This window comes from Bos indicus x Bos taurus, chromosome X (assembly GCF_003369695.1).
Source record: "Bos indicus x Bos taurus breed Angus x Brahman F1 hybrid chromosome X, Bos_hybrid_MaternalHap_v2.0, whole genome shotgun sequence".
Lineage (NCBI taxonomy): Eukaryota > Metazoa > Chordata > Mammalia > Artiodactyla > Bovidae > Bos > Bos indicus x Bos taurus.
Window position 1 is genome coordinate 97,780,402 of NC_040105.1, and position 144,179 is coordinate 97,924,580.

Consider the following 144,179-nt stretch of genomic DNA (forward strand, 5'->3'; position numbering starts at 1 on the left):
AAAACTGTGTTAGTCTTTGCTCTGCTTCATTTTGTACTCCAAGGCCAAACGTGTCTGTTACTCCAGGTATCTCTTGACTTCTTACTTTTCATTTCAATCCCCTATGATGAAAATGACATTTTGTTTTGGTGCTTAGTGCTAGAAGGTCTTGTAAGTCTTCATAGAACCATTCAATTTCAGCTTTTTTGCATTAATGGCTGTGGCATAGACTTGGATTACTGTGGTGTTGAATGATTTGTCTTGGAAATTAACTTACTTGATCATTCTGTCATTGTTGAAATTGCACCCAAGTACTGCATTTTGGGCTCTTTGTTGACTAGGAGGGCTACTCTATTTCTTCTAAGGAATTCTTGCCCATATTAATAGATATAATGGTCATCTGAATTAAATTTGCCCATTGCTGTCCATTTTAGTTCACTGATTCCTAAAATATCAATGTTCACTCTTGCCATCTCCTGCTCAGTCATGTCCAATTTACCTTGGTCCATGGATCTCCTGTTCAATCATGTCCAATTTACCTTGATCCATGGACCTAACATTCCAGGTTCCTATGCAATATTGTTCTTTACAGCATCAGACTTTACTTCCACCACCAGGCACATCCACAGCTGATTTTCATTTCTGACTTAGCATAGCCTCCTCATTCTTTCTGGAGTTTCTTTCTCTGTTCTTCTCCAGTAGCATATTGGACACCTACTGACCTGGGGTGCTCATCTTCTGGTGTCATATCTTTTTTCCCTTTTCATACTGTTCATGAGGTTCTCAAGGCAAGAACACTGAAGTGGTTTGCCATTCCCTTCTCCAGTGGACCACATTTTGTCAGAACTCTCCACCATGACTCATCTGTCTTGGGTGGCCCTGCATGGCATGGCTCATATCTTCAATTGAGTTACACAAGTCTGTGATTCATAGGATCATTTTGGTTAGCTTTCTATGATGTGTTATTCAGTCTTAAAAAAGCATAAATGTCCAATTTTGGTCTTTTCTTTCAATGTATCTATAAGAAGTATATTTACTGTCTACTTCTTTTTTGTTTGTTTGTTTCATCTGTTTATTTTTTTTTATTTTATTTTTAAACTTTACAATATTGTATTAGTTTTGCCAAATATCGAAATGAATCCGCCACAGGTATACCCGTGTTCCCCATCCTGAACCCTCCTCCCTCCTCCTTCCCCTACCCTTCCTCTGGGTCGTCCCAGCGCACCAGCCCCAAGCATCCAGTACCGTGCATCGAACCTGGACTGGCGACTCGTTTCATACATGATATTATACATGTTTCAATGCTATTCTCCCAAATCTCCCCACCCTCTCCCTCTCCCACAGAGTCCATAAGACTGATCTATACGTCGGTGTCTCTTTTGCAGTCTCGTACACAGGGTTATTGTTACCATCTTTCTAAATTCCATATATACGCGTTAGTATACTGTATTGGTGTTTTTCTTTCTGGCTTACTTCACTCTGTATACTAGGTTCCAGTTTCATCCATCTCATTAGAACTGATTCATATATACTCTTTTTAATGGCTGAGTAATACTCCATTGTGTATATGTACCACAGCTTTCTTATCCATTCATCTGCTGATGGGCATCTAGGTTGCTTCCATGTCCTGGCTATTATAAACAGTGCTGCAATGAACATTGGGGTACACGTGTCTCTTTCCCTTCTGGTTTCCTCAGTGTGTATGCCCAGCAGTGGGATTGCTGGATCATAAGGCAGTTCTATTTCCAGTTTTTTAAGGAATCTCCACACTGTTCTCCATAGTGGCTGTACTAGTTTGCATTCCCACCAACAGTGTAAGAGGGTTCCCTTTTCTCCACATCCTGTCAAGCATTTATTGCTTGTAGACTTTTGGATTGCAGCCATTCTGACTGGCGTGAAATGGTACCTTGTGCTCTATATTCCATAAGCTTCTGCTGTTGTTCCATGAATTTATAGAAAAATTATTTTATGGACAAAAAAAAGTTCTCTAAAGAAAAGTATTTTCCTTTCAGGACTCAGCAACTGGACAGGAGTGAAGAAATAAAATGGTTGAATAGTTCCAGAACAAAACAAATGGCAGCACTTTACTGTAGTGTGCATTCAGGAAATGCTTGAGGAATTGGCCAAAATGACCAATTTCAACCTATGCTGACTGTTACAATGGACCTTAAAGAATCCTGAAGCTCATTTAAAACACAGTCTAAAAAACACATATACTTTATCAGAGTTACTTCCTCTTTGGAAAATGAATCTACCTAACAAATTTTTCTAATCTGGAAGCAAACGACAGTTGATTGAAATTTGTAGGAAACTTTGCACTAATGGAATTTGCCCTATTGCCATTAGATTGTGCAATCAATGTGAGAAATGGAGAGATATATTAATTTGCCCTACAGAGGCTGTTTTAACCAATCTATTAAACGTGTTAAATGTGGATAAGCTCTTCCCTTTGTAGGAGTCCACTTACTCTTTCATGATATTTGAGTTCCTTATAGGAGTGAATATATAGAAATTCTAAGACATCTCTTAAGTTCTGAGATCTTTATGTTGGTTGTTTCTTAATCAAGGTTTGGGAGTACCCTTTCCTTAAACTTGGACTTTTCATAACTCTGTTTTCCAAAGAATCAGCATCGATGACATCTACCCTTGTGGCCTTGATCAAGGGAAACAGCTTTCCTTTAGTGAGGGCCCCAGGAAGTTAGATTGTTAATCTTGATGAAGTTTTCCTTTGCTTTCACCCTGGCTAATCCTTCCTAGGCAGATCCAGAGATTGCTTCCCTGGATGAGACTTGATTTATCTACCTGTCAAAACAGAACTATGATTGTGAACAGAGAAATCCAACCATTTACTAAAGAAGAGGTTTCATTGTTAATATTAATTTCATGATCCTTGAATATAAACAAATACAAATAAAGTATGAAGTGATTGCTGGATGTTGGGAGAGGGGAGAGGAGGTAAAGAGGCATGCAAAATTGTACATCCAAATTCGGTGACAATATGTATTGAAAAGAATATTTGAACAAGAAAGACACAAAATGCCAGTGTGTATGTTTATTCAGTTTAGTTCCTATTTCATTTACAAAAGCTGTGAAAGCAGAGATGTTATTAAATATCACATAACAGGATGCTTTGATCCCAACTGTTTCTCTTTGTGTTTGGGTGTGTGTTTATACAGCATCTCCTCTTCTCACCACTGGCAATAATACAGGTTCCTTATGTTTTCTTTTCAATAGTAAGCTTACATTTTCAATTTGTTTGAGTTGAACAGTCACTGTGAATTCTGATTAATTCTTGGAGACAAGAGGATAGGGCATCTTGCCAAATGGAATTAGAAAGTTTTAAACAAAATATTTTCCTTTTATTGTAGCAATTTTTATTAAGTGGCACAAAAAAAGACCTCACCAGATGGCTATGCTTACTCCACTTTGAATAACGTATTTAGTCTTTTAGGCCAGTGGGTTACTATTTACTTAGTACAGTCATACAGTACTGAGAGAGTTTCTGCCTAAAAGTTAGTGCTTAGGTTAGTTTCCAGGAGTGTCTTATTTAGCTAGAATGACCTTTATATAGTCCTTTGCTGGAGTCCATGGGGTCACAAAGAGTCGGACATGACTTAGCAACTGAACAACAACAGCAAACCTTTCTTTTGTATAAGTTCTGGATGGTTACTGTACATAGAAAGTCAAGGTTATCTAATTGCATTTTTGCTCAGATTGTTTTTATCAATCTATTCTCTCAACTGAATTGAACACTTAGACTGATGGAAATAATATTGTTTGCACAAAAATTGGGGCTTCTCAAGTAACACTAGTGGTGAGGAATCTGCCTGCAAATGCAGGAGACACAGGAGACTTGGGGTTCAATCCTTCCATGGGAAAGATGCCCTGGAAGAGGAAATGCAACCCAATCCACTATTCTGACTGAGAACTTCTCCATAGACAGAAGAGCCTGGTGGGTTACAGTACATAAAGCCACAAAGAATTGGGCATGACTGAGCACTTCTAGGCACAAAAGTTGGTTTGTCTTATTACTATAGCTTCCATGATACTTTCTAACTATGTTATCAAATATTCATCATATTCATCCATTAAAGTAAGGTCTCTTTAATTAAAATTTGTTAGTCAGAATTTTAAACCTTAGAACACCCAAGAGCTTTCAGCTTTAGTATATGTAATTGGCACCTTCAGACAAAATAGTGTTTCATAATTAAATATTAAAACTTTTTTATACAAGTTTATTATATACCCATTGATTATTCTCATATTAATCTTACATACTTAACAAAGGTTTTCTTGTATTTCAGTAGGCATGGTGAATAATTGAAAGATGATGAAATATAAATTTGGTCCTTATTTTTGTTTGCTGGATATTACAATGGAAAATGAGTAGAAAGGCTTGCAGCATATTCAGAACTGTTCTACTATTCTAAATAGAGAGATAACTTTCTAGTTTATTAATATTTTAGAAACCTTTCCAACTCGGCTAAGAGCAAATAATTTGGGGTCAAATTTTATTAAAGAATGTTCCTAATATTTGATCAGAGAGGTTTGAATTTTTATCATTTTTATACATGTTGTTAATTATTTAAAAACACATTTTATAAATCTTTAAAACACAGACTTTGAAAAAGTATGTTTGTTTTTGATACAAATAATTAAACTCAACATAAAAAAGTCATAATATCAGATGTAACTGAATCAAAGAGAATATGTTCTGACAAAATTCGATGATGAGCATCAGAGATTTTTCACTTGTATCAACGTAGGCAAAGTGGTAGAATGCTAAGATCTGAATGTTTGTGTCTCCTAAAAATTCATACATTAAAATCCTAACCCCTAAGGTTATCATATTAGGAGGTGGGGACTTTGTGAGGTGATTAAGTCATTAGGGCAAAGCCCTGTGAATGAGATAGTGTGTGTATATTAGTTGCTCAGTTGTGTCCGACTCTTTGCAACCCCATGGACTGTATCCCCCCATGGATCTCTGTCCATGGGATTCTCCAGGCAAGGTACTGGAGTGGGTAGCTATTCCCCTTCTCCAGGGAATCTTCCCGACCCAGGGATTGAACCTGGGTCTCCTGTGTTTCAGGAGACTCTTTATCTTCTGAGTCACCAGAGCTATGAATGAGATTACTCACCTTATAAAGAGGCTCCAAAGAGATCCAAAGAGATTCACAATGTCAGGATACTGTGAGAAGTAGGCAGCCCTCAATCCAGAAGAGGAATTTTGCTAAAACTCAGCCAAGCTGATCTTGTACTTGCCCCTTCCAGTACTATAACAAATACATTTCTGTTGTTTATAAGCCACTTAGTCTATCATTTATTTGTTATAGCAGCCAGAATCAACTGACAGAGCAAGCAAAACCCCTTCCCTCTTTTCAATCTCCATTCATTTTTATTGTGTGTATGTAGAAAGATAAATGCACGGAATTCAAAGACCATTTTTCCTTTCTTTAAATTTATTAAGAACTAGTTTATATATAGTAAAATTTATAATAAAGCATAAACATGCAAAGCGTAATAAAGCAAGCATAAATGTATACCTTTCTATCTAACTTAGAGAAATACAGGGAAGAACTCTATGTGTAGGTGCTCAGTTGCTCAATCATGTCCAACTCTTTGTGACTTCACAGGCTCTAGCCCTACAGGTTCCTCTACACCTTTACCAATTAGATTCTCCTCCTCCATTCCAGAAAAATCACTATTCTGATTTATGTGCATATTATTTCTATTCATGTCTTTACACTACATATGCCTACTATTAAATAATAATAGTATTGTTTTGAATATTTTAAAACTTCATATAAATGGCATAATTTGTAGCTTGTGATTTGCTCAACACTATATATTAGATATTTATCCATGCTGACACATGTAGATTTACATCATTCATTTTCATTGCAGGGTGGTATTCCATTAAATTAGTTGCTATAGTGTTAGTCTCTCAGTCATGTCTGACTCTATGCAAACCCATGGACTGTAGCCTGCTAGGTTCCTCTGTCCATGGGATTCTCCAGGCAAGAATACTGAAGCAGATTGCCATTCCCTTCTCCAGAGGATCTTCCTGATCCAGGGATTGAACCCGGGTCATCTGCATTGCAGGCAGATTCTTTACCATCTGAGATACATGGATTCCATTTGATTAGTATACAGCAAATTAATTATTCTTTCTTTTGGTACACATTAGTGCTCTCTCAGTGTTTTGCTATTAGAAATGTTCTATAAACATTCTTGTATATGTCTTCATATACACATGTGCACAAATTTCTCTAAGTTATATGTAGAAATAGAATTGCTAGATCATAGAACAGACTCATCTTCAAATTTATAACATAATGCAAATTTATTTCCCAGATAGACTGGATTTGTGTTTGTGTTCTCAATGCTCTACATGTTCAGCAACAAGTAGTATACAGATTTTTACATTTATCTCATTTTGGTAAATGGAAAATTGTGTGTTCTCAGGCTGGCAATTGTATTTTTTCATATGTTATTGAACACTTACAGTTCCTCTTTAATAAATTATATAGTCATGTATTTACCCTTTTTTCCTGTTAGTGTTGGATTCTTCTGCTTTATAGCAGTTATATTTATATTCAGATTTTGAATATTGGGTTTTCCTCAATTTATTCCAATAGTATATTCATCTCTGGGCCAACTCAAGGTGACATAGTTACAGTAGCTTTGTGGTGTCTTGATACCTGTTAGGGAAAATTCCTCCATATTTTTCTTCTTCTTCAGATGTGTTTCAGCTGCTCTTGGCCTATTGTATCCACAGAAATTTTAGAATCTGTTTCATATATGATAATACACATGTTTCAGTGCTATCCAGGTTCAATGTATGAGACAGGGTGCTCAGGGCTGGTGCACTGGGATGACCCAGAAGGATGGGATGGGGAGGGAGGTGGAAAGGGGGTTCAGGATGGGGAACACATGTAAATCCATGGCTGATTCATGTCAATGTGTGGCAAAAACCACTACAATATTGTAAAATAATTAGCCTCCAATTAAAATAAATAAATTTAAAAATAAATAAAAACTGTGAATCACTAAAAAAAAAAAAGAAATTTTAGAATCAAATTTTCAAATTTCTTCAAAAAAACAGTAAAGATTTTGATTGGAATTGAATTGAATTCAACTTCTAAATGAATTGACTTCTTTATGACATTGATTCTTCTAAACTGCACATGGAATTTCTCAATTATGCAGATTTTCTTTTGTGTTGTTCAATTAAATTTTTACATGATTTTTTTAAATGACTTGCACATCTTTGGAATTTATTTCCAAGTACCTAATATATTTGGTTGCAATTTTAAATGGTATCCTTTTGCAATATTACATGTTATAACCACTTGTTGCTAGTACTTAGGCATGCAACTGATTTTGGAATATCAATCCTATATATTTATAGACTTATAAAGAATTTTATTTATTCTAATAATTTATTCATAAATTTGCCTGTATTTTCTATGTATGCAGTCTTCTTGAGTGTAAGTAATGAACACTTTTGTTTTTTTCTTGTAATTGATCAACTTGCAGACTTGGCTGAGATCTTCACTATAATGTTGATAGGAAGTAGTGATAGCATCAATACTTATCTTGCTTTTTTTTTTTTTGGTATATGAAAAACTTCCAAGATTACAATATTAAGCATAATGTTTTATGCAGTTTTGGATAGATACTGTTTATGAGAATAAGACAGTGCTTTTCTCTTCAATTTGCTGAATATGGCAAATTTTGTCAAATGATTTTCTGCATGTGATTATGTAAAGATACAGTTTTTCTCCATTGGTCCACTAATATATGGACTTTCAAATGTTATGCAGACTTTCAAATGTTAAATCAATCTTTCACTGATGGAATAAACCCAATTTTGTCATGATTGCAACATATATTATGTGTTCAGCTGCTTTTATTTGGAAGATTTTTGCATCTATATTCCTAATTGATAATCAGACCAGATCAGATCAGATCAGTCGCTCAGTCATGTCCGACTCTTTGTGACCCCATGAATCACAGCACGCCAGGCCTCCCTGTCCATCATCAACTCCCGGAGTTCACTCAGACTCATGTCCATTGAGTCAGTGATGCCATCCAGCCATCTCATCCTCTGTCGTCCCCTTCTCCTCTTGCCCCCAATCCCTCCCAGCATCAGAGTCTTTTCCAATGAGTCAACTCTTCGCATGAGGTGGCCAAAGTACTGGAGTTTCAGCTTTAGCATCATTCCTTCCAAAGAAATCCCAGGGCTGATCTCCTTCAGAATGGACTGGTTGGATCTCCTTGCAGTCCAAGGGGCTCTCAAGAATCTTCTCCAACACCACAGTTCAAAAGCATCAATTCTTCGGCGCTCAGCCTTCTTCACAGTCCAACTCTCACATCCATACATGACCACAGGAAAAACCATAGCCTTGACTAGACGAACCTTTGTTGGCAAAGGAATGTCTCTGCTTTTCAATATGCTATCTAGGTTGATCATAACTTTCCTCTCAAGGAGTAAGAGTCTTTTAATTTCAAGGCTGCAATCACCATCTGCAGTGATTTTGGAGCCCAGAAAAATAGTCTGACACTGTTTCCATTGTTTCCCCATCTATTTCCCATGAAGTGATGTGACCGGATGCCATGATCTTCGTTTTCTGAATGTTAGCTAGTAATTTTCCTTCCTCATAATTTCTTGATCTGACTTTGGTGTCAACCATATATTTTTCTCAAAAAACTGAGTTGGGAAGAATTGTCTGATTTTCTAATACCTGGAAAGTTTGTTTAACAATGCAAATGATCTGTTCTTTCAATGTTTATTACAAGGATGTATAGAAGTCTGGACTTCCCTGGTGGATCAGCTGATAATGAATACACCTGCAATGTGGGAGACCTGGGTAGGATTCCTGGGTTGGGAAGATACCTTGGAGAAGATAACGGCTGCCCACTGCAGTATTCTGGCCTGGAGAATTGCATGAAATACTCAGTCCATGGGGTCGCAAAGAATCAAACACTGCTGAGCAACTTTCACTTCACATGAAAGTCTAGGCCCACTTACTTGTACAGTGAGGGGCTGGATGTGAGTTTTAACATTGATTTGTTTATTTTAATGGTTATAAGTCTAGTCAGGGCTTCTATTTTGCACTGACTCAATTTGAAGTTATATTTTTTAGTAAAATTATCAATTTTAATCTTATCACTTTTGAATTTTTGACAAAATTTTTCATAGTTGCTGTTTATTTTTTAACCTCTATTTCACCTGTACTTACATCTCTGTTTCATTCTTAATACTATCGATTCATTCTAATCTTTTCTTAAGAAGTCTTGCCAAAGACAAGTCTATTGGTTATTTTCAAAGAACCAATTTTTTCTTTGTTGATACTCTATTGGAATGAATCTTTGTACTAGATAAATTTCTCTTGTATTTATTCCCTAATTCCCACCATCCTTGAATATATTCTGTTGATATTTTTCTATTTCTCAAATTTAGTGCTTATCTATTCTAACATAAACATTTAACATGATAAAATTTCCTCAAAATTCTGTTCTACTTGCATCTCACAAATTTTATGTTATAATTTTTGTTTAGCACTAAATGTTATTTTGTTTATATTTTTTGTTATGGTATTTGACCTGTGAATTTTAGTGGTTATTTTTTTTTAATTTTCAAAATTCTGATACTATTTTGAGTTATTTTGTTTTTGAACTTAAATGCATCATTGTTGAGAGTATGGTCTGCATAATTATTCTTACAAATTTGTTGAACATTTGTGGATTAGTCTATGATAAATGTTTATAAATGATCCACTGATGCTTGAGAAACATGTATATTTTCTACTTCTTGGGTGAAGAGTGTTTCATATATTCATAAGATCAAGTTTGTTAGTTACAATGTTCAAATTTTCTATGTTTTTATTAATGTTTTTGTGTATATGATCTACCATTTATTGAAAGAATCATTTGAAAAATCTCCTGTTTTATGGGGAAATTGTTTGTCATGTTAGTTTTGTTTGATATAAATTGAGTCATATTTTTAGATGCATATGAGTTTAGAACTTTTATATTTATTGGTGGATGCACTTTAGCATTATGTGTGTGTTCTTTATCCCTAAAAATGATTCTTCCTTAGAATACTTTCAAATAATAATAATAAAGGTACACCAGCCTTTTTTTTTAGTTAGTATTTTATAGTGTACATCTTCCATTTCTTCTGCATTCTTTCTGAAGTGTTCAAGGCTGTATATTTTAAATTGCAATTATTATATTATTATATAGTCTCTGTGTTTTAACTGATAAATTTACTACATTTGCACTATTATGATTATGATATATTTAGGTTTATTTTTATCTGTTTATTTCAAGCTTTTTATACATCTTTTTTCTGTGCTTCTTTTGTTTTCCTCTTTTTAACCTTTTCTGGGGGGATTACTTGAAGGTTTTTAAATTATTTTTGCTTATTTCCCCTTATGATACTTTCTACTTATTTTTATGATTATTCTTATAATTATAATATATATTCTTGGCAATGAAATCTAATTTTAATCAATGTTTCTTTCCTTTTCTCAAACAACACAAGGATTTTAAAATACATTAACTTTGATAACATCTTCATTCTAAATATTATTGGTGGCCAATAATTTAGTCTCACCTTATTTTCTTACTCTAATGTTAGTTATTATCATTATCATTTTATCACCTTTATCATTATCATAATTTTGTAATCCCTGTCAGTTTAGGTCAGAAGCTAGAAAACTTTCTGTAAAGGATCAGGTATGAACTATGTTCAGCTCTGTGAGCCATATAACTTCTGTTACTCAGCTCTATTGTTGTGATGCAAAAGCAGCCATAGACAATACATGAATGAGTATTAGTCAAGGTTGCTCAGAAAAACAGAACCAATAGGATCTACATACATATGGAAAGAGAGAGAGAGAGATTTATTATAAGGAATTGGCTCAAGTGATTATAGAAGCTGACAAGTCCCAAAATCTATAGCTGACAAGCTAAATGCCGAAGAGAGCCAGCAGTCATTCTAGTCCAAGTTGAAAGGCTTGAGAACCAGGAAAGCTGATGGGGTAGTTCTAGTCCAGTTACAGACACGCCCGAGGCTGAAGGCATATAAAAATTAATGGCTCAACTTGAAGGCAGTCAGGAAGGAGGTGTGTCTTCTTACTCTTGTTAGGGTAAGATCTTTTATTCTATTCAGCTGTTCAACTGATAGCATGAAGACTACCAACATTAGAAAGAGCAATCTGGTTTACTCAATATACTGATTTAAATATTAATCTCATTCAGGAGGGAAAAAAAAAACCCTCATAGACATACATAAATAATACTTGACAAAATGTGTCAGAATTCCACAATCCAGTCAGTTTGACACATACAATTAACCATTACAATGAACATGGCTATGATCCAATAAAACTTTATTTAGGAAAAACAAATGATGGGTTAGATTTGGTTTGTGGGCCACAGTTTACTTGCTCCTGGTTTAGATGAAAGACATTGATCCATATATTTGTCTGCTATTCTTTCTAGCATCTTAATCCTTCTTACTGTGTTTATTGTTATTTTTCCTAAAGTCTGTCATTTAGAGTTTCTTTTAGCACCTTGTCTTTTTTGGACTGTATCCTGTTTTTTTGTAATCTTTTGACCTCTATATTTATAAATTTTTAAGCATTTCAAATATATCTGTGTCTGTTCTTTTCAATAGCTCATGTTCTTCAGGCTTTAAATTTGATGATTGGTGTTTATGCTGACTCTTATTCATGGTGACATCTTTCTTTCTGCATGTTATAATTTTTCATTGCTCATATTCAGCTTGATTTCATCTATGAGAACTTTGCATCTTCCAAAGGATATACCTAATAGTATCACCTTGGGGGTTAGGGTTTCAACATATGAATTTAGGGATGATACATTCAGACCATAGCAAACAGGCTGTATCAGTAGACTGAAGTCAATCCTGTAACCTTTTTAACTAAAAAGATTTTTATAACATTAGGAAGACCTGGTTTGATAGACATTTATGCCAAAACAAGAAACAAAAATCTATTTAACTGATTACAAGCCACCAGGACTAGTTAGATATCTTACTTAGCTCTTCACTCATTCCAAGTCCATGATTTCAATATATGTCCTCACTAGCTTTGAATTTAGGTGAGGCCAGTTGAGTTTGTTTTAAAAACTTTAAGGATCAGCACATAGTTTCTCTTCTTCTGTCTTGTTGACCAAGGAATAGCTTTTGTACTGGAGTTTCTGTCACCCTTACTTGAACCTGATATTCAAGTCACAACCTGAATGACTGACGAGAAGAGGACTCCATGTCAATACACATTGTATACTATGTGTGAGAAGTAAATCTTTGTTGTGTTTTCATGGAGATTTTGGAGTCCTTTGTTAGTGCGTAATAACAAAGCTTCCATTGTCTGGTATAGGTCCCCACTCCAACTTCAAGATAAACCAAAATTAATTTGAAACTTACTTAAAATAATTTTTTATAAGATTAGTAAAATAAAATAATCTCACCAAGCTTTGGATCATTAAATCACATCTAAAGTATTGACTTAATTCTGGATATTAAAATTTAAGATGAACTTAAACAAAGTAGAATGAGTTCAGGGAAAGGGAACCATATTGGTGATAATTTGGAAAACATATAGATGATATATATTTTTTCTTCCAGTTTTATTGAGATATAATTAACATACAGAACTTTACAAGTTTAAAATATATAGGACAATGATTTGACATACACATCATGAAATGATTATCACAATAAGTTTAGTGAACATCCATTGTCTCACATAAACACAAAATGAAAGAAAAATAAAAATAGTATTTTTCCTTGTGATGAGAACTGTTAGGATTTAAAAGTTGTCATTCAACTAGGACAATACTGTTGAGTTTAAAGAACTTTTTAATGGCTTCCCATTCTCAATAAAACCTAAACTCTTCAAATTAGCACTGAAAATGCTTAGACAGGCACTGCCTCTTTATCCAAGAGCTCTGCAAAGCAAGAATTATATCATGATTATGAGATTTATCCAAAGGCATGTAGCTAGTTATAAGAACTAGACCAGAATACAACTATCCTTCATACAGATTCCTAAGTGTTTTTTTTTTTAAGACACATCATCAGTGGAGAGATGAAAAAATTAACTGTTAAAATTTCAGTTTAGTTCATATTCATTTTTAGGTTTGATATAGCTACTAAAAAACTACCAGTAAGACTTTTATAATGTGACAGAATTATCCTAAAATTTATTGTGAATAGCAGGAAAGTAAGAGTACCAAAAAAGTTATTGGGAAAGAAAGAGTAATAAAGAATGCCATCAGTCATTAACATTTATTCAAAACATAAATAATTCAAACAGTATGATACCAGAATGCAAGAATAACCAGATCAGTGTAACAAAATAGACTACACAAAACAAATTCTAGAACTCATAAAGAGTATGTGGTAAAAGTGGAATAATGCATTATTGAAAATACATAAATTTTAAAAAATCCTGCCTGGATAATTGATTATGTTTTGGAAAACAAAAGTAAAGCAATTATCTTGTTACACTACCAAGAAGATGAAAGAGATAGTTATAATATAGTTAAACCAAAGAAACAGAAATATTAAAATATATATCTATCAGTAATATTGTTGTTGCTTAGTTGCTAAGTCATGTCCAGCTCTTTTTTAGACTCCATGAACTATAGCCTACCAGGTTCTTCTGTCCATGGGATTTCCCAGGCAAAAATCCTGGCATGGGTTGCCATTTCCTTCTCCAGGGGATCTTCCCAACCCAGAGATTGAACCTGTGTCTCCTGCATTGACAGGAGGATCATTTACACTGAGCCACCAGGGATATTAGCTACCATTTATCTGTATTCTTGCCTGGAGAATCCCATGGACAGAGGAATCTGACAGGCTACAGTCCATAGTGTTGCAAAGAGATGGACACGACTGTACAGCTAAGCATGTGTGATTCAGAATTCATTGTGTCAGGTAGTATGAAAATGTATACACACAATTATACAATAATATTGTATACAATATATATTATATATATTATATATATATCATATATATATATATCATATATATATATACAATTTAATTATTGGTACAACATCATGAAATGACTAATCAATGGCAAACCAGATTTTTCATTCAGATATGTCTGATTCCAAGCCCCACTATATTCTACTATTACAAGCATTTGATTTCAGGAGATCATTGTAAAGTCATTCAAATGAATGACAAGATAAATCTTACTAATAAATGTGTTTTATAAGAAGAAAGATTTGGGAGCATGTGAAGTCCTGTAAAATGTTATGTTTATCACTTGAATTTTTCTGTAGATGCTTCAAGTCACAAACTGAGTCTTATCTGTCATGTTGGGGGTGGGGTGGTGGTGATGGTGGTGATTCATTGTAAGTAAGAAAAAAAGCATAAAAGAATTCAACGATTTGAAAAATGTTGGAGGATTCATATGCAGAAAAAAGTGTAATGTTTACATGGGAGGGAAGCATTGATTCTAGTTCTAATGAACATAGGGTGATTGAAGAATACTGAGAAATCCGAAGAACATGCAGCATTATGGTATGAAATAGTGGTACTGAAAAGATGTGACAAAGAATCCTGAAAGAGAGCAGTACCCACAGGGAGATGGTAGTGTTGAGTAGAGCTGACTCTTCTCTGGACACGTGGAAAAGCATTAGTGTATATCACTGGGAGGTAGAGAAGGCTGAACAGAGAGAACATGAAAAATGCTATTAATTGTTGACAAGGTTTATTCATGAGCATATAAAAAATACTCCTGGGAACTTTTACAAAATTTGAATATTAGACCATTTAACAAGGATCTGGAAATCCTGCATTAGCAAATCTAGAAGAAGAAAAAAAGCCAACAAAAACTTGTTTAGGAAAATTTATATAGACTATCCATTCCTTGACAGTGGGGATTTTAGCTGAATACCCTGTACCACTTTCACCTTAAAATTTAAGGTTCCTAGTGTTTGGCTTAGCTAAGAGGACAAGCGAAAGCCTCACAGACTGCTTCCATCAGTATCCACACACAAATCGCTGCTTATCCTACAAAGTGTGCTTTTTTTGCCGTGACAAAGTTTAACATCTGATCAGAAAATCTCACAGACGTTGTTAATCTCTTGATAATCCCACAGCAGCTGTATTGCAGTCCCTCAGGGGAAAAAAAAAAAAAAAGTAGATTTCTAAGCAAATCAAGTTTTATTTGAGCTGAATTATGGGATGTTTAGAGAAGTGTTTTATCCCTGTTAATTGTATTTTTCACATGGAAAATAGTCATGGGTCAGTGAATCAGTAACCCCTGTATGCCTTAAAGACACATCTTTTTGTTTAATGGATTGGCCAATACAAAATTCTGGGCTTTTCAAATGGTTGATAATCCCAGGAAATTTCAGATTGATTATGTTCCCTTTGTAGACAAATCTGTTAAGGAGTTTGATATTATATAAAAAAAAATTATTAAAAAAAACCCAATGCCCTCGTCCTGCTGGATTTAAGTTGAAGCTTTAAAATAATTAAACTGTACTTGAATTGGAAATCTCTTCCAGTAATTGCAGAGATGGTTTGCTTCTTCATGTTTTGCAAGGCTTTTAACATTGTCTTTAAATATACCAATGCCAGCTTAAGGAATACACACACACAGAGACTGTTGATCATTCCAACATGGATATGAAGATTCTATTTGTTCTGCTTTGGCTATCCTTTTGCTCCCTAAGAATTTCTGTTCTCCCCAAATGCTATTTAAAAATTAAACAAAGAACGGTTTCCTAGAGACAAGTACTTGTGTACGGAATAAGAATCTTGATGTTTAAGGCTTTGGGGAGGAGTTTGTAAAAATAGCACCAAACACAGTTTTCAAATCCCTTTATGCCAATCCTCACACAGCCCTTAATCCTGGCATCATTTTAATGCCTGTTACTAGCTCTTAAAGCAGTTGTGAAAAAGAGTATGTAGGGGTAGGAGTAGCTGGACAAATTTAGGACTAGATTCTCTCAGCCTTACTCATGGAAAAATTATCAGTTTAAAATGAGAAAAGTATTTGTGGGATTTTGGGCCTGTTTGGGTTTGTTTGTTGCTTTGCGTGTGTGCCTGCTCAGTTGCTCAGCCCTGTCCAACTCTTTGAAACCCCATGGACTGTAGCCCACCAGGATTCTCTGTCCATGGACTTCCTAGACAAGAATACTAGAGTGGATTGCCATTTCCTCCTACAGGAGATATTCCTGACTCAGGGATTCAACCTGCGTGTCCAGCATTGGCAGGAGGATTCTTTACTAGTGAGCCACTTGGGAAGTTGTGTTATTTCCTAATCCACAAAAGGGCTAAAATCATACTGGCCGTATACCTGTTGATATTGTGAGGAAGAACTGAGATGAAGGGTGTTGAAATACTTCAAAATTTATAAAACCTAAAGAAAAGTGTTGCTATCTTATGAAAGAAACAAAAGAGGACAAATAGTCAAAGATCTTGACATTTTCCTCACTACTTTTCAGTTCAGTAAAGAGAGCAAATAAGAGTCTGCTTACACATTTTATAAATGAAATTATGAAATTGATTTAGTATCAATAAGTACACACTCACACAAAGTATTTATTTTGTTGTTTAGTCACTAAGGGCTTCCCTGATAGTTCAGTTGGTGAAGAATCTGCCTGTAATGCAGGAGACCCTGGTTTGATTCCTGGGTTAGGAAGATCCACTGGAAAAGGGATAGGCTACCCACTCCAGTATTCTTGGGCTTCCCTTGTGGCTCAGCTGGTGAAGAATCTGCCTGCAATGTGTGAGACCTGGGTTCAATCCTTGGGTTGGGAAGATCCCCTGGAGAAGGGAAAAGCTATCCACTCCAGGATTCTGGCCTGGAGAATTCCATGGACTATTTAGTCCATGGGGTTGCAAAGAGTTGGACGCGACTGAGCAACTGTCATTTAGTCGCTAAGTCATGTCTTATTCTTTTGCAACCCCATGAACTGTAGCCCACCAGGCTCCTCTGTCCATGGGATTCTCCAGGTGAGAATGCTAGAATGAGTTGCCATTTCCTTCTCCAGGGGATCTTCCCAACCCAGGGATCCAACCTGTGTCTCCTGCATTGGCAGGCAGATTCTATACCACTGAGCCACCAGGGAAACCCATTATTTTTACCAAATATGTTGCTCCTTATATGTTAAGTAGTAGCCTTTGGATGCAGCTGGCTTTATAGTATAGAGAATAAAGGACATCACTAATGGAGGTGCTTTTGTTATACTTGACATTATAGTCAAACCTTTCTGTATTTTTCTAGTTTTAGCATCTGATTACTGATTCTTTTTAAAATACCCTGTAGTGAATGAGCTGTTTCCAGAAGTCTTTAGATTTTTCCTTATATATTTAAAGCTTCATATTTTGAAAAACTTCCACACACATAGATAATCCATCCAATCATCCCCAGACATAGGAAAACCTTTTTCATTATGTTTCATATTTTCTCTTTGATATTTTATTCTTTTGATATTTCCAATGTAGTTTCATTAGCATTGTTTAAACAATATAGTTGTTTTTCTTGAAGTATATACACATGGCTCAGCTTGAAATTCCAGATAGCAGTATAAATGATGCCCAAAGTATAGACTCTGAAGATATATAGATTTAGATTTCTTATCCTAACTCTACTATATATTAACTGTGTGACCTTGAGCAAGTTATAGAACTTCTCTGACCTTCACTTTGGGTAGTAATAATATCTATATTGGAATTCCCTGGTGGCTCAGATGGTAAAGAGTCTGCCTGCAAAGCAAGAGACACAGGTTCGATCTCTGGGTCTGGAAGATTCCCTGGAGAAAGGCATGGCAACACAGTCCAGTATTCTTGCCTGGTGAATCCCATGCACAGAGGAGCCAGGTGGGCTACAGTCCATGGGGTCACAAAGAGTCAGACACAACTGAGTGACGAACTCTTTCACTTTCACTTTTAGTACCTACATTACAGGACTGATGAAAAGCTTAAAAGATAAATATGATAGATTTCCACTACAGGGTCTAGCACCTGGATGGTAACTGACAAATGTGTGTGTGTGTGTGTGTGTTAGCTGCTCAGTTGTGTCTGATTATTTGCAATCCCATGGACTGTAGCCCACCAGGCTCCTCTGTCCATGGAATTCACCAGGCAAGAATACTGGAATGTGTTGCCATGCCTTTCTCCAGGGGATTTCCAGAACCAGAGATCGAACCTGGGTCTCCCGAACTGGAGGCAGATTCTTTATGGTTCAAGCTATCCAGAAAGGATAATAACTATAGTTTGGAATAAACAAAGAGCATGTTCAATTTCTTGGCAGATATTCTCAGTAAATAACTAAAACACTTGGATTTAAAATCTCTAGTGTCTTGCTTATATGCCTCCATGCATACCTCTTTGTAGTTTTTATGACTACTAGTTTTTCACCTTTACAATTCAATTCAGCAGAAAATTATTGAACATTCACTGAATGTCAGTCACTGTGTTAAGTGCTGGGGAGCTGAAGATAAATAAGCCAGAAGCCTTGTACTGGAGGAACTCTTTAGGATCCAGAAGTGAAGATGCTCATTTTATCTATCTTAGTACTGAGGATAAGTGAAAAATATTGATGATTACCAGCTGAAGTATGTGTTTACATTTTGATAAATGGCATTTAAGATTGTTCTTTATTTGTTAAACTGTAGAAAAATGAAAAAAAATCCATTATTTTTGCTTATTCATTAATCTACTTCTGCGTGTTCAGAAAACAAACATCAGAGAAACATGGCACCCACCATAATTATTTTATAAATTCTCTTAGTATTTCTTCTGTGTTTTTATTGCTTTTTTATGTGCCTTGACATTTTCATGTGAGTAAAATATAATCAGTTCCACAGACAAGTTATTCTCAGGTCCACAAAGGGAAAAGTCATTCAATAAACATAAATAATAAGGTAAAAGCAATTGCTAGATGCCAATACACAGCTGATATAGGTGTGAGTGTGCTTTTTTTTTTTTTTTACTTTGATTATAACCATATGCAATAGTGTATCTGAGGAATATTATTTTGTTGTTGTTATTGCCCCCAATATATAGAGTTAGAACAGCCAGAATAACCACAGGTCATCTACTTGCCATGGATGAATAGAAAATCCTCTAAGGAACAAAAATATTTGTCTAAATGCACAATAGCTGATCAGATCATAAAGGTATTTTGTTAAATCTGTGTTCTTGATGAAAGGAATTAAAATCCTTAGAGTACAGGGCTAGTTATACAAGTCCTTTGGTATTATTCCAACCCCAGAGTCCTGGGCTCTGATAACAGGGGTGTTGCAGGTTTCTTCTGACACAGATCTTCAGGACTTCAACTCCAGATTATGTCTAGTCCCCAAAGGATCCTAGTGCAGTGCAGAGACTAAGAATTCATACTTTGAGGCTACACAGTCAGTGTGAATCTTGTTTCTTGCCGCTTAATATGTGCATGACCTTGGATAAATTACTTGACCCCTTGAGGTTTCAGTTTCCCACTTCTTTAATGATAAGAATACTTACTTCATAAGATTATTGTGACTTTTTAAAAGTTAATAGATGTAACATGCTTAGACTTATTCCTGACATATAGGAAGTGTCCATTGGTTTTATCAGTAGCCTGACTTGTTTAATTGAATATCCTGTCTGGATCCTTGATGACTTTTTTAAAATCAGTTTTAATTAGTCAATGATTAGGAAGATATTGGGTGCTCATCCTGTGATCAACACTATGATGGATGCTGAGAAACATTATAAAGACTCATGTACTGAAATGTGCATGACACATATACATATATTCTTGATTTTAATGCAGGTTAATTTTTAAAAGTGAAGAGTAATGAGATGCTCCACATTTTAGAATCTGCTTTTAAAAGAGTTGCAATGTTTTTTTTTTTCTTCCTTCTTTCTTTCTTTCTCTCTCTCTCTCCCCTTCTCTGTCTCTATTAGACAGAGTTTTGTAAAATTTCCAGTCTATTGATAAGTTCAGGGTCTTTGCCACTTTCAAAGAATATCATGCAAAAGCCTTGAAACAGCTTTCTTTGATATACTTCCATTCACTTTGCTGACAAAGGTAGGTCCATATAGTCAAAGCTATGGTTTTTCCAGTAGTCATGTATGGATGTGAGTGTTGGACCATAAAGACACCTGAGCACCAAAGAATTGATGCTTTTGAATTGTGGTGTTGAAGAAGACTCTTGAGAGTCCCTTGGACAGCAAGGAGATCAAACCAGTCAATCCCAAAGGAAATCAAGCCTGAATATTCATTGGAAGGACTGATGCTGAAAATTCAATACTCTGGCCACCTGATATGAAGTTCCAACTCATTGCAAAAGACCATGATTCTGGGCAACATTGAGGGCAGGAGCATAAGGAAGTGACAGAGGATGAGATGGTTAGATGGCATCACTGACTCAAGCATGAGTTTGAGCAAGCTCTGGGAGATGGTGAAGGACGGGGAAGCCTTGTGTGCTGCCATTCACAGGGTCACAAATAGCCAGACGCAACTTAGCCACTGAACAACAACATACTTCCATTCACATGGATGACTTTTTGTAGCTCTTCTACCCAGGTCAGTAGGTGCTCAATATGCTACTGGAGATCAGTGGAGAAATAACTCCAGAAAGAATGAAGGGATGGAGCCAAAGCAAAAAGAATACCCAGCTGTGGATGTGACTGGTGATAGAAGCAAGATTTGATGCTGTAAAGAGCAATATTGCATAGGAACCTGGAATGTCAGGTCCATGAGTCAAGGCAAATTGGAAGTGGTCAAACAAGAGATGGCAAGAGTGAAGGTCGACATTCTAGGAATCAGTGAACCAAAATGGACTGGAATGGGTGAATTTAACTCAGATGACCATTATATCTACTATTGTGGGAAGGAATCCCTCGGAAGAAATGGAGTAGCCATCATGGTCAACAAAAGAGGCCAAAATGCAGTACTTGGATGCAATCTCAAAAACGACAGAATGATCTCTGTTCATTTTCAAGGCAAACCATTCAATATCACAGTAATCCAAGTCTATGCCCCAACCAGTAATGCTGAAGAACCTGAAGTTGAACGGTTCTATGAAGACCTACAAGACCTTTTAGAACTAACACCCAAAAAAAGATGTCCTTTTCATTATAGGGGACTGGAATGCAAAAGTAGGAAGTCCAGAAACACGTGGAGTAACAGACAAATTTGGCCTTGGAATACAGAATGAACAGGGCAAAGACTAATAGAGTTTTGCCAAGAAAATGCACTGGTCATAGCAAACACCCTCTTCCAGCAATACAAGAGAAGACTCTACACATGGACATCACCAGATGGTCAACACCGAAATCAGATTGATTATGTTCTTTGCAGCCAAAGATGGAGAAGCTCTATACAGTCAGCAAAAACAAGACCGGGAGCTGACTGTGGCTCAGACCATGAACTCCTTATTACCAAATTCAGACTTAAATTGAAGAAAGTAGGGAAAACCACGAGACCATTCAGGTATGACCTAAATCAAACCCCTTATGATTATACAGTGGAAGTGAGAAATAGATTTAAGGGCCTAGATCTGATATATAGAGTGCCTGATGAACTATGGAATGAGGTTCGTGACATTGTACAGGAGACAGGGATCAATACCATCCCCATGGAAAAGAAATGCAGAAAAGCCAAATGGCTGTCTGGGGAGGCCTAACAAATAGTTGTGAAAAGAAGAGAAGCGAAAAGCAAAGGAGAAAAGGAAAAATATAAGCATCTGAATGCAGAGTTCCAAAGAATAGCAAGAACAGATAAGAAAGCCTTCCTTAGCTATCAATGCAAAGAAATAGAGGAAAACAACACAATGGGAAAGACTAGAGATCTCTTCAAGAAAATTAGAGATACCAAGGGAACATTTCATGCAAAGATGGGCTCAATAAAGGACAGGAATGGTATGGACCTAACAGAAGCAGAAGATATTAAGAAGAGTGCCGGGAGCCGGCATATTGCATATTGAGTGCAGCACTTTCCACAGCATCATCTTTCAGGATCTGGAATAGCTCAACTGGAATTCTATCACTGCCAGTAGCCAGCGTGAGGAACTCCGTCCATGACAAAGGTCATGAGGAAGGAGGCTCGGCATACACAAAGGCGGGATCGAGCTTCAGGAGTCCCCCTGGAAATTCTCGAGCATATACCCCCAAAACCAGAGTCTGCCTACTTTCTGCTTTGTGCTTTCACCTACACCTCTGACTTTACGGGGGGCTGTCCCCCACTACCTCTCTCTGAAAAAAGAGTTAGCTTACAGCTCCAGTTAATAATTCCTGCGTGTGACAGTGTTTAACCTACAAACTCCTTTGGAAGTCCTCTAGCCTGCCTGAATAGGTTTTTCCGGCCACTTGTGACTGTTCAGAGCCTCCCAACTGTGAGAGGCAGGAGATGTTCTAAACTGTCTAAACACAGATTCTTTTGAGTAGTTAAAAGATTGATTAGAAATTGTATTGGTGAAGGGATATTCACTTGTTGGGCCAATGTTTGCTGCTAAGTTTCCATATCCCTTACCTGCTGTGTCCCTGGCAGTGTATTGATTAATATAATTGGTGTAAGTAGTAGCTTTAATGTTTGTAACCTGTTAATTCTTTTTCTTGTTATAGCCCACCACACCTTTGCTCTGTAGGAATGCAACTTTATCTAATGCTTTTGGAGGGTGGCTCCTGACCAATCACCTTTAGAGAAAAATAAGTTTTCTGAAGAAAGGGTCTTAAAATGTTAACAGGCCTCCGGGCCAGAAGATGATGCAAATCACCTAAGCTTTTGCATATGATAAGTTTGCAGGAAGAAAGCCTGGCTTGCTGCCTGACTCTACCCCTTCCCCCATTATCCTCTATGCATAACTTAAGGTATAAAAACTACTTTGGAAAATAAAGTGCGGGCCTTGTTCACCGAAACTTGGTCTCCCCATGTCGTTCTTTCTCTTACCTTCTGGCTGAATTATTCAGCCTCTTTTCTCCACTGAATTTCCTCACTGAGCTATCCTTATTTCAGCCTCTTTTCTTCACTGAATTTTACTGAGCTATCCTCATTCTATTACTCTTTATATCCTTAATTAACATTTAATTAAGCAGTTGTTTCCTGATCTTCGCCTACGCCGTCTCTCCTTCGAATACCCTGGATCAGCCAGGGCTGGTCCCCGGCAGAAGAGAGGGCAGAATACACAGAAGAACTGTACAAAAAAGATCTTCACGACCCAGATAATCACGATGGTGTGATCACTGACATAGAACCAGACATCCTGGAATGTGAAGTTAAGTGGGCCTTAGAAAGCATCACTACAAACAAAGCTAGGGGAAGTGATAGAATTCCAGTTGAGCTATTTCAAATCCTGAAAGATGATGCTGTGAAAGTGCTGCCCTCAATATGCCAGCAAATTTGGAAAACTCATCAGTGGCCACAGGACTGGAAAAGGTCAGTTTTCATTCCAATCCCAAAGAAAGGCAATGCCAAAGAATGCTCAAACTACTGCTCAGTTGCACTCATCTCACATGCTAGTAAAGCAATGCTCAAATTCTCCAAGCAAGGCTGGCTTCAGCAATATGTGTACTGTGAACTTCCTGATGTTCAAGCTGATTTTAGAAAAGGCAGAGGAACCAGAGATCAAATTGCCAACATCTGCTGGATCATGGATAAAGCAAAAGAGTTCCAGGAAAACATCTATTTCTGCTTTATTGACTATGCCAAAGCCTTTGACTGTGTGGATCACAAGAAACTGTGGAAAATTCTTCAAGAGATGGGAATACCAGACCACATGATCTGCCTTTGAGAAATCTGTATGCAGGTGAGGAAGCAATGGTTAGAACTGGACATGGAAAAACAGACTGGCTCCAAATAGGAAAAGGAGTACGTCAAGGCTGTATATTTTCACCCTGTTTATTTAACTTATATGCAGAGTACATGATGAGAAATGCTGGACTGGAAGAAACACAAGCTGGAATCAAGATTGCCGGGAGAAATATCAGTAACCTCAGATACGCAGATGACACCACCCTTAGGCAGAAAGTGAAGAGGAACTAAAAAGCCTCTTGATGAAAGTGAAAGTGGAAAGTGAAAAAGTTGGCTTAAAGCTCAACATTCAGAAAACGAAGATCATGGCATCTGGTCCCATCACTTCATGGGAAATAGATGGGGAAACAGTGCAAACAGTGTCAGACTTTGTTTTTTGAGGGCTCCAAAATCACTGCAGATGGTGATTGCAGCCATGAAATTAAAAGACGCTTACTCCTTGGAAGGAAAGTTATGACCAACCTAGATAGCATATTGAAAAGCAGAGACATTACTTTGCCAACAAAGGTTCGTCTAGTCAAGGCTATGGTTTTTCCTGTGGTCATGTATGGATGTGAGAGTTGGACTGTGAAGAAGGCTGAGCGCCGAAGAACTGATGCTTTTGAACTGTGGTGTTGGAGAAGACTCTTGAGAGTCCCTTGGACTGCAAGGAGATCCAACCAGTCCATTCTGAAGGAGATCAGCCTTGGGATTTCTTTGGAGGGAATGATGCTGAAGCTGAAACTCCAGTACTTTGGCCACCTCATGCAAAGAGTTGATTCACTGGAAAAGACTCTGATGCTGGGAGGGATTGGGGGCAGGAGGAGAAGGGGACGCCAGAGGATGAGATGGCTGGATGGCATCGCTGACTCGATGGACTTGAGTCTGAGTGAACTCTGGGAGTTGGTGATGGACAGGGAGGCCTGGCTGCTGTGATTCATGGGATCGCAAAGAGTCGGACACTACTGAGCGACTGAACTGAACTGAACTACCCTATGTATCATGGCCCTTGGTTAAAACTGCTGTACAAGCAGTTTAATATTCGACATTTCTCTAGCACACATCTTGTACTCTTTAGTATCTTCTTTTCCTTGGTTTTGGGAAATGCAGTTGTTTTTACTTCATTTCTGTATTTGGGAGATCTTCTTCCTATGTTCTCCAGAGTTGTTACCTTAATGACCCTCATCTCATAATGCTGACAAGAATTTGATGTCTTCACATATTTTGAGAATAATCAGCTTCTGAGCTATTCCACATTTTATACCTGTTGTATCTTGATGAAATTGATTTGCCTCTCAGAGTAGATGTTCAGATTCTTTGATCTTTCAAGGCATCTGCAAGAATCTGTCCTGTTTTATCTCTGCTTGAATCTATGAATGTCATGACCTGTCCTTAAATTCTGGCATAGAATAAGTACTATTCCAATTAGCATTGAAATTAAAATTATTTTCAAAGATGAAGTGGGCCAATGGGATTCACTGAGTGTACTCCTCTATGTATTCTCCTACTGCATGTGAAATAAGCACTTGGCTCAGTTGTGACAGGGAAGGATATGACATTGTAAGGTTGTGGAAGGAAAGGATTGCTTCTTTCTCTTGTTTTCCTGAACAAAATCTGTTCATAGTCTACTAAAAAAAAATAAAATTCTGACTTTTACCTCCAGTTAGACAGAAATATCTGACCTGAATATATTAAACTCCCACCAAAATGCACTTAATAATAACAAACTATTTGCTCACTTTCTTTGTTATTGTCAGTACCATTTCCAGTAAACACTTACTTCTGGAATATTTGAATTCTTATATGTTGGAAAGGGAGAAGTGTGACACAGTTCCTTTCCCATGGGAACCTTGCTGAGAGCTCATTTGAGCTGTGACCTGTTTAGGCTGCAAGGAATTATTAGTATTTTTGTAGGATCTTTAAAATGGAGATCCAGAGTAAAGGACGATGCATCAAAATCAGACCTTTTCACTCCTCTATATAGCAAATGAAAAATACCAGAAAGTATATTTTCTTTCATAGAAAAGTGTTTCAGAACTTTCTCCCTTTATCAGATCCTCTTAATAGGGGCAGTTTATCTGTGAAATTACTTTTTTTCAGTAAAAATTGTTCTATGCAAATTGTGCATCTTGGATCCTAGAGTTCTGACTGGCAGCAGTTAGATTTAAACTCTGTGATTGTATCAAGGCAAGTATAAAATCTTTTTGTAGGTGTGCAATTTCTTAAGTGAATAACATAGTGGCTATAGAAATAGTCTGGTACATTCGTATTAATAAATGGAATTTTTAAAATGAGTCCAGTAACAGTCTTTTAAACAGTGGCCTGATATTATTTTTTTTATGAACGAGAGGAATTGGCAAGGTGAATAGCTGTTTGGGGGATAAAGTCTTTTAATTGTTGGATTCCTTTGACTTCCATTAGTGTGTAAAGACAAAGAACCACCTAAGCATGTTATTCTAAGAAACAAAAAATGTGGTTCAGTTGTAATAACGACAGCAAAAAATTGCACTTTCAAGGCTTTAGTTTCTTATTCTCTGTTCTTTTTCTTCTGTGGAAGCCATAGTGTTCCCTGCATTCCCAACACCTCCTTACCTAGCTAATTTTTCATTCTCCAGAGATCCCAATTTAAATATCACTTCCATCAGGAAGCTTTCCAAGGTACACCAAATTAAGGTTGTATGTTCTATGGTTTTCATAGTACCTTTGACTTTCCTAGTTCAGCACATATCACATTGTGTTGTACTTACTTGTCCTCACATCTTCCTCCTTAACTAATGGTCAGCTTCCTCCACAATACAAATAACTACTATTTATTGAATTTATATTATGGGCCAGGCTCTATTCTAAGTATTGAATGCTTTACATATTTTATATTTTTTTACTTCTTAAAACAAAACAATGATAACTCTTATCAATCCACTTTACAGATGAGCAAACTGAGATACATAACGATTGAATATCTTGCTCAAGGTTACATAGCCAATGAGTGGATGTTTGCTTTGACTGATAGGGAGTTGTATTTACATAGGGATTTGTGTGCTAAAAAACAAAAAAGCAATTAATATACAGCTTCTACCTGAAATCTTCCCAACAATTTGCAGTTTCATTAGACACAAGTCTATTTTTAGGTAGACCTAGTTAATGGGCATGCACACACATAGACACACATATATACACATCAAAATAAATACACTACACATGTGAATATAACTCTTGGAAAATGTCAAAAGTTAAATATTGGGTTTGACATTTTCCATAGGCTTGAAAAAATAAACCTCAGTTGCTTCATGAATCTTGGTTAAATTGGTTGTTCATGAATTGTTGTCATTTTCAGTATATAGCAACATTATGTGGTATCTTAGATGGAGCCTGATCATGCCCCAGAGAGACACGATTATTTACTGGAATATGTCACTGGACGATATCCAGAGGGGGGATCAGAGGATTGTTTTCTTCACTCAAAATTTGCCTGGTGTGCTTTAAACAAAGTCATCAGTAATGTTGATATGTCAACATAATTTAATTTATGATCTTATAAGCTATTGCCCTGAAATCATTAAGCGGTATAAAAAAAAAACACTAAAAATAATCAGACATTGTATCTTACAAAGGCCCTGAGACTTTTGTGACCTTTTGAATGCAAGTTATAGGCAAAAAGAATTTTCTCTCAAGATATCCTAGAAACAGTATTCAGTTACTCCTAAACCTCAGACTGAGATTGACATGCATATTAAGAAAAGAATAGAAGTAATTTCTTGTCTTAGAAATCATATGAACGATTGTGGTTATGTATTCTTGCTTCTCTGTTAGTTTTTCTTACTCAGCAAGGTTGCTATGGTTTAAAACTGGCTGTCCTTAGAAAATCAATACTGATGAGTCATGATATCATAGTCACTCATTGGGATATAAAGAATGTTTCTTTTTACTCTGGCCACTATTTAGATGTGTGCATATGAATTAATTAACCTAAGTATACAATCTTGTACAGTTGTTACTAAATTAACCTGTGCAAACTAAAGATTAGCATATCCAAGGAAATCACAAATATACATGGGAGTCAATTTGCAGTGATTTACAGGCTGCTTCAAAAATTTCCACAAAGCATTTCATTTTTTAGTATCCCTATTCATTATTTTGTTATATTTACAAACCTATCTAAACCCTTCAAAAAAAGTTATCAACTAAGACAACACGTTTTACAATTCCTTTTCCTCTGCCCTCCTCTCATAATTTTAATGGGCTTGGAGAATGTTATGAGCAGGTGCTTCTCTTTTTTATAAATAAGGACTATGCTAGATATCCACTATGGATTTCAAGTATTATATTTTTTTTAGATTTAAAAATTGTCACTGAAACAAATCCATAGAGCATACAAAACATATTTTGTTTTTTTCTTTCAAGTAATGTCACTTCAAATTATTTTGAACTTTATCTAGATATAATTGACATATAACAGTGTATATGTTTAAGGTACATCATCTTGATTTGCTATATTTATATATTACAAAATGATTACCACCATAGTTTTAGCTAATACCTCTATCCTATCACATAGCTACTATTTCTTTTTTGTGGTGAGAACATTTAAGATCTACTCTTGTAGCAATTTTCAAGGATATAATAGAGTATTATTAGCTTTAATCATCAAGCTGTACACTAGACCCTCTAGAAGTTATTTGTCTTGTAACTGAAAGTTTGCACCCTTTGACCAATATCTCCACATTTCCCCACATCCTAGCCTCTGGTACCACTTGAGTATTATGTAAAAATCATTACAATCACTTAGTGAGGAAAAGCAACGAATCTGAGATACATGCATACAAGAAGCTTGGGATCACTGGTTACTTGCAGATTTTATAAGATAATAAATGAAAAGATTTGTTTTGTTTCTTCTGTGAGGTTATGATTCTAAACCCTATAAACCTTAGAGTTATAGGTTAATGTCCTTTTTCCTTCTTCTAAGAAGCATTGAAATAATTAAAAAATAAAGTATTTTTGTATTCTGTGCTTTGCAGAGTTAAGCTTTGTAGTTAAAACCTACATCCTTTAATTTTTATGTTACTCAAGTTATATTTATATATTGGACATATATAATTAATTTGCTATAATTTATTGTTAAATAAGGTTAACAGCAAAAATGGTGTTTCTTTTTCACCTTATTACAAGTTGAAACTAAAAGTCGAGCTTCATTTTAATCCCTTAGTACTTTAACCCAATTCCATGCAGATTGGAATCTCACATTTGTGCTATGAGTGATGTTAGATGCCAATCAAGTTAAGTGCTACTATGTCACTATACAGGATGTCAGAACAGCCTGTGTGAGAGTACCAAAGGAACAGAAAAAACTACTCTTTTTTTTAATATAAATGTATTTAATTGGAGGCTAATTACTTTACAATATTATATTGGTTTTGCCATACATCAACATGAATCCTCCACGGGGGTACACGTGTTCCCCATCCTGAACCCCCCTCCCACCTCCCTCCCCATACCATCCCTCTGGGTCATCCCAGTGCACCAGCCCTGAGCATCCTGTATCATGCATCGAGCCTGGTCTGGCGATTCGTTAAGGTTTTCATATATGCTGCTATATTTCTTTATAATAATTCAATAGTGTTTGATTGGTATGGTGGTTTTTACTCTGCTACAGATGGACTTAACAGATATAAGAAGAAACTGTGTCTTCCGGTGTATATATCAGGAAAAAAAAAAAAAAAAAACTTAACAGCAAGCATATTTGAAAAGAGATAATTGGGGGACTGCTGGGAAGAGTAATAGCAGTTCAGAGTAAGTAGATTATTTTATTCTCTGAGAGAAAATTCTTTGGAAGGCTAGGGAGGGTGACAAGGTATGAAAGCCAAAGGTACTTTTTAATTATATAAGGTAGATCTGAATGATCCTGTAGGTAATAAAACTAATATTTCAAATTAATGGTACAAAAGCTTCAGAATATGTTATAGCTATGTCAGTTCAATTCAGTCACTCAGTCATGATACCAATTAGTAAATTTCTGAATAAAGAGACCTTAGAGGATTAATCAATAAATTCATTAGATACTGCCTCTATATAAACCATTTATAAGATACATAAATCTATTTGACTGATTTAGGCAAGCATATATTAGTTAATTATGGGTTTCCCAGGTAGTGTAGTGGTAAAGAATCCACCTGCCAAGGCAGGAGGCACGAGAGACTCAGGTTTGATCCCTGGGTCAAGAAGATGCCCTGGAGAAGAAAATGGCAACCCATTTCAGTATTCTTGCCAGGAGAATCTCATGGACAGAGGAACCTGGCCATGCAGTCCAAAGGAGTCAGACATGACTGAGTGACTGAGCACAGGCACACATATTAATTAATTATAAGTAAATGAAAGCTGTAATCAAATAATTTTACTTAGCATTGCAATGATCATTAAAGGACAGAAATCAAAGAGGCCCTCATGAACCAAACTTAAAAGTCTCTTAAACAGGTTTCTCCCTCAACTACCTGTATAACTGTGAGATCTGGACAGTGTGCAATTTCCTTAACATGTCCTTTAAGCCATAATAAACATTATATATAGTGCCAGTTAGGTCCGAGATCACAAGCATTGTAACACATAAGCTATGTTTATTAGACACAGTTCAACTCAAATGTGTCAGTTAATTGTTTAGAGCAAATAGTAATTGAACTAACAAAAAAATTGTTATGGTGAGCTGAAGAGGAAGTAATTAAAAGCAGGGAGGATCAGGGGCAACACTTAAGTCACTCAGTGAAATACAACCTTGAGCAATAAGATATAACTGAAACTGACTAAAATTCTACTACAGTTAACAAATCAACTTTTCTATAATTCTGAGATTGCTGTTTCTGAGCAAATCCCAAGTATGCATCCCAGAAGCAGAGACAATATTGCCCTGTTCTTTGTAACAGTTGATAGAGTTGCTAATTAAGCATACTCAGTGTAAATCATGCCAATTGGCCAAACACAAGGCCTCAGATTCGAGTTCAGTTGTGAAAAGTATTGTTGAGTACCTTGTCTTTCTGAGTACCATATATTGGTGGCAAATCTTGCAATAGTTTCTTCTTGAAAGAAAAACAACAATGCAACTATCTTTCTAAAAGTCCCTTGAGACTTATGTATCAGTTGAAACAAAACAACACAATTCTTGCTTTATAGAGGAAAGAGATATAAAATTTGTGGGGAACCTACGGGAATGGGGGACAGTCATCATCTCCACAGTCATTCAACTGATGACTTGTTTGGTTCTTGGCTGTTTCTGATGGACTCCCCTGTAATTTCAGCCCAGATCAAGCTCTGGGCCAACCTAATGGCATTTCTAATTCTTATAACAGCAATAAAACCAGTTTAATTCTTCCTTCGAGGTCTTAGAGAGTCTGGGATCACCAGATTCACTCCAGGCTTACTATAACATGAACCTTCTCTTTTAGGGGAGACTCAAAGTAGTTTCCTTTTTCCAGATTTCAGCATCAGTTCAAATGTCAGGGTAATAGATATGATTTCTCTCATTTAAAATCTAATTTGATTTATAAAAAAAAAAACAGATAATTTAACATCCACACAGAATATAGACACACTCAATGTAATAAAGAACTTAAAAAAAAAAAAAAAACTACTTGGTTTCAGGTTGAGTCATAAGAACACAAGGAATGAATCACAAATTGAGTAAAATAATATCAGACTATGTCCATAATGTGCTGATGATAAACTCATGTCTAAATAACAATGAATTAAGGTGGATTAACTCAATTTCATATTTACATGGTTTATATCACACACACTAGAAATGGTGTCAAAGACTGTCATTCCTATATAAGAATTTTAATAAATTATGCTAAATGTAAGATTATACACCATTGAAAAGTGTACTTATATTATTATCTCATTGTAATTTTGGTATATTTCTCTCCAGTCTCCCATTCCACTCTAAAGACATTCTTTTTTCCCATTTGCAAAGAAAAAATTATATTTTGATATCTTTATAATGGGAAGGAATGTATTGTTTTAGGGTTGCATGTCTTTTATTGAAGTATAGTTGGTTTACAATGTTGTGTTAATTTATGCTATAAAGCAAAATGCTTTATGCATATTTTATACATAAAGTTATACATATACTATATGTACATTATTTTTTAAATTAATTTATTTTTATTGAAGGATAATTGTTTTACAGAATTTTGTTGTTTTCTGTCAAATCTCAACATGAATCAGCCATAGGTATACGTATATCCCCTCCCTTTAGAACCTCCCTTCCATCTCCCTCCCCATCCCACCTACATTCTTTTTCACATCCTTTTCCATTAGGGTTTATCACAGAATACTGAATATAGTTCCCCGTGCCAAACAGTAGGACTTTGTTGTTTATCCATTCTATATACAATAGTTTGCATCTGCTAACCGCAAACTCCCACTCCATCCCTCCCTCACTCTCCTCCCCCTGGCAACCACGTGTCTGTTCTCTATATACATTTTTTTTTTTAACCTCACTGTAATTATACAGTATAAATGCACTCATTTGTATTATTTTTCCATTTAATACTATACTGCACCCATGTTTCTAAGTCTTCAAAAATGTGACTTACAATGGCTGCACAATATTTCATTTGGTGGATGGCATCATAGATTATGAAACAATTCTTCTATCACTTGCTTCCAGTCTTTCACTGTTATACAACTACTCTCTGATAATCATTATCTTGCATAAAATAGATTGTGCTTGGGATGATTTCTGAAGCATCTTAGATGTGAACTGAGTCATAGTAATATCATTTTTAAGCAGCCTAATGTTTATTCTCAAATTGCTTTCCCAAAGGGTTTTACCAAATTCACTTTCACTAGCAATATACCCGGATATACTGTTCCCATACACCTTTGCAAGCATTGAGTGTTTTCATTATCTTAAATAACTGCTAATTTGCTAACAAGAATCATATTTCATTATTTTAATGTGTATATTTTATGTTACTTGTGAGCTCACACATTTTCCACAGATCTATTGACAGACTCCTTATAAGTTGCCATCATGTCCAAACTTTTCTGAAAGCCCCCAGAAGATATCACATATATGCTCATGTTTACCAGTTGCTATATTTTGTGACTCAGAAGTGGACTTAACAAATATCTATATTTTCTGCACTTATTAAAACTGATTTGTCCTGAGGCAGGCAGACTTTCAGAAGCAGAATAGTTTATTTCTTCTAACAAAAAACATTGATACTAAACGTGTGCTTGAAAACCACTTGGGAAATTTAAGCTGAAAATTTCAATAGGGAAAGACTGTTTAGGTATGAAAGAGGCCTTTTGGAATAGTTTAATCTTTATGATTGCCTCTTCAAAAAGAATCTGGAGAAAGCAAGCACATGAGTGACTAGAAAGGGAAGCAGGACAAATAAAAGGAGTGGATAATTTAATTACAATTTTAACTGCTACCAATATTAAATCATTGTTTTAGATAAAGCTTGAACTTTTTCTTTTACCCAAATTATTCCACAGCTCTCAAGGTTTTTTTCATCTGTATTATTGTCCCATATTATTCAAATTTATCACCTGGTATTTATTCACTTTCAACAATCACTGTCATTTGCAGTTTCATTTAGACTCTTCTTGTCTGAATCACCTAGGTGTCAGTGATAAGTACTAGAGAAATAGAAAACAGCAGGGTGAGTGACTGTTAAGACACCTAGTTGAGTGACTGTTTGACATGTATTCCAGACACATGACAGGTAATAATTAAGACTGCTTAATTAGTTTCTGAATATTGGAATGAAGAACAGTAGCAAAACTGAATAGTACTAATGAAATACTGAATTACTATAATCAAAACAATCTTTTCTTTTCGCTAGATAAAAGGCTTTCACATACAATAAGGGTACTGCTTTTCTTTTTGTACAAGAGAAATAAGAGTTGAATTGCCACAGTGATTATAGCAAAGTTCTGGCTTAATTCTTATAATTAAATAATGTAAGAAAGGTATTCAAGAGATTAAAGCTGGAATTTATCACACAAAGGAAAGATTGCATTATAAGGCAAATATGGCATTTTAGGTATATTGCTGTGGATATTTAATAATTAGATGTAATGGGTTAACATCTATGAGCTAAAACAAGAAAAATACTGAACATAAACACATTTGGAACACACACTGTTGTGTTTCATTTCTCTTTTTTTGAAATTATGAACAGGTTTCATTAGGACAAAGACTTCCTCTCCCCCAGTTTATTCATTATCTGTTTTTTTTTTTTTTTTTTCTTTTCTTACTTTCTCCTTTTCTCTCTTTTTCTTCCTTTCTGTTGCCTAATTGTGACTGTGTGTGTGTGTGCTGTTTTTCCCTCTTCAGGAGCAAACAGCTGGGGCTTCCCCCCACTATTAAGACACAGCAACTGCCAAACCTAAATTGTGAAGATTGCAAAATAGATGGAATTCTGAGGGGTGCTTTGTCCCAGAGCATGTGGAATTTGAAAGCAAAAGCAGATGGAGTCCAGGAGAAAGACAGCTTGATGATGATGATTTTAATGATTAAATGAAAATCGAAGTAAGGACCATTGAAGGGTGGAATGAACTGGAAAGCTGTCACAAGGTCACAGAAGGAGAGGAAGGGAGGTTTCAGAAAGTTTCTGTGAACCAGCCTAACTTTCCTTAAGCAATAAGCCATCGGCAAGAACCCTCATGCTCTAAGAACCCTGAAGCTCCAGGACAATAGATGTGTGTGCCCCCTTGATTAGTGATGGCAGGAAACACAGATGGCTGGTTAACCCATTAGGTACTCAGGAAGAGAAGCCACCAGGGAATTTGTGGCAGCTTCATGTAGCCAGACACAAACAGGTGGCAGACAGCTTAAGCTGGGTTCTTTGTGTTTTGTTTCTGACCTTATTTAAAATAACAGTAGTAAAATGCTTATTAGGCCCTAGCTTGACTTTTTTGTTTTCTTTTTAGCTAAGCGTTGGTGAACAAGAGGACAATATCAGGAAGCTCAGTCTCAATTTTGCTTTGATAATTTTATCTTCCTTATTTCTTGTGATTGTCACAGCCATGCTCATTCTCTGAAAACTGCAATGGAAAATGTTTGAGGGTGACCCAGATAGCTCTCCCTTTAGAGAGAATACTGACTGCTCAACCTCAAAGCTTATCTAAGTCACCCCCATGCTAAGCAGCATGGTAGCTTGGTTCTGTGAATGTGTGAAACTCAAGGGCAGCCATGTCAAATGCAGATGTAATGGCAGGTCAGTTCTGTAGGTGATCACATCGTTGTCACATGTTTGTTTATTGTTTGAAGTACACAAAAATGCTTTATGTAATATTACCCACTAAAGGCAGACAGCAGAGAGGCTAATGCATAAGTTAAGTATATAATCTGTGAATTGCTCCAGTCATTCTTTGATTTGTTGTTAATCCAATTTTTGTGGCTTTCTCAATTTTGCATTTCAGGGAAAACATTTTTAAATGCTGTAAAATAAAACAGAAGTTTTTGTTGTACAGCTGCAAGAAACCAGATTTTCAATCTGAGCATGCCTTTCATATCAGGTGCTTGTGACAAAATATTTAACTGGTTCAGAAGAATGTGGTATAAGCTTTGGCCTCCTTATAATAGAAGAAAATGCAAAACAAGTTAGAAAAAGATGCAGTAAGTAATAGCTACGATGCTGTAAGTAATAGCTGACCAGGGTCAGTTTCAGACCAGAAATTCTGTAGGACTATATACAAAATGATTGTTTTTCCTATAACAGAAAGATATTCATGAGGCAACACAAAATAAAAGTAGGAAAAGCTGAGTTTGTAATTACCAGGCTTCCACTCTGCTCCTACATGTGGCTAAAGTAGGTTTCATTCATAGGAGTTCCTGTCAAGAAATACATTGGGGAAATGTTGGGTTAAACAAACTTAAAGAATTATCTTTGCTAATAGTCTTCCCAGTCATTTATAAGCTTAAGCACATTGTGAAATTTCCAAAGTGTATATGTACAATGTTTGCTACCCATATTCGAGAATATAGAATTTTATTGTGCTTTTTGTTACAGGGCATTTCATGATGTAAGCTGAGACAGAAATAGCTTATTGGTACTGTGAAGCATTGTCATCCCCTATGCCATATCAAAATAGAAACTAGAAGATTAGCAATTGAAATTTAGGGAAGATGCAAATCTAGTGAGGATGAGGGGGAGCATAACAGCTTTAACTTAATAAATTTCTAACTCAACATTTTCTAATGTGTGTGGTGCAGATTTCCTGTTCCAAATGACATCAATAAATATTGGGGGGAAAATGTGATTTTGTGGTCAAATGAGTTTAGGCAAAATTCAATTCAATGAAATTAAGCAGATTTCTTTTAAAAGACACCTCTTTGAATTGTTTTAAAAGCAGACAATTAGTATGGTGGTTATCCAGTTCACAAATTTCCCCTTCCCTGGGAACTGCTCCTATTACTCAGAAATATGTCCTATGCAGTCACATAAGTTCTGATACCCTGGACATGGCTTATTGGTCAACTGGGCTTCACTGGTGTCTGTGACATTTAAGTGGCCATGAGAGGTGGTTTCCAAATCTGACTCCACCCTCACATGAAAGTTAGGCAAAAACACTGATTCCTGTGCCTCACGATCTCTAAATTGGAATGTATTGTACTTAATTTATATAGCAAATGTTTAATAATTATAGCTAAGAATTATTGAAGACTGGCCATGCAGTATATATCAAGCACTGTAGTTCTTAACAAGATTTCCTCTCCTGTCGAATACTGATGTCAGGATGTATGTTTGGTAAGCTCTGTGAATTCTTGCTGCTGAGAACTGCAGTAGTTACTCTTACTGAGAATCCATCAGTCAAAAGTTTTTTATTTTTGTGAATTACCACAATATCCTTCTAACAAATTCCCTTTAAGGCTTATGCTAGCGCAAGCTGAATTCTGTTACTTGCAACCCAAAGAACCTTAACTAATACAGTTTGGGGATTTCCTAGAAGGGGATTATAACATGCAGAGTTTCACAACTATACTTAACCACTGGATGCTTTTTCTCAAGGAGCTTCTTGTTACATCAGTGTTCTGCTGCACATAGTTTGGGGACTCACTAGTTTCTGGTAATTGATTTAACAGTGCTGTGAATTTCCTGCAGACTATACACTGAATGTTGAATTTTAAGCTTAGTTCTAGAGGTTATATTAATTGCTTTATTGTAAGTTCTTCTGCCTTTTCTAAAGACAGCTTGTACATCTGGAAGTTCTTGGCTCATGTACTATTGAAGCTTAGCTTGAAGGATTTTGAGCATTACCTTGCTACCATGTTAAATGAGTGCAATTGTGTGGTAGTTTGTACATTAATTGGCATCACCTTTCTTTGGGATTGGAATGAAAACTGACCTTTTCCAGTCCTGTGGCCACTGCTGAGTTTTCCAAATTTGCTGTCCTATTGAGTGTAGCACTTTCACAGAATCATCTTTTAGGATTTGAAATAGCTTGGCTGGAATTCCATCACCTCCACTAGCTTTGTTTGTAGTGATGCTTCCTAAAGCCCACTTGACTTTCCATTCCAGGATATCTGGCTCTAGGTGAGTGACCATACCATCGTGATTATCTGGGTCATGAAGATCTTTTTTGTACAGTCCTTCTATGTATCCTTGTCATCTCTTCTTAATATCTTCTGCTTCTGTTAGGTCCATATCATTTCTGTCCTTTATTGTGCCTATCTTTGCATGAAAATATTCCCTTGGTATCTCTAATTTTCTTGAAGAGATCTCTACTCTTCCCCATTCTATTGTTTTCCTCTATTTCCTTGCATTGTTCACTTAGGAAGTCTTTCTCATCTCTCCTTGCTATTCTTTGGAATTCTGCATTTATGGATATATTTTTCCTTTTCTCCTTTGCCTTTTCTTTCTCTTCTTTTCTCAGCTATTTGTAAGGCCACCTCAGACAGCCATTTTGCATTTCTTTTTCTTGGGGATGGTTTTGATCACCACCTTCCGTACAATGTTATGGACCTCCATCCATAGTTCTTCAGGTACTTGGTCTATCAGGTCAAATTGCAAACATCTGTTGGATCATAGAAAAAGCAAGAGAATCACAGGAAAACATCTATTTCTGCTTCATCGACTAGGCTAAAGCCTTTGAGACTGTGTGGATCACAACAAACTGTGGAAAATTCTTAAAAGTTTTGGAATACCAGATCACCTTACCAGCTTCCTGCAAAACCTGTATGCAGCTCAAGAAGCAACTACATGGAACAAATTGCAAATTGGGAAAGGAGTAGGTCAAGGTTATATATTGTCACCCTGCTTATTTAACTAATATGCAGGGTAACATCATGCAAAATGCCACGCTGGATGATGCACAAGCTGGAATCAAGACTGATGAGAGAAATATCAATAACCTCGGATATTCAGATGACATCACTCTTATGGAAGAAAGTGAAGAGGAACTAAAGAGTCTCTTAATGAAAATGAAAGAGGAGAGTGAAAAGCTGGCTTTTTAAAACTCAACATTTAAAAAATTAAGATCATGGCATCTGGTCCTAACATTTCATGGAAAATAGATGAGGAAACAATGGAAACAGTGACAGACTTTATTTTCTTGGGCTCCAAGATCACTGCAGATGGTGACTGCAACCATGAAATTAAAAGACACTTGCTCCTTGGAAGAAAAGCTATGACTAACCTAGACAACATGTTAAAAAGCAGAAACCTTACTTTTCCAACAAAGGCCCATACAGTCAAAGCCATGGTTTTTCCAGTAGTCATGTGTGGATGTGAGAGCTGGACCACAAAGAAGGCTGCACACCGGAGAATTGATGCTTTCAAACTGTGGTTTTGAAGACACTCTTGAGAGTCCCTTGGATTGCAAGGAGATGACATTAGTCAATCCTAAAGGAAATCAGTGCTGAATATTCATTGGAAGAACTGATGCTAAAGCTGAAGCTTCAATACTTTGGCCACCTGATATGAAGAGCTGACTCACAGGAAGAGATCCTGATGCTGGACAAGACTGAAGGGAGAAGGAGAAGGGGACAACAGAGGACAAGATGGTTGCATAGCATCACCGAATCATTGGTAATGAATTAGAGCAAACTCTGGGAGATGGTGAAGGACAGGGAGGCCTGGTGTACTGCAGTCAATGGGGGTCACAAAGAGTTGGACAAAACTGAGCAACTGAACAATATGTTCTTAGATTTAGGGCACAATTTAATACAAGTAAATAAAGCCTTGATACTCAGTTTCACGATTTCTCTTAGAAAAGAAATCAGGACTCTCCCTCAGTGATACAGTACTATTTGTACATGATAAGGCTTTCTCAATCACCTACAGATTTTACATTAAAGACATCTAAATCTACAATGAACCCAGAGGCAAGATCCAGATAATTTAATCCATGGCTGGTCATTCTATAGCCATCAGTAAATTTTAAAAAAAGTATTATTAATTGAATTGATCAGATCAGATCAGTCGCTCAGTCGTGTCCTACTCTTTGCGACCCCATGAATCACAGCACGCCAGGCCTCCCTGTCCATCACCAACTCCCAGAGTTCACTCAGACTCATGTCCATTGAGTCAGTGATGCCATCCAGCCATCTCATCCTCTGTCGTCCCCTTCTCCTCTTGCCCCCAATCCCTCCCAGCATCAGAGTCTTTTCCAATGAGTCAACTCTTCACATGAGGTGGATAAGTACTGGAGTTTGAGCTTTAGCATCATTCCTTCCAAAGAAATCCCAGGGCTGATCTCCTTCAAAATGGACTGGTTGGATCTCCTTGCAGTCCAAGGGGCTCTCAAGAGTCTTCTCCAACACCAAAGTTCAAAAGCATCAATTCTTCGGCGCTCAGCCTTCTTCACAGTCCAACTCTCACATCCATACATGACCACAGGAAAAACCATAGCCTTGACAAGATGAACCTTTGTTGGCAAAGTAATGTCTCTGCTTTTGAATATGCTATCTAGGTTGGTCATAACTTTCCTTCCAAGGAGTAAGCGTCTTTTAATTTCACGGCTGCAGTCACCATCTGCAGTGATTTTGGAGCCCAGAAAAATAAAGTCTGACACTGTTTGCACTGTTTCCCCATTTATTTCCCATGAAGTGATGGGACCGGATGCCATGATCTTCGTTTTCTGAATGCTGAGCTTTAAGCCAACTTTTCCACTCTCCACTTTCAGTTTCATCAAGAGGCTTTTTAGTTCCTCTTCACTTTCTGCCATAAGGGTGGTGTCATCTGCATATCTGAGGCTATTGATATTTCTCCTGGCAATCTTGATTCCAGCTTGTGTTTCTTCCAGTCCAGCGTTGAAAAAAAAATAATAATCTGACTTTCTAAATGTCTAAAAGATTATGAAAAAAATTACAGGATAAAATTCAGTAAAATAGCAGCAAATTCAGTTGAAATCTAAATTCTGCCATTTTTATTAGCTCTGTAGCTTTGGAAAAGGTCTTGTATACTTCTAGAAGCCAATACCCTGTTCTACAAAATGGAGACAATTTCTCCCTTTCTTTGAGGGGGTGGGTTATGACTAAATGAAATAATACCCATTATAATATAGTTACCACTTACTAACATAGTTTAACATACCAAGAACTATGCTAAGCCCTTTAATTAATTTCCATATTTAATTTTCTAAACCATCCTGTGAGGTGATTACTATTCATTTTTCCATTTTGTTGTTAAGGAAACCTAAGAAATACTAAGAACATTGCCTAAGGATGCTTAGTAAACATGAGTCAAGATACAAACCAAGAAAGTTGGACTTCAGTGCTTACTGTAAGTATTTAGTATTTATCCATTTCCTCCAGAAAGCTTTATCTGTCCCTTTGACTAACTGTCAGTAGAGAAACATCCTAACAGTACATTCATATTGTGAAGAAAAACAGTATAAATTTGGGTGGGTGATACTGGTGAATTCTGGTTTCTATTCTTGGTCAAGTTAGGCATCTTTAGAAGGATGATCTCAGTGGAAGGGAGAAAGGATTGAATGGCCAAGAGAATCACAGTAAAACAAGGATAACTGACTGGAGCACCTGTATCATAGAAATAAACCTGAAGGAGTGCTAGGTTTTGGGTGTGAGGTAAGGGTTTTACCTAGAGTGGGAATGTGGATTGCTTAAAAAAGAATAGGTTAAGACACATGGGGATAAAATGTTCAAAGTTTGAAGAGTAAGGATGAGCAAACTGGTTTGTTTGGATAAAGAACAAAATTTAAATTAAAAGGTATGAAACCAATGAGGATAGCTAGATTGAGAAATGTGCTGTGTGCTTAGTTGCTCAGTCATGTGAGACTGCAACCCCATGGACTGCAACCCACCAGGCTCCACTGTCCATGGAATTCTCCAGGCAAGAATACTGGAGTGGGTTGCCATGCCCTCTTTCAGGGGATCTTCCTGACCCAGGGATCAAACCCAGGTCTCCCACATTGCAGGCAGATTATTTACCATCTGAGCCACCAAGGAAGCAGATTGAGAAATAACCCAAGGATAAAGTGCCTCCCTCTGTTTTGTATAGGAGTTGTTACTTTGTGTGAGGCACTATCCTAATCATTTTACTTGCATGAAATCTTCCAATGCTCATACCAACTCTATGAAGTTAGCACAATTACTAGATTTATTTTGCTGTTGAGGAAAGTGAGAAACATAGAAGTTCAATAACTTACACAAGGTTACTAGGAAGTGGAAGAGCCAGAATTGACACATAGGAAACTGAGCTTCTGATCCTATGATATTTACCAGTATGTTGTACCACTTTGTAGCCTGGCTTGGCTTAATTATGTTACTCTCTTTCTCATAAAACCAAAATAGCTTCTTATGGCTTCTATTAGCAAATTTACCTTCCTCTCCCTGACCTTTAGGGAACAACTTGAAACTCTTGATCATCAACATCATTTTTCATTACTCTCTCCAAATGGACCCTCCTCTATTATAGAGAAATTAATGTTTCTCTACCCAGAATGCCCTCTCTCAGCTGATTCATTGTCTGAATTCCTCTAAAATTCAGCTCAAAAAACTTTAGCTATTTCCTCCAAGAAGCCCTCTCTGACTTTTTCCATTGAATATCAATTCTAAATTATTCTTTTTTTCTTCATAAAAAGTATTAGCTCAGTGGATATTGAGTGAATGTTGATTACGTTATCCTTAGTAAATTTACTTATAAGTGATATTGAGTCTATGTGTTTCTGATCATGTGTCCTTCTGCTAAATGGATTATCAGCTCCTTGCCATCAAACAGTATATTTGTCCACAATATCTATTTATTTGATGTTGACCACATAGAACAGGTGAAATTGTAAGAAAATGGTAGCAAAAACAGTGGGAAAGTATTTCCTTTCTCACCATCTGTCCAGATACAGATTTTTTAAAAACTCAATTTTTATCTGAGAAAAGTTTAAGTTCAGACTGTTAATATTTTCCCCAACCAGAAAGAAATACCAGTGTTGTAAAGGTTGAGGCTCATTTTCTTACTTGTGAAGATCAGATCATTGGTTCAAAAAACATCAGAGTTTAGCTTTGAAGTAAGTGTAGGTTATCCATGCCTTTTTAAAACAAAGGTTTTAATTTACAGAGCCCTGCAGAGATTGATTATTTCATAATTACTGAAAAATGGCAAGTATCCCACATACTACCCTTTCCTTCTGAATATAAATATGTACTTGCTTATGTACAGTTATTTGTTTGGCGACCAGACAATGGAGAAGATTCCCACTTATGTTTAGTGGAATGGAGTCAGTTGCTGCTACTGCTGCTAAGTCACTTCAGTCGTTTCCGACTCTGTGTGACCCCATAGATAGCAGCCCACCAGGCTCCCCTGTCCCTGGGATTCTCAAGGCAAGAGTACTGGAGTGGGGTGCCATTGCCTTCTCCAGTGGAGTCAGTTGGTACTCACTAATTCAGCCAAGGTTCTGTCTGCTAATGGAAAAACATGTCTGTCTGTGTAGCTAAACAAACGCTGGATTATTCACTTTCTTTTGGCAAATGACAGAGTGGAAATGCCCATGATACTTGTTTATCATGAATGACTGTTGGGAGAGATCCCTTGATAAAAGGAACACTGTACAAGCCAAGACAATAAGGATAAATTTAAATACTGTGGAATTCTTTGTGTGTTAATATATATCCAAGCCTTCATGTAGTTTTTGTTTTCTCTGAATACCCTGTGATTCTGTGGAATCTTTCTTCTGTAGGGCTCCAAGCTTAGATTAAAGGAACTAACATAAGTGACCCAGTGTTTACTCAAGTCCAGACAGTTCATGGCTCTTTTTGAATTCTTAAAGTAACATAATAAAGACTAACCATGGTTTTTGCCCTCAAAAATCTTGTTCTTAAATAGATATATGATCATATAACTTTCTGGGTGAAGTAGTTGTGAATAAAAAGAATGTGTAAACTATATATAGCAGGAGAGATGATTGAAATTTATTTGAACTAAAAAGAGGAAGTGTTAAATCAAACTAAGACACATATAAGTCTTTGTTTCCAATTAGCTCAGCTGATTAAAGCAAGGTATTAATGAGGACAAAGTACAATGGAATTAGAAATTAAGTAGGAGTACAAAGATCTGAGTTACAGTTTCAATACTACAATTAATTATCTGTTTGACATGAGCAATGGGATCACTATTGCAACCCTTAAAAATAGGAGTATATATTTGTTAAACTGCAGTTCAAACTTCACTAGTCATACTTTTTAAAAAAATACATTATTGAAATATGATTGATACTTTTTAAAACTGTATTTAATGTATACAACTTGATGAGTTTAGAGTTAAGAACACACCTGTGAAACTATCACACAGTCAATGGCATAAACATATCACCTCCAAAAGTTTTGTCCTGCCTTCTATGTTTTTTGTGATAACAGCCCTTAACATAAGATCTACTGTTTTAGTAAAATTTAAGCATACAATACAGTTTAATTAACTATAGATCATATGCAGTAGAGTAGTTATGTAGGCTGTGCATTACTGAAACTTTATACTTTTTAACCAACACCTCCCCACTTCCTCCTACACTAAGCCCCTAATAACCAGAATTCTACTCTCTGCTTCTGTTAATTTGATTATTTTAGAGTCCTTATATAAGTGAGACCGTGTAGTATTTGTCTTTCTGTCCCTGACTTATTTCACTTAACATTATGCCCTCAAGGTTTATCTATGTTGTGAAAAATAATAAGATTTCTTTCTTCTTTATGGTTGAATTTTATCTCATTGCATAGAAGCTTTGTTTACCCATTCATCCACTGATGGACATTTTGGTTGCTTTTGTCTTGGCTATTGTGAATAATGGTTCAGTGAACATGGATGTACAGATATCTTTTCGAGATCCTGATTTCCATTCCTTCATATATACCCAGAAGTGGAATTGCTAGATCATAGTAATTCTAGTTTTAATTTTGTAAGAACCATCCATACTGTTTTTCACAGCGGCTGTACCAATTTATATTCCTACCAACAGTATACTAAGAAGGCATCCGATGGAATGGGAGATTTTTGCAAACCACTTATCTGATAAAAGATTAATGTTAAAAATGCATAAGGGCAAAATACTGGAATGGGTTGCCATTTCCTTCTCCGGCGAATCTTTCCAACCTAGGGGTTGAACCCAGGTCTCCTGCACTGCAGGCAGATTCTTTACCAACTGACCACCAGGGAATCCCATTAATTATCAGGGTAATGAAAATTAAAACCACAATAAACTATCACTTCACACCTGTTACAATGGCTATTATCCAAAAAGCAAAACACCAAGTGTTGATAAGAATGTGGATAAAAAGAACTGCTTGTAATATTTTTAGCAGTAACAAAAAGACATTAAAAATATGGTTTTAGAAAAGAGATATCACAGGGCCATAGAATTTAAATATCTCATTACTCTCATTTCTTTTTCAGAACACATAAATTTTAGAGAAATTATTCTTTAAATAAGTCAATTTCATCATCTCTTATTTAGCTACTTCATAAAAGATAATCTGCTACAATTTGTGTGATTGAGACATAGTACTCAACTGCTCTAAACTTAAAGCCCTTCCTTTGTAAAAACAGGAATGAGGACTAAATACATTTATGTATATAAAACATCTAACACAGGGCTTGGTACATAGTAAGTGCTCAAAATAAACTCTGGAGGCACTAGAATATTAAGACTAAAGCCACTAGAAAGCAATCTAATTTATCATCACATCAAAAAAAATAAAATATCTAGGAATAAATCTAACTAAGGAGGTATAAGATCTGTACTCAGAAAACTATAAGACACTGATGAAAGAAATGGAAGATGACATAAACAGATAGAAAGCTGGAGCACATTTATAGATTGGAAGAATTAATACTGTTAAAATAATCACACTACTGAAGGCAGTCTACTGATTGACCTTTTTTACAGAACTAAAGGAAATACTTTTAAAATGTGGATGGAAACACAAGAGACTCTGAGTAGCCAAAAATATCTTGATAAAGAAGAATAAAGCTGGAGGTATCACAGTCCTTGACTTCAGACTACACTACAAAGCTATAGTAATCTAAACAATATGATACTGGGACAAAAACAGACACATAGATCAATGGAACAGAATAGAGAGCCCCCAAACAACCCTACACTAACATGGGCAATTAATCTACAACAAAGGAGGCAAAAATATACAATGGGAAAAGGTGACCTCTCCAGTAAACGGTGTTGGGAAAACTGGACAAGTACAGTTTAAACTAGACTACTCTCTCATACTATGCACATAAATGAACTCAAAATAGATTGAAAGCTTAAACATAAGACCTGAAATCATAAAACTTCTAGAAGAAGTTTTATATAGGCAATAAGTTCTTTGATACTGGTCTTGGTAATATTTTTTTGGCTATGTCCCCTCAGACAAAGGAAACAAAAGCAAAAATAAATGGGACTAGGACAAACAAAGTCCTTTTGTATGGTGAAGGAACCTATCAACAAAATGAAAAGGCCACCTACTGAATGGGAGGAGATATTTGCAAATGATATATCAGTAAGGGATTAATATCCAAAATATACAAAGAACTTATACTATTCATCGTATAAAACCCAAACATTTCAAATTAAAAATGGGCAGAGGGCTTAAATAGACATTTTCTGAAGAAAATATATAGATACTCAGTATCACTAATCATCAGGAAAATGCAGATCACAACCACAATGAGATACCACAGCACACAATGCAGAAAGACTATTATCAAAAAGACAACAAATAGCAAGTGTTGGAAAGGATGTGGAAAAAAGGAAGGCCCCATGCATTGTTGGTGGTGTAGTCACTACAGAAAACAGTATGCAGATTCCTCAGAACATTAAAAATAGAACTACCACATTCTTCAGAAATTCCATCTTGGGTATTTATCTGAAGAAAACAAAAACACTAATTAGAAAAGATATATGTACCCTTATGTCCACTGCAGTATTATGTACAATAGCCAAGATATGGAAGCATCCATAGATGAATGGATGGATAAGGAAGAGGTGGTGTGTGTGTGTACATGTGTGTGTGTGATGGAATATTGAAAGTGAAAGTGAAAGTGCCAGTTGTTCAATTGTGTTCGACTCTTTGCAACCGCATGGGCTATAGCTCTCCAGGATCCTCTGTCCATGGAATTCTCTAGGCAAGAATATTGGAGTGGGTAGCCATTCCCTTCTCTAGGGCATCTTCCTGATCCAGGGATCAAACCCAGATCTCCTGCATTGCAGGCAAAGTCTTTACCATCTGAACCACCAGGGAATCCCAATGGAATATTACTCAGACACAAAAATAATGAAATCTTGCATTTGTAATAACGTGAACGGACCTAGAGGATGTTATGATAAAGTGAAATAAGTCAGACAGAGAAAGACAAATATTGTATGATTTCACTTCCATGTGGAATCTAAAAAACAAAACAAAAGAACAAACATAACAAAATAGAAACAGCTATAGATACAGATAACAAACAAGTGGTTGCCAGAGGGGAGGGTTTGGAGAGAAGAAAGAAATAAGTGAGGGAGGTATAAACTTCCATTTGTAAAATAAATGATCACAGGTATGAAATATGCAGTGTGGGAAGTAGAGTCAATAACTATGTAATATATTTGTATGATAATACATTATAACTGGGCATCATGGTGATCATTTTGAATTGTACAGAAATATTGAATCACTCTATTGTGTAACAAGAACAAACATGGTGTTGTAATAAATTACACTTCAAAAAAAGAAACCTCATAGAAAAAGATCAGATTTGTGGTTACTGGAGGTAAGGGGTAGAGGGAGGGGGAATTGGATGAAGGCAATGAAAATATATAAACTTCCAGTTATAAGATAAATAAATATAGGTATATAACATACCAAAAGAAGAAGAAGGAAGAGGAGGAGGACAGGGGAAGGGGAGGGCTTAGAAAAGCAGCAAAAGAAGGCCACTAGAGTCATACTGCTGCTGCTGCTGCTGCTGCTGCTAAGTCGCTTCAGTCGTGTCCGACTCTGTGCGACCCCATAGACGGCAGCCCACCAGGCTCCCCCGTCCCTGGGATTCTCCAGGCAAGAACACTGGAGTGGGTTGCCATTTCCTTCTCCAATGCATGAAAGTGAAAAGTGAAAGTGAAGTCGCTCAGTCGTGTCCGACTCAGCGACCTCATGGACTGCAGCCTGCCAGGCTCCTCTGCCCGTGGGATTTTCCAGGCAAGAGTACTGGAGTGGGGTGCCATTGCCTTCTCCAGAGTCATACTACTTGGGTTCAAATTCTAGATTTCCTATTTATTCACTGTGTGACCTTGGACAACTTATTTAACCTTCCTAAACCTAAATTTTTTCTTCTGTAAAATAGAAATAATGGTATCTACTTTATAGGATTTTTATGAATACTAAATACAATGAGATATGTAGAACAAGTGCTGGCACATAAAGCTCAATAAATGTAATTCATTTACTCAACACATGTTTATGGAACATTTCCCATATGCCTGTCACTGTGTTGTTGTGCAAAACAATGGAGAGTCAAGGCAGAAAATAATTCTTGCTTCCATGGATGTCCTATTCTGATTGGGAAAATAAACAATATATAAACAAACAAATAATATCAAATATAAGTTCCATGTGGAAACTAAAGCAGAATAAGGGACTAGGGAGAGGATGCAGGAAACATTCTGTTTTTACTTAAGGTTGTTTCAAAAGGCTTCTTCCCTGAGGATATAGCAGTTAATCAGAGACCTAGAAGATGTCAAAGTAGACAGCCATGTACACATGAAGAGGAAGAACATTTCGTATAGAGATAGCAGTCGGTGTAATGCTCCTAATAAGGCAAAAATAATCTTAGTGTTTTCTAGGAAGAACAAAGACATTGATGCATATGGGAAATAGTGAATGAGAAGGGAAAGAGAAGGAGGAAATGGGATCAGATCAGAGAGGTAGGCAGGGGTCAGATCACGTTGCATGTGCATGCTAAATTGCTTCTGTCCTGTCTGACTCTTTGCGACCCTATGGACTCTACCCTGTCAGGCTCCTCTGCCCATGGGATTTCACAGGCAAGAATACTGGGAGTGGGTTGCCATGCCTTACTCCAGTGGATCTTCCCAATCCAGGTACTGAATCCTCATCTCTTATGCCTTCTGCATTGGCAGGTGGGTTCTATACCACTATCGACACCTGAGAAGCCCAGATCACGTTGGATTGTGTCAAATGCTAGCTATCATCATTGTTATCATTGTTAATCTCAAGGGGTCTTGATCACTGAAGTAATGTTTTTATTCCATTTAGTAAATCCTCATAATTATGAAGCAGAAACTTCTTATGAAAATGATAATAATTGTAATAATGGCTGACTTCATGATTTGACCTTTTATAAAGTGATTTTCACATACATGATTTCATTTACTGTTTACAACAATCCTGTATGTTGTTATTAGTAACTGTAAGATAATTACTAATATCTTTCATTTGAGGAGACAAAGGTAAAGTACTTGTGCAGTCACATGGGAAAGTAGGTGGGAGATATGGGCCTCCAGTTCATTGCTTTATTTATATCAAGTCTCTTTGTTTTGTTGATCAAGTTAAAAAAAAAAAAAAAAGTAATGGACAGAGGAAGATCTGAATTAGGAACTAGCAAGGGCTTCCCCTCTGATTCAGTGAGTAAAGAATCTGCCTGCAGTGCAGGAGATGCAAGTTTGATCCTAGGGTCCAGAAAATCCCCTGGAGGAGGAAATGGTGACCCACTCCAGTATTCTTGCCTGAAAAACCCCATAGACAGAGGATCCTGGTGGGCTACAGTCCAAAAGGTCGAAATGAGTCAGACACAACTGAGTGCCTAAGCACACAGTGCACAGAGGCCTGTTCCACAGGTACAATTAGAACTGAGAATCCTGATTTCATTCCCTCAGTATATAACCAGTATCTGGATTCAGGGCACCTACTTGTTACTGAAGGAAAATCTATTTGTTTCTAGTACTTTCTAATTTCATGAATAGCACAATAAAATTCTTAAAGAAGTGACTGTTGCTTACTCTCACCCTCTGGTGTTTTCCATTAGTTCAAGGATAAAGTAGACTTATAAGGGACAACATCTGAATTTGATTGAGCAAAAAGACAATCTCATTTAGGAAGAATGATACATTTCAAACACAGAGACGCTGGAACTTGGAGCCAATCCATTCTACATGTAACATTTATTAAGATTATTAAATGCTGACCAAGTTAACTGTGAAACAAAAGACATGGAATCAGACTGTTACTTTGTCTTTTGCTTTACATACTTTTGAGGTTGTTTCATAGGGCAAAAAAGTCAAATGATATGCAGTGATTTGTAAAACAGAGCAGAGTTAAAAATAAAAGCCATATGTGCTACTTGAGAATCAATTTTTCTTTTAGTCATTTATTTTCTTTTGTGTATCTTTTTCTCCCTGATATTCCAGGATCCAGTTTTGTAATGGTTGCTTTTGTCTACTCTGTGCCCTCAGGTAAGACAATTCAGCTGGCAATCCTAATCATATTAATGCTCTACTGATATTATCCAAAGAGATTTAGCTGTTGTGAGCCATACTACACTAAACCTATTAGCTTGTTAACATACCTGTTGATAAGTCTGGCCAATAACATTATTATGTATGATAGGAAATACAAAAAAACTGCATACATGGTTTTTGTCCTCAAAGTATATGCAATCCAAATAGGGAGCCAAGCATGTATAAATAAAAGTTGACTGAAGTATAAGAAATTATTATTAAATGTATATTCAGTCAGATACATAATCTTGAACTTCAAGTGTTTTTTTTTGCTTTTAGTTTTCTAGAAATCCTTATTGCAAAAAATCCCTGTCTTAAAATGCTTTACAAATGACCTATAATAATGCAAGTTGATGTTGAAAGTTCTCTAGCTTTCTAACCTGGATTAAATATCTTGTCTTTTCAATACTAACAGAGCTTGAATGGTGATTGACTTAAATAATTTTTCTTACATGTGAAAATGTATAGCACTAGTAAGTCATTATTGTCTATTCAACAATACAGAAAGGGTATCAGGATACCATTTTAGGGGTTTCCCTGGTAGCTCAGCTAGTAAAGAATCTGCCTGCAATGCAAGAGACCCCAGTTCAATTTCTGGTTTGGGAAGATTCCCTGGAGAAAGGAAAAGATTCAGTATTCTTGTGCTTCCCTGGTGGCTCAGAAGGTAAAGAATCTACTGCAATGCAGGAGACCTGGGTTCAGTCTCTGGGTTGTGAAGATCCCCTGGAGGAGGGCATGACAACCCGCTCCAGTAGTCTTGCTTGGAGACTCCCCATGGACGGAGGAACCTGATGGGCTACAGTCCATGGGGTCAAAAAGAGTTGGACAGGACTGAGCAAGTAAGCACAGCACAGCACACAGTTAGATATTACTGAAATACTACTATGTTGCTAAGCCGCTTCAGTCGTGTCCAACTCTGTGCGACCCCATAGATGGCAGCCCACCAGGCTCCCCCATCCCTGGGATTCTCCAGGCAAGAACACTGGAGTGGGTTGCCATTTCCTTCTCCAATGCATGAAAGTGAAAAGTGAAAGTGAAGTCGCTCAGTCATGTCTGACTCTGTGCAACCCCATGGACTGCAGCCTACCAGGCTCCTCCACCCATGGGATTTTCCAGGCAAGAGTACTGGAGTGGGATTACTATAGCCATGTCCATTTGCAGATAAATAAGCTTCTTGTTTCTCAAAACATCATCTGAGGATCACTCTTATCAAAATTACATGCAGTACTTGTTAAATTACAAAATTTTTAGCTTCAGTTCACATCTACTAAATTTAAATATCTGTAGGTAAGGTTCAGGAATTTCTTTTTTTTAATTTTTTTTATTTTTTTTAGGAATTTCTATTTGTAACAAACTCTCTAGGTATACACCAGGTACACATCATATATTTGGAGCCAAGTTTAATAGCATAACCATAGGTTTTATAGAGTAATGCATTTCATTCTTGGAGAAGGCAATGTTTTATATATATATATATATATATATATATATATATATATATAACACATTAAATTTGTCATTTTAACCATTTTCTGGTGTATGAATCAGTGGCATGAAATATGTTCACCAGGTTTTGCAACCATCACCATGATCTATTTATAAAATTTTTCAGCACCTCAAACAGAAACTCCTTACATATTAATGAATAACTACACATTCCTTTCCACCAAGCTCTCATAACCTCTAATCTGCTTCCAGTCTCTATGCAATTGCCTATCCTAGATATTTCACATAAGAGAACTCATACAATATTTGTCCTTTCATGGTTGGCTTATTTCTTAAAGCAAAACTGCAAGGAGATCAGTCCATCTTAAAGGAAATCAGTCCTGAATATTCATTGGAAGGACTGAAGCTGAAGTTTCAATACTTTGGCCACCTGATGCAAAGAACTGACTCATTAGAAAATATCCTGATGATAGGAAAGATTGAAGGCAGGAAGAGAAGAGGACGACAGAAGATGAAATGGCTGGATGGCATCACTATGGACATGAGTTTGAGCAAGCTCCAGGTGTTGCTGATGGACAGGGAAGCCTGGAGTGCTGCAGTCCATGGGGTTGCAAAGAGTCAGACATGAATGAGGGACTGAACTGAACTGAATGCTTTCAAGGTTCATCCATATCATAGCATATATCTGAACTTTATTTTTCTTTTCATGGTTAGATAACATTCAATTATAAGTATAAGCCATGTTTTAATTACCCATTTGTTTCTTGATGAACACTTAGGTTGTTTCCATGCTTTTGTAATTGTGAATAAAGCTACTATGAACATTGGCATACAAGTATCTGTAGAATTTTCCATTCTCAGTTTTCTGGGGTGTATATATAGAAGTGGAATTGCTGAGTCAAAGGTTAGTTCTACATTAAACTTTATGAGGAAATGCCAAATTGTTCTGCATAGTGGCTGTTCCATTTTATATTTTCATCAGCAATGTATGAGAGTTTCAATTTTTCCACATCCTCATCCACACAAGTTATTTCAGGTGTTTTGAATGATAGCCCTCCAACTATGTTGAAGTGGTATTTATTTAAGTTTTGATTCCCACGTTTCCCTTAGAAGAAATGAAGTAGCCATCATAGTCAACAAAAGTCAGAAATGCAGTACTTGTGCACAATCTCAAAAATGACAGAATGGTCTCTGTTCATTTCCAAGGCAAACCATTCAATACCACAGTAATTGAAGTCCATGCCCTGACCAGTAATGCTGAAGAAGCTGAAGTTGACTGGTTCTATGAAGACCTACAAGATCTTCTAGAACTGACACCCAAAAAAGATGTCCTTTTCATTATAGGGGACTGGAATGCAAAAGTAGGAAGTCAAGAAACACCTGGAGTAACACGCAAATTTGGCCTTGGAGTACAGAATGAAGCAGGGCAAAGGCTAACAGAGTTTTGCCAAGACAACACATTGGTCATAGCAAACATCCTCTTCCAACAACACAGCAGAAGACTCTGCACATGGACATCACCTGATGGTCAATGCCAAAATCAGATTGATTATATTCTTTGCAGCCAAAGGTGGAGAACTCTATACAGCCCCCAAAAACTAGACCAGGAGCTGACTGTGGCCCAAAACATGAACTCCTTATTGCAAAATTCAGACTTAAATTGAAGAAAGTAGGGGAAACCACTAGACCATTCAGGTATGACCTAAATCAAACCCCTTACTATTATATAGTCGAAGTGAGAAACAGACTCAAAGCACTAGATCTGATTGACAGAGTGCCTGAAGAACTATGGAAGGAGGTTAGTGACATTGTACAGGAGGCAGGGATCAAGACCATACCCAAGAAAAAAGAAATGCAAAAAGGCAAAATGGTTGTCTGAAGAGACCTAACAAATAGATATGAATAGAAGGGAAACTAAAGGCAAAGGAGAAAAGGAAAGATATACCCATTTGAATGCAGAGTTCCAAAGAATTACAAGGACAAATAAGAAAGCCTTCCTCAGTGATCAGTGCAAAGAAATAGAGGAAAACAATAGAATGGAAAAGACTAGAGATCTCTTCAAGAAAATTAGAGATACCAAGGGAATATTTCATGCAAAGATAGGCACAATAAAGGACAGAAATGGTATAGACCTAACAGAAGCAGAAGATATTAAGAAGAGGTGGCAAGAATACACAGAAAAATTATACAAAAAAGATCTTTATGACCCAGATAATCATGATGGTGTGATCACTCACCTAGAGCCAGATATCCTGGAATGCAAAGTCAAGTGTGCCTTAGGAAGCATCACTACGAACAAAGCTAGTGAAGGTGATGGAATCCCAGTTGAGCTATTTCAAATACTAAAAAGATGATACTGTTAAAGTGCTGCACTCAATATGCCAGCAAATTTGGAATACTCAGCAGTGGCCACAGGACTGGAAAATATCAGTTTTCATTCCAATCCCAAAGAAACACAATGCCAAATAATGCTCAAACTACCGCACAATTACACTCATCTCACATGCAACAAAATAATGCTCAAAAGTCTCCAAGCCAGGCGTCAACAGTATGTGAACCATGAACTTCCAGATGTTCAAGCTGAATTTAGAAATGGCAGTGGAACTAGAGATTAAATTGCCAACATCCGTTGAATCATTGAAAAAGCAAGAGATTTCCAGAAAACGCATCTATTTCTGCTTTATTGACTATGCCAAATCCTTGACTGTGTGGATCACAACAAACTGTGGAAAATTCTTAAAGCGATGGGCATACCAATCCACCTGATCTGCCTCTTGAGAAAAGTGTGTTTAGGTCAGGAAACAACAGTTAGAACTGGACATGGAACAACAGACTGGTTCCAAATCAGGAAAGGAGTACGTCAAGACTGTATATTGTCACCCTACTTATTTAATGTATATGCAAAGTACATCAAGCAAAATGCAGGACTGGATGAAGCACAAGCTGGAATCAAGATTGCCGTGAAAAATATCAATAACCTCAGATGTGCAGATGACACCACAATTATGGCAGAAAGAGAAGAAGAACTAAGGAGTCTCTTGATGAAAGTGAAAGAGTAGAGTGAAAATGTTGGCTTAAAGCTCAACATTCAGAAAACTAGGATCATGGCATCTGGTCCCATCACTTCATAGCAAATAGATGGGGAAACAATGGAAACAGTGACAGACTTTATTTCTTTGGGCTCCAAAATCACTGCAGATGGTGACTACAGCCATGAAATTAAAAGATACTTACTCCTTGGAAGAAAAGCTAGGATCAACCTAGACAGCATATTCAAAAGCAGAGGCATTAGTTTGCCAACAAACGTCCATCTAGTCAAAGCTATGGTTTTTCCAGTAGTCATGTATGGATGTGAGAGTTGGACTATAAAGAAAGCTGAGTGCCATAAAATTGATGCTTTTGAACTGTGGTATTGGAAAAGACTCTTGAGAGTCTCTTGGACTACAAGGAGATCCAATCGGTCCATCCTAAAGGAAAATAGTCCTGCATATTCATTGGAAGCACTGATGCTGAAGCTGAAACTCCAATACTTTGGCCACCTGATGTGAAGAACTGACTCATTTGAAAAGACCCTGATGATGGGAAAGTTTGAAGGTGGGAGAAGGGGACGACAGAGGATGAGATGGTTGGAATGCATCACCGACTCCAGGAGTTGGTGATGGGCAGGCAGGCCTGGCGTGCTGCAGTCCATGGGGTCACAAAGAGTCCGACATGACTGAGCAACTGAACTGAACTGAAGTGACTGATGATATAGCCATCTTTTCCATGTTTCTATAGGCCATTTTTATATCTTCTTTGGAGAAATGTCCGTTCAAGTCCTTTGCACATTTTAAATTCAGTTGTTTATCTTTTTGTGACCAAGTATAGGTGATGGCTGGGCTTCGTTGGATAAGTTATCCTATCACCTAGTTGTTGAAAGCTTCCCTGCAGCAAATACTCTATAATGGGCATTAACACAAAATACAAAGTTCTACCTAATTTATGCCCGCTCCCATAGGTTCATTAAAATGTCTCTTTCCAGAATCCTTTGTCTCTGATCTTCAACCTTGCTTCCTCTTTATTTCTAACCAAACAGATATATCACTGACCAGTGACTATGTGTCTATGAATTATAAACTCTGTTCACTTCTCCACCCACTGATTGTATCCATGGTATATTTGGGGATATTTGATCACTGGAGAGATTTCCATCACTGCTTTTCTATGAAGCCATCTCTGTAGCACACCAATAATCAATTGTTTGCTTGCACCAACATAGTGAGCTGTCTCATCTATGAGCTAGGCTCAAGAAGTACTGAGATTTTGTAGCAGCAATAATACTTGAACAATATAGAATCAGTAATTAATATAAGAACTGCAGAGTTGAATTTTTTGTCTATTTTCTTGAAAGCCTTGATAAAAAAGAGAATTGCAGGCTCAGGTGAGTCAATCAACAACTCAGAACACACATGAAATTCAGAAGGCCATTGTATTTATTGTCTATGCTGCTATAACATATTAGCACAATTCAATAACAGGAATCCATTCTCTTATATTTCTGGGTTTCAAAGACTTTGGTAGGATTGTGTCCTTTTGGAGATTCTGAGAGAGAATCCATTTCATACTTTTCCCTTAGCTTATGGTGTCTACAAGCAATTCCTGTGGCTTATAGATGCATCACTCCAATCTCTGCCTACATCTTCACATGACCTTCCCCTCAAGTGTATTTAGGATTTTTTTCTGTCTCTTATAAATATATTTATAATTAGCTTTAAGGACAACCCTAGAGATTTCACTGAGATCTTTAACTTAATTACATCTTCAAAGACTATTTCCATACTAGGACACATTCATGGATATCAAAGTTTAGGACTTGGACATATCTTTTGCAGTTACTATTTCTATTTTACTCACTACAGCCACTATTCAGTAGTTAAAAGAGGCCATCATCTCTTACAGTCATAGGCTTACTGCTAAAAATTAAATCTAGGACTTAATTGTAAGGATAGAAAAGATACAAAGGAGACTGAATATGTGACTTGGCAGGTCTCCTATCAAGCATCAACAACCTCAGATATGCGGATGATACTACAATGGCAGAAAGGAAAGAGGCATTAAAGAACCTCTTGATGAGGGTAAAGGAGGGGAGCGAAAAAGCCAGCTTAAAACTAAATATTAAAAAAAACTAAGATTGACACCCAACCCCATTATTTCATGGCAAACAGAAGGGGAAAATGTAGAAGCAATGACAGATTCCCTCTTCTTGGGCTCTAAAATCACTGCGGATGGTGACTGCAGCCATGAAATCAGAAGACGATTGCTTCTTGGCAGGAAAGCTCTGACAAACCTAGACAGTATGTTGAAAAACAGAGACATCATTCTGCCAACAAACGTCTGTATATTCAAGGCTATGATCTTCCCATTGGTGACATACAGCTGTGAGAGCTGGACTGTAAAGAAGGCAGAGTGCCAAAGTATTGATGCCTTCGAACTGTGGTACTGGAGAAGACTTTTGAGAGACCCTTGGACAGTGAGGAGATCAAACCAGTCAATCTTAAAGGAAATTAACCCTGAATATTCATTGGAAGGACTGATGCTGAAGTTGAAGTTCCAGTATTTTGGTCACCTGATGTGAAGAGCTGACTCATTGGAAAAGTCCTTGATGTTGGGAAAGATTGAGGGCAGAAGAAGAGGGCATCAGAGGATCAGATGGCTGGATGACACCACCGATGCAATGGATATGATCTCGGGCAAACTTAGGGAGAGGGTGAGGAACAGGGAGGCCTGGTGTGCTGCAGTCTATGGGGTTGCAGAGAGCCGGACATGATTGGGCAACTGAATAACAACAGGTCTCCTATGCTCAAATCGGCCCTGATAAGGATAGAATAAAACCCTGATACCTGTAATGTGAATTTTTCAGTGGGTGCATTTGAGAAAAGGACTAAACTAAATCAAAAGGACATCAATCATATTGGATTAAAGACCATCCTGATGGTCTCTTTTAAACTCGTTACAACCCTATCTTCAAGTAAGGTCACATTCTGAGGTACTAGGGGCTAGGATTTCAACATCTAAATTTTGAGGGGCCATAAGAAGGAAATGGCAACCCACTCCAGTATTCTTGCCTGGGAAATCCAATGGACAGCAGAGCCTGGCAGAGGGTCCATGGGGGTCACAAAGAGTCCAACACGACTTAGTGACTAAACAACAGCAATTTAACCCATAACACAGAGATAATTTTTACCACTCATAGTCCTAAGTACAGACAAAAGTCCTTGCTACTATCCTGGCTAATTGTAGGATTCCTTTATCATAACTTCCTACAGGTGTCTCATGTGGGCTCCAAGGGAGAATCTATTCCATGCTTCTCTCCTAGCCCCTGGTGGCTGCCAGCAAAGATTCTCTGCCTTATCCCAACCAGAAACAGCTTCCTCTGTGTGGATCCTAAAACACATTCACAAGCATATAAAAGTGCCCCTTTCTTTTAAACTCAAGAGTGTATTTTAGACCTTTTTATTATATTTATCGTCCATTTCTACTATGTTTGTACATATGGGGAAGGATTCTCCCATTAGCTCAGAGCACCCTGTACTTGAAGCTGACATTTCATTGATTCATTTTATAAATACATATTTAGAGTCTGATATATATACCACACGGAGAAGGCAATGGCACCCCACTACAGTACTCTTGCCTGGAAAATCCCATGGACGGAGGAGCCTGGTGGGCTGCAGTCCATGAGGTCGCTGAGAGTTGGACACGACTCAGTGACTTCACTTTCACTTTTCACTTTCATGCATTGGAGAAGAAAATGGCAACCCACTCCAGTGTTCTTGCCTGGAGAATTCCAGGGATGGCAGAGCCTGGTGGGCTGCCGTCTATGGGGTCGCACAGAGTTGGACACGACTGAAGCGACTTAGCAGCAGCAGCAGCATATATACCACATAACATGCTAGATATCAGTGAGATAAAAGGGAATGTTTCAAAGCCCCTCTCTCAATTTGCTCAGATCCTAGTATAAAAATTAAAACATTAGCCATATAACACTGGCTTAATTTTAACCAGTTAGCATCTTGCTTGGTTTCATTATTCTATTTTTTTTGTGAGACAGAGTCTTGTGTTCTATCACAACTTCCAAGCACTCCTCTCTGAACTATAAATATGCTAACACACAATTTATATATATATAATTCTTTTTTTTCCAGTTTGAAATCTTTTATTTTTTTTCTTTATTATTATTACTATTATTATTTTACTTTACAATATTGTATTGGTTTTGCCATACATCAACATGCATCCGCCATGGGTTACACATGTTCCCCATCCTGAACCCCCCTCCCACCTCCCTCCCCCTACCATCCCTCTGGGTCATCCCAGTCAAGCCCCAAGCTTCTTGTATCCTGCATCGAACCTGGACTGGCAATTCGTTTCTTATATGATATTATACATGTTTTAATGTCATTCTCCCAAATCATCCCCCCTCCCTCTCCCACAGAGTCCAAAAGACTGTTCTATACATCTGTGTCTCTTTTGCTGTCTCACATACAGGGTTGTCATTACCATCTTTCTAAATTCCATATATATGCATTAGTGTACTGTATTTGTGTTTTTCTTTCTGGCTTACTTCACTCTGTATAATAGGCTCCAGTTTCATCCACCTCATTAGAACTGATTCAAATGTATTATTTTTAATGGCTGAGTTATACTCCATTGTGTATATGTACCATGCAATTCTTAATCACAAAACTTGAGTATGTTCTTTAGGCCATGGAGTCTGAAATTACAGCCCTGACCACATCAATTAATATAACCAACTTCTGTTATCTAGTTACTTACCTTGATTGCCTCCTTTGCCTTGAGAGAATAATTTTGCTTCTTTTCCTCTGATTTAAACCACTATTTTAATACCACATTGTAATTTGGATTCATGACTGTCTGATTGCCTTTAACTCTGGAAATGTTTTAGGTCCAGCCATCTGCACAATGGGTCTAATAAACATTTTGGTGAAACATCATAATATGGAAAAATCAGAACGAAGGAATTTGATTTGGATGTAAATTAGGATCTTGAATCAACAGACTTACTGTAGATTTTCTGGTTTAGTATTTAAGTGTCTATTTTGGTTGAAACAATTCTGACTAAATCAGATGTTCTTTTCCTTTTTAATTTTCATTATAGGGTTAAATGTCTTTTATATTAAAGCAGAATGTTTCAAAGTATTAAAGGGCACAGACTTTTATTCCAGTGAGGCACTTCTTAAAAGTGACTATATCAAGTCTTAATTTCTCTCTGCCCTAGAATACAAGCAAAACTTGTTTCTGTATGTATCATATAAAATGATACTAATTCATATTAAAGCATTATTATTCATATCTTAAAGTGAACCATAATAGTTTTTTTTTTCCAATTCTTAAATTCTTACAAGGAAAAGTGAAGAAAATCAGTTTAGAAAAATAACAGACTGTCTTATTTCTATCTTCTAGGAAAAAAAAGAAAAAAAAAGAAACTATCATACAAGATGCAGGTATTAATATTCATCCTTAGGTCATATCCTTGCTTTATTTAGTCTGTAAAGTCTTTCTAGAAAAAAATATATGCCCTTTTCAAGTTAAAAAAATATATATATATGAGCTACCTAACTGCCTACTACTTAAAATTGCCAAAATATTCTTCTAGGAGTTTAGAGGGGCATTTCTCCAACATAATTATACCAATTTTGATATTTGAATATTTCATCCAGCTACTAAGATACTGCCTTGATCCTAAACCATGCCTGTCTAGAACATCAGCACAGATGAATGAATGAAAAGTGGGTTTATTTTAATGATTTTGATAAATGCCTTCAGTTGATCATGAAGGCTAAATCGGTTTCAACAAATTTCAGGGGAATAATCCACATACCACATAGCTAAGAAGAGCCATGCAACTTTAACCAATATTAACAGGGATCCTCCAGAGAATTCTGTGGGGGAAAAGAAATTTAGTCCAGTATATGTTGTTTGCATTTCTAGCTTATAAAATCTTAGGCAAATCAAAGTAGGAAGTTAGCTCCTACATACATCAAGGGAAAGACTGAGGAAACTGTGATCAAGGCAGAACCATCTGTGGCAATTTAATCATGATTTCAAGACTTTTACCAAAAATACACTTAATAAGAAATTAAGAGGTAAAAGGAATACAATTTAAAAGTAATTTGAATACTGAAGAAATTACCTGTGTATATAGATACAAAAAATGGTCTCAGTGTTAGGAGCATCTAGATCTTAACTCTTAGAATCATTGTAATTTTTGTATTTAATGCCCATCCTTTACTTTCTGTCATTTCCTGATTTTGGCATGAGGCCAACAAAATCTATACCCCTGGGATTACTCTATGCCTTTGTTTGTTGGGAAAGACTCTGGGTAACTCATTTTATTCTGGTATAATGCTTAATATTGCTCCATTTACTTTCAGAAGTGTTCTGGCTTGAATGATAAATTATACACTCACTCTAAGAATGAAAGAAACTTCAATAGTTACATGTAGTATAAAGTTATCTGTGGGGCCTAATTTATTTTCTTCTGTCTCTAAGCACTCTAAAGTCTCAGCAATTGAAATATCTAGTTGTCAATTATTACTGTGCATTTCTGTCTCACTTAGTATTAATTAAAGCAAAATCAGATTAAAATACTCAAATATTTCTTCCAAGCTTTTATCTTGACTTATGTGATGTTCAATTTAGAAGAGCATTATGACCAATAAGAGAGTAGTTTCTAAGTGGTTGTTCCATTTATTGAATCACTCAAGGAGAAATAAGCTACTTTGCAAAGACTTCAATATAGTATTTTCTTCAAAGAAACATTTCCCATCAGACTGATGTAAATGTTGTTATTCTTATGACTTGTGTCAGTCATGTTCTTTTAAAAGAAATGCCATTCATGTAATTGTAAAAAATAATAATGATACAGTTAATGGCATATGAATTTCACAGGTATTAGCTAATCTAAAAGAAGACTTTCTTTCATATCTTTTAGAATGATTTGCCTGGTATCATATAGAGTTGGGGCCAGGTAGATACCATGATTGTGCTGAGTTAGTATCAAGCACCTACAGTGGGAGTCTAGCTGAAAGACATGGCAAAGATGAAGAGTGATTTAGTAAGTACATAGATTCTTAAGACAGTTCTGAAATTATAATTCAGGAAGAGAACAGGGTGCCTGAAACTGCAGAGGTCATAGGGCCTGAGAATAGAATATGGAGTGAAGGGTAGCTTGACCAATTCCGCAGAATTTTATCCTTCTTGCATAGGTTTTTTACCTGGGCCTTTTTTGCAGGAATGGTGGTTTTATCACAGGGCCTCTTGAAAACACCTACTCTCTGTAATCTGCCATGTAGTCACATTGAATAACATCTAAAATTACCCTATTCCTAGTCTGAATAGAGATGTTAGAAGTTGCTAGAATCATTTTATAAGAAATACAACAAATTTTTATCCTCCAAGCTTTAGAAATTGCCTTTTTTTTTTTTTTTTTTAATCTTCCCAGAAGACCAACTGCTTCTTGGACAATATGGATCTCTGTTTTGATTGAGGAAATTTTCAGTGTAATTCTCCATAAGAAAGCCTAATTTATATTAAAGAGTGCCTTAAAACTGCTTGTTTGTAAGAAATGGTTTTAGGAAGCAATATTTTTACTCAGTTCTAAATAAAACAATTTATAGCTGTTATATCTTGTTTTATACACATAGGTGTTTAACACCCTTCTTTGAAAAGCACAGAATTATAATGTTCATATCCAAATTTTTAAAATCTGCCTATTTAATGCAGATATTTATTTCATTTTTTCAGGAGAAATGTGTGGATTGGGGCTGTAAAATGTAGTGTCAACATTTGTAAGGAAAATCAGTGAACTTCCTGACACTAGAATGCAATAATCTCAATTTTGCCATATGTCACTGACAGGAGGTAGGCTCAACTAGAACCTTAGCCTCATTCCATTAGGGAAGTGAGTATGCCAAGTATGCCAATATACAACAGTAGGTACAATTCATGATTTGTTTTGTTTCCTGTTATCTTTTCTTTAAAAAGATAAACCAAAATAAATATGCATAGCTTCTGAGAGATGAAATATACAGTTATTACAGTATGAAGCCCAGAGGGGAATAATCTTGTCCAAATGGAATAGATTTTCAACAGATACAAGTAAGCTCTCAAAGTCTAAGGAACAAACTGACCACAATTTCTTCATACCAATGCCTATTAAATTATTTTTTAATCTTAGAAAAGTCAAACCAGGCATTGTCAACAAATCCATCCAAATATGCCACAACTTCCAGCTGGATGACTAAAAAAAGCAATGAACAAAGTATGAACAACTACTTTGTAAGGATTGAAAGATGATAAAAGTTTAGGATTATCTGGAGGTTAATGTTCAAAGTGTTACAAAGGCCATAGACCTACACTGGAACAGCAATGGATTTCCAGTCTTGGTTTCTCTTATTTTTATCCAGAAATAACATTTCTATGTAGAAATACTTTTATGTGTTTTAGTTTGGGTAGGAATTGGACCTTTGATTTAGATTTTAAAAGTATACATCATGAGAAACGCTGGACTGGAAGAAACACAAGCTGGAATCAAGATTGCTGGGAGAAATATCAATAACCTCAGATATGCAGATGACACCACCCTTATGGCAGAAAGTGAAGAGGAACTAAAAAGCCTCTTGATGAAACTGAAAGTGGAGAGAGAGTGAAAAAGTTGGCTTAAAGCTCAACATTCAGAAAACGAAGATCATGGCATCCGGTCCCATCACTTCATGGGAAATAGATGGGGAAACAGTGCAAACAGTGTCAGACTTTATTTTTCTGGGCTCCAAAATCACTGCAGATGATGACTGCAGCCATGAAATTAAAAGATGCTTACTCCTTGGAAGGAAAGTTATGACCAACCTAGATAGCATATTCAAAAGCAGAGACATTACTTTGCCAACAAAGGTTCGTCTAGTCAAGGCTATGGTTTTTCCTGTGGTCATGTATGGATGTGAGAGTTGGACTGTGAAGAAGGCTGAATGCTGAAGAACTGATGCTTTTGAACTTTGGTGTTGGAGGAGACTCTTGAGAGTCCCTTGGACTGCAAGGAGATCCAACCAGTCCATTCTGAAGGAGATCAGCCCTGGGATTTCTTTGGAAGGAATGATGCTAAAGCTGAAACTCCAGTACTGTGGCCACCTCATGCGAAGAGTTGACTCATTGGAAAAGACTCTGATGCTGGGAGGGATTGGGAGCAAGAGGAGACGGGGACGACAGAGGATGAGATGGCTGGATGGCATCACTGACTCGATGGACATGAGTCTGAGTGAACTCTGGGAGTTGGTGATGGACAGGGAGGCCTGGCCTGCTGCGATTCATGGGGTCGCAAAGAGTCAGACACAACTGAGTGACTGATCTGATCTGATCTAATTCTATAATAAGAGATCAGTGCTTGAAAGACCCTGAGAAAAGATATAGTGTAGGAGTCTATATGAGAACATATGATGGTTAATTTTATGTGTCAACTTTGCTAGGCTATGGTTGTTTAGTCAAATGCTAGTCTAAATGTCATCATCAAAGTATTCTGTAGATGTGCTAAATATACACAATCAGTTGACTTTAGGTAACATACATTGCCCTCAATACTGTGGGAGAGTATCATCCAATCAGTTGAACACTTAAGAGTAAAAACTGAAGTTTCCTGGAGACTAGAAGTTCTTTTACTCAAGTCTGTAACACAGAAATTCTGCCTGAGTTTCCAACTGGTATCCTGCCCTAAGGATTTCAGGCTCAAGACTACAACATCAATTCTCATCTGAACTTGCAGCCTGCTGGCTTACCCTACAGGTATCAGACTTTCTAGGCCCACAATCACACGAGGCAGTCTTTAAACATCCACAAGCATTCCATTGGGTCTGTTTCTCTGGAAAGCACTGCACAATACAGAGCAAATACTTTTATTTTGTATCACATAGCTCTAAAATGATTTTTAGTTAGAATGACTTTGTGTGTGTGTTAGTCACTCGGTCATATCCCTCTTTTCCAGGCTCCACTGTCCATGGGATTTTCCAGGCAAGATTACTGGAGTGGGTTTCCATTCTTTCTCCAAGAGATCTAACCCAGGGATCTAACCCAAGTCTTCTGAATTGCAGGTGGATGCTTTACCATCTGAGCCACAAGGGAAGCCCAGAATGCCTTTAGGCAAATCATAAATCCTCTAGTTCCCCTAGGTACTCATCATTCCTTGTTGTCTTACACTTAGTTTTGCCCTTGAAAATATCTGACTATGAGATTCCTCTCCTAAGCTACCCCCTTAGGTTTTAGATGAAGAAGCTGAAACTCACAGTTTCAAAAGATCTTATCCAGATACTTAAGCATTTTAAAGAGCTAAGACTAAGGCTCCGATACCCTGCTTCTAGAACACCATACTTCCCATGACCCATTTCTGACTCCCAGTCCCTTCCGTTTGTGGTCCTGTCATGAGCTTATCTTCAGCTTAGTTCCCAGCAGTCATCCAAAAATAAGCAACCCCAAAGTCAACCCTGTTGAACCTTCTCTGATAAGGCACTTACTTCAGGCCTACTAGTGCTTGCTTCTGCATTTCTTCTCCAGCCAACATAGGTAAAAACTTTGAGGATGGCCTGCATAAGAGAAGCAGAGGACTTTTTTCTCATTGAAGATGAGGGAACTATCACAGGGGAGGGTGGAATAAGTCAAGCTCCTCCAGAATCTGAAGAGCCACACACAAAGTTTCAGAGAACCATAGGAAGACCAGAGTCTCAGTTGATTTGAAATTTAGTTGAAGACCCACCAAAATCTTGACCCCTTTTCAAGAAAGTTTAATAATAAAGTTTTTTCTTTTTTTAAGTCTTGTTTTAAGATGGGCTCAACTTTATGCCATTCCATTTTAAGAATACACAAGGAAGTTTTATTATGAGCTTTCAGAGCATTTTACTTGCTGTGTGCAGAATAAAATTAAGGTTAAATGTACATTTGAAATCGTGTCTAACCCTCTTGTCAGAAGGAGGACCTTATTTAGAGAAGATAAGTGAATTGCCCATAATATACAGAAAACCAAGACTGGAATCCAAGTGTCTTGCTCATATCCCTGTGTGTGTGTGTGTTTTCATCATACTGCAGATGTTTAATGTTCTGAGACTCATTAAAGCAGCACCAAATAGGCAATTTTTCTTTCTAGATTGTTTGGGTGACTCTGTCAAAATACCTTAGGATTATGCTTTCAAAGGTAACCCTCCTTTTATTTTTTTAATTTGCATTAATTTTCTGTTTTTATTTTTTTTTTAAATACCTTTGATCTAAGTGCTTAACTCCACTCACACAGTTACATACATTCTCATGCTGATAAACAAAAAGGAAAACATGCAGAAGAAAATTATTCCCTTTCTTGAAGGTGCACTGTCCTCTTTTCTTCTTGGATTGATGCTATCTGACATGAACATTGCAATTCACTGCATCATGCAGAAAATGTAAAAGGACAGCATTTCTGAAAAGCAAACCATAGCTTTTAGAAATATAACTAAAATGAAAAGCAGCATGCAGCTGTGTCTTCTGGTCAGGCACATGGAAAATGTTTCCTATTTGGCAGCATTTATCCAGAGGCCAAAAGAGTTCACAACCACACATTTTGCTATTCATATAACTGTGGTTCTTTCTCTTGTTGTTCCTCACTTTATTATCTCCTTCCCAGACTCTGGTCATCTTTACAAACTACCTATTCTGCCATTCCACCCCACTAGCTTTCAGATGAAAACAAATAACACATCACTTGAACCCTCCTTGCCATCTGTTCTATCTCCCATTCCCCTCAAGTTTTACTAAATCAGGAGAATGCTACGGATAGTGTATATGGATTTTTCCAAAGACTATGACACATTCTCACATTATCTTTGTGCATAAGATGGACCAAAATGTGGGATTTGGTTTTAGGATACTGAAGTTGATTCAGAGCTGGTGAAAAAAAAAATACTAAAAGTGTACCAATTAAATGAGCAAATATCAACTTATAGAAAGCTCTCTAGTGAAACACCACAGGAACCTATCCTTCATCCTGCTCTGATTTCTATATTTAGGGATGGTCTCCCCAGTCTATGAATACTATGAGGCCAAACATTTCATATTCTCCATCTTCGTGTTTGGCATAAATTAGATAGTCAATAAATGTTTAAGAATCAATGACCATGATGAGCACATAAATAATATTAAGACCAAATTCATGGAAGAAAGAAAACAGAAAGCGATCTCAACACATTATTGATGGTCTGGTTAACAAGCCAGATCTAATGAGTACTTGGTTCCAGATACACCATAAATTCATCAAATATAACAAAGAGTAAGTCTAATTTAAGAGCAGACTGGGATTCAGTTCAGTTCAGTTGCTCAGTCACATCCAACCCTTTGCAACTCCATGGAGAGCAGCATGCCAGGCCTCCTTGTCCATCACCAACTCCCAGAGTTTACTCAAACTTATGTCCATTGAGTCAGTGATGCCATCCAACCGTCTCATCCTCTGTTGTCCCCTTCTCCTCCCACCTTCAATCTTTCCCAGCATCAGGGTATTTTCAAATGAGTCAGTTCTTCGCATCAGGTGGCCAAAGTATTAGTTTCAGCTTCAGCATCAGTCCTTCCAATGAACACCCAGGACTGATCTCCTTTAGGATGGACTGGTTGAATCTCCTTGCAGTCCAAGGGACTCTCAAGAGTCTTCTCCAGCACAGTTCAAAAGCATCAATTCTTTGGCACTCAGCTTTGTTTATAGTCCAACTCTCACATACATACATGACTACTGGAAAAACCATAGCCTTGACTAGATGGGCCTTTGTTGGCCAAGTAATGTCTCTGCTTTTTAATAATCTATGTTGGTCATAACTTTTCTTCCAAGGAGCAAGCATTTTTTTTTTTTTAATTTCATGGCTGCAGTCAGCATCAGCTGTGACTTTGGAGCTCAAAGAAATAAAGTATGTCACTGTTTCCATTGTTTCCCCATCTGTTTGTCATGAAGTGATGGGACCAGGTGCCATGATCTTCGTTTTCTGAACGTTGAGCTTTAAGCCAACTTTTTCACTCTCTTCTTTCACTTTCCTCAAGAGACTCTTTAGTTCTTCTTTGCTTTCTGCCATAAGGGTTGTGTCATCTGCACATCTGAGGTTATTTCTCCTGGCAATCTTGATTCCAGCTTGTGCTTCATCCACTCTGCATATAAGTTAAATAAGCAGGGTGACGATATACAGCCTTGACGTACTCCTTTCCCAATTTGGAACCAGTCTTTTGTTCCACATCCAGATCTAATGGTTGCTTCTTGCCCTCCATACAGATTTCTTAGGAAGCTGGTAAGGTGGTCTGGTATTCCCATCTCTTTAACAATTTTCCAGTTTGTTGTGATCCACACAGTCAAAGGCTTTGGTATAGTCAATAAAGCAAAAGTAGATGTTTTCCTGGAACTCTCTCACTTTTTCGATAATCCAATCAATGTTGGCAATTTGATCTCTGGTTCCTCTCCCTTTTCTAAATCCAGCTTGAACATCTGGAAGTTCATGGTTACGTACTGTTGAAGACTTAGTTTAACATATAATTTTTAAAAAAAGACTCTAGAGACATCAAAAAGATGGCAGATTAAGAGATACCAGCCTTCATTTTCAACAACAGCAACAAAAACAAATGGCTATCCATAAAGGAAATAGTCATGGGAGAGCTCAAATGTCCAGTGAAGAACCTACAGAAACACAGTGGAGCAAAAAATGGAGAATAACTGCATGGAAAGGATTGCTGGAGACATCAGTTTAGCTAAGACATTTGGGAACAGCTGGGAACAAAGAAGGCCATGGTTATCAGTATCAGCCACATAATGGGTGCTATTACATTCCCCAGTTGCCTGCTCTGTGAAGTACCTCAGCATCATTTGCTACTGAAGACCTCAATAACAGCTGCAGATTCCTTACAGCTTTCAAAGTAGAGGACCCCATAATGTTCATTGGCATGAATCCCAGCAGACTGCTCTGAAGAGGACACTGGCAAATTTAACCACTGAGTTATCCAACAGCCATTTCCACCATGGACTATCCCTGGTGCACTGCCTAACCCCACAGAAGGAAATATTGATGTACCATACTGGGACAAGGATTGCTACCCTCAACCCTTCACAGGTTCCAGACCCCACAGCTACAGCTGCTTCATGTGAATCTGCCCTCCAGACTTGGGCCCTGATCTCACTCCAAGTATCCACATTTCACACACTTGAGCCACCACTGCTATGAACTGGCTAGCACTCCAAATTCCATAGTTACTATCTCACCACGTACACCTGCACTAGAGACCCCAGCTCCATCACTGTCCATGGGTGCTCATGTATCAGACACCAGTGCCACCACCACTGTGAGGGCATCTGCTAGCCAGTCTTAACACCCAGAGACTATAAATGCCTACATTAACTAAAAAGGAAGATATCAAATAAGCAATCTAACTTTATACAAGCAGCTAGAAAGAGAGGAATAAACTAGGCCCAAATTAGCAGTCAATCCTAAAGGAAATCAACCCTGAATATTCATTGGAAGGATTGATGCTAAAGCTGAAGCTCTAATACTTTGACCACCTGGTGCGAAGAGCCATCTCATTGGAAAAGACCTTGATGCTGGGAAAGACTGAAGGCAAAAGAAAAGAGGGTGGCAGAGGATGAGATGTTACATAGCATCACCGACTCTACAGACATGAACTTGAGCAAACTCTGGGAGACCGTGGAGGACAGGGAAGCCTGGTGTGCTGCAGTCCATGGGGTTGCAAAGAGTTGGACATGACTTAGCAACTGAACAACAGCAACAAAGTTAACAGAAGAAAGGGGGAAAATGTTAACAGACAGAAATAGACAAACAATAAAAAAGATCAACAAATTGAGTTGGTATTTTGAAAAGATAAAGAAAATTGACAAACTTCTGTGCAGGCTAAGAAAGAGAGCTGACGTAAATAAATGGTATCAGAAATACAAAAGGAGACATTAAAGCCTATACCATAGAATATAAAGGATCGTGAAAGACTACTATGAACAATTATCTGCAAACAAATTGGATCATCTAGAAGTAAATGTTACTTTATACCTCTTATAAGGTCTTTACTCAAAAAGACAAAAGATAACAAGTGTGGGTGAGGATATGAAGAAATTATACCCTGTTATAAGAATATAAAATGGTGATACCACTATGGAAAATAGCATGGCAGTTCCTCAAAAAATAAAGAATAGAACTACTATATGACCCAGCAATCCCACTTTGAGGCATAGATCCAAAAGAATTGAAATTAGGATCTCAAAGAGATATTCAGACTTGCATGTCATTGCAGCATTATTTACAATAGCCAAGATATGGAAACAATCTATGTGTTCATCTATGGATGAATGGATAAAAATGTGGTAAACACAATGGAATATTATTCAGTCTTTAAAAAAAGAAAACCCTTCCATATGTGACAACATGGGTGAATCTTGAGGACATTATGCTACCTGAAATAATCCAGTTACTGATGAACAGGTATTGTGTGACTCCATGTACATTAGATATCTAAAATGATCAAGCTCATAGAAAGAGAAAATAGAAAAGTGGTTGCTAGGTACAAGAAGGAGGGAGAAATTGTTGTTCAGTGAGTATAAAATTTCAGTTACACAAAATGAGTGAGTTCTAAAGATCTACTGTGCCTATAGTACTGCACACCATACAATATTTTGCCTACAGTTAACAAGACTATATTGCAGACTTCAAAACTTTTTTAAAAGATAGATCTCATGTTGTGTTTTTATTGCAGTGGAAAATAAATTTTAAATGTTTTTAAGATTCTAAGATTATTAATTGACAGGCAGTTCAAAATATTACAAAAGCATAATAAGGCTGCCAATAAAGCAAATGTAAGTTTAACAGTGTAATGAAAATGTTAGTCACTCAGTTGTGTCTGATTCTTTGCAACCCCATGAACTGTAGGCCACCAGGCTCCCCTTTCCATGGAATTCTCCAGGCAAGAGTTGGCCACTGGAGTGGGTAGCCATTCCCTTCTCCAAGGGATCTTCCCAACTGAAGGATCAAACCTGGGTCTCCTGCATTGCAGGAAGATTCTTTACCATCTGAGCCACCAGGGAGAAGAATGGTGCCCTGAGATAAGTACAACTGACCCTTGAATGATGCAAGGGTTAGGGGCATGAATCCTCCATGCAGTTAAAAATTCACATATAATTTATAGTCGGCCTTCTGTTTCTAAGATTCTTCTGTGTCTTTGGTTCTTCATCCACAGATTCAACCTACCATGGCTCATGTAATACTGCAGAATTTAATATTGAAAAAATCTGCACACAAATGGATCCATGCGGTTCAAACCCATGTTGTTCAAGGGTAAACTGTAGTTGAACTCCTCTTCTAGTTTCCAGAACATCCATATTGGCAAAATTCAGTTTTACTAATGATCCAATTATCTAATTATAGCTTGCCTATAATGGAACTTCCTTTTGAGTATTTTGACATCCATTCAAGGATCCTAAAAATAAAATTATATTAAAATTGCAACCAGGAACTTTAGGCAAACTTTCGAAAAAGTTCCTTAGTATAAACGGTTGGAAAAGCACCTGTTAGGAAAACAAACCATCCCATCATCCTATCATTCATAGTACTCACCATGTTTGATAATTACCATTTTAAAATATGAAATTTTGTGAAAAACACTCTTTTACATATCAGGTTTTAAATATCTAAAATACCAAAAAGATTATAAAAGAAAATACAGTGTGCTATGAGTGCAATCGCACCCCACTCCAGTACTCTTGCCAGGAAAATCCCATGGATGGAGGAGCCTGATAGGCTGCAGTCCATGGGGTCGCTAAGAGTCGGACACGACTGAGCGACTTCACTTTCACTTTTCACTTTCATGCATTGGAAAAGGAAATGGCAACCCACTCCAGTGTTCTTGCCTGGAGAATTCCAGGGACGGGGGAGCCTGGTGGGCTGCCGTCTATGGGGGTCACAGAGTCAGACACGACTGAAGTGACTTAGCAGCAGCAGCAGCATGAGTGCAAAAGCACTAGAAAAGCATTATAGTTTAGATAAAGGAGCACATTATCTTTGTCTACATTGGCAAGATTACAGCCAGACCATTGTACCCAGTTCTGAATGCCCATTAAGAAAAATGCAGCATGCTGACAAAGGAATAACAAAATGACTGGAAGACTTGAAACAATATCATTTTAGAAATAGATGAGGCAACTTTAGATGATTTCAGTGGAGGAAAAAGAAATTCATATTGGACATGATATCTGACCTTAAATACTTGAAAGTATTCATTACACTTATTCTGTTAGTTTCAGTGATCCAATCTAGAATTAATAAAGTTGATCATACAAAGATACCAATCAGGGCTGAAAGTATGAGAGAAGGTTTGGTCAATCACAACTTTAAAAAATTTAAATGGCTACCTTGGAATTATTAAGATTGTTGTCAAGAAGCAGATTATTACTTACAACCTTAATGTTAAGATTTATATCAGTAAGGTTATTTATAAAGAAACCATTATTTAGAACAATTTTACTGAGGGTTGAGACTGACTTTCTTTCTTATGTTTGGCATTGAAGTTTTCCTTTCTGAAAATTATTTCCACTCATTCTGGTCACTATGACTGTTTCCTGATCACTTTTTATAATGAAGAACTGTGAACTGTAAGTTGTTTTTATTTAGAAATTGGACTTTGAAGTTTTCAGCTATCCAGAACATTACCAAGAAGCAGATAAGAAACTGAAATATTTATTATCAAGATCATGATACAATGTCTCATCTCTATCTGTATCAGATTATCACAGGCTTTATTACTTTGTGTCTTAATGTAAAATGCAACAATAATAATAAATTAGAAATTTGGTGAAAGGATGACCAGTTGGGCCAACAACCCACAACCTCCATAACATCTGAGAGAATCACTCTTTTTCAACACAAAATGATAATTATTTTTAATAATCAGAAGTCTTTTAAATAATCCTATTGACCTATCTAATGGATATTTTATTTAGGGAGTTGAGGGAACACCTTATTTATTTTAGAAATTTTTCTTTAACATAATTTTTGGGCTTCCCTGGTGGCTCAGATAGTAAAGAGTCTGCTTGCAATGCAGGAGACCCAGGTTCCATCTCTAGTTTAGCAAGATCATTCCCTGGGTCTGGAACGTCCCCTGGAGAGGGGATGGCTACCCACTCCAGTATTCTTGCCTGGAGTTGCTGTGGACAGAGGAGCCTGGCAGGCTACAGTCCATGGGGAAAAATCGGACACGACTGAGTGACTAACACATACACACACACACACACACACACAGGCACACAGATTAAAAAAAAAAAAAAAGGCCAAGAGAGATGCTCATTATTATATGGAATGGCGCTTATGTAAAGTGCAACCCACCCCCCCATGCCTAAAAATGTCAGATAAGCTTACCATACTTGATCCTAGATTTTACTCTTCAAAACAAGTGTAGGAAATTGGCCTTACTCCACATCCAATCCTAAGGATTTATAATTGTTATTAATTAACTTGACGGGCCGGGATTTGGGAAGATAGATATAGCCACATCCTCCAATGTTAGCCTCAAAATATCCCTAGAAATAGAGACATGAGTGCTCCATACCAAATGTTATCCAGCTGGTGGTATTCAAGTGGTATTTTCCCCCTGAACTATTTTATTAAATATTCAAGATTTCTGTTATTATTGTTCCCTTTCCAATACTTAACCATTTAATTACTAGCAGATCATACCATAATTGTGCACTATTTGATTTAACTAATAATTACCACCCAGAAAATTTGCTCATGAAGCAAATCTCTATAAACAAGTGATCTTTTTCCATCAATCTCTATAATAATGTAAGGAATGTGTTCTCAATTCTTTTTTTTTTTTTTTCCTGTTCCTGCCTCTAGGTGATTATAGCACAAGAAGGGTATAGTTACTCCACTAACTCAGAACATCTGCCACCTGCCTGAAGCCATGGCTTAATTCAGTCATGGGATACAGGAAGCCCTGCTCTTTCCACCTTGCTTTACTTTCAAATGCTTGCCTCATGCAGGCAACTTCTTATCCCCTACTGCCACAGCCTAGATTTTATGGCTCATCCAAGATTAGGCTGTGGGAGATATGAGTAGCAGCTGGTCACATCCTGCTGTTTCTGTGGCAAGGTACAGACAACTGAAGATCTCATTTTGTATCTGCCCCTGGAAGCTGTTTGTCTGCTGGCAAGTTTCTGTTCATGTGAGGTTTCTGGAAGCATATATTGAATTTATTTCCTACTTTTCTGTTATGGTGAATTTCTCATTGGTGAATCCCATGTAATTGGGTACACCTGCACTGTTGTATCAAGAAGAAGGGAAGCTGCATAGTAAAATTAACAGTTGTCATTTGGTGTTAGGACACATTACTATATTTGCAAATTCACTCAGTAAATTCACAGACATTTTATATTCCTGTGCATGTGTGTGTTTGTACATTATATTTCCAGCTAAGAAATGATCACATCTCTTGATTGCTTCACACCACAACTCAGTGTTCAGGCAGCACTGAATCAGCATTTGCAAAGACACTTTTAGGAAGTCTTGTCTTTTAGCTAAGATGAACAATTGAAGTCCTGATCAGTTTATACTCACTAACTATCCAGTACCACTTTTTCAAGGATATGGACATTAATTAGCTCCACTTTGCTAAACCAATTCTAAATTAGGTAATTATGTTGTATATCCACCAGTTTCTGCTGGGAAACATGTTCTTCACTTCCTGTCTCTAACTGATAGCCAGCTGTTAAATAGCATCCAAGTTTTCCCCAGAGATGGTTACAGACCAGAAATGATTCTTTTATAGGATATTTTCAGAATGTTCAAGATGAAAGTAGCTATGTAAATGATATTGTTATTGCTTATTATTATTACCAGTGACAACTCTCTTCATATCATTATTGCATTAGTAATTTGGAGACAAATGACACTGTTGTAAAATGTATCTCAGATTTTTGTTAGGAAAATTTGTTATAGGCTGAGTGCTTCTGTCCCCACAAAATTCATATATTGAAATCATGACCCCCAATGTGATTATATTAGGAGATAGAAGCTTTTGAAGATAATCTGATCAAGAGGATGGATTCCTCATCAATGGGATTAGTGCCCTTATAAAAGAGGACCCAGAGAGTTGTTGCCCTATTTCCACCATGTGAGTTGGCAATCTGCAACCCAGAAGAGGACTATCACAAGAACCAGACCATACTGGCACACTAACTTTGAACTTACAGCCTCTAGAACTGTGAAAAATCAATTTCTGTTGTTTATAAACCACACACTTTATGGTATTTTGATATTGTAACCCAAATTAAAACAAACTTTTCTTAAAAGTCAATTCATATTCGTTGGGTACTTCCCAAGTTCCTAATAAATTCATATATGTTAGTAGAAAATAATTTTAAACTCACTCTGATTTAATATTTCATCAAATGTAAGGTGGTAAATGGGAAAAGGAGAAAGTAACCTGAACCCTATTGGGATGATTTGGAAGAATGGCATTGAAACATGTATAATATAATATATGAAACGAATCACCAGTCCAAGTTTGATGCATGATACTTGTTGCTCGGGGCTGGTGCACTGGGACAACCCAGAAGAATGGTATGGGGAGGGAGGAGGGAGGGGGGTTCAGGATGGGGAACATGTGTATACCTATGTCAGATTCATGTTGATGTATGGCAAAACCAATACAAAAAAAATAAAGAAAGAACATTGTAAATAATAATCAAAATCTTGAGGAGTCTATTGGATGAAATAATCAACTGTGGTGAAAGGAAAAGTAATGAGAATTCATCTTGTGAGCTATCCATATCTCCCACTTATGAAAATAAAACTTTTCAACAGTTGCTGCTAAGTCTGCTGCTAAGTCGCTTCAGTCATGTCTGACTCTGTGCGACCCCATAGACAGCAGTCCACCAGGCTCTCCCTCCCCTGGGATTCTCCAGGCAAGAACACTGGAGAGGTTTGCCATTTCCTTCTCCAATGTGTGAAAGTGAAAAGTGAAAGAGAAGTCACTCAGTCGTGTCTGACTCTTCACGACCCCATGGACTACAGCCTACCAGGCTCTTCCATCCATGGGATTCTCCAGGCAAGAGTACTGGAGTGGGGTGCAATTGCCTTTCAAGAGTTATCTACTATTAAATATTCTGAGAAGTTTCCACCTCACCAAAAGAACAACTAAAAAAAGTCATTTAATTAGAGACAAAATTTTACAAATTTATAGAAGAACATTCATCTATTATATATTCAGTTCAGTTCAGTTCAGTTCAGTTGCTCAGTCATGTCCAAATCTTTGTGACCCCATGAAGTGCAGCACACCAGGCCTCCCAGTCCATCACCAACTCCCAGAGTTCACTCAGACTCAAGTCCATCGAGTCAGTGATGCCATCCAGCCATCTCATCCTCTGGCGTCCCCTTCTCCTCTTGCCCCCAATCCCTCCCAGCATCAGAGTCTTTTCCAATGAGTCAACTCTTCGCATGAGGTGGCCAAAGTACTGGAGTTTCAGCTTTAGCATCATTCCTTCCAAAGAAACCCCAGGGCTGATCTCCTTCAGAATGGACTGGTTGGATCTCCTTGCAGTCCAAGGGACTCTCAAGAGTCTTCTCCAACACCAAAGTTCAAAAGCATCAATTCTTCGGCGCTCAGCCTTCTTCACAGTCCAACTCTCACATCCATACATGACCACAGGAAAAACCATAGCCTTGACTAGATGAACCTTTGTTGGCAAAGGAATGTCTCTGCTTTTGAATATGCTATCTAGATTGGTCATAACTTTCCTTCCAAGGAGTAAGCATCTTTTAATTTCATGGCTGCAGTCATCATCTGCAGTGATTTTGGAGCCCAAAACAATAAAGTCTGACACTGTTTCCACTGTTTCCCCATCTATTTCCCATGAAGTGGTGGGACCGGATGCCATGATCTTCGTTTTCTGAATGTTGAGCTTTAAGCCAACTTTTTCACTCTCTCTCCACTTTCAGTTTCATCAAGAGGCTTTTGAGTTCCTCTTCACTTTCTGCCATAAGGGTGGTGTCATCTGCATATCTGAGGTTATTGATATTTCTCCCCGCAATCTTGATTCCAGCTTGTGTTTCTTCCAGCCCAGCGTTTCTCATGATGCACTCTGCGTATAAATTAAATAAGCAGGGTGACGATATACAGCCTTGGCATACTCCTTTTCCTATTTGGAACCAGTCTGTTGTTCCATGTCCAGTTCTAACTGTTGCTTCCTGAGCTGCATACAGGTTTCTCAAGAGGCAGGTCAGGTGGTCTGGTATTCCCATCTCTTTCAGAATTTTCCACATTTTATTGTGATCCACAAAGTCAAAGGCTTTGGCATAGTCAATAAAGCAGAAACAGATGTTTTTCTGGAACTCTCTTGCTTTTTCCATTTATATATTATACTTCAAATTTTAAGGGCCACTTACACATTCCCTGCTGCTAAGTCACTTCAGTCCTGTATGACTCTGTGCGACCCCATAGACGGCAGCTCACCAGGCTCCCCAGTCCCTGGGATTCTCCAGGCAAAAACACTGGAGTGGGTTGCCATTTCCTTCTCCAATGCATGAAAGTGAAAATTGAAAGTGAAAGTGAAAGTGAAGTCCTGTCCGACCCTCAGCGACCCCATGGACTGCAGCCTTCCAGGCTCATCCATCCATGGGATTTTCCAGGCAAGAGTACTGGAGTGGGGTGCCACTGCCTTGTCCGACACATTCCCTAGAATAGGTGAATTTAACCCAGATGACCATTCTATCTACTACTATGGGCAAGAATCCCTTAGAAGAAATGGAGTAGCCATCATAGTCAGCAAAAAAGCCCAAAATGCAGTACTTTGATGCAACTTCAAAAATGACAGAATGATCTCTGTTCATCTCCAAGGCAAACCATTCAATATCACAGTAATCCAAGTCTATGCCCCGACCAACAATGCAGAAGAAGCTGAAGTTGAAAGATTCTATGAAGACCTATAAGACCTTCTAGAACTAACAATCCCAAAATTGCCCTTTTCATTATAGGCGACTGGAATGCAAAGTAGGAAGTGAAGAAACACCTGGAGTAACAGGCAAATTTGGCCTTGGAGTACAGAATGAAGTAGTATTAATAGAATAGTATTCTATTAGTAAAGGCTAATAGAATTTTGCAAAGAGAATGCACTAGTCATAGCAAACACCCTCTTCCAACAACACAAGAGAAGACTCTACACATGGACATCACCAGATGGTCAATACTGAAATCAGATTGATTATATTCTTTGCAGCAAAAGTTGGAGAAGCTCTATACAGCCCCCCAAAACAAGAGCAGGAGCTTACTGTGGCTCACATCATGAACTCTTTATTGCAAAATTCAGACTTGAACTAAAGAAAGTAGGGAAACCACTAGACCATTCGAGTATGATCTAAATCAAATCCCTTGTGATTATCCAGTGGAAGTGAGAAATATATGCAGGGAATTAGATCTGATAGAGTGCCAGAAGAACTATGAATGGAGGTTTGTGACATTATACAAGAGACAGGGATCAAGACCATCCCCAAGAAAAAGAAATGCAAAAAAAACAAAATGGCTATCCAAGGAGGCCTTACAAATAGCTGTGTAAAGAAGAGAAACAAAATGCAAAGGAGAAAATGAAAGATATACCCATTTGAATGCGGAGTTCCAAAGAATAGCAAGGAGAGATAAGAAAGCTTTCCTCAGTGATCAGTGCAAAGAAATAGAGGAAAACAATAGAATGGGAAAGGCTAGTGATCACCTCAAGAAAATTAGAGTTACCAAGGGAAAATTTCATGCAAAGATGGGCTCAATAAAGGACAGGAATGGTACGGACCTAAAAGAAGCAGAAGATATTAAGAGGTGGCAAGAATACAAAAAAGATCTTCACAACCCAGATAATTACAATGGTGTGATCACTCACCTAGAGCCAGACATCCTGGAATGGAAATTCAAGTGGGCCTTAGGAAGCATCACTTTGAACAAAGCTAGTGGAGGTAATGGAATTCCAGTTGAGCTATTTCAAATCCTAAAAGATGATGCTGTGAAAGTGCTGCACTCAATATGTCAGCAAATTTGGAAAACTCAGCAGTGTCCACAGGACTGGAAAAGGTCAGTTTTCATTCCAATCCCTAAGAAAGGCAATGCCAAAGAATGCTCAAACTACCATACAATTGCACTCATCTCACATGCTAGCGAAGTAATGCTCAAAATTCTCCAAGCCAGGCTTCAACAGTAAATGAACCATGAACTTTGAGATGTTCAAGCTGGATTTAGATAAGGCAGAGGAACCAGAGCTCAAATTGCCAACATCCGTTAGATCATCAAAAAAGCAAGAGAGTTCTAGGAAAACATCTATTTCTGCTTTATTGACTATGCCAAAGCCTTTGACTGTGTGGCTCACAATAAACTGTGGAAAATTCTGAAAGAGATGGGAATACCAGACTACCTGAGCTGCCTCTTGAGAAACCTGTATGCACGTCAGGAAGCAACAGTTAGAACTGGTCATGGAACAACAGACTGGTTCCAAATCAGGAAAGGAGTATGTCAAGGCTATATATTGTCACCCTGCTTATTTAACTTATATGCAGAATACATTATGAGAAATGCTGGGCTGGATGAAGTACAAGCTGGAATTAAGATTGCCAGGAGAAATAACCTCAGATGTGCAGATGACACCACCCTTATGACAGAAAGTGAAGAAAAATTAAAGAGCCTCTTTAGAAGAGTGAAAGAGGAGAGTGAAATAGTTGACTTTGTTTTTTGGGGCTCCAAAATCACTGCAGATGATGACTGCAGCCATGAAATTAAAAGATGCTTACTGCTTGGAAGATAATTTATGACCAACCTATACAGCATATTAAAAAGCAGAGACATTACTTTGCCAACAAAGGTCCATCTAGTCAAGGCTATAGGTTTTCCAGTAGTTCATGTATGGATGTAAGAGTTGGACTATAAAGAAAGTTGAGCAGCAAAGAATTGATGCTTTTGAACTGTGGTGTTGGAGAAGACTCTTTATAGTCCCTTGGACTGCCAGGAGATCCAACCAGTCCATCCTAAAGGAAATCAGCCCTTAATATTCATTGGAATGACTGATGCTGAACCTGAAATGCCAATACTTTGTCCACCTGATGCGAAGAATGTACTCATTTGAAAAGACCCTCCCTGATGCTGGGAAAGATTGAAGGTTAAAGGAGAAGGGGACGACAGAAGATGAGATGGTTGGAATGAATAACTGACTCAATGAACATGAATTTGAGTAAACTCTGGAAACTGGTGATGGACAGGGAGGCCTGGTGTGCTGCAGTCCATGGGGTCACAAAGAGTCAGACACAACTGAGCCACTGAACTGAACTGAACACATTCCCAAAGTTAAGGAACTATAAATAGTATTGTGTTTATACATAAATGACCTGAGTCTATAAATATGAGATGTTTGATTCACTTTGTATATAGAGATTGTGCTAGACACGTCAGCTATTAACAGTTGTTGATGTTGAGACAACCCATAGTAAGCAAGTTACGTGTAAATGGAATCCATGTTAACACTATTTAAGTCCCATTATCACAATAAGTACACAAGATCTTCAGGGAGGGTAGGCAATTGAAAGGTGGTCATGTCTACTAATCCATTCTCTGAATCTAATAGTGAGGCAGCCCTGTGGGATGAGTTTTAGATAGACAGTTTCCCTCTGCAAAAAAATCCTTTTAAGAGTAACATTATAATCACCAAAAACAAAAACCCTTGGCTTCTCTTAATAATTCTTTGTAGATTTAATACCACCTTCCCCAAAAAGTATGCCTTGTATGACATTAGTACATTCACATTCCTTTGGGAAAGAGACTATGTCTTATTCATCCTTATGGCCACTGCTCCTTTTAAAATAGTATACTGCAAGAGCTCAATTAGAATCTTGTTGAATAAAAAAATTATTTTTCTTTTTAAGGTTATTTCTTGAAACATAGAAAATTATATTATCAACTTTATAATAGTATTTACTATTTATAAATATGCTATATATAGTATAAATATACTATATACATATAAATGTACTAAATATACAATAAATAGTATTTACTATGAATGAATCTGTAGTCATCTGAGTTATTTATTTACCCCACAACTATTAAGCCCCTCCTATATGCAAGTAACAGTGCAGGATACAAAGATGAAAAAGTCAGATCCCTAAAAGAATTTCCATTCTAGTGGAGGAAGATAAGACAGTAGAAATTCACAAGTGCCCTAACAAAAGTACAGAAAAATGTTATGTGACCTTAAAGGAAAGAAAAATGACACTGTATGGGAGATGAATTAAGGAGGGAATGATCCAGCTTATAGAAACTTGTTTGGTTCAGAAGGGGTCTCTATAAAATCTAGTGTGCTAAATTGCTTTAGTCTTGTCCAACTGTTTGCGACACTATGGACTGTAGCCCACCAGGCTCCTCTGTCCATGGGATTCTCCAGGCAAGAATACTGGAGTGGGTTGCCATGCCCTTTTCCAGGGGATCTTCCTGGAGATCGAATCTGCATCTCCTGCATTGCTGGTGGATTCTTTACTGCTGAGCCACCAAGGAAGCCCATAAAATCTAGTACTAATAACATTTATTGGTTAGTCAGAGTTTATCCCTTTTGTGAAATTATTTCTTGTTCACAAAGTTGCTTATTATAAATTTTTAGGTAACACTTGTATTGCTCATAGAGATTGCTTAATTCACTGTTACCATGTAATGTGATACCAAGTCCTGATGTGTTAAGTGCTCTTAGGAAAGACTTGCCTCCCTCAAAGCTTTTCATAAGACATTCTGTACCACTCATGCCACTTATAAATTCATTTGTAGTTCCAAATTTAATCTAGGAAAGGCTTTATATTTGTGCTGTGCATAGTTATTGTCAAACCAGTAAATGAATTTCTAATCAAACTTGCTTCTTCAGATCAGAGCTATCTTTTATATCACCTTCATTTATTTCTTAAATAAGTTATGGAGGGACAGCTCAAGCATGAACACGTCACTGGTCAACCTGCTCTTTCTCAACTAATTGGAAATGTCTCCTGTGTTTCCATTTATTATAAGTTATTATGATAAAGAAAGGGCAAATACCAATAATCATTAGTAAAGCCAATAAAAGAAATCAAGCCTCACTAGAACTGAATGATAAAACAATGTAGTCCATTTCTTTCCTGAAATTCATTAACCTCTCTTTCATATGAAACCCCCCACAAAATTTATGTTTATCTGAATACACATTTATTTTATTATCAGTTACTGCACCACATGGTTTTTCAGTGTAATCTGCACACATGGAAAAGTTAGGTTGCCCAGAAACTAAGTAGCTATCCTGTTTTGTGATAATATAATATCTCTGGAAAATAAAGAGGTCCTAGATGATAGTAACCTGAGATTTAAGAAGAAATTTAAGAGTCAAAAAGATAGTTGTTTAAAATAATGTATAAAAACTCAGGGTTTCATTCATGGAAGAAAAAGTATTTCATTTCAAAAATGATTGAAAGGAGATTATTAGGCCTCCTGTGATAAATACATGTAACTCACTGTCTCTTCCCTCCTGTCCTCACTTTATGCATATTAAATCAATTAGTCCCCTAGTTACTCTAAGAAAAAAAAAGCTTGTTCATTGATTGATGAGAAAATATGTTCCTCACAGGTGTCTATTAGTTTATTTTCATAATACCATAAATGAAAATATATTTTTCACTTCAAATTCTAGGGTAGAATTGTCAATACCCTAGTGTTAATGCATGCAGCATAACTGTTCTGAAACTATTCTTATGTGTTGTTATACTATGTTGAGCATCTTATGGTAAAATACATCTGTGGAATACCACAGCAGTCATTTAATATCTGCAAGTAATCTACACTATCATTTTGAGAAGATCACATTTAGAAGTAGTATTATAGGGACCCTAAAGGGAACATTTTATCCAAAAATAAGAGAAAATAACAGCAACCTCAACAACAATATATAAAGGAAACTCTTTCACACATTGCTAATTTTGCATGATGCTAAAACAATGGATTAAAAATAAAGTCTTCAGCTGATCTGTTGTTTGTTCACTCTACATGATTAGTAATAATCAAGTCAATGATTCCCAAACATTTATTTAACTTGCCTGCTTGATGAAGTGGCTGCAATGTATGGTTGTGTTAGGTAGTTAGAATAGGAAAAAGGAGTCTGGAATGGTGGTGGCTAATATACAAGGAAGGGGGAAAGCCCATGAAAATACAACAAAGGAAGGTCCAAGGACTGGAGTGAGGACCTCAGGTAAAACAAACAGCACTCCTGGCTAGCCCAAATTACATAGAGCAAGCCCAAGAGGAGGAGAAAAAACATATAAAAAGAGGAGCTAAAATTGGGCCGGGGGCCTCTCTTCTCTTCATGTCTTTAGGGTTGGCATTCTCTCATGCCTCAAGGATGTATTTTTCTTTACTTTCTAAATAAAACTGAGCTGTAACATGGAGTTGTAACACTGGTCTGTCTGTCGCTTCAAATTTTTGTATGACAAGACAAAACTGAGGAAATTACACACACTCCATCCCACAGCCCGACATCTATAACAGAGTCTGAATCACAATATGAAACATCAGAGAGTGGAAAGACTGTTCAGGAGTGAAGTAAACATGTATTTGATGATCAAGCATAGACTAAGAAGTCTATTAACAGCCTATGGCATTTATGGATCTGAAACTTTTTTATCTGTGGTTTGCATGCAGATAATTTCAGAAAGTTTACCTCCTTTGTAAATTGCAATTCTAAACTATATAAAGTCTTCCTTGATAAGTATAAGAGTGTATATATCTCTCAGACATGACTGACTGGGTTTGCATTGACAAAGAAAATCTCATTGGATTCCAGCACAGATTTTTTTTTAATAAGTATACAGAGAAGGGGAAAACATTACACTTTTAGATTATTTTGGAGTAAAGTTGGATCAATATCAGTTTTCAAACAAACACACAAACAACAACAACAAAAAAAAAACTCACTCTGTAATCTTGTACTTTTAGCACCTCTCCCACCTCCACTTATTCCACATACATGACTCCCAAAGTACCCTGAAACAATTGATCAAAATAGTTCCTAAAATATGCTAGAAGCAAATTTATAAAAGAAAAAATAGCAATAGTTTTACCACTTTTGTTAAGCACTGTTATTTCATTGGGTGACCACCTGGAAATTCCTTAGCCCTCTTTAGACACTCTCTTACCCATCGAAATATACACACACTCCCACACCCAAACATATACACACACACAGTTTTAGCCATGTATTGTATCTGCATCAAGGGTACCATTTCCAGAAGTCTGTTGCTGAACCTTGGAGAAGGAAATGGCAATCCACTCCAGTACTATTGCCAGGAAAATCCCATGGAGAGAGGAGCCTGGTAGGCTACAGTCCATGGGGTCACAAAGAGTCAGACACGACTGAGCGACTTCACATTCATGTTGCTGAACCACGAAAGATGCCAGGATTCTTGGCCTCTAGAGGAGAATAATTCAACTCAGGGCCAGTGATGAGGCTTGATCACTCAGAGCTTTTGTGTAATAGTTTTATTAAACTATAAAAGAGGGGTGGTCCTAAGATAGTAGAGGAATAGGACAGGGAGACCACTTTATCCCCCAGAAATTCATCAAAAGATTATTTGAATGCTGAGCAGCCTCCACAAAAGAACTTCTGAATACTGGCAGAGAATACCAGGCACCCAGAAAGGCAACTTGTTCTCTTCGAAAGGAGGTAGGAGAAAATATAAAAAACAAAAAGAGAGACAAAAGAGTTAGGGATGGAGACCATCCCAGGGAGGGAGTCGTGAAGGAGGAGAAGTTTCCAAACACCAAGAAACCCTCTCACTCGCGGGTCTGTGGGGAGTTTTGAAATCTCAGAGGGCAACATAACTGGGAGGGAAAAAAAAAAAAAAAAAAACAGAATACGTGCCTAACCCAACTCCCAGGGGAAAAGTAGCCCAGATGCTCGCATCTGCCACCAGCAAGCGGGTACTGAACAGGGAGGCGTGGGTTGCATGCTTAGGGTAAAGATCCAACCTGAATGTCCTGAGGACAATCTGAGGGAGCTAACATGAGACAGCAACCGAAACTGTGGGATAGCCAGAGGGAGAGAGGAAAAAACAGAGAGAGAGAGAGAGAGAGAGATCTTTCCCGTCAAAAGCTCTAAGCTAACGCACAGCTGGGCCTGCTCACAGAACAAAGCATTAAGCAAATACCAGAGGAGAGCTCAGAGAAGGCGATGGCACCCCACTCCAGTACTCTTGCCTGGAATATCCCATGGATGGAGGAGCCTGGTAGGCTACAGTCCATGGGGTCCCTAAGAGTTGGAGACGACTGAGTGACTTCACTTTCACTTTTCACTTTCATGCATTGGAGAAGGAAATGGCAACCCACTCTAGTGTTCTTCCCTGGAGAATCCCAGGGATGGGGGAGCCTGGTGGGCTGCCGCCTATGGGGTCGCACAGAGTTGGACACGACTGAAGCGACTTAGCAGCAGCAGCAGCAGAGGAGAGCTAGCCAGCTGCAGACTGGCCCATCCCCCGACCAGAGGCAGAGAGGCAGGCAGGTGACAGCCAGAGCCAGAAGGCGAGGGGCAACCTTAGCCCCACAGATGACATCCTCCACCAAACTGTTAGCAGGCTCCCAGTTGCTAACCAAATCTTCCTGGGATCCTGGACAGTTGACATCTGCCAGGAGGATCGCAGCCAGAGATCAGATCCCCAGAGGAGACACACGGCCCACCTGAGACAGTGCTCTCGAAGTGCCCCCAGGAAACTGAGTGGCTGGTACTGGCAAGGTCATTAAGATATACCAGCCACCTGGGATAGTGCACTATCCAAGCACCTAGTCACCTGATATGTTCAGACCTGGGAAGGGCACAAAAGGCATGCCCAATCGATTCTGTGCCTTTGTGGAGTACTCAAGAACACACACCTTAGCAGCTTAGACCTGGGAAGTACACAAAACCCAGGGGCTGCTTTGGACAGTTCTCCTGTAGAGCAACCTGGAGCCTGAGCAGTGTAGACCAGGAAAGCACACACACCATGAGCTGGGGCAAACCGTATGGTCAACACATTGAGAGCACTCCCCACACATGCCAGTGATATTTGTTTGCAGTGTTCTTCCCTCCCCATAGCACAACTGAACAAGTCAGACTAAATAAATGACCACTTTTGCCCCCTCGTGTAAGGGTGGAAATTAGACAATGAAGAGACGCACAAACAGAGGAAGCCAAAATAAACAAAGAATAGGAAACAGCTTTGGAAATGTCAGGACTTCCCTGGTGGCTCAGACGATAAAGCGTCTGTCTACAATGCAGGAGACCCGGGTTCGATCCCTGGGTTGGAAAGATCCCCTGGAGAAGGAAAAGGCAACCCACTCCAATACTATTGCCAGGAAAATCCCATGGATGGAGGAGCCTGGTAGGCTACAGTCCATGGGGTCGCAAAGAGTCGGACACGACTGAGCGACTTCACTTCACTTTGGAAATGACAGGTGCAACAGATTAAAACCCTGTAGTTAGCATTGACTAATCATTGGAAGGAGTTGATAAATCTTGAGAAGAAGTATAAGCTGGAACAAGGAACTATCTGAAACTTAACTGACCCTGCACGGCCCTCAACAGCACCTAAGAATTAAGTTCTTTATTACTCCTTTAATTTTCATTTTATACCCTACTATTACCTTGCAAAAAAAGACCCTATTTTTTTTTATTTTTTTTTAAATTAATTTTATTCTATTCTCAAACTTTACATAATTGTATTAGTTCTGCCAAACATCAAAATGAATCCACCACGGGTATACATGTGTTCCCCATCCTGAACCCCCCTCCCTCCTCCCTCCCCACACCATCCTATTTTTAAAGCAAACTTCATATATATATTTTCCTAATGTTTGTGATTAACTTTTATATTTTTAATATTGTGTTTTGAGAGTCTAACCTCTACTCTAGATTTTTAAGATTTGCTTTTTAATATTTGTTATCAATTTTGTACCTTTAAGAATCAAATTTTCAGTACCCATTCTTATGTAGGGGTGTGATTACTGGCTTGATTGCTCTGTCCCCTTTTGACTCTCCTTTTTCTCCCCCAGGTCACTTCTATCTCCTCCCTCCCCCTTCTCCTCTATACTTAATGCTGTGAACCTCTTTGGGTGTTCTGGGCTGTGGAGAACACTTAGGGAACTCATTACTGGATAGTTTGGTCTCTCTCCTTTTAACTCCCCCTCCTCTCATCCTGGTCACCTCTATTTCCTTCCTCCCTCTTCTCTTCTTTATGTAACTCTGTGAACCTCTCTAGGTGTTCCAGACTGTGGAGAGCACATAGGAAATTGATTACTGGCTAGATTTCTCTCTCCCCTTCGGACTCCCCCTCTTCTCCTCCTGGTCACCTTTATCTCCCTTCTCCCTCTTCTCTTCTCCATTAACTCTGTGAACCTCTCTGGGTGTCCCTCATAGTAGAGAATCTTTTTACCATTAAGTTAGAAGTTTTATCATCAGAGCTGTATGGATGGAGAAGTCTTGAGGCTAGAATAAGACTGAAAGCCAGAGGCAGGACACTTAAATCCAAAATTTGAGAACACCATAAAACTTCTGACTCCAGGAAACATTACTGAGAAGAGCTCATTCAAAAGCCTCCATATCTAAATTTAAACGAAGCTCCACCCAAGAGCCAGCAAGTTTCAGAGCAAGACATACCACACTAATTCTCCAGCAACACAGGAACATAGTCCTGAGCATTAAAATACAGGTGGCCAAAAGTCACACCAAACACATAGACACCTCAAAACTCACTACTGGACACTTCATTGCACTCCAGAGAGAAGAGATCCAGCTCCACCCATCAGAACACCGACACAAGCTTCTCTAACCAGGAAACCTTCACCCTAATACCAAACCAGACAAATATGCCACAAGAAAACAAAACTACAGGCCAATATCACTGATGAATGTAGATGCAAAAATCCTTAACAAAATTCTAGCAAACAGAGTCCAACAACATATTAAAAAGATTATATATCATGACCAAGTGGGCTTTATCCCAGGGATGCAAGGAGTCTTCAATATTCACAAATTAATCAATGTGATACACCACATTAACAAATTGAAAGATAAAAACCATATGATTATCTCAATAGATGCAGAGAAAGTCTTTGACAAAATTCAACATCCATTTATGATAAAAACCCTCCAGAAAGCAGGCATAGAAGGAACATACCCAAACATAATAAAAGTCACATATGATAAACCCACAGCAAACATTATCCTCATAAGTGAAAAATTGAAAGCATTTCCCCTGAAGCCAGGCTTGGAGAATTTTGAGCATTACTTTACTAGCGTGTGAGATGAGTGCAATTGTGCGGTAGTTTGAGCATTCTTTGGCATTGCCTTTCTTTGGGATTGGAATGAAAATTGACCTTTTCCAGTCCTATGGCCACTGCTGAGTTTTCCAAATTTGCTGACATATTGAGTGTAGCACTTTCACAGCATCATCTTTCAGGATTTGGAATAGCTCAACTGGAATTCCATCACCTCCACTAGCTTTGTTCGTAGTGATGCTTTCTAAAGCCCACTTGACTTCACATTACAGGATGTCTGGCTCTAAGTCAGTGATCACACCATCATGATTATCTGAGTTGTGAAGATGTTTTTTGTACAGTTCTTCTGTGTATTCTTGCCATCTCTTCTTAATATCTTCTGCTTCTGTTAGATCCATACCATTTCTGTCCTTTATCGATCCCATCTTTGCATGAAATTTTCCTTTGGTATATCTGGTTTTCTTGAAGAGATCCCTAGTCTTTCCCATTCTGTTGTTTTCCTCTATTTCTTTGCATTGATCGCTGAAGAAGGCTTTCTTATCTCTTCTTGCTATTCTTTGGACTCTGCATTCAGATGTTTATATCTTTCCTTTTCTCCTTTGCTTTTTGCTTCTCTTCTTTTCACAGCTATTTGTAAGGCCTCCCCAGACAGCCATTTTGCTTTTTTGCATTTTTTTTCCATGGTGATGATCTTGATCCCTGTCTCCTGTACAATGTCATGAACCTCATTCCATAGTTCATCAGGCACTCTATCTATCAAATCTAGGCCCTTAAATCTATTTCTTACTTCCACTGTATAAAGCTACTAGCCTTCTGCTAATTAGAGAAAGGAAATGTCTCAAAACTCAGAAAATGGCACGAGGCCCCTCACTGACAATATGCATTGTGATAACGTTGGTACTAGGTGAATCATCCCGGGCCATAAAACGTTTGGCATGAATCTTGAAGAAAAGCATGTTTCCAAGTAAATATATAGTTTCATTAACATAGAGTAGGAGAACAATTTATGAGTAAAACCTACTGGTTTGTCAAGTTGGTTCTGAGTCTACGGGGGAACTGACTTGAGGAAAGACAGAGTCTAGGGTAAATACATAGTTCATTAACATAGCTTAAGACAGAATTCCACAAGAAAAACTCATTGGTTAGCTCAAGGTTTGACAAGAGTTTAGTTCATGTGGAGCCAGTTGTCATCATGGCAACACAGAATTTTAAGAGAAATCTCTGTTTAAATCTGTAGAGAAGGGGAAAAAAATCTAAGGTTTGTTTCCTCCTGCTGCTTAAGAGAGAGATAAATGTCTTACACTTGAAGCCTATTTCCTCCCTTTGGAGACCCCTGGCCTTCCTGCCCATTACCCTCTCATTTCTAGTCCAGAGAAATACTTACAATCATTCTAAGCAACATAAAGTCAGAAACCTCTGCTACACCCTTTGTGGAGGTTAAATTGTTCTGGTAGTAAAAAATAAAAATGTAGATTTTATCATGTGATAAGAATATCACAGAGAATGATAAATTTCTTAATCAAGAGACCCAAGAGGAAAACACTATGAAAACTTAGGTTCTAGGAAGTCTGGCTTTATTTCCATATGTTTATAGGAGTGACTCATCAGGACCCATTTAGTTCCAAGTGACAAGAATCAACTCAAATTAGGTTAAATCAAAACTGAGAATATAATTAGTTCATACATATCAGAAGGATGCTGGAGAAACTAAAAAATGGGTGGAGGAACCACAGGAACTAGTACTTCAGGGTCTAGAAACAGAGAGTCAAAGATACTAGTTTATATATATATATATATATAATATACTGTGTATAATAAATGTGCTACACATGTGGTATTTTGATTAACTAGAAATTTCTCATCTTCATTTTGAAATACCTAACATTGTCCAATACAAAAACACAGTGACATTACTTTACAACTCCTTGCTGACTGGTGATTCTTAGAATACATTCAGGCAAAAATCTGTGAGGGGAAGGAAAAAAAAAAAAAAAAACTGGAAACAGAATAGGGATTTCCCAGGGAGCCAAAAGAAAACAATGATATGACCCAGAAAGTAGTAAATTGTTTAAAGAACTTAACATAGTATCTATCACTTAGTGAATGTTCAGTAAATCTTAATCTTCACTGTACTTGTCTCATTTATTTCTAGAAAGCCCCATTTTACAGCTGAAGAAATTGGGGTATCAAGCAACTTTTGTAAGGTCACAAAGCTTATAAATAAATGATTCATCTGCAAGTGGAACATAGGCAATTTTTCTTTAAAATCTCTTGTGTTATGCTACTTGCCAAAACAATACATTACAGCAAAATTTCAAGTATTCCACTATTTTTAAGGTAAATTTCTTCATATAAATAGGTTTAGAATAAAAACATGGATATTTTAACATAAAAAGTCTTCAGTATTGATGTTTATTTAATGTTAAATGACATACAAAAATAAACCAAGAGTCAATATATCTATTAATAACTCTTCCAAACTGTTCAAATATGACTCACTGGGGGAAAAAAATAAATTTTACATCGTGATCCAGTAAACACATATGTCTTTTTTTTTATACAACTGAAACCAAAATTTTATGAAATAATATTTACCTTATCACATGTAATGCACTATGGTACCTTGTCTGGTAATTTTATCACTTTTAAAAAATAATGATGGCCATGAACTTTGAAATTGATTTCTTAACCCAGTAATGGGTTGTAATCAACAGTCTGAATGAAAAACACTCATTTAGACAGTCATAATTGAATAGCTATGTGTACTTCTTTTTTTTTTTTTTTTTTACCTCCTAAGTATAATTGGATTCTCTAATCAACTAAAAGAAAAAACAATATGAAACCAAAAATCCCTAGTCTAGAAAGCTGTAGTCAGGATTCTTATTCTTGACTAAGGAGGAAGGCAGTGGTAGCATTGCTCCCCCAAGCCATTTTCTTCTCACTCAGCTTTCCTTAGCCAGCTAGGATCCCAGAATTTTTTCTTCATGTCTGCAAGGTAACAAGTCTTTTTCTTACTTACAGTTTACATCAACAAAACCCAATCATAACCAAATTTCCAACTTCTATCCAGTTGAACAAAATTTGAAAAAATATGTCAGAAAACCCCAGAAAAAAATGGCAGTAGATACATTGGCTCCTATACACAGCCTTAGGCCACTGGTGTCAACAGTAGACTCCTTAATTGTTAGATAGGTAGCTGCTGTACTGGAGATTTCATAGACATAAGTAAGTATGGGTAAATCTGGCTAGCCTATGTTTTTATTAATATTTTGATGGATTTGCTATAAATTTTCTTTTAAATTTTCATGAAGGCAGAACAAAAATTAGTTGATATTTGAAGTTTCTGGTTAAACCTTCCAAACTGCATACACTAAAAAATAAATACTGGCTAGTTTAGTCTAACACTTTTCTTCTGCTATTTCAAGTTGTTTTGTTATATTTTGCAGTTAATATTTTTTATTAAATATAAACTGCAACCATTGTTTGGAGATACTGGAGATACATCTGGTTTGTGGTTTATCTGACTGACACTTTTCTTGTTCTTCTTCCCAATCCATATCTTCCTTAGCTTGCTTTTCAGGGTATAAATGAAGTATCACTGATTTTAAATTACTAATATTTTATTCACTTCATGAATTTTAATTTTCCCCCAATCATTATTTTATTCTATCTTTAAAATATGGGTACTATGCTAAAAAATATTTTTTATAAAAATGCTAAATTATTTTAAAGAAAAATATTCTGAGCATCTTTTTTAATAGTGTGAATTAACCATGTTGACTTTTACCATATAACAATATTTAATAGAAGGCTAATATAGACCATTAAAGTCATATGCTCAAACCATAAATACAAAAAAAAAAAAAAAAAAACACCAAAAGCTTTCTGGGGGCCTCCCTGGTACTAGCTGGTAAAGAATCCACCTGCAATGCAAGATACACCAATTTGATTCCTGGGTTGGAAAGATAGCCTGGAGAAGGGACAGGCTACCTACTCCAGTATTCGTGGGCTTCCCTGGTGGCTCAGAAGGTAAAGGAAACGTCTGCAATGCAGGAGATCTGGGTTCCATCCCTGGGTTGGGAAGATCCCTTGGAGGAGGGCATGACAACCCACTCCAATATTCTTGCCTAGAGAAACCCCATGGACAGAGGATCCTGGGGGGGGGGGGGGCAGTCCATGGGGTTGACTGAGCGACTAAGCACAGCACAAAGGCTTACTGGAAGACAGGAAGCACAGAATTGAACTGAAGGCTATACACCTTTACACATCTGAAAGATTACTTCTATTTATGAAATTAAAAGGAAGTGAACCTCCATTTCATAATCAGTGAACTTCCTCAAGTGCAGTACAAAAAAAGATATATATTATCAGCAGTAGCTCCTAAAAATATTTTTCAAATAAGAAAAAACAGACAAATTGAGGCATAACTTAAAGAATTTCTTCAAATCTTTATTTGGCCTTAAACTTTTATCTCTTATACACATCCTCTTCTTGTAGCACAGTACACACCACAAGGGAAAAAGAGATTCATTAGCCTCTTAGCCAACAAACCTGACAAAAGTCCCCAAAGAATCCTATGTAAAATAAGAGAATAATTACATAAATCATTTATACAAATAAATGTCTACTCTCATTTCCTATTCCAGGAAGTCTCGCACTGTTGACTGAGGTTCCAAAGAAAGAAAAGAAGCATAAAAATTCCTTTCCACTCAGCAATACCTATTGTTCTTAGTATAAAAGAAGTACTAACTTATTTAATGAAGATGCATGCATGTGTGTTCATTCAGTTCAGTTGTGTCCCAAATCCTACCATCAATCATATATTTACTGAATTGTTAAAGTTCAGTATATGTATATGTTAGTATCAGAATTGATATCCTGGTGAGAACTGTTTATCAAGTATCAGTTCAGTTAAGACACTCAGTTGCATCCAATTATTTGTGACCTCATGGACTGCAGAATGCCAGGCTTCCCTGTCCATCACTAAATCCCAAAGCTACTCAAACTCATGTCCATCCAGTCAGTGATGCTATCCAACCGTGTCATTCTCTGTCATCTGCTTCTCCTCCTGCCTTCAGTCTTTCCCAGCATCAGGGTCTTTTCCAACATGTCAGTTCTTCGCATCATAGGGCTGAAGTATTGGAGCTTCAGCTGCAGCATCAATCCTTACAATGAATATTGAAGATGGATTTCCTTTAGAGTTGACTGATTTGATCTCCTTGCAGTTCAAGAGACTCTCAAGAGTCTTCTCCAACACCACAGTTCAAAAGCATCAATTCTTTGGCACTCAGCTTTCTTTATGGTCCAACCCTCATATCCATACATGACTACTGAAAAAATCATAGCTTTGACTAGATAGACCATTGTTGGCAAAGTAATGTCTCTGCTTTATAATGTGCTGTCTAGGTTGGTCATACCTTTTCTTCCAAAGACTGAACATCTTTTAATTTCATAGCGGCAGTCAACATCCACAATGATTTTGGAGCCCAAGAAAATAAAGTCTGTAACTGTTTCCATTGTTTCTCCATCTATTTGCCACAGTGTTGAGACCAGATGCCATGATACTAGTCTTTTGAATCTTGAGTTTTAAACCAGACTCCTCACTCTCCTCTTTCAATTTTGTCAAGAGGCTCTTCAGTTCTTAACTTTCTGGCATAAGGATGGTGTCTTTTGCCTATTTGAGGTTACTGATATTTTTCTCAGCAATCTTGATTCCAGCTTGTACTTCATCTAGCTCAGCATTTCACATGATGCACTCTGCTTAGAAGTTAAATAAGCAGAGTGACAATATACAGCCTTGACATACTCCTTTCCTAACTTGGAGCAGTCCATTGTTCCATATCCAGTTCTAACTGTTGCTTCTTGACCTGCATACAGATTTTTCAGGAGGCAGGTCAGGTGGTCTGGTATTCCCATCACTTGAAGAATTTTCCAGTTTGTTGTGATCCACATATTCAAAGGCTTTGGCATAGTCAACAAAGCAGAAGTAGATATCTTTTGTAACTCTCTTGCTTTTTTGATGATCCAATGGATGTTGGCAATTTGATCTCTGGTTCCTCTGCCTTTTCTAAATTCAGCTTGAACATGTAGAATTTCTCGGTTCATGTAGCTTGGAGAATTTTGAGCATTACTTTGCTTATGTGTGAAGAGTGCAATTGTGTCGTAGTGTGAACTATCTTTTGCATTGCCTTTCTTTGAGATTTGAATAAAAACTGATATTTTCCAGTCCTGTGGCCACTGCTGAGTTTTCCAAATTTGCTGGCATAGTGAGTGCAGCACGTTCACAGCATCATATTTTAGTATTTGAAATAGCTCAACTGGAGTTTCGTCTCCTCCACTATCTTTGTTTGTAGTGATGCTTCCTAAGGCCCAGTTGACTTTGCACGCCAGGATGTCTGGTGCTGCTGCTGCTGCTGCTGCTGCTAAGTCACTTCGGTCATTTCTGACTGTGTGTGACTCTATAGACGGCAGCCCACCAGGCTCCCCTGTCCCTGGGATTCTCAAGGCAAGAACACTGGAGTGGGTTGCCATTTCCTTCTCCGATGCATGAAAGTGAAGAGTGAAAGTGAAGTCTCTAAGTCGTGTCTGACTCTTCGCGACCCCATGTACTGCAGCCCACCAGGCTCCTCCATCCATGGGATTTTCCAGGCAAGAGTACTGGAGTGGGGTGCCATCACCTTCTCCATGTCTTGTACTAGGTGAGTGATCACAACATTGTGGTTATCTGTGTCACTAAGTTGTTTTTTGTTTGTTTGTTTGTTGCATGATTCTTCTGTGTATTCTTGGCACCTCTTCTTAATATCTTCCGCTTCTCTTAGGTCCATACCTTTTCTGTCCTTTATTGTGCCCAACTTTGCATGAAATGTTCCCTTGGTATCTCTAATTTTCTTGAAGAGATTTCTAGTGTTTCCCATTCTACTGTTTTCTTCTATATCTTTGCAATGATTACTGAGGAAGGCTTTCTTATCTCTCCTTGCTATTCTTTAGAACTCTGCATTCAGGTGCGTATATCTTTCCTTTTCTACTTTTCCTTTCTTTTCTCTTCTTTTCTTAGCTATTTTAAGCCCTTCTCCAACAACCATTTTGCCTTTTTGCATTTTTTCTTCTTGGGGTGTATAGGAGGGTGATCACTGTCTCCTATACAATGTCATGAAACTCTGTTCATAGTTCTTCAGGCACTCTGTCTATCAGATCTAATCCCTTGAATCTATTTTTCACCTCCACTATATAATCATAAGGAATTTGATTTAGGTCATACCTGAATGGTCTAGAGGTTTTCCCTACTTTCTTCAGTTTAAGTCTGAATTTTGCAATAAGGGATTCATGATATAAGCCACAGTCAGCTCCTTGTCTTGTTTTTGCTGACTGTATAGAGCTTCTCCATCTTTGGCTGCAAAAGATACAATCAATCTGATTTCAGTATTGACCATCTGGTGAGGTACATGTGTAGAGTCTTCTCTTGTGTTGTTGGAAAAGGGTGTTTGCTATGAACAGTGCATTCTCTTGGCAAAATTCTATTAGCCTTTGCCCTGCTTAATTCTGTACTTCAAGGTCAAATTTGCCTGTTATTCCAGGTATTTCTTGACTTCCTACTTTCGCATTCCAGTCCCCTATGATGAAAAGGACATCATTTTTTGGTGTTAATTCTAGAAGGTCTTGTAGGGCATCATAGAACAATTCAACTTCGTCTTCTTCAGCATTAGTGGTTGGGGCATAGACTTGGATTTCTATGATATTGAATGGTATGCCTTGAAAACAGAGATCATTCTGTCATTTTTGAGACTGTGCACAAGTACTGCATTTCCGACTCTTTTATTGACTATTAGGGCTCCTCTATTTTTTCTAAGGGATTCTTGCCCACAGTAGTGGATATAATGGTCATCTCAATTAAATTCAATTTTTCCCATCCATTTTATTTCACTGATTCCTAAAATGTCGATGTTTACTCTTACCATCTCTTGTTTCACCACTTCCAAATTACCTTGATTCATCAACCTGATATTCCAGGTTCTTATGCAATATTGTTCCTTACAGCATTGGACCTTACTTCTGTCCACAGTCACATCAACAACTGGGTGTTGTTTTCACTTTGGCTCTATCTCTTCATTGTTTCTGGAGTTATTTCTCCACTGATCTCCAGTAGCATATTGGGAAGCTACCGACCTAGGGAGTTCATCTTTCAGTGTCATATCCTTTTGTGTTCTCATACTATTCATGGGGTTCTCAGTGCAAGAATACTGAAGTGGTTTGTCATTCTCTTCTCCAGTGGACCATGTTCTCCACCATGACCTGTTGGTCTTGCTTGGCCCTTCAAGGCATGGCTTATATTTTCAATGAGTTAGACAGGGCTGTGGTCCATGTGATCAGTTCGGTTCATTTTCTGTGATTGTGGTTTTCATTCTGTCTGCCCTCTGAATGATAAGGATAAGAGGCTTTTGTAAGTTTCCTGTTGGGAGACAATGACTGTGGGGGAAACAGGGTCTGGTTCTCATGGTCAGGGCTACAATCAGTAAATCTTTAATCCAATTTTCTGTTGATGGGTGGGGTTGTGTTCCCTCCCTTTTGTTTGGTCTGAGGCCAAACTGTCACTCATGCCTCCATCAGAAACTCCTGGACACTCACAGGCAAGTTTGCCTTAGTCTCTTGTGGGGACCCTACTCCTTTCTCCAGGCTCCTGCTGTGCACAAGGTTTTGTTTGTGCCCTCCAGTAGTCTGTTTCCCCAGTCCTGTGGAAGTTCTGTAATCTAATCCCACTGGCCTCCAAAGTCAAATTTCCTGGGGGTTCTTAATCCCTTTGCTGGACCCACAGGTTGGGAAATCTGTTGTGGATCCTAGAACTTTCTTAACAGTGCAAGAATTTCTTTGGTATAATCGTTCTGCAGTTTGTAGATCATCTGCTTGGTGGCTTTATGGTGGGTAAGCTGCGTGATCCAGGTCTGCTGCAGCCAGAGCCCCGGTCCCTGCAGCAGGCCACTGCTGGCCCACTCAAAGGCATGTCTGGCTCAGTCTCTGTGGGGCCTCTGGGTCCTGGAGGGCACAGGGTTTTGTTTGAGACTTCCAAGTGTCTTCGGCTGGTATGAGGTTTGATTCTAAATGTGATTTCACCCCTCCTACTGTCTTGTTGGGGCTTCTCCTTTACCCTTGAATGTGAGGTGTCTTTTTTTGGCGGGATCCAACATTCTCCTGTTGATGGTTGTTCAGCAACTATAGGACAGGTTTTATATGCAGTTCCTTTTGCCTTTGGTCTTATGGATTCCATTCATTTCCAAACTTACTTAGGTCCACAATTTATTCCCGCATCCCTTTCAGTGAGTTTTAAAATACATTTGTAACATATTCAGATTATTGTGCCACATTTTGCATTCCTTCCTGGAATGTATACATTAAGGATTACTTTTTGTGCAATAAAAATTAATTGGTTTTTGATAAATGCTTAATGTCTTGTTTTCACCATTATAGTATCATAAAAAATAGTTTCACTGTCCTAAAACAAAAATCCCCTATGCTTCACTAGTCAATATCCCTAAACACCTAGAAATCAGGGACTCGTTTACCATCTCTACAGTTTTGTCTTTTCTAGAATGACATAAAATTGCAATTGCACAGTATGTAGCTCTTTCAGACTGTCTTTTTTCACTTAGTAATATGCATTTAATAGTGATGATTTTACATATTCTGATGGTTTTCTTTACATCATTAAGACATTTTCCAATGTATGGGTATATTAGAATTTGCTGTCCATTCACCTACTGAAGAACTTCTTTGTTACTTTCCTGATTTTGTGATTATATATAAAGCTACTACAAGCATTCATGTGAAAGTTTTTTCATGGACATGTTTCAAACCAATTTGATAAATACCTGGGTGTGCAATTGTTGGACTGTTTTGTAAGATTATGTTTAATTTTGAAAAAAAGCAACAATTGTCTTCCAAAGTACCTGTACCGTTTTTCATTTCCACTAGCAATGAATGAGAATTCTTGTTGCTCTGCATTCTCACCAGCAATTGTTATCAGCTTAAAAAAATTTTAACCATTCTGATAGGCTCATAGTGATATTATCTTAATTTGCAAGTCCTTCATGACAAATGATGTGGTGCATCTTTTCCTATGTTTATTTTCCATATGCATGTCTGCATTTCTTGTAATGTATTTATTTGAGTTTGGTATTAGGATAATAGTGATCCCATAGACTGAGTTATGGAAATGTTCCCACTGCTTCCATTTTCTGAAGTATATTGTTGAAAATCGGTATAATTTCTGTGTTAAATGTTTAACAGAATTCACCAGTGAAATCATCTACCTCTAACGATTATGTTTTTGGAAGGTTGATATCAATTTACTTTCTTGACTAGATTCAGAGCTATACAGATTATCTATCTCTCCTTATGTGAGTCTTAGTTTGTGTCTTTTGTGAAATTTGCTCATTTAAACTATGAAATTTGTATATATAAATCAAAATTATAGTATTCATTTATTATCCTCTTAAAGTCCATTTTATGTCTTCTTTCTCTTTTTCTTAGTTAACATGGCTAAGAGGTTTACCAATTTCATTGATATTTTCAAAGAGTTGGCTTTTGTCTCATTAATTTTCTCTATTTTCCAATTTCATTGATTTTTGCACTGAATTTTTATTATTTCATTTTTCCACTCACTTTAAGATTAAATTGCTCTTTCTCTAGTTTTTCTAAGGTAGAAAATTACATAATTAATTTTTAGTATTTGTTCCTTTCTAGTATATTCATTTAATGCTACAAACTTCCCTCTAAATACTGATTTTGCTGCCTCTCTCCAAGTTTGATAAACTGTATTTTAATTTTCAGTCAGTTTAAAGTGTTTTTAAACTCTTGAGATTTCTTTTTTGTTCCATGTCCTGTATAGAAGTGTATTGTTTAACTTCCAAATATTTAAGGATTTTCCAATTATCTTTCCATTATAGATTTCTGGTTCAATTCCATTGTGGTCTCATAATATACTTTGTATTATTTCTATCCTTTTAAATTTTGCTAAGGTGTGTTAAGGTCCATAATATGGTCTACCCTGATGAATGCTCTATGCAAATTCAAGAAAAATGCATATTCTGTTTTTGGCTGGAACATTTTATAAATATCAGATAAATTAATCTTACTGATAATGCTATACAGGTGAAATAAATCTTTATTGACTCCCTGCCTGCTTGATCTCTCAGTTACTGAAAGTTGTTTGACTAAATTCCATGGACAGAAGAGTCTGACAGGCTATAGTCCATGGGGTAGCAAAGAGTCAGACACAACTGAGCAACTGAGCACAGCACAACAGTTTGTTTCTTTCTTTCTCCTTACAGTTCTTTCACTTTTTGCTTCAAATATTCTTAGGCTTAAATACATTAATATTGTTAAGTTTTCTCAGAGAAATTGTGTATGTAATGCCACTCTTTCTTCCCTGATAATTTCCTTGTTCTGAAGTCTATGTTTCCAAAACTACTCCAATTTTCTTTTGAATTGTATCAGTATGTCATTTATTTTTCTTTATCTCTTTACTTTCAACACATCAGAGTCTTTATATCTAAAATGGGTTTCTTAGAGACAAAACGCAGTTTTGTTTTTGTTTTTTTGTTTTTTTTTTTTGTCATTCTGACAATCTCTGTCTTTTAACTGATGTGTTCAGACCACTATTATTTAAAGTGATGACTGATACAATTGAATTAACATTTACGATGTTTATAACAGTTTTCATTTGTTGCTAGAAACTACCTTCTCCAATATGTTGATCATATTATATAACTTTATTTTCTCTTAACATATATTTAAATTACATTTCTTAAAAAAATATTTTAGTAGTTTCACCTGTGTTCATAATGCACAGTTTTGAACTAATGTAAGTCTACCTCCAAATGACACTATTCTGCTTTACAGTAGTGAAATGCATTATAATAGTGTATTACCAATTTTCCTGACCTTTGTGACATTTTCTGTCATATATTTCACTTATGTATATGTTATAATCACCCAATACATTGCTACTATTATTACTTTAAACAGTTATTTTTTAGATAAACTAAATATTTTATATCACCTTCAATTATTTCTTCAATACTCTTCCTTTTTTTTATGTGTGTGTGTGTGTGTGTGTGTGCTTAGTTATTTCTGACTCTGAGATGCCATGGACTATAGTCCACCAGGTTCCTCAGTCCATGGAATTTTCTGGGCAAGAATACTGGAGTGGGTTGTTTCTTCTTACTGTAGTCCATACAAGTATTGAAGTTAATAACTTCAAAGATATTCCTAGACCCAATTCCAACCCATGTATCCAGAGGCTTCCCCACACTAATAAGCAATTCTTGAACACCAACACAGTGTCCAAATTGTTGTTGTTGTTCAGTCACTCAGTCATGTCTGACCCTTTGCAACCCCATGGACTGCAGCACACCAGGCTTCCCTGTCCTTCACCATCTCTTGGAGTTGCTTAAACTCATGTCTACTGAGTCAATGATGCCATCCAACTATCTCACCCTCTGTCATCTCCTTCTCCTCCTGCCTTCAGTCTTAGCATCAGAGTCTTTTCCAATGATCCAGCTCTTCACATCAGGCTCCTAAAATAATGAAGCTTCAGTTTCAGCATCAGTCCTTCCAATGAATATTCAGGGTTGATTTCTTTAGGATCAAATGTTTTGATCTCAAGAATTCAATTCAATTATTACTCTATTTACCTGAAGATAACATAGATTTCACAAGTTGAGGGCTCAGTCCTTCAAGACTACACACTCATTCACCCCCAATCCCACTTTAGACACCAGTCACAAGCCCAGATTGTATTTTACAATCTAAGTTATAAAAGATGTTTATATACAGATGAATGCATGTTCAAATCCAATAGCAAATCTCTTCCTATTAGAAAGAACACTATTATTTCAAAATGACAGATAAAATTTAAGGTATTTTTACATCCACGGCTCTGGAAATCATAAGAAAGAATTCTACCATTTTAGCATTGTAGAACTGGTAAGTAAAATAATTTATTTTCTGGGCATCTATGTTGTGAGACACAATGTCAATTGTAGATAAGTAATGCCTTTACATTCCAAACAGAATTATATTTAAGCTTTACATTTCTCTTTAAGTTTCCATTCTCACATTAAATTTCATAGAATGAATAACTTTAGGGAACACAGTGACCCAGTATGAGATGTGTATTTTAATCATTAACATAAGTTTTTCTCTCCTTAATCTCCCTTGCTAAACAAGCTATATATGGTTTTGATAGCAACCACAAGAGGATACCGTTTAACTCATAAACTGTCATAGGGTCAAAATTAACTTCACTTTGGTTTAATAAAAACACTGTTGCTGATTGCTAAAACATGGAAAAGACTCAATACATTCTAGAAAGCCAAAATCAGCACTATTTACTTAATAAAAAATAAAATCACCAGGAAATACCCTATTGAGAATTTTTTTTCTTTGTTTCAACAATTGATTAACTATAGCAATATGTGTAACTGGATATCCCATCCATGATAAAAGAGCTTGGTTGGAAGAATCAATATGCAATTTTTCTATATTATATTATTCAAAATCTGGATTACTTATGCATAACTAGCTATTTTATATTGTTTGACATAAATCAAAAACTGTTTTCACCATTTTTTTTTACTTCATTGAATTTGTAGCATAAGCTGAGTTATTTAACCTTATGCGTTTTGTTCCAGTATTAAAATAGAAAAATATAGGAATCTGCAGTGAAAGAAAGCCTTACTTTACACCAAACTTATCACTCTATAGTTGTGGAAACAAAAGTCCAGGGATATTAAATGTTGGGGTTTTTGTATATAAAGAGCAACTATCTATCAATAAATCAATTCTAATCACTATCACATAGAGGTCGACTTCAGTGAAACTGGTGAAAACTATTTTGAAACAATCTTCAAATGGTTATTTGAAGCCTCTGGAAATGATCTTAAAGGTGAACAGAAAATAAAGAAATATCTATTTGAACCAATATTACTATGTCCCTTTGCCACCTCCCAGCTCAAATAAGGCCAGAGACTACTCCAAACTGCTATAGCAAAGACTAGTAGCACTCTTTCTTCCAATAGCACCAAGATGGAAAGTTTTCTTTCCAGAGGAGCAGGGTGTCAGCTTTTCTCATCCTGCCCCCAGCTACCTGTTGCTGAAGCTACGTCGCCATTGAGTACAATTGAGAGAAGACCTTTTTTCTTCTGTTCAGCTCTGACTCATGAAAAGGAGGCTCTACCTTGGGTGCCACACTTCTGATAATAGTGAATTCTTTTCACTCTTGCTCCAGCTTGAGGGCAGTCGTTTTATATCAGGTAAGCCAAAGTGAAAGTAGTCTAGGCTGCTGCCACCCCAATGCGTGCTTACTCAATGAGTGCTCATCCAATAAGTATGGTGAAAAGCGATTGGGAGGAGAGTCAAGATATAGGCTAAAGTGTAGGCCAGCTAGTTTGAAAGAGAAAACAGCTGGGAATAAAACAGCTAGAAGAAGTTATACTGGGATCAGAACAAAAATCAAATATTGATATCAGAAAGTATTTCTTCCAAGGAGCCAGAATTTCATTGGATTAATTTGTAGAACAATCTTTACGCCAGAGCATTGTTGAAAACAATTGAGCAATCATCTGCCAATAATTGGAGTTTAACATTTGAATGTGGCCAGGGAAAGAAAAGAGCCCTTCAAAAACCACTGTCATCCCAACATAATTGAGACTATAACCAAAGCTGTGCCTCTGTGAGCAATAATATCAGAAGCTAAACACTAAGGAGAGGGTGTTAATTTTACTAAAATAAGACAATCAACCATGAAATATATTTTTAAATATTTTAATATTTAAATAAAAATTTAAATAAAAAATTAATATTAAATAAATATATTTTTAAAAATACTCCTGGGGGGAGTATTGTAGCAATATACTATCTAAAATACAGTTTATAATAATTAATTATGAGGCATGCAAAGAAACAGAAGAATGTGCCCCCATCCACTGGGAGAAAAACTAGCACAGAAAGTGCCTATGACAGTGACAAGATGTCAGATTTATCAGAAAAAGACTTTAAAGTAGTCATTAAAACCATGTTCACAGAACTAAAAGAAATCATGATTAAAGAAGCAAAGGAAGATATGGCCAAAATGTTGCATCAAATAGAGACATATTGATAAAGATGTATAAATTTCAAAAAAGAATCAGATGGGAATGATAGAGTTGAAAAGCATAATAACTGAAATAAAAAATTCACTAGAGGGTCTCAACAATAGATTTGAACTGGCAGAAGAGGAATAAGCAAACATGAAGATATAGGAATAGAGATCACATAAGCCAAAAAAGCAGATGGGAAGATGAAGAAAAATTAAAGAAATGTATATACCATCAAGTGAACCAAATTATTTGTATGGGACTTCCAACAGAGAGAAGGGAAAGAAGAAAGAACATAAATATTTGATGAAATTGTGACTGAAAACCTAGCAAATTTGTTGAAAAGCAATAACCTACATACCCAATAAAAGGTCAACAGACTCTAAGTGGTACAAAGAGACTTGGAAAAAGGCACAGAATACAAAATGTTAAAAGTCAAAGCTGAGGAGAAAATGCTGAAAGGAGCAAGAGAAAAATGACTCTATTTACAAGGGAATGTCAATACGTTTAATAACTTGCTTCTCAGTAGAAACAATGGTGACCAGAAGGAAAACTGTTCAAAAATAAAAACTGTCAACCAAGAATCCTATATCCAGCAAAACTATCTTTCAAAAATAAACATTAGACTTTCCCAGATATACAAAAACTAAGAGAATATTTTGCTGGCAGAAATGCCTTACAAGAAATACTAAAGGAAGGTCTTGAGACTGAAAGCAAGTAACCTCAGAAATATAGATCAATTAAAAAGGATAGAAAGTCCAGAGATAAACCCACCCACACTTACGGTCAACTAATCTATGACAAAGCTGGCAAGAATACACAAGGGAGAAAAGGCAGTCTCTTCAATAAGTGGTTCTAGGAAAACTGGAGAGCTACACATAAAATAAAGAAATTAAAACACTCCTTAACACTATACACAAAATAAACACAAAATAGATTAAAGACCTAAATGTAATGATTGATACTACAAAACTCTTAGATGAAAGCAGGCAGAACACTCTTTGACCTAAATCAAAGCAAAATCTTTTTTGACACACCTCCTAGAGTAATGAAAATAAAAACAAAAATAAGTAAATGGGACCTTTTAAACTTAGATTTTCTGCACAGAAAAAGAAATAAAAAACAAAATGGAAAAAAAAAAACCCACAAATAAAGTGACCAAAAAGGGATTAATCTCCAAAACATACAAACAGTTCATGAAGCTCAAAACAACCTAATCAATAAATGAGCAGAAGATCTAAATAGACATTTCTCAAAAAACAACAACAACAAAAAAGCATACAGATAGCCAAAAAGCATATGAAAAGATGCTCAACATCACGAATTATTAGAGAAATGCAAATCAAAGCTACAATGAGATATCATCTCACACTAGTCAGAATGTCTATCACCAAAAATTCTACAAACAGGGCTTCCCTGGTGGATTGGTGATTAAAAAAAAAAAAAAAAAAATCTGCCTGTCAAGTCATGAGACATGGGTTCAATCCCTGGGCCTAGAAGATCCCACATGCTACAGAGCAATTAAGCCTATGTACCACAACTATTGAGCCTGTACTCTAGAGCCTTAGAACCACAGCTACTGAAGCCCACAAATTAGAACCCATGTTCCACAACAAGAGAAGCTACCTATGATGAGAAGCCAGTGAACCACAAATAGAGAGTAGCCCCTGCTTTCCACAACTAGAGAAAAGCCTGCACAGCAATGAAGATCCAGTACAGCCATAAATAAAATAAATACAAATCAGATCAGATGACATCAGATCAGTCGCTCAGTCGTGTCCGACTCTTTGCGACTCCATGAATCACAGCACGCCAGGCCTCCCTGTCCATCACCAGCTCCCGGAGTTCACTCAGACTCATGTCCATCGAGTCAGTGATGCCATCCAGCCATCTCATCCTCTGGCGTCCCCTTGTCCTCCTGCCCCCAATCCCTCCCAGCATCAGAGTCTTTTCCAATGAGTCAACTCTTCGCATGAGGTGGCCAAAGTACTGGAGTTTCAGCTTTAGCATCATTCCTTCCAAAGAAATCCCAGGGCTTATCTCCTTCAGAATGGACTGTTTGGATCTCTTTGAAGTCCAGGGGACTCTCAAGAGTCTTCTCCAACACCAAAGTTCAAAAGCATCAATTCTTCGGCGCTCAGCCTTCTTCACAGTCCAACTCTCACATCCATACATGACCACAGGAAAAACCATAGCCTTGACTAGACGAACCTTTGTTGGCAAAGTCATGTCTCTGCTTTTCAATATGCTATCTAGGTTGGTCATAACTTTCCTTCCAAGGAGTAAGTGTCTTTTAATTTCATGGCTGCAGTCACCATCTGTAGTGATTTTGGAGCCCAGAAAAATAAAGTCTGACACTGTTTCCACTGTTTCCCCATCTATTCCGCATGAAGTGATGGGACCAGATGCCATGATCTTCGTTTTCTGAATGTTGAGCTTTAAGCCAACTTTTTCACTCTCCACTTTCACCTTCATCAAGAGGCTTTTTAGTTCCTCTTCACTTTCTGCCATAAGGTTGGTGTAATCTGCATATCTGAGGTTACTGATATTTCTCCCGGCAATCTTGACTCCAGCTTGTGTTTCTTCCAGTCCAGATTTTCTCATGATGTACTCTGCATATAAGTTAAATAAACAGGGTGACAATATACAGCCTTGACGTACTCCTTTTCCTATTTGGAACCAGTCTGTTGTTCCATGTCCAGTTCTAACTATTGCTTCCTGACCTGCATACAAATTTCTCAAGAGGCAGATCAGGTGGTCTGGTATTCCCATCTCTTTCAGAATTTTCCACAGTTTCTTGTGATCCACACAGTCAAAGGCTTTGGCATAGTCAATAAAGCAGAAATAGATGTTTTTCTGGAACTTTCTTGCTTTTTCCATCATCCAGCAAATGTTGGCAATTTGATCTCTGGTTCCTCTGCCTTTTCAAAACCAGCTTGAACATCAGGAAGTTCATGGTTCACATATTGCTGAAGCCTGGCTTGGAGAATTTTGAGCATTACTTTACTAGCATGTGAGATGAGGGCCACTGTGCATTAGTTTGAGCATTCTTTGGCATTGCCTTTCTTTGGGATTGGAATGAAAACTGACCTTTTCTAGACCTGTGGCCACTGCTGAGTTTTCCAAATTTGCTGGCATATTGAGTGCAGCACTTTCACAGCATCATCTTTCAGGATCTGGAATAGCTCAACTGGAATTCTATCACCTCCACTAGTTTTGTTCGTAGTGATGCTTTCTGAGGCCCACTTGACTTCACATTCCAGGATGTCTGGCTCTAGGTGAGTGATCACACCATCGTGATTATCTGGGTCATGAAGATCTTTCTTGTACAGTTCTTCTGTGTATTCTTGCCATCTCTTCTTAATATCTTCTGCTTCTGTTAGGTCCATACCATTTCTGTCCTTTATCGAGCCCATCTTTGCATGAAATGTTACTTTGGTATCTCTGATTTTCTTGAAGAGATCCCTAGTCTTTCCCATTCTGTTGTTTTCCTCTATTTCTTTGCATTGTTCGCTGAAGAAGGCTTTCTTATCTCTTCTTGCTATTCTTTGGAACTCTGCATTCAGATGTTTATATCTTTCCTTTTCTCCTTTGCTTTTCACTTCTCTTCTTTTCACAGCTATTTGTAAGGCCTCCCCAGACAGCCATTTTGCTTTTTTGCATTTCTTTTCCATGGGGATGGTCTTGATCCCTGTCTCCTGTACAATGTCACGAACTTATTTCATAGCTCATCAGGCACTCTATCAGATCTAGGCCCTTAAATCTATTTCTCACTTCCACTGTATAATCATAAGGGATTTGATTTAGGTCATACCTGAGCGGTCTAGTGGTTTTCCCTAGTTTCTTCAATTTAAGTCTGAATTTGGCAATAAGGAGTTCATGGTCTGAGCCACAGTCAGTCCTGGTCTTGTTTTTGCTGACTGTATAGAGCTTCTCCATCTTTGGCTGCAAAGAATAAATACAAATAAATAAATACAAATTCTACAAACAATACATGCTGGAGATGATATGGAGGAAAGGGATCCCTTCTACACTGTTGGTGGGAATGTAAATTGGTACAGCCATCATGAATAACAGAGTATGGAGGTGCCTTAAAAAACTAAAAATTGATCTACCAATACCACTCTTGGGCATATACTTGGAGAAAATCATAATTTGCAAAGACACATGCACCCCAATGATCATTGAAGCACTATTTAAAATACCCAGGACACAGAAGCAACCTAAACATCCATTAACAGAGGAATGGATAAAGAAAATGTGGTAAATACACACAATGGAATATTACCCAGCCATAAAAAATAATGAAATGATGCCATTTGCAGAAATATGGATGGACCCATAAATCGTCAAACTGAGTAAAGTATGCCAGACAGAGAAAGACAAGTATAATATGACATTGCTTATATGTGTAATCTACAAAAATGGTACAAATGAACTTATTTACAAAACAGAAATAGAGTCACAGATGTAGAAAATCTTATGGCTACAATGGGGTAGCTGGGGGTGGATAAATAGAAGATTGAATTGACATATATGAGATTCCTGGTAGCTTAGGGTAAAGCATCTGCCTGCCATTGCAGGAGATAGGATTTGGTCCCTGGGTTGGGAAAATTTCCCAGAGAAGCAAATGGCTACCCACTCTAGTATTCTGGCCTGGGAAATTCCATGGACAGAAGGATCCTGGTAGGCTATCATCCATGGGGTCATAGAAAGAATCAAACATGACTTAGCAACTAAACAAAAACAATATTGACATATACAGACTACTATATATAAATAAACTACCCAATCAAAAATGGGCCAAAGAACTAAATAGACATTTCTCCAAAGAAGACATACAGATGGCTAACAAACACATGAAAAGATGCTCAACATCACTCATTATCAGAGAAATGCAAATCAAAACCACAATGAGGTACAATTTCATTCCAGTCAGAATGGCTGTGATCCAGAAGTCTAGAAGCAATAAATGCTGGAGAGGATGTGGAGTAAAGGGAACCCTCTTACACTGTTGGTGGGAATGCAAACTAGTACAGCCACTATAGAGAACAGTGTGGAGATTCCTTAAAAAACTGGAAATAGAACTGCCATATGACCCAGCAATCCCACTGCTGGGTATACACACTGAGGAAACCAGAATTGAAAGAGACACATATACCCCAATGTTCATCACAGCACTGTTTATAATAGCCAGGACATGGAAGCAACCTATATGCCCATCAGCAGACAAATGGATAAAAAAGCAGTGGTACATATACACAATGGAGTATTACTCAGCCATTAAAAAGAATATATTTGAATCAGTTCTATTGAGGTGGATGAAACTTGAGCCTATTATACAGAGTGAAGTAAGCCAGAAAGAAAAACACCAATACAGTATGCTGCTAAGTCACTTCAGTCATGTCCGACTCTGTGTGACCCCATAGACAACAGCCCACCAGGCTCCCCCGTCCATGGGATTCTCCAGGCAAGAATACTGGAGTGGGTTGCCATTTCCCTCTCCAATGCATGAAAGTGAAAAGTGAAATTGAAGTCGCTCAGTCGTGTCCGACCCTCAGCGACCCCATGGACTGCAGCCTTCCAGGCTCCTCTGTCCATGGGATTTTCGAGGCAAGAGTACTGGAGTGGGGTGCCATTGCCTTCTCTGCCAATACAGTATACTAATGCATATATATGGAATTTAGAAAGATGGTAATGACAACACTGTATGTGAGACAGCAAAAGAGACACAGATGTACAGAACAATCTTTTGGACTCTGTGGGAGAGGGAGGGGGGGATGATTTGGGAGAATGGCATTAAAACATGTATAATATCATATAAGAAATGAATCGCCAGTCCAGGTTTGATGCAGGATACAGGAAGATTGGGGATGGTGCACTAGGATGACCCAGAGGGATGGTATGGGGAGGGAGGTGGGAGGGGGGTTCAGGATGGGGAACATGTGCACACCCGTGGTGGATGCATGTTGATGTATGGCAAAACCAATACAATATTGTAAAGTAAAAATAATAATAATAAAAATAAATAAATAAATAAAATAGATAACTAATAAGGACCTACTGTATAGCACAGGGAATTCTACTCAATACTCTGTAGTGACTTATATGGGAAAAGAATCTTTAAAAAGTGGATATATGCATATGTATAGCTGATTCACTTTTCTATACAGCAGAAACCAGTGCAACATTGTAAATCAACTGTTCTCCAATATTTAAAAAAAAAAAAATGAGTGAAGAAAGATTCAAAATTACCAGCATAATTTTCCACCTTAAAACACAGAAAAAAGAGAAAGAAACTCTGAAAAATAATTTCTGAGGAAAAAAGAAGTAAAGGAGAAATAAACATATGAAAGAATCTTCAACATCTTTAGTCATAAAGAAAATGCAACTCTAAAGCACAATGAGATATCACTTTATACCCACTAGTATTGGTAGAATCAAAAAGTCAGAAACAAGTGTTGCTGAGTATGTGGAAAATTAAGAACATACACTACTATTAGGGATGTAAAGGGGGGCAGCTGTTTTGGGAAATAGTGTAGCAGATCCTCAAATGATTAACCATATGGCCCAGTGATTTCAACTCCTGGGGATTTACCCAAGAGAAATGAGAACATGTGTCCATACAACTTTGTATGCTGCCAAGTCGCTTCAGTTGTGTCCTACTCTGTGCGACCCCATGGACTGCAGCCTACCAGGCTTCTCTGTCCATGGGATTCTCCAGGCAAGAACACTGGAGTGGGTTGCCATTTCCTTCTCCAATGCATGAAAGTGAAAAGTGAAAAGTGAAAGTGAAGTAGCTCAGTCGTGTCCGACTCTTAGCGACCCCATGGACTGCAGCCTACCAGGCTCCTCCGTCCATGGGATTTTCTGGGCAACAGTACTGGAGTGGGGTGCCATTGCCTTCTCCCAAACTTTGTATACTTATGTTCATAAAAACATTCATAATACATATTATAAATAATTCAGTATGTTCATCAACTGATGAATGGATAAGCAAAAATGGACTACATTGATAGAATGAAATAGTATTTAGCCATTAAAAGGAATAATGTACTGATATATGCTATAACGTGCATGAATGAGTGCATGAGCTCATGAGAAGGGAATGGCAACCCACTCCAGTGTTCTTATCTGGAAAAGTCTCATGGACAGAGGAGCCTGTCAGGCTACAGTCCATAGGTTCACAAAGAGTCAGACATGATTCAGCAACTGAGCATACACGCACATGCTATAACATGAATGAATGAATCTTAAAAACATTATGATAAATGAAGGTAGCCAGTCACAAAAGACTGCATATTATATAATTCAAATTAAATGAAATGTTCAGAAAGTAGAGTAGTGGTTGCTTAGGCCTTGGGGATGGGTAAGGGACAGGGGGGTTATTGTTATAAGGTACAGGACTTCTTTTTGAAGTGATAAAGATGTTCTAAACTTGACTGTGGTGATGCTTGCACATATCTAAATACACTAAAAACATTGACTATGCAGTTTAAGTGGATGAACTGTATGGTATGTGAATTAATTATATCTCAATAAAGTTATTAAAATGATCACATAGGAATTTTTTAACATTAAGTTGAGCACATGCTGATCCCCTTATGTCGGAAAACGCATGAGTCAATTAAGTGCTTTATCAGGCATAGAGGTGGTAGCAATCGTAACTCTTGCTTGCAAAGTATTTGGTTCACTCCCAGTTACACCTGTGATTCAATTCACTGCAGAGGTGGGTTATCCATACTACAGGGAGAGAATATAAATCATACTCTTAAATTTTCATAGCACATATTTCCTACTCAATGGTTCTTCAAAATTCTTAGGATTTAAACTAATGATACCCAGGTTCTGTCAAAAGCCTACTCAAGCCATTCGATAATTAAGGCTGACAGTTTAAGGTGGGATTGGCAAACTTTTGCAGTAAAGAGCCACATTGTAAATGTCTTAGATTTTATGGGTCACATGGTCTCTATTAGGAAGACTTAGCTCTTCAATCAAAGGGTGAAAACAAGCAATGCCAATATGTAAATGAATGAGTATGGTTGTATTATATCAAACTTTACTTACTGATATTGAAATTCTAATTTCATACGATTTTCATGTCATGAAAGACTACTCATTTGATTTTTTTCAGCCATTTAAAACTGTAAAAATCATCCATAACTCATGCATTATACAAAAACATACAGGCTGGATTTAGCTTTTCACTTTTTCATTGCTCCCTGTCCAGAAGAGTTATTATCGATCTACACTGGCTATTTTAAATTTTAACTTAGTAACTGCTTAGTCACCAGGAATTTTTTTATCTTAATATCATTAACTTAAATTCTGAAAAATGTCTTACTGAGTTACATTTTATCTATGTTTGCCATACAGAAAAGCTAAGAAAAGGTCTTTAAAAAGAAGTTTCTGTAATTCTATAAAATATAAAGATATCATTATGTGATGGCCCCTATAATGATATAAATATAATAAATTAATTTGGGAATCTAATATGAGGAACAGTTTAATAGTATCATTAAAGCCTAATTTTTTTAAATCAAATAATGAGGCTTAGATATTCCACTATGCTTTTAATTTTGGCCTTAGATTTTAGAATTCAAATTTAATATTCATATTCACTAAATATATTAACCCAAATTTTATTAGACTTATTGCTCCATATATATGTGTGTGTATATATATATATGTATGTATGTATGTATATATTTGAATGATTCTATTATGTTAAATATATCCATCTTCTATTTTGAAACCCCTCATCTCTGTTTTGAAGATAATTGAAGTAAATATTTTTAAACTTATCAGTTATTGTTACTTCAAAATTTGGCAGCAGAATTCTTCAGGGAGAGAATTCTTCTTTTATTTAGCAAAATACCTTAACAGATTGCTGGATATTAAAAATTTGACCTTCAGCGGACTTCTCTGGTGGTGCAATGGTTAAGAATCCGCCTGCCAGTGCAAGGGACATAGGTTTGATCCCTGGTCCAGGAAGATCCCATATACCTTGGGGAAACAGCCCATTTGCCAGAACTACTGAGCCTGTGCTCTAGAGCCTGTGCTCCATGACAAGAGAAGCCACTGCAGTGAGAAGCCCATGCACTACAACTAGAGAGTAGACCCTGCTCACCAAAACTAAAGAATACCCAAGCACAGAAAGCAAGACCCAGCACAGCCAAAAATAAATAAATAAAATTTTTAAAATAAAACAACTTATTAAAAAAAAAAAATTGATTCCCAGGCCATGGCCTGTCTCAGTGGAATGGCAGGGACTGAGGCAAATAAATAGCTGAATTTCTCTGGACAGAATTTGTCAAGAGGGGAGAGATGCATGGGGTAACAATGAGAGAGAATAAAATAGAGAAAGGGATGAGTAAATGACAATAAAAAAGTGAGAACTTTCTAGTGGCAATAATGGCCAAAGAATGCCTGATATTTCATTTTAAGTACCCTGTTCTGTCCTATGTTTTGCCATCTCCCAATGCCTTTAAATCTTCAATAAAAGGCTGCTACACATAGAAGTGCACATACATCAATCCAAATCTTCCAGTTCATCCCACCACCCTCCTCCCCTCCACCATGTCCAGACGTCCATTCTCATCGTCTGTGTTTCTATTCCTGCCCTGAAACTGACCTACATGGGTGAGGTCTGGGGGTTGGTGGGAGGGAGGGACAAGAGGGAGGGGATATATGTATACATATAGTTGACTCATTTTGTCATACATCAGAAACTAATACACGAGTGTAAACCAACTATACCCCAATTAAAAAAAAAAAAAAGTGGATGATACAAACAAATTTGGCATCATTGAGGGAGTGCTAGAGTAAGTACAGTGGTTCGGCACAGTGTTGTGTGACGACTGCACATTTAGAATATGTGAGAAGCATAAAGGGAATCAAGAATATGGAAGCATTGGGAAATCAGACAGAGGTGACCAAGAAAAATGTAGATTAAAGATACAGGGAAAAACCCTGGGCTTCCCACCACATATGGATGGGGATTTGAGTCTGTTTTATTTAAATGTCTTTCCAAGTGAACTCTCAAGTCATATACTATTTTTCCAGCTTTATTTAAGTATAAATGACAAATAAAACTGTATTTATAAATAAAATTGTATTTATACATAAAATGCACAACATGATGGACTGGTATACACTTCTGCACATTAGAAGTGATTACCACAACCAAGTTAATTAACACATTAACACCTCACATTGTTACTATTTTTTGGTGTGATGAGAATACAAGAGGTACTCTCCTAGCAAATTTCAAGTATACAATACAGCCCCACAGTATTATTAACTATACGTTATTATATATTAACTATATTGTTAACAATCCTTGGATTGAGGATCTTCCCAGTTCAACCTAGGGATTGAACTTGCATCTCCTGCATCTACTGCACTGCAGGCAGATTCTTTACTGCTGAACCACCAAGGAAACCCAACTATACAGCATAGTATTAACTATAGTCTCCAAAGTTACACATTACATCCTCAGAACTTGCTCCTCTTACACAGAAAGTTTGTACCATTTGGCCAACACCTCATTTCCCCCATCCACTCCGCCCCTCTGGTAACTACCATTCTAGTCTCTGGCTCTGAATTCAACTTTTTAAAATTCCAACATATAAGCAAGAGCGTAAAGTACTTGTCTTTCTCTGTTTGGTTTATTTCACTTAGCATAATATCCTCCAGTTTCCTCTATGTTGTCAAAAAGAAGAGGATTTCTTTCTTCTTGGAGTTGAATAACATGTCATTGTTCATAGAGTGCTACTTTCTCATCCATTCATCTACCGATGGATACTTAGGTTGTTTTCACGTCTTGGCTTTTATGAATAATGTTGCAACGAACATGGGAGTGCAGATAAATCTTTGAGACACTGATTTCGTGTCCTTTGGATATATAGTCAGTAGTGAGATTTCTGGATCACAGTTCAGTTCAGTTCAGTCACTCAGTCCTGTTGAACTCTTTGCGACCCCATGAATCGCAGCACGCCAGGCCTCCCTGTCCATCACCATCTCCCGGAGTTCACTGAGACTCATGTCCATCGAGTCAGTTATGTCATCCAGCCATCTCATCCTCTGTCATCCCCTTCTCTTCCTGCCCCCAATCCCTCCCAGCATCAGAGTCTTTTCCAATGAGTCAACTCTTCGCATGAGGTGGCCAAAGTACTGGAGTTTCAGCTTTAGCATCATTCCTTCCAAAGAAATCCCAGGGCTGATCTCCTTCAGAATGCACTGGTTGGATCTCCTTGCAGTCCAAGGGACTCTCAGGAGTTTTCTCCAACACCACATTTCAAAAGCATCAATTCTTCGGTGCTCAGCCTTCTTCACAGTCCAACTCTCACATCCATACATGACCACTGGAAAAACCATAGCCTTGACTAGACAAACCTTTGTTGGCAAAGTAATATCTCTGCTTTTGAATATGCTATCTAGGTTGGTCATAACTTTCCTCTCAAGGAGTAAGCATCTTTTAATTTCATGGCTGCAGTCACCATCTGCAGTGATTTTGGAGCCCAAAAAAATAAAGTCTGACACTGTTTCCACTATTTCCCCATCTATTTCCCATTAAGTGATGGGACCGGATGCCATGATCTTTGTTTTCTGAACAAGGTAGTTCTATGTATTTTGAGAAACCTCCAGACTGTTTTCCATAATGGCTTTACCAGGGTTCTCCTTTCTCCACATTCTTAACATTTGTTATCTCTCATCCTTAAATAATAGATGTGAGGTTATATTCCATTGTGGTCTTGATTTTCATTTTCCTGATTAGTGAGGTGGATCACCTTCTTATATACCTGTTAGACATGTGCATGCTTTCTTTGGTAAAAGGACCTATTAGGTAATTTGCTCATTTGCTCATTTTTAAGTCAGGTTATTTGTGTTTTCTTTGCTATTAAGTTGCATGCATAAAGCAACCTACAGAATGGAAGAAATATTTGCAAGCCCTATATCTGATAAGGAGCTAATGTGGAAAATACAGAAGGAACTCAATTTTATTTAAATCTTAAAATACAGGTTGACTTTAGGTCATCAAAGGGCTCAGGCATAATCTAGATGGCTATATTATTTGCCACATAATAAATGGTAGAACCAAAATTAGAATCTTAGACTTCTAATTTCAGTAGAACATTTTATGTGTCATGTATTTTCAAAGAAGGAAAAGAAATTCCATCTTTAGTGCATTTTGAAATTCAAAAGTCTAAAAAAGTAGAAATGTGTAAAAATTCACATGTATTGTAAGATTTTAAATTTTCAAAGCATTTTTCACAATAATTGTGAGAGAAAATTTTTCTGAAAAATCTAGTCACTGTCCCTGTTTCTTACTAGTCATTTTTGTGAAATGCAGTAATTGTTTTGTCAAATAGCAGACAAAAAAAGGAGCCCTCTTCCCCCTTTGTTCTTATTCCCTCAGTGGAAAGCAATAGCTAGACTACATGTTGATTCAGAAAGCTTTGCAGAGTTGGTGGTTTGGCAAGTTTTACTAGTGTGCTTACTTTGTGTTATCATACTATTAATATTTTTAAACATAAAACTCCAAAAGTACTTTTGACTTGAATTTTCTAGCTATCTATACTTCTAGCTATCTATGTGAACTAACTATTAATGATTCTTTTTACCTAATATATATTTAACTTCAAAATGCATTTCCAGTGCTTCTATGCCACAAGATTAACATTCTGGAGTTCTTGATCTTTATTTCCCTCTCAATTGTCTGTAACCCCTAATACTTGTTAAAGTAACATTTTTTCAGAATTCACGTAAGGGTAAGATCTTTTTGAAACTCTTGTGTATATGAAAATAGTTGTGCTGTTATTACTAATCAAGTCATTAGTTTATGAAGTTGTTGTAAAAATATTGCCACAAACAGTGACTTAAAGCAATAGAAATTTATTCTGTCATATATTTCTGGAAGACATTGAACTTGAAATCATTGAGTCTGCAGTGCTTAAACATCTTACATCGTAATTTAGCCCTTACAATGAAAGTTTAGTACTATTATTTAATTTTAAGAAGAAGAAACGGGCAAAAAGAGGCTAAGCATATTGTCCAAAGTCACCCAGTTAGCAACCGGAGAAGCATGGTTTCTAACTCAGACAATTTGAGCCCAAATTTTCTATTAAACAGTGTACTATATTCCTCCCATGTTTGCTTCTGACCCCACACTATCAGAAAATTCTCAGGGGCAAGTATTGCATCTTCTTCCCTTTGTTACTATGGTATAAAATGCATAGTAACTGCTCAACAAATTTTCTGAATGAATAAATAAATGACATGAAGTTTGGATTATTGCTCCATGTGAGTTCAAGCATATTATTTCAATAAATGAAAATATAGCCTATAACTTTTACATTCTGCACTCACAGAATTTAAAAAATATCTATGAATGGATATGCATCATTTTTTTTTCCTCTCCTACATTGGCAGGCAGAATCTTTACCACTGCACCATAAAAATATCTATGAATGAATATGCATCATTTTAAAATATAGCTCAGATATGCTGTTGATATCCCTGAAGAGATAGTAGACATTTCTACTTTTATCCCATATATAAAGAATATTTACTATTTCTACATATATTTTGATAAAATTTACTACAATGAGCCAAAAGTCTTCACAATAATTTGAATCATCTAATATTGCATCAGTTAGACCATATATCTTTCAGAATTATATTTTTTTAGCCTTGAATATCTTTTTAACTTTTTTATAACTTCTCAAATATTCTCCTACCAGCATATCATATTAAGGTTCTGGCACTCAGATGACCAATATCTTTACTTTCCAAATTTCAGTCGTGGTAATGTAGGTGCTCTTTGGGTTTCCCAGAAGGCAATGGCACCCCACTCCAGTACTCTTGCCTGGAGAATCCCATGGACAGAGGAGCCTGGTAGGCTGCAGTCCATGGGGTCGCTAAGAGTCGGACACGACTGAGCAACTTCACTTTCACTTTTCACTTTCATGCATTGGAGAAGGCAATGGCAACCCACTCCAGTGTTCTTGCCTGGAGAATCCCAGGGACGGGGGAGCCTGGTGGGCTGTCATCTATGGGGTCACACAGAGTCAGAAACGACTGAAGTGACTTAGCAGCAGCAGGTGGCACTAGTGGTAAGGCACCTGACTCCCAATGCAGGACACATAAGAGATGAGGGTTCAGTCTCTGGGTTGGGAAGATCCTCTGGAGGAGGGCATGGCAACCCACTCTAGTATTCTTACCTGGAGAATTCCATAGACAGAGGGCTATAGTTCATAGGGTCATAAAGAGCTGGACACGACTGAAGTGGCTTAGCACAGCATAGCACAGGTGCTCTTTGATCCTTTCACCTCTTTGACAAACATCACCAATACCACAGTGGCCTTCGTTATGCCCCCAACCAGTTACTATCTCCACCAAAAGTAATACTTATCCAGATTTCTAATACCATAAAATAGTTTTGTTAAGCTGATTTTTTAATTTTATAGAAATGTAACCTTGCAGTAATTATTCTTTGTACCTAGCATTTTCAGTCGATATTGTTTCAGGGATTCATCATTAATGTTACATATAATAGTGATTTTTCTTTCATTTTTATAGCTGTGTAGTAATAAAGTATATGAACATATTATTTATCCATTCTACTGTCGATAAATACTTAGATTATTTTCAGTTTGGGGCTATTCTGTAGAAAGGTGCTATGGACATTCTTCTATATATGTTGGTATATATACACACTCATCTTTTGTGCGCATGAACATAGAAATGGAAACTGTTGGGGTACATAATTAGTACAGGTTAAGCTTTTAAAGATATTATAAACTTTTTCTAAAGTGTTTTTTACACTTCCATCAGTAGTGTCTGAAAGGTTCAATTGTTCTATACCTTTCCAGTAGTAGTTTCAGTCTCTTAAAAGTATTCATCCTAGTGAATATGTAGCAGTACTTCATGGTGGTTTTCATTTCCATTGTCTTGATTTTTTTATGTGTGTTGGCCATTTGTATATATTTATTTGAGGACCCTATTCCAGTCTTTTCTCCATTTAATTTATCTTGGGTCTTTTCTCATTGCTTTGGATGCGTGTCCTTTGTTGTATATATAAAATTGCAAAATATTTTTTTTTCTTACTCTAGATTTCCTTTTTACTCTTTTAAGTGTCTTTTCTGCTGAAAATATACTTTTAATTGTAATCTAGTCCAATTTATTATATATTTTTTATGGATATTATTCTTTGTGTCCTGTTTGGAAGATTTTTGTGTATTCCAAGATTATACCATTTTCTTAAGATTTATGTTTTATCTTTTATATTAAGATCACAATACATGTGGAATTAGTTTTTCAATACGGCAGGAGGGAAAAATCAAGTTTTAATTAGAATATCCAGTTAATCCAGAACCATTTATGGAAAGTGTTGTTTTTTCCTTCATTGATTTTTAGTGTAGACTTGATCATGTTAACTCTATTTCTGAACTCTCCTGTTCCTCCTATTCATCTATTCTTGCACAATTAACAATGTCTTAATCATTATAGCTTTAAAATAAGCCCTGCTTTCTGGTAGTGTGCACCCTTCAGCTTTTTTCTTGTTCTTTAAGACTGTCTTGGCTATTCTGGGCCTTTACAGTTCCTGACAAATTTTAGAATGTGCTTTTGTAATCACGTACCCACACCCACACAAACTGGTTGATATTTTTATTGGGATTGCACTAAACCTACAAATAAATCTAGGGAGAACTGATGTAATTGCAATAAAAAGTTTTCCAATTCATTAGCATGATTAATCCCTTCAATTACTTAGTTTTCTTTAATTACTCACAGCAGTGCTTTGCAGTTATCTGTTTAATTGCTCCTGTTTCGAAGTTGGTGAGACTTTTTTTCCTAGATATTTTCAAGATTTTCTCTTTGAATTAGAATTTCTCTCTCTTTTTCTGCAGTTTCATGATGATTTGTCTATGTGTGGCTTTGTTTTTGTACTATTCTGTGTGGGGTTCATCACAATTCTTGAATTGTGGTTCAGTGTCTTTCATTCATTTGGAAAAATTAAAAACTACTTTGTGTCTACTTTTTTTTAAGGTATGGCTCACAATAATTTAAAAGTCAAAGTCTGACAACTGAATAGCTGAACTCCCAGCAAGTCTTCTACTGTCCATAATTTTCTCCAGAAAATGATTTTTGTTAATTTGGTTATTTTTAAAATTATGTTAGACATTATCTATGAAAATTTATGGAAGATCTACAGGAGGTTATCTTTCTCCAGGGAAGTTTTACTGTATTTCCTATCCAAGCTGCAAAAGGGGCAAATCACTAAGTTCTGTCCTAGACTGAAGCAGCCCATACCTGCTTTGCAGTCTCTAGAAACTCCTTCTTCTTCTGTTTTGCCCACACACCTAGAGCTGGATCCTTCATGGATTCCAGCTGAAAGCCTTTAGTGTCTCTTAATAATGCTACATAATGAGGGGCACTTAACTTCAATTTTTTGCTCCCAGGACATGAAACCATGGAAAACTCCACTTTTCTTTTCAGCTGTTTTCTGCTTGGTTTCTTATCATCTTTCCTTGTGTGGCTTAGTGAGGAAAGGCCTTGAGGAGGAAATTGGTGACAAGTGTCTAGCTCATATATTTGTGCCTTTTCCTCTCTGGGATCTTAGTCTGTCATGCTGTGATCTTTCAAATACCAGAAATCTACTATCTATCTCCCTATTCTGTCTCCCTATTCCCTAATGACCAAAGTTATCCAGGCTTCTCTGCTTCTTTCTTGGTATCAAGAAGCAACAAATGGACCAAGTGGGAAAACAACAGATAAAAGGTTAGGCTTAACCTCAATGACATTCCCTTCTCTGTTTTATTTGTACCTTTAAATTCTAGTTGTCTTGAAATTATCCTGAAACCTTCAAAGTAAATCTTGAATTTTATCTAAGTTTTCTGTTTGTTCTCAGCAGGAGTACTGGTTTGCTGCAAGCCAGTCTATCAAAACATATAACATATTTCTCTTAAAATTAATTCTACTATGGGAATCTATCAAACAAGTTAAAAATGCCACATAATTCCCATAAAATACTTAAAATATTTACCATGTACTAAGTCACAAAGAAAATTTCAATAAAGTGCTAAAGCAAAAATCATAGTTTACCTGACTTTCTTCAACCTCAGTGTCATCAACAAGAAATAAATAAAAATATTAGCTAAAAATCATAAAAGATTATGTGAAAAATATATTTTTAACTATTTTAACTACTTGCTTTAAGAAGAAATAAAACCTGAAACACAGAAAATTTAGAAAAAAATAAATCATAAAGTCATTGCATCTCAAAGTCTTAGTCTGGGAATATAGTGGTTCTGAGAGGAATATGCATAGCTTTATCTGTAATTACTAAAAATGAGAAAAATGGAAGAAATACTAATTTCAAGTTTATCTTAAGAAATAATAATAAAATAATACAAAGTTAATTAAATAATAAAATAATAAAAATTGATAAAAATTAAAATGCTTAATATATCAGCCCTTTAGAAGTAGCTACAAAATGGACAGGTATTTGGCAATTTTGACCAAGAAGCAAAGTTTTAAAAATTAAAAATGATAAACCAGATATCAAAGATGATGTTTTCAAGATATATAATACCTTACCAATAAACTGTAAATGTTTATGAAATAGGCCATTTTCAAGGAAATTATAAATGAACAAAATTGACTTATATAGAGAAGAGAACATTTTTCTATAATTTCAAAATACAAAGCATAAACCAACCTCATACATGAACATAGATGACAAAATCCTAACTAAAATATTAGCAAAGTAATTTCAGACAAGTCTTACTATATTATTACCAAGTAGGGGTAATCTTAATATTACAATGATGGCTTAATTATAGAAAAAGATATAATTTATAAACTAAAGAAATAAATCATGTGATCATCTAAACTAACCCTGAAAAACAATGAGATGGAGAATAAAACCAATTTTTAATAATTTGATATTAAAAAAAACATTCAGAAATATATTAACAATTCACAAAGTAGAAACAAAAAAATTCAATAAATGTCTTGAAATTCATTGAATTTTACCAAATGTCCAAGTGAAAACTAAGGAAATAATAAAATACCATTACCCTTTCAATAAATTGCAAAAACAGCAACAGAAAAAGTGAGATTGATTATATTCAATTATTAAGGCCTATGAAGAGAAGCAACATTCTCATATATTCTTGGTGGTAGTGAAAAATAATAGTGTCCCCCATTTACAGGGCAATTTGACAGTATTTATCAAAACTGTAAATATGTGAACCTGGAAGATTTAAACCACTTTTTTTTTCCCTTTCCTTTCCTTAGACAAATATTATTATACAGAGTGAAGTAAGCCAGAAGGAAAAACATAAATACAGTATACTAACGCATATATATGGAATTTAGAAAGATGGTAACGATAACCCTGTATACGAGACAGCAAAAGAGACACTGATGTATAGAACAGTCTTATGGACTCTGTGGGAGAGGGTGGGAAGATTTGGGAGAATGGCATTGAAACATGTGAAATATCATGTATGAAACGAGATGCCAGTCCAGGTTCAGTGCACGATGCTGGATGCTTGGGGCTGGTGCGCTGGGAAGGCCCAGGGGGATGGTATGGGGAGGTTGGGAGGGAGGAGGGTTCAGGATGGGGAGCATGTGTATATCTGAAATTAAAAAAAAATAAAAAAAAATAAAAAAAAAATAAAAAATAAAAAAACTTAAACAAGCAGAACTTTAACACTTTACTTGTAAAATTATGGCAGAGATCTTTGAAATGTTAAATGAAAAACAAAACAGAGTTTGAGGAGTAAGGCTAAAGAAATTAGAATAACTCTGGTACAAGAAAATAAGAAAGAAAAGAAAAGAAAGATAGCACTAAGTCATTTCCGACTCTTGAGATCCCATGAACTGTGGCCTGCCAGGCTCCTCTGTCCATAGGATTCTCCAGGCAAGAATCCTGGAATGGGTTCCCATTTCCTTCTCCAGTGGAACTTCCCAACCCAGGAATTGAACCCAGGTCTCCCACATTGCAGGCAGATTCTTTACAACTGAGCTATGCAGGAAGATTTTCCTTGTTTCTGAGAAAGAAGGAAGAGGGAAGAGAAATATGAATACTGGAAGAAATGGGGTGAGGGAAGAAAGACCGTAAGAACATGACACGCTGACCAAAGGATTTTTAAGAATGGAAATTGTCATGATAAATTTTGAGTGATCTGTGGTTTTGAAATGCAAAACCTATTTTACTTCTCAAAATCTTGAGTTGTTATATCACACACACACAAAGCCATTTTTTTAAAAAAAAAAAAGACATGTTTATTTTATGTTAGAGCTAAAGACCATTTTCTGTAGCCAATATTATCCATCAAGGTCTTTCAAAACTCAGTAGCTCTGTGTATAATAAACAGAAAATCAGTAAGTCTAATGTAAAGTAAGAATGGTTTTGTTTGAGTGTTTTTCTTGTAAAAGTGATGAGGAGAAGCAGAGTGCTATATTTGACACAAAATGATACAGAATAGGAGCCACATATGTCAGTTGGCAAGATTGTTGTTCTTCAGTCACCAACTCTTTGTAACCCCATGGACTACAGCATGTCAGAGTTCCCAGTCCCTCACCATCTCCCAGAGTTTGCCCAAGTTCATGTCCATTGAATCAGTGATGCCATACAACCATCTCACCCTCTGTTGCCCTTTTCTCCTTCTGTGTTCAATTTTTCCCAGCATCAGAGTCTTTCCCGGTGAGTCAGCTATTCACATCAGATGGCGAAAGTGTTGGAGCATCAGCTTCAGCATCAGTCCTTCCAAAGTGTACTCAGGTTTGATTTCTTTTAAGACTGACTATCCATACACTAAGTGAATTCACAGGGTTTAAGAGAAATCCATGAGAATTTGAGGTTCCTATGAATTTCCAAAGGAGTAACAGTGGAATTAATTTTATCTATTATTTGGTTTATATGTGCATACTCTTCAAAAGCTCAGTTCTAATTCCTAGGATCTATCCTAAGGAAGACATGTTGTATGAATCCCTATAACAGTCCATGGAATACTCCAGGCCAGAATACTGGAGGGGGTAGTCTCTCCCTTCTTCAGAAGATCTTCCCAACCAGGGATCAAACCCAGGTCTCCTGCATGGCAGACAGATTATTTAAAAGCTGAGCTATAAAGGATCTTCATGACCCAGATAATCACGATGGTGTGATCACTCACTTAGAGCTAGACATCCTGGAGAGTGAAGTCACGTGGGCCTTAGGAAGCATCACTACACACAAAGCTAGCAGAGGTGATGGAATTTCAACTGAGCTATTTCAAATTCTCAAAGATGATCCTGTTAAACTGCTGCATATGCCAGCAAGTTTGAAAAACACAGCAGTGGCCACAGGACTGGAAAAGGTCAGGTTTCATTCCAATCTCAAAGAAAGGCAATGCCAAAGAATGTTCAAACTACCACACAATTGCACTCGTTTCATATGCTAGCAAAGTAATGCTCAAAATTCTCCAAGTTGGCTTCAACAGTACATGAACCGAGAACTTCCAGATGTTCAAGCTGAGTTTAGAAAAGGCAGAGGAACCAGAGATCAAATTGCCGACATCCGTTGAATATCAAAAAAGCAAGAGGATTCCAGAAAAACATCTACTTATGTATCACTGATGATGCTAAAGCCTTTGACTGTAGATCACAGCGAACTGTGGAAAATTCTTCAAGAGATGAGAATCCCAGACCACTTTACCTGCCTCCTGAGAAATCTGTGTGCAGGTCAAGAAGCAACAGTTAGAACAGAAGATGGAACAATGGACTGGATCCAAATTGGGAAAGGAGTACGTCAAGGCTGTATATTGTCACTCTGCTTATTTAACTTCTATGCAGAGTACATCATGCAAAATGCCGTGCTGGGTGGAGCACAAACTGGAATTAAGATTGGCAGGAGAAATATCAATAACCTCAGGTATGCAGATGACACCACACTTATGGCAGAAAGCAAAGAGGAACTAAAGAGCCTCTTGATGAAAGTGAAAGAGGAGAGAGAAAAAGCTGGCTAAAAACTCAACATTCAAGAAACTAAGATCACGATGTCTGTTCCCATCATTTCATGGCAAATAGATGGGGGAACAATGGAAACTGTGACAGACTTTATTTTCTTGGGTTCCAAAATCGTCACCTGGTGCAAATAACTAACTCATTGGAAAAGATACTGATGCTGGAAAAGATTGAAGGCAGGAGGAGAAGGGGACCACGGAGGATGAGATGTTTGAACGACATCACTGACTTGATGGACATGAGTTTGTGCAAGCTCTGGGAGTTGGTGATATACAAAGAAGCCTGACATGTTGAAATCCATTGGGGTTCAAAGAGTCAGACATGACTGAGAAATTGAACTGAACTGGTGACTGCAACCATGAAATTAAAAGATGCTTGCTCATTGGAAGAAAAACTATGACAAATCTAGATAGCATATTAAAAACCACAGACATTGCTTTGCCAACAAAGGTCTGTCTAGTCAAAGCTATGGTTTTTCCAGTAGTCATGTATGGATATGAGATTTGGATCATAAAGAAAGCTGAGTGCCAAAGTACAGATGGTTTTGAATTGTGGTTATGGAGAACATTCTTGAGAGTCCCTTGGATTGCAAGGAGATCCAACTATTCAACCTTAAAGGAAATCAGTCCTGAATATTCATTGGAAGGACTGATGCTAAAGCTGAAGCTTCAATATTTTGGCCACCTGCTACGAAGAGCTGACTCACTGGAAAAGATCCTGATGCTGGAAAAGATTGAAGGCAGGAGGAGAAGGGGAAAACAGAGGATGGGTTGGTTGGATGGCATCACCAACTCTATGAACATGAGTTTGGGCAACCTGATGGACAGAGAAGCCTGGTGTGCTTAAGTCCATGGGGTCGCAAAGAGTCAGACACTACTGAGTAATTGAATTGAACTGATCCTAAGGAAATATTTGCATTAACACCCAAATATTCATGTACAAAGGTATTCACTGTAACACTACCTGTGTTCAAAAATTTGGAAATTACCTAAATACCCATCAACTGAGAATGATTAAAGTATAAAGGAAAAATATACATCAAGTATGTGGAAGATATTAATGATTCCTTATTAAATGGATAAAGCTAGTTGTAGACAAATGTGTTGTATAATCAGTTTTATAGAAAACTAAGTCCAAATATATTTCTCTCTGTGTGTCTAGACGTACTTAAGTGTATATGTATGTATGTGTATATTTATGTATACATATATGTGTATATAAATAGCACATTGTATGTATATCCTTACCTACAGATCTGAAAGAAAGCACACCAAATTATTAGCATGATTACTTCTTGAACGTGGCATTGGGATGGGGCAAGGCAATGTTTCTGGTTATTCCCTTACTCTTCCACAGTATTTGAAGTTTCACAATTATGTATTACTTTTAAATTGTCTTTCTTTTTCACTAGAATTCGGTCTCATCAGGGCAGTGACTTCAAATCTCTCACTATAACTTCAATACCAAAAGAATGGCACAAATTAAATGTCTCAGTAAATATTTATCAGGTACATGAATTGGCAGAGAAGGGGAGGCAGGTCAAGGAAGTAGTTTTCTCAGATAACAGGGAAATATAACATCTTTCAAGGATAAGGGAGCAGTCAAATACTACTTAGAACTTGTGAAAGATAAGTATTTGATGTATCCATTAAAAGAAATTAGAAAACATTATTATAAATAGTTCATGGGTGATAATCTGTACATAATAAGAATTTGTGAAAAATTGGAATAATGTGTTATTATCTGGAAAATATTCTTTTTTGAGCCTGTTTCTCCATTGGTTCTAGATAGTTATATACCATAGTGGTTAAAGGCAATGACTATAGAGCCAAAGCTTTCCCTGATGGCTCAGACAGTAAAGAATTTGTCTGCAGTGTAGGAGACCCAGGTTCAGTCTCTGGGTTAGGAAGATCTCCTGGAGAAGGAAATGGCTACCCACTCCAGTATTCTTGCCTAGGAAATACCATGGCTAGAGTATCATGGTGGGATACAGTCCATGGGGTCACAAAAAGTTGGACAGGACTGAGCAACTAACACTTTTTCCCACATACAACCAAACTGACTGGGATTAAATCTGTGAAAGTGCTATACTCAATATGCCCGCAAATCTGGAAAACTCAGCCATGGCCACAGGACTGGAAAAGGTTAGTTTTCATTCCAATCTCAAAGAAAGGCAATGCCAAAGAATGTTCAAACTACCACACTATTGCACTTATCTCACACACTAGCAAAGTAATGCTCAAAATTCTCTAAGCCAAGCTTCAACAGTATGTGATCCATGAACTTCCAGATGTTCAAGCTGGATTTAGAAGAGGCAGAGGAACCAGAGATCAAATTGCCAACATCCGTTGAATCATCAAAAAAGCAATAGAGTTCCAGAAAAACATCTACTTCTGCTTTATTGACTATGCCAAAGCCTTTGACTGTGTGGATCACCACAAACTGTGGAAAATTCTGAAAGAGATGGGAATACCAGACCGCCTGACTTGCCTCCTGAGAAACATGTATGCAGGTCAGGAAACAGTAGTTAGAACTGGACATAGAACAACAGACTGGTTCCAAATTGGGAAAGGAATTTGTCAAGGCTGTGTATTGTCACCCTGCTTATTTAATTTATATGCAGAGTAGATCACGTGGAATGCTAGGCTGGATGAAGCACAAGCTGGAATCAGGATTGCTGGGAGAAACATCAGTAACCTCAGATATGCAAATGACACCACCCTTATGGCAGAAAGGGAAGAAGAACTAAAGAGCCTCTTGATAAAAGTGAAAGAGGAGAGTGAAAAAGTTGGCCTAAAACTGAACATTCAGAAGAGTAAGATCATGCATCCTGTCCCATCAATTCATGGCAAATAGATGGGGAAACAATGGAAACAGAAAGAAACTTTATTTGGGGAGCTCCAAAATCACTGTAGATGGTGACTGCAGCCATGAAATTAAAAGACGCTTTTTCCTTGGAAGAAAAGCGATGAGCAATGTAGTATATTGAAAAGCAGAGACATTACTTTACCAACAAAGGTCCTTCTAGTCAAAGCTATGGTTTTTCCAATAGTTACATATGGATGTGAGAGTTAGACTATAGAGAAAGATGAGTGCCAAAAAATTCATGCTTTTGAACTGTGGTATTGAAGAAGATTCTTGAGAGTCCCTTGGACTGCAAGGAGATCCAACCAGTCCATCCTAAAAGAAATCAGTCCTGAATATTCATCAGAAGGACTGATGCTGAACGTGAAACTCCAATACTTTGGCCACCTGATGGGAAGAACTGACTCATTGGAAAAGACTCTGATGCTGGGAAAGTTTGAAGGCAGGAGGAGAAGAGGACGACAGAGGATGACATGGTTGAATGGCAAGACTGACGGGATGGACATGAGTTTGAGTAGGGTCCAGGTGTTGGTGATGGACAGGGAAGTCTGGCGTGCTGCAGTTAATGGGATCACAAAGAGCTGGACATGACTGAGTGACTAAACTGAACTGTTTATATGTGTAATTGGAGTCCCTGGAAGAGACAGTAGGATAAAGAGAGAACACACATATTACAATACCAGGAATAAGAAAGGTGATCTCCCCAGAGACTCTACAAGTACCAAAAGAGAATCATATGAACAACTTTATGTCAGTAAATTCTACAACTTTAATGACATGGACAAAGTCCTTGAAAGACATAAATTACCAAGGCTCACTTAAAAGGAAATAGATGTCTTGGATAGGCTGATGTTTATTTGTTGTTCTTTAGCATTATCAATATTCAGTCTCTAAGTCATTTATTTTTATTTCAACACAAACAGATTTTGAAACAGTCTTCTACTTTCCAACACCCACTACCACTGTCTTATTGCAATCATCAAATTTTGTCTTTTACTTGAAGTATTGCAGTAGCCGCCAATGTTGCTTTTCAGAATAAATCTATGGTGCACACTTTCTCAGATAAAATATTAGACAAATTTCAGGTTTTTTTTTTTTCAAATCAGCCATATGATAAAATCTACATTCTTATAATTTCATACATGACCCTTGACGATCTAGCTCATTTCCTGTCCCTTTGCACTTCTCATTTTATCCCCCAGCAACTTGAAACCAGATGTACTTCCTCAAACAAACCATGCTCTTTCATGTTCCTGTGAATCTGTATAAGTTTGCCATTGACATGGACTCTTTTCCTCCTTGCTGTCTAGTGAAAACTAGTCATTCCTTAAAACTTTACTGTACCAAAACTTGACCAGGTCATAGTTTCTTAGTTAACTGTCTGTACTTTGTTATTAATGCAATAAAAGCTATTGATAAACTTTCACTTTCAGTGGATCTTTTATACAGATTTTATACCATCTGATATTCATCATTTGGAAAGTATTCATTCATTAAGTTATAAATATCTTCCAAATATTGACATATTTTACTATACAATATCACAAAATCACCTTTATTATTATCACCACTAATGTTATCAGAAAAATCTTTAAGTATTGGGAATTTGTCAATCTCATAGAAGGGATAATAGTAACAAATTTTCAAAAATGCTCATTTCTGCTTGAAATCTTAAATATTATCATTACTGGCAAAAAATACTGCCAGTTATTTTCATTGAAGTAACAGACTCACCTCATTCATTTTTGAGAAAATATCAGCCGCATATCTGAGTCTAAATAGCAATAGTTTACTTACATTCATCCTTAGTCTACCTACATGGATCCTTTCAAGTAAAAATAATTTTCTATGGAAAAAAAAAAAAAGTCTTTTGAGCACATACCTCAAACAATGGCATACGTGCTTTTCCTTGAGACAATTATAGTACTTCAATATACTGAAGTAATTTACATGAGTTACCATTTCATCAGAGACTAGTAAGACATATATATTAAGATGTATACATAAGTGTTAAGCTTTAATGAAATTAACAAATTTTATACTTCATCAAGGACATTCTTAATTGAAACTAGTGGTGAAGAATGCAAAGACTAAACTTACAACACAGTAGTGTCACTGTGTTATTTCATACCAAAGCTCCTGCAGTTTTAACCATCACAATTTTGTACCATCAATGTGAATATCAACACAGTTAATGAATTAAAGGGTTATGACAAAAATAGTGTGCATAGAGATTATCAAACTAAGTGAAGTCAGACAAAGACAAATATCATATGGTATCACTTATATATGGAATATTTTTTAAAAATGATGCAAATGAACTTACTTACCAAATAAAAACAGACTCACAGACATAGAAATCAAACTTACGATTACCAAAGGGAAAGCAGGGTGAGGCTTAGATTGGGAATTTGGGACTGACATATACACACTACTATATATAAATAGATAACCAGTAAGGATGTACTGCATAGCACAGGAAAGGTTACTCAATATTCTACAATAATCTAAATTGTAAAAGAGTTCTTAAGATAATATTATATATATATATATATATATATATATATATATGCATGTGTATCACTTTTTTGAACACTTGAAACTGTTAAAACATTGTAAATCAATTATAATCCAATATTTAAAAAAAGAAAATTATGTGAATGTTGTAGATTCCCTGAAAGGAACTTGCAGACTACACCTTGAGAAATAGAAAGTCATGACAGAGAATTATGGTACCTGCCAATGCTAAAATAACTGGGATTTAGGTAAATTTTCAAAAATTGTCTAGCTGAGATTTATTGAGTATTATTGAGACTAACCTCTTCCTACAGGATTTCTTTACTTGAAATTACATTGTTCATCCTTTTTCTGGTTTCTATTGTCAGAGTATTCTCCTACAAGCCAGCCTACATCCAGCAAATGCTTCTGAAAGTCTTTTTTTGTCTTTCGGAGGAAGTTTTTGGAGAAGGGATGGGGATTAGAACTAGAGAGGGGTGTGTAGGAAGGGGCTATTATAACTGGCACTGTTACTGAGATTACAATATGTGTTAACATATTGAGATTATTATGTTCTCACTACTCTGTTAAGCATTGAGGATATATTGGTCTATGAAGCAGAAATTTCCAAAAACTTTTTAGCTAATATTTGTCTATGTCCCAGTGGAATTTATATACTAATAGAGTAAGTCAATTTGACCTGTAGAGTAACTTAGGATAAATGGTTGCAGAAGTTATCCATACTGTAACTCTTATTCGGGATTCAAATAACTTAATAGCCAAATCTTTTAATTCATCATAATTCAACAGTATTTATTTTGCATAATAAGCCCACAAGTGAACAGCTGTGAATCTTTTTAATCACTTTGTGTTCATGCCTATATTCACTGTAGCCTTCCAGGTCTAGATTTCAGGATGCAACATTGCTTACATTTCATTTCTCTCTTTCATGTTTCATTTTCCTTGAGACTGGGAGATTGACTTCTCAAAGAAGGTTAACTAGCGATGTAGGGATTACAGAGACAAGCAAGCCATCAGCCTCACCAGTACTTAAAATGGCAATAGTTCCATAGAATTTGCTGATAACCTGAGGCCATAAATGTCTCCCATTGTCACCTGGGGTTTTTTGTCAGTGTCACTCTCTATGCAGTCAAGGACTTTTTCAGATTCAGTTACAGTCAAGAAACTCAGTGCTTTACTAAGTTTTCACTCCTCTGCTGTCAAAATGTAGGGAAATTATATTCACAAATGGAAACTCACATGTGATTTTAGCAGAGGGTCCATGAAGACTTGCTACCAAGGAAAAGCTTCAAATGGATAATAGTGCCACTGAATTGAAACACATCACCAAACTGATTCCATCTAAATTGATTTGCCCTGTCCAGATGGTGTAAGTCACTGAAACTATGTCCAAGAACAAGTTAACTATTTTAAAGGTGATTCAGGGAGGTGTGGTTGGCAATGGCAAATGAGTTCAGCTTTGGTCTTGAGGGATAAGAATCTCTGTTCTGAATTACATTAAGCTCTGATGTTGAAATAATTCAATCAAACTTTACTGGCTTCTCTTTTCTCATCTAATAAAATGGGACTATAAACACTTCAAACAAATATCATGAGTTTCAAAATGAAAGAGTGCATTAGAAAGTACATTGTACCTGTGAAATTTTTTAATGCTTTAAAATAATAATTACTGTTCTAAAGAAGCACTGTAAAGTTGAGTATTTTTAGAAATGATCATTACTCTTAGATACAAATGTTGACCTTAAAATAGATATAAAATAGGTATAAAGCTATCTTTCCATTTTAAGTCCTCTTGTATTATTTATTCCTCCAGTGAGAAATACACTTCATAAGTAGTAAGAAGAAAAAGGCTACTATGTAGCTCAGTCAGTAAAGAATCTGCCTGCAATGCAGAAGTCCAGGGTTTGATTCCTGGGTCAGGAAGATCCCCTAGAGAAGGAAATGGCAACCTACTCCAGTATTCTTGCCTGGTGAATCCCATGGACAGAGAAGCTTGGCGGGCTACAATCCATGGGGTCGAAAGAATCAGACGCAACTTAATGACTAAACCACCACCATCACCACCACCAAGAAGAAAAAACAAGTATTTTTAATCTTTCCCTAAATTAAAGAAACATTTCTACTCTCACCTTCCATTTGTTCTTCCCTGAACACCCATAATAAGGAAGTAGGATGTATTCTAGCTGTACAAAACTTTATTCTAGGACACACACCAAAAAATGTTCTTTTGTGCTGTTTTTCATCTTCTGCATAATTCTTTTTCTTTAATTCCTTCTCACCTATAGAAACTCAGCCGAAAGGCCATTTTTGTTGTGAAGCTTTTCCTAATTTCCCAAGATAGAGCTAGTAGAATCTCATCTCTTTTCTCATCACATTGTGTACTAATATTGTACAAGTAATAATGGAATATACATACCACCACTTATTACATTTTCTTCTATTTTTTTATCTGTTTTTTCCTCCCACTAGACTGTGAGATCATTAATGGCATTGATCATATCTTCCTCCCACTCTCTGTACCCAGCACAGTTCCAATTGCATAACTGTTGAATAGAAATAAATGAAAGCATGAATATATCCTTGTAGCTAGACTTAATAGCCTGCTGTAGTATATAGCTATGTGACAAATGGGGACAACCCTGTGCTGTGTCAATTGTGACCCATCACTGAGTTAGGTGATCTGTCTGTAATATTCATGTAGATGTATTTCTCCCATCTTTACCTCTTTATTTGCCCTGGCACTCCAGAGAATGTCTTAAATATGCCTCAAATGTGCTTAACCATAGCATTATTTAAGTAAGATATCTTTGGCATATAAAAACAGCATACAGGCAAGTATAAAGTCATTCATGTAAAGTGAAAACTTAACTTCCTTGTACTGACAAAATCCACGTCGAAATCTGAGCATAGAAGGAAAAAGATTGTTTTGTTTGGTTTGTTGCTTTTTTTTTTTTTCTTCATTTTTGAGGCTTTTCCCCTCTTTTTTAGTATGCCCATAGAAGGGGTTAATTATATGCATCAGCTCTAAACTTTTAATGGGATAGATATTTGAATCTCTCATACCTATTTGCCACTGCATGGCCATTTGAGTTATTTAAAATCTATAGCACATGATTTCCAATACTCCAGTGAAGAACACAGGAAAAACACAAAGAAAATTTTAAAAACTGTATTCTATGGCTTGCAGGCTACAGGATTATTTCCAATATTTCTTGATTCTTTTTCCAGTAAGTTCTCCAACATTTTATGCCAGGAATTGGCTTTTTTTTTTTTTCTGTAAAGGAACAGATAGTAAATGTTTTAGGTTTTGTAAGCCAAGAGGCAAAATCAAGGATATTATGAAAGTACTTACATTATAAAAGAGAAAATAGACTATATTTTTCTTGACAAAATTTAAAATATACTAAAAATAGAGAAAAAAAAAATAGAGGGAGCTTCCCTGGTGGCTCAGAGGTTAAAGCATCTGCCTGTAATGTGGGAGACATGGGTTCGATCCCTGGGTTGGGAAGATCCCCTGGAGAAGGAAATGGCAACCCACTCCAGTATTCTTGCCTGGAGAATCCCATGGACGGAGGAGCCTGGTGGGCTACAGTCCATGGGGTCGCAAAGAGTCAGACACGACTAAGCAACTTCACTTTTCAAAAATAGAGAACTTTTTTCTAATACAAGTCTACTAATGAGAAGAATGAAATTCTTTTTTTTTTTTTTTTTTTGAAAAGAAGCAGTAACATTTCATTTAGTTGGCATTCAAAATCAGTGTTTCCAATCAATAGAATTAACTGCAAATTTCATTTGTTAATGCTAATCTGTAATGAGATTTTAAGTATTTCATTTTTGAAACTGTCTTTTCACACAGATAGTTAATATATGTGGCATTCAGAATGCTGATAACTGCAGCATTATGATTTATAGTAGCAGTGAGAAATTATAAGAACATTCTATAGCGTTTCTTTGGGAACTACTCAACTCTGCTGTTGTAGCACAAAATCATCCACAGAAAATGGATGAATGAATATGGCTGTGTTTCAATAAAACTTTATTTTGGGACTGATATATGAATTTCATAGAACTGTCACATCCCCAAATAGTATGCTTCTTCTGACTTTTTTCAATTGTTAAAAATGTAAAAATAATTCTCAGCTCATGGACTGAACAAAAGCAGGAGACAGGCTGGATGTGGCCAACTGACTATAGTTTGCTGACTCTGGCTCTATAGTATGCCCCTGGATTACAGCCATGATGACAGCTGACTTTGGATGTAGTCAGTGGCAGAAAGTTCAGGGGTGCAAAGAGACTGAAATGCAAAACAAAAAGAGAATCTAGGTTGTTCCTTTTCACTAGGCCCTCTCTTAACTGTCCCATTTCCATATTTATGCTCCCAGAATTCTATTCTCCTTCCCTTATGTCACCATCCCCAGACTGGCCATACTCATCACTCTGCAGTGCTGTGAACATGCTATCACTGTATGGCAGGCAATTCACTCCTTCAGAACGCAATATTTATACTGTTTCAAACCCTACTGCCTCTACACTCAGGCAAGGAAAGAGTCCTGCATAGTGACTCATAGGCTTCTCATAAGAAGTATGTGTGTGTATGTATTTGTATTGGCAATGAATGAAAGTCTAGGCCAGTGAGCATGAATAGGGAACTAACTAAACCAATGGGCATACATGAGAGGAATACAGGGAACCATGGTTCTGGAAGATTAAAGAAGAGAATAATGGTTTTTCATTGTGAATAGATGAATATCAGTGTGTTTCTATATGGTGATTAAGATGTTTGAATCTTCCCTGCTATCTATGGAAACTGTAACTGTGCAATTGAGGAAAATTTTAATCAGAAGAATGGAATTCTTCCCTTGGGGAAGAGGGGAACCTTTCACTTGGGGTGCAAAGTTAATATTTCCTAGCATTAAGATTGATTGCAAAAATTTTTAATGCTGATCTGTGAAGAGATTTTACTGTATTTCTAAGTCAGAAAAGAAAAACTAAAAATGAATTTTAGCCAAGCACATAAACTGCTAAATGTTTTAGGCCTAATTAGCATGAAGCACAAAGGAAGATATCATACCAAACAGAAAAAGAATACATGTAATATTCACATAACCATGATTCTTAACTCAGTTTCTATAATTTACTAATTAAATGATCTCAAGTTATTCAAACTCTCTAAGCATCTTTTTTTCCTATTTTAAACCTCACAAGGTAGGCATAATTATCTTCAATTTGTAGATGACCCCAAATATGTAACACACATAAGTTTAACTCAAAAACATCCAGTTTAATATTTATTAAGGATGTAGATCATTAAATGTGTTCTATTAATTTTGTACCAATCACTGCTTGATAATAATGGCATATTGATCACATTATTCTCCTGGGATTTCTTTTTACCCAAAGCCTATATACCCTATATTATCCTTTAAGGATCCACTCAGAATGCCACAAAATGCTATAAAGGGTTTAAGATAATCCCAGACCAAAACAACATCTCTTTTCTTTGAAGTGTCACAGCTTGTACCTCTTTTCTCTTGCTGTTTATTGCCTATTTTCAATTACACTTACATTTATTCAAGTTACTCCATGCTTGGAATCATAGAATATTGGACCTAGAAGGGACATAAGTTACCCCCTCACCCAAATCTCCTCATTTTACATAAGGGCCAAGAAAAACTGAAGGGCAAAATGGATTGTCAAGAGTCACACAGAGCTTTAAAAACAACTCAGATCTCTCAACTCTGAATTTATTTTCCCACTATACTATTTGTCTCCAATTTCCAATTTTTATCTTACTTCTGCCTTAACTAGGATCAATCAATAAGTCTTATCATCTTTACACAGCTTTCATTTCCTTTCAAATTCTACTCACAACAGTATATTCCATGGCATAATAACCATAGACCAGCAACTACTAGTTTTTAATCTATAATTTTGTCTTCTCATCACAAATCTCTTCCCAGTCCAAGTCACAGTATCATTTGCTGCCAAATTAACTTTCTGAAAACATCAGTTGTCATTCTACTACTCAAAACAATATTCAGGACTCTATTTTTCACATAACTACCTGGATTGGGGAGTTCTTCACAAATTAGACTTGCTTTGCTGCTGATTAAAAATACTGAAGAAATAACTTAGGTAAATTGGAAGTGGTCAAACAGGAGATGCCAAGAGTGAACATTGACATTTTAGGAATCAGTGAACTAAAATGGACTGGAATGGGTGAATTTAACTCAGATGACCATTATATCTACTACTGTGGGCAAGAATCCCTTAGAAGAAATGGAGTAGACATCATAGTCAACAAAAGTCATAGTACTGCATACAGTACTTGGATGCAATCTCAAAAAGGACAGAAAGATCTCTGTTCATTTCCAAGGGAAACCATTCAATATCACTTTAATCCAAGTCTATGCCCCGACTAGTAATGCTTGAAGAAGCTGAAGTTGACCTACAAGACCTTCTAGAACTAACACCCAAAAAAAGATGTCCTTTTCATTATAGGAGACTGGAATGCAAAAGCAAGGAGTCAAGAAATACCTGGAGTAAAAGGCAAATTTGGCCTTGGAGTACAGAATGAAGCAGGGTAAAGGCTAATAGAATTTTGCAAAGAGAATGCACTGGTCATAGCAAACACCCTCTTCCAACAACACAAGAGAAGATTCTACACATCAGCCTCACCAGATGGTCAATACCGAAATCAGATTGATTATATTCTTTGTAGCCAAAGATGGAGAAGCTCTATACAGTCAGCAAAATCAAGGCCGGGAGCTGACTGTGGCTCAGATCATGAACTCCTTATTGCCAAATTCAGACTTAAACGGAAGAAAGTAGGGAAAACCACTAGACCATTCAGGTATGACCTAAATCAAATCCCTTATGATTATACAGTGGAAGTGAGAAATAGATTTAAGGGATTAGATCTGATAGACAGAGTGCCTGATGAACTATGGATGGAGGTTCATGACATTGTACAGGAGGCAGAGATCAAGACCATCGCCAAGAAAAAGAAACGCAAAAAAGTAAAATAGCTGTCTGAGGAGGCTTTACAAATAGCTGTGAAAAGAAGAGAAGCCAAAAGCAAAGGAGAAAAGGAAAGATATGCACATTTGAATGCAGAATTCCAAGGAAGAGCAAGGAGAAATAAGAAAGCCTTCCTAGTGATCAGTGCAAAGAAATAGAGGAAAACAATAGAATGGGAAAGACTAGAGATCTCTTCAAGAAAATTAGACATACCAAGGGAACATTTCATGCAAAGATGGGCTCAGTAAAGGACAGAAATGGTATGGACATAACAGAAGCAGAAGCTATTAAGAAGAGGTGGCAAGAATACATAGAAGAACTATACAAAAAAGAACTTCACAACCCAGATAATCACGATGGTATGATCACTCACCTAGAGCCAGACATCCTGGAGTGTGAAGACAAGTGGGCCTTAGGAAGCATAACTACTAACAAAGCTAATGAAAGTGATGGAATTCCAGTTGAGCTATTTCAAATCTTAAAAGATGATCCTGAGAAAGTTCTGCACTTACTATGTCAGCAAATTTGGAAAACTCAGCAGTGGCAACAGGACTGGGAAATATCAGTTTTCATTCCAATCCATAAGAAAGGCAATGCCAAAGAATGTTCAAATTACTACACAATCGCACTCATCTCAAATGCTAGTACGGACATAACAGTACTTAAACCATGAACTTCCAGATTTTCAAGCTGGATTTAGAAAAGGCAGAGGAACCAGAGATCAAATTGCCAACATTTGCTGGATCATCATAAATGCAAGAGATTTCCAGAAAAATATCTACTTCTGCTTTATTGACTATGCCAAAGCCTTTGATTGTGTGGACCACAAAAAACTGGATAATTCTTCAAGAGATAGGAATACCAGACCACCTCATCTGCCTCTTGAGAAATTTCTATGCAAGTCAGGAAGCAACTGTTAGAACTAGACATGCAACAACAGACTAGTTCCAAATAGGGAAAGGAATATGTTAAGCCTTTGTACAGTCACCCTACTTATTTAAATTATATGCAGAATCCATAATGAGAAATGCTTGGCTGGATGAAGCATAAGCTGGAATCAAGATTGTCAGGAGAAATATCAATAACCTCAGAGAAGTAGATGACACCACACTTATGGCAGAAAGCAAAGAACTAAAGAGCCTCTTGATGAAAGTGAAAGTTCAGTTCAGTCGCTCAGTCATGTCCGACTCTTTGCAACCCCATGAACCACAGCACATCAGGCCTCCCTGTCCATCAGCAACTCCCGGAGTCTACGCAAACCCATATCCATTGAGTTTGTGATGCTATCCAACCATCTCATCCTTCTTTTCCTCCTGCCCTCAATCGTTCTCAGCTTCAGGGTCTTTACAAATGAATCAGCTCTCCATATCAGGTGGCCAAAGAATTGGAGTTTCAGCTTCAATATCAGTCCTTCCAATGAACACCCAGGACTGATCTCCTTTAGGATGGTCTGGTTGCATATCCTTGCAGTCCAAGGGACTCTCAAGAGTCTTCTCCAACACCACAGTTCAAAAGCATCAATTCTTTGGCACTCAGCTTTCTTTATAGTCCAACTCTCACATTCATACTTGACTACAGGAACAACCATAGTCTTGACTAGAAGACCTTTGTTGACAATGTAATGTCTGTCCTTTTTAATATGCTGTCTATGTTGGTCATAACTTTCCTTCCAAGGAGTAAGCATCTTTTAATTTCATGGTTGCTATCACCATCTGCAGTGATTTTGGAGCCCCCCAAAATAAAGTCAGCCACTGTTTCCACTGCTTCCCATCTATTTGCCATGAAGTGACAGGATTGGATGTCATGATCGTAGTTTTCTGAATTTTGAGCTTTAAGTGAAAGAGGAGAGTGAAAAAGTTGGCTTAAAACTCAATTATGGGGGCTCCAAAATCACTGCAGATGGTGACTGTACCCATGAAATTAAAAGACACTTGCTCCTGGGAAGAAACATTATGATCTTGTTTTTGTATCCATTCAGCCAGTCTTTGTCTTTTGGTTGGGGCATTCAACCCGTTTACATTTAAGGTAATTACTGATAAGTATGATCCCGTTGTCATTTACTTTATTGTTTTGGGTTCGAGTTTATACACCGTTTTTGTGTTTCCTGTCTAGAGAATATCCTTTAGTATTTGTTGGAGAGCCGGTTTGGTGGTGCTGAATTTTTTCAGCTTTTGCTTGTCTGAGAAGCTTTTGATTTCTCCTTCATATTTGAATGAGATCCTTGCTGGGTACAATAATCTGGGCTATAGGTTATTTTCTTTCATCACTTTAAGTATGCCTTGCCATTCCCTCCTGGCTTGAAGAGTTTCTATTGAAAGATCAGCTGTTATCCTTATGGGAATTCCCTTGTGTGTTATTTGTTGTTTTTCCCTTGCTGCTTTTAATATTTGTTCTTTGTGTTTGATCTTTGTTAATTTGATTAATATTTGTCTTGGGGTGTTTCACCTTGGGTTTATCCTGTTTGGGACTCTCTGGGTTTCATGGGCTTGGGTGATTATTTCCTTCCCAATTTTAGGGAAGTTTTCAACTATTATCTCTTCAAGTATTTTCTCATGGTCTTTCTTTTTGTCTTCTTCTTCTGGGACCCCTATGATTCGAATGTTGTAGCGTTTAATATTGTCCTGGAGGTCTCTGAGATTGTCCTCATTTCTTTTAATTCATTTTTATTTTATCCTCTCTGATTCATTTATTTCTACCATTCTATCTTCTAATTCACTAATCCTATCTTTTGCCTCTGTTATTCTACTATTTGTTGCCTCCAGAGTGTTTTTAATTTCATTTGTTGCATTATTCATTTTATATTGACTCTCTTTTATTTCTTCTAGGTCCTTGTTAAACCTTTCTTGCATCTTCTCAATCTTTGTCTCCAAGCTATTTATCTGTGATTCCATTTTGATTTCAAGATTTTGGATCAATTTCACTATCATTATTCGGAATTCTTCATCAGGTAGATTCCCTATCTCTTCCTCTTTTGTTTGGTTTGGTGGGCATTTATCCTGTTCCTTTATCTGCTGGGTATTCCTCTGTCTCTTCATCTTGTTTAAATTGCTGAGTTTGGGGTGTCCTTTCTGTATTCTGGCAGTTTGTGGAGTTCTCTTTATTGTGGCGTTTCCTCATTCTGTGTGGGTTTGTACAGGTGGCTTGTCAAGGTTTCTTGGTTAGGGAAGCTTGTGTGGGTGTTCTGGTGGGTGGAGCTGTATTTCTTCTCTCTGGAGTGCAATGAAATGTCCAGTAATGAGTTATAGGATGTCTATGGTTTTGCGATGACTTTGGGAAACAAGATTCCTATATATGTTGTCTACAAGAGACCCACCTCAAAACAGGGGACACATACAGACTGAAAGTGAAGGGCTGGAAAAAGATTTTCCATGCAAATAGGGACCAAAAGAAAGCAGGAGTAGCAATACTTATATCAGATAAAATAGACTTTAAAACAAAGGCTGTAAAAAGAGACAAAGATGGTCACTACATAATGATCAAAGGATCAATCCAAGAAGAAGATATAACAATTATAAATATATATGCACCCAACATGGGAGCACCGCAATATGTAAGACAAATGCTAACAAGTATGAAAGGAGAAATTAACAATAACACAATAATAGTGGGAGACTTTAATACCCCACTCACACCTACGGATAGATCAACTAAACAGAAAATTAACAAGGAAACACAAACATTAAATGATACAATAGACCAGTTAGACCTAATTGATATCTATAGGACATTTCATCCCGAAACAATGACTTTCACCTTTTTCTCAAGCGCACATGGAACCTTCTCCAGGATAGATCACATCCTGGGCCATAAATCTAGCCTTGGTAAATTCAAAAAAATAGAAATCATTCCAAGCATCTTTTCTGACCACAATGCAGTAAGATTAGATCTCAATTACAGGAGAAAAACTATTAAAAATTCCAACATATGGAGGCTGAATAACACCCTGCTGAATAACCAACAAATCACAGAAGAAATCAAAAAAGAAATCAAAATTTGCATAGAAACTAAGGAAAATGAAAACACAACAACTCAAAACCTGTGGGACACTTTAAAAGCAGTCCTAAGGGGAAAGTTCATAGCAATACAGGCATACCTCAAGAAACAAGAAAAAAGTCAAATAAATAACCTAACCCTACACCTAAAGCAACTAGAAAAGGAAGAAATGAAGAACCCCAGGGTTAGTAGAAGGAAAGAAATCTTAAAAATTAGGGCAGAAATAAATGCAAAAGAAACAAAAGAGACCATAGCAAAAAGCAACAAAGCCAAAAGCGGGTTCTTTGAAAGGATAAATAAAATTGACAAACCATTAGCCAGACTCATCAAGAAACAAAGGGAGAAAAATCAAATCAATAAAATTAGAAATGAAAATGGAGAGATCACAACAGACAACACAGAGATACAAAGGATCATAAGAGACTACTATCAACAATTATATGCCAATAAAATGGACAACCGGGAAGAAATGGACAAATTCTTAGAAAAGTACAACTTTCCAAAACTGGACCAGGAAGAAATAGAAAATCTTAACAGACCCATCACAAGCACGGAAATTGAAACTGTAATCAGAAATCTTCCAGCAAACAAACGCCCAGGTCCAGACGGCTTCACAGCTGAATTCTACCAAAAATTTAGAGAAGAGCTAACACCTATCCTGCTCACTCTTCCAGAAAATTGCAGAGGAAGGCAAACTTCCAAACTCATTCTATGAGGCCACCATCACCCTAATACCAAAACCTGACAAAGATCCCACAAAAAAAGAACACAACAGGCCAATATCACTGATGAACATAGATGCAAAAATCCTTAACAAAATTCTAGCAATCAGAATCCAACAACACATTAAAAAGATCATACACCATGACCAAGTGGGCTTTATCTCAGGGATGCAAGGATTCTTCAATATCCGCAAATCAATCAATGTTATACACCACATTAACAAATTGAAAAATAAAAACCATATGATTATCTCAATAGATGCAGAGAAAGCCTTTGACAAAATTCAACATCCATTTATGATAAGAACTCTCCAGAAAGCAGGAATAGAAGGAACATACCTCAACATAATAAAAGCTATATATGACAAACCCACAGCAAACATTATCCTCAATGGTGAAAAATTGAAAGCATTTCCTCTAAAGTCAGGAACAAGACAAGGGTGCCCACTTTCACCATTACTATTCAACATAGTTTTGGAAGTTCTGGCCACAGCAATCAGAGCAGAAAAAGAAATAAAAGGAATCCAAGTTGGAAAAGAAGAAGTAAAACTCTCACTGTTTGCAGATGACATGATCCTCTACATAGAAAACCCTAAAGACTCCACCAGAAAAGTACTAGAACTAATCAATGATTATAGTAAAGTTGCAGGATATAAAATCAACACACAGAAATCCCTTGCATTCCTATACACTAATAATGAGAAAACTGAAAGAGAAATTAAGGAAACAATTCCATTCACCATTGCAACGAAAAGAATAAAATACTTGGGAATATATCTACCTAAAGAAACTAAAGACCTATATATAGAAAACTATAAAACACTGGTGAAAGGAATCAAAGAGGACACTAATAGATGGAGAAATATACCATGTTCATGGATTGGAAGAATCAATATAGTGAAAATGAGTATACTACCCAAAGCAATTTATAGATTCAATGCAATACCCATCAAGCTACCAACGGTATTCTTCACAGAGCTAGAACAAATAATTTCACAATTTGTATGAAAATACAAAAAACCTCGAATAGCCAAAGCTATCTTGAGAAAGAAGAATGGAACTGGAGGAATCAACCTACCTGACTTCAGGCTCTATTACAAAGCCACAGTTATCAAGACAGTATGGTACTGGCACAAAGACAGAAATATTGATCAGTGGAACAACATAGAAAGCCCAGAGATAAATCCACACACATATGGACACCTTATCTTTGACAAAGGAGGCAAGAATATACAATGGATTAAAGACAATCTCTTTAACAAGTGGTGCTGGGAAAACTGGTCAACCACTTGTAAAAGAATGAAACTAGAACACTTTCTAACACCATACACAAAAATAAACTCAAAATGGATTAAAGATCTAAACATAAGACCAGAAACTATAATACTCCTAGAGGAGAACATAGGCAAAACACTCTCTGACATACATCACAGCAGGATCCTCTATGACCCACCTCCCAGAATATTGGAAATAAAAGCAAAAATATACAAATGGGACCTAATTAAACTTAAAAGCTTCTGCACAACAAAGGAAACTATTAGCAAGGTGAAAAGACAGCCTTCAGAATGGGAGAAAATAATAGCAAATGAAGCAACGGACAAACAACTAATCTCAAAAATATACAAGCAACTCCTACAGCTCAACTCCAGAAAAATAAATGGCCCAATCAAAAAATGGGCCAAAGAACTAAATAGACATTTCTCCAAAGAAGACATACAGATGGCTAACAAACACATGAAAAGATGCTCAACATCACTCATTATCAGAGAAATGCAAATCAAAACCACTATGAGGTACCATTACTCGCTAGTCAGAATGGCTGCAATCCATAAGTCTATAAGCAATAAATGCTGGAGAGGGTGTGGAGAAAAGGGAACCCTCTTACACTGTTGGTGGGAATGCAAACTAGTACAGCCACTATGGAGAACAGTGTGGAGATTCCTTAAAAAACTGGAAATAGAACTGCCTTATGATCCAGCAATCCCACTGCTGGGCATACACACTGAAGAAACCAGAAGGGAAAGAGACACGTGTACCCCAATGTTCATCACAGCACTGTTTATAATAGCCAGGACATGGAAGCAACCTAGATGCCCATCAGCAGATGAATGGATAAGAAAGCTGTGGTACATATACACAATGGAGTATTACTCAGCCATTAAAAAGAATACATTGGAATCAGTTCTAATGAGATGGATGAAACTGGAACCTATTATACAGAGTGAAGTAAGCCAGAAAGAAAAACACCAATACAGTATACGAACGCATATATATGGAATTTAGAAAGATGGTAACAATAACCCTGTGTATGAGACAGCAAAAGAGACACTGATGTATAGATCAGTCTTATGGACTCTGGGAGAGGGAGAGGGTGGGGAGATTTGGGAGAATAGCTTTGAAACATGTATAATATCATGTATGAAACGAGTCTCCAGTCCAGGTTCGATGCACGATACTGGATGCTTGGGGCTCGTGCAATGGGACAACCCAGAGGGAGGGTATGGGGAGGGAGGAGGGAGGAGGGTTCAGGATGGGGAACACAGGTATACCTGTGGTGGATTCATTTTGATATTTGGCAAAACTAATAAAATATTGTAAAGTTTAAAAATTAAATTAAATTAAAAATAAATAAATAAATTAAAAAAAAAAAGAAACGTTATGATCAACCTAGACAGCATATTAAAAAGCAGAGACATTACTTTGCCAACAAAGGTCCTTCTAGTCAAAGTTTTGGTTTTTCCAGTAGTCATGTATGGATGTGAGAGTTGGACTATAAAGAAAGCTGAGTGCCAAAGAATTGATGCTTTTGAACTGTGGTGTTGTAGAAGACTCTTGAGAGCCCCTTGAACTACAAGTAGATTCAACCAGTCAATCCTAAAGGAAATCAGTCTTGAATATTCACTGGAAGGACTGATGCTGAAGCTGAAACTCCAATACTTTGGCCACCTGATACAAATAACTGACCCATTGGAAAAGACCCTGATGCTGAGGAAGATTGAAGGCAGGGGGAGAAGGGGAAGACAGAGGATGAGATAGTTGGATGGCATCATTGACTCAATGGACATGGGTTTGAGTAAACTCTGGGAGTTCGTGATGGACAGGGAGGCCTGCTGTGCTGCTGTCCATAGCATCACAAAGAGTTGGACACGACTGAGTGGCTGAACTTGACTGAACTTAGGTAAGTGAGAAACGAAAAATTTCTATTTTTCTCATTTCTTCTCCAGATGATTTCTTTGTCCCAGAGGTATGACTTCATCTCCCTGTCTTTTTTCCTCTTTGATTTCATTTTCTTTATGCATTCCTTCATTTTCATTTATTTAATAACCATTCGTTCTTCTAGATTCAGATTTAATGCCAGTTTATTTATGACGATTTTCCTTACTACCACCCTTCATGGAATTTCCTCTTCCCTT